Genomic DNA, 144179 nt, shown 5'->3' with positions numbered 1-144179 from the left:
AAATTTTGTAAATGATGTCTGATCAATGTCTCTGGTTTGATTTGTATTTATGTTTTCGTTTCATCGGTTTTCATTTTATTTCCTTCACTTTCATCTTTCTTTTATTGTTTATTGCATTTTGAATCCGTACCTCTCCCGTGAATTCAACATTTCATCATCTGGCATATGGTCGCAGCATATCATTTTCATCAAACTGATGTCCAACAGTACCTACATCTGGATATATGCATTTCATTGTTCAGTTCATTGTGTTTATAATCATGCATCTTTGTTTTGATTTCATGCTTAGATCTGATCCCTGTGTTGTGAATAGACCTTATTGATTTTCATTCATACATTATCGGTACCCATTCCATCTGTGTTTTGTATGTTTACAACATTCCCTCTGTTACACTTCATAAATGTATTTGGTTTATCATGTTGTTCACCTTGATTTAGCATCCCTCTTTTATATATCGTGGTTTTATGCATCATACTTTATCATATACATCGTTACTTAAATGTATCTTTGCTAACATCCTCTACATCATCGCTCTGTTGTTGTTGTTGAGTTACATTCGTATGCTCGGTTATAGAGAATCACCCCTGTAACATTTCTGAGATCATTGAATTATCCCCTGTTTGTCACCATCCTCTCAGTCCAGTTTTGTAAAACCAAACAAATTAATAGGTGTATGAAGGCAGATGGTCAACCAACCCAACTCTAGATACATTTCATCATTTTTTATTGTGAAATGTTGGTTCTATCAGGATCTTTTCCCCAATGCTACACTTATACGTTGCATCTCATCAAGATAAGGCATTATTAAACTCTGCAAATAAAGACTGGTTGTGACCTGTTAGTTAAATTGGTGAGGTTGTGGGAGAAAGGATGGAGGTGGGGTTTCTAGGCTTGGACATCAGGGAAAGGGCTATGGCTCCAAGGTCACCGTGTGGAATGAAGCACTTTCCTAATGTGAGGAATTTGTAGAACAAGTGTGAACACCCCAAATTTTTCAAAAGTTTGTTAATATTCCCTTTTTGCCCGTGATTTCATTTTTCTAAGCAATTGAGTCACTTTTAAATCTAAATTCCAGTTCATTTCTCAAGTTTTACTGAAATTAAATTCATTTTATACGTCTGACTTGATTTCGGATCCGGATCCATTGTCCAGATCCAAATCTGAGTCTCGTTATCCAACTTTTAAATTAAAATTACAGAAAATACCAAAAATAACTTTTTGAAAAGCTCAGACAGTTCATCCGATGTCCATTTGGATCCATCGCGTTATATTCCTCAATTCGAGTTTTAAAGCTCAAATATTTTCTCAAAACTCGGGTCCAAACCCATTTTTTTCCAAAATTGCTCAAAAAAACTTTCCTTTGTAAATATTTTTGAAAATTTTGCAAAATTATTTTAAACTCCTTAGTTTTTAGAATTTCATTTAAAAAAAATACAAAAAAATTGCAGAAAATGAAGAAAAGAACAAAAAAAATTATATATAGAAAAGAGAAATATATTTTTTAAAAAAAGACCTCCTTTTGAAGAAAACAAATCCTTTAACTAAAAATAATCTTTTGACAAAAACTTTTGAAAAGAGCCGCTAGTTTGAAAATTTTCAAAAACAAGGGATCGCTATTGATAAAACCTTTTTTTTAACGAACTTTCTTTTAGGGTTTCAAAGAAACCTTCTCTCTCGGGCCGACTCTCTTAGCCCCCTCTCTCACCCTCGCTCGCCCGAACCCTCAATCGCCAACCACCTAGGCGACTCTCCTCCACCCATCACTAACGGACCTCCCTCTCCTTCCATCGTTGATTCCCAACGGCCTCTTCCTCAACCCTCAATCTGCAACCGAATCCCCCTTCCTCCTCTTTAAGAGAAGCACGAAGGGGAAGAGTTCGGGGACTGCTTCTTCACCACCGCATCTTCTTCTCCTCCCTCTTCTTTCTTCTATGGATTCTCGTGGTTTTTCCTCTTCCGATGAGCTGAAGGAAGTCCATCAGCCTGCAACGCCAAGGCTAAGGTAAGTAACACTCCCCTTCTTTTTCTTTTCCTGTTTTGTTTTCTACTTTCATCTCATTTTTTGAATTTTTTTTCTTCTTCTTCTTCTTTTTTTTTAAATCAAAGCACACACGTAGAATCGATCTGTTTGCAACAAGATCAACCTACGTACGTGCAACATCAACCAGAATATCCTAATTCCAACATTCCCTTTTTGATTTTGTAATTTGTTTATTTATTTATTTTTAGTGATCCGAACATTAGTTAGTTTAGTATATCCTTATATTTAATTCCTATTCCCTTTTTTTATTCAGATTGTTGATTTCATGTTTTGATCTGATTTTCTATTTATGCTCGATTTCTGGTTTCGGGATGACATCCGATGATCTTCTTACATTTCATTTTTTTAGTTACTCGGTATTCAACGTTTGTTTTTAGCATTCCTTGTTTTGTATTTCATTTCTTACACTTTGTTACATTCCTGTGTAATCTTCCTTTAAATGTTGATTCTGAAGTGCATTTGATACGATTGGACTTTGTTCATCATTATCTGAAGAATGTGAAGGCGGCAGAAACCCATCTTCTCTGCAAGAGGAAACAATATTTGAGGATCTGAGATCAGATGGTAAAATGGTTATGAATTCTCTGGCTCAGTCTTTGTTATTACAGGTGGTCATTGTGTAAATCGCTGGCTTTGGAATATGCCATCTTGAAATTGCAGTGATTGTTGTCTATAACAATACACAGTGCCTGCGTTCGTTATTTTCTTTTTCCCCTACAGACGATCCCCTGCTTTGTTTGAATTGCCTTTGATTTCTCTTTTATTACTTCATGTTTCTCCATTTACTTTTGTTAATATAAGTATAGGAAGTTAGATCTGATGGCGACCCCGTTGCCTACCTGCGCCCGATCCCCATCAAGTCATCCACGAATCATGTTATTGCATTCTCTTGCGTAGCACCCCTTTCTTCATCCCCAGATCCAGAGACGTCAAACTCAATTCTCGTCCCACCATGGAGCCCTGAGATACAAGAAGCAAGGAAATGGATCTCGGTGGCTCTGAAGCTGATGATTCCTCATGGACTATTTGATTTTGTGAACTAAGAGGCAATAAATTCCGCTACGAAGCTGATGAGGATTACATACATGATGAATTTGGCTTATGTAATCTTCCCGGTTCAAAAACAAAGTGTGACTGCTGCAAAATAAATTCCAAACCAACAGACTCATTGGCAGAGTTGCAGACATTATGAAAGATGTTTGATGTAGTCGGATGATAATATGTCTCAATTCCACGGTAAGACTTGCCTCAGTTGAATGGTTGCTACCCACAGCGCCTCAGGTAAGTATGACTTTGACAACATCTCGCGGAAATTTATGTTTCATGGTATTTTAGCATTCTGTTCCATGTGATTTTGTGACATCCACTGATATCTGGCTCATGTATTCAACTGTGTGTTATCAGTTGCTTGTTCTATTGATCCCAGCGCCAGCAAGTGAGTGAAATTGAAGAAATGGTCTTCTCCAATTCATACTGCCATTAATTTGTCTTGTTTCAAGTAAATGAGTTACGTTAAGCATCCCCTTGCTTTATACTATTTGACTAATGCATCTTTTACTTTGGAGGCTCTCTATATGAAGAGGTGGGAACTTGATGGAATAGAACAAGACTCTGGGGCAAAAGATCTATTTGGTGGTGTCAGACAACAATGTTTGTTCATCCATTGGGTTGGCATGTGGTGACAATCTGATCATAATACTTTTTTTTCAAATCCTGTACAAAACTAACAAGCCAGGATAACTATCTGCTGATATACATCCATCCAAAGTGTTCATGAGATCCACTACATTCCCATATGTGCTTTGATCACCGATATGCTTCATTGATATACACTGGATTTAAACTCTGAGGCTAAGACAAGGATCAATTCTCAATTTCATCAGGGCACTCCTGTGGTTTCATTATTTATATTCCTCACTCTTTGAATGCTTTGTATTTGTGTCTTGGTAGGATGTCATTGCAACAGGAGGTGTTGATACAAATGTTGTAATTCTTGACCGATCATCAGGACAAATTCCCTCTATTCTTAGTGGGCATACCAAGGAGGTTTCTTGTAGTAATTGTTCCTTTTATCCTGGAAATAAGTATATTTAGAAGTATATAGGTGACATTTGAATGTTACAAAACCTTGAACCTGTGTTTATGTTTTGTATAAATGTGGGAGCTCATGATTGTTGGCCACATATTTAGTGATAAAACCCTAGCCTTAACTTTTCCAGAAATTTTAATATCTGTATCAGCTGATATTTGTTGTTTATTGCTTCCTCAGGTTACAAGTGTGAAATTTGTACCTCGAGATGAGTTGTTTATAACTGGTTCAGGTGATAAGACAGTCTGTGTATAGAGAGAGTCTGAGAATGAGAACTATAATTACCTGCACATCTTGAAGGATCATACAGCTGAGGTGCGAGCTATAACTGTACATGCCACCTTAGCACCCACAACACCCACTGTATTTTCAACTCCTTGCACCGATGTTGCTTTGATCCATGATGGCTAGTTGTCTTTTACATTAACTAATGTTGCACTGATGTATTTTCAAATCCTTGTGCATTGCTTGCATTGTATTTTACGCACAGCACCCACCTGCAATACCCATGTCATTCAACACATTAGATATGAGTGCCAATTTATGTTTTTCTTATACATGCATCAAAGTCCTGATTCTTTATGAAAATTCTTTATCTTTCATTGGAACAAGATCAACAACAAGATCAAGTGCATGGTGGTTATTACATTACATTTATCTCCAATTGTGATACACGTGTATTTATGTGTATTTAGCAAATTTTGTGATGCTTTGGAGAATCTACTTTTCTGCAGTCAAATTTCTGCTCAAACAATGGGTAAATTCCAGTACATGAACTGCATAAGCCCCTTGTGTTTTCAGGCTGCTCTTTTTATGTTCCATTTTTTTCTTCAATGTGGTCCATAATACAATGCTTCAGTCCTCCACTTTCATAATCTTCATAAAACTGTTTTGAAGTAATGTCACATCATGTGATCATTCTAAGTGGGTGCACCAGATTATATAGCAATAGTGAAAGACTACCACATTTTTTTTTCTGACATTCCCTTGATGAGTATGCGTATCAAAGATAAGGCAAGAAGATTTATCATTCTCATTGGTGAGCTATACAACCACCATTACTATATCTATCAATAATTATTGAATGCCACTGACGTTGGAATTAGCCATCAGGGTCAATAAGTTCTTCCAGTGACTGTCCACTGAATTCTCTACCCAAGCTTTACATTCCGAGCCTTACTGAGTTTTCAGAAGGAAGCTTCATGATGTTCCCCAAACTGAATTTCATTATACTTTCTCTTGGACTTGTTTTACTGAAATTTTTGCTGCTAAAAATCTCAGAAGAAATAAAGAGCTAAGAATATTTGTTTGACTGGGGTTTTCCTTACTGAGAATTGCTCTCCAATGAGCTTGAGGACTAGCTCAGAAAATAAAAGTTGATGAAATGCTGAAGGAAACTCTCACGGTAATTCGTAAAGACAATCAATTTTGAAAGACAGGGGTCAAGTTTGTGACCAATGTGGACATACATTTGGAGATTGTACCGTTGAGATTTTAAGCCTGCACAATACATGTGTCAACTGCTACAACAAGGGAGGTCGTCCATAGTAACCTGCAGAATGAGCCACGACTTTTTTTTTTCTTTCTTTTCCACTGCATATGTAGTTGTGTTGGGTATAAACTATTTCATTGGCATTGTATATGACATTTAGGCCAAGGTATGCGCATCTTTTTATTTTATTTATCTTTCTCACATGAATACCTGTGGATTCATCCCATTAGGTTAGGGCTATTCACTCATCTGATATATTATCCCAAGGAAAGTTTTCAATAAGTCATGAAAAGGTATTTCCTCATCATGTTCTATATTTAATGCAATATTTCGCAAATTCTTTTTCTACTTCTATCTTTTGGTACTAACTGAATGTTTTGCAGGAGATACTTGAAAACCTTTATTTTCTTTCTTAGAATTAGAAATTCTTGTAAAAGTAAATTTTGTAAATAAAGAACTTTTACATTCCAGTCTTAGATAGAATGGATGAGCATTGTAAATGCCATAAATTGCTTGTTTTCATGCTTTTTGCCTTCAATTTTCAAAATCTCACAATAGTGAAACACGAATGGCACGTGCACCATTTCGTAAGAGGTAAAATTAATCCTAAGTTTATGATTTACATCAATGGCCATAGTCAGGATGTAAACAAAACTTAGGATTTTTATCTTTTATAAAATAACACTGGATCCACACTGGATCCTTTTCAAAATTCATCATGTTTTCTTTTAATATTTTCCTCTTTTATCAGAGTTTAGTCTAAAATTGATTCAATATATATATCAATGGTCATAGTCAGAATATATTGAGAATTAATTTCATTTTAAACTCTATAAAAGCACCAAAGATGTATTTTTATTCTTCATTTGAATTTAGATATGATTATTATATAATATATTCAATGACCATAGTCAGGAGTGTATTATATCATTAATCTTATTTACATTCATTCAAAGAATGAAATATCATTTTTAAAATCCAATTTCAAAATTCTTTTAATTCATTCATCATTTAGGATAGAACTACATCATATTTTTAAAATTCTTTTCAAAATCCAAGTGATCTTGAATATCTTTCTTTAATTTCTATTTCAAATTCATTAATTCTATCTCATTTTTCAAAATCCGATTTCAATGTCCAATTCGACTTTGAAATTTCAAATTTATTTTATATTCAAAACCCCAATCAAATTCAAAGTTCAATTTAACTTTGAAATTCTTGATTCATCTTCTAAATCCCAGATTCAAGTTTCAAATTCAAAGTCCAATTTGACTTTGAAATTCATTTGTATACTCAAAATTCAATCCTTAAATCAGCTTTGAAATTCCAAATTCATTATCTAGATTCAAATTCAAATTCAATTCAATATCTCAAAATTCCATTTTCAAAATTCAGTTTAACTTTGAAACCTCTGATTCATCTTCTGATTTCAAATTCAGAGTTAAGTTTATTTTCTTATCTTCAAAATCAAAGTTTATTCAGAATCAAGTTTATTTTTTGGGTTTTCAAAACCCAGATCCATCTTCAAAAGTCCCATTTCGACTTTCAAAATCCAGATCCAAAGTTAGATCCCAATCCCAATTTGGATCCAGACTTCCAAGTACAATCTCCACTTTTGGGTCTCAGACTTCAGATCCAAATCCATTTTTAGGATCCAGAACCTAATTCTATATTGGATCTTAAACTTCAGATCCAAATTTCATTTAAGATTCAGAATCCAATTCCATATTGGATCTTAGACTTCAGATCCAAATTCCATTTAGGATCCAGGATTCATTTCCACCACGGATCTCAGACTTCAGATCCAAACTCCATTCCAAAAACTCAGATCCAATTCCCATTTAGGATTCTAAACCTAGAATTCAATTTTGAATCTCAACTCTATTTAGAACCCAGACTTTGAATTCAAATTCCATCTTGAATTTCAGATTTCAAATCAACTTCTATTCTCAAATCCAATTCCATTTCATCCCTGATTTCAAAATCCAAGTTTTGATTCCCAAAAATCCAAAAACCAATCAATTCTATTTGGATTTCTCAAATCTTACTCTGATTTCAAACTTTAAAGCTGAAATTCAAATCACATTCCATCTCTATCCTGATTCAAAATCCTAAATTCAAAGTCCATTTATGACTTTGAATTTTCCTTTCATCTCAACTTCAAAACCATTCCTTTCGACGTTCAAATTTATTTTCCCAAGCTCTGATTATTCCAAAAACTTAGAACTTTAAATCTTAAAGTTCTAAAGTTAGAAACCATTTCTTCATTCTATTATCAGATTCATCTCAGAAACACTTGGAGATTTTCAAAATCATTTTTTTTGAAAGAGCATACATCCTTGCATTTGCACAAGCATGATTCTTTGTGCATTTTAGACTTAGGATAAATTCTTAGATAATCTTTTAGCAAAGCAAAAAGGCATGAATTCGACCCTTGGTTCGATTACCCCTAGTAAAGGCGCCAGGAACGGTCGAACCTCGTATCGACGAGCGATTCCTGTCTCCCAGTTTTCTCGCAAATATTTCAAAAATGGAGGCAAGTTATTTTCTTAAATATCTTCAAAATTAAGGTCAAGTGAGACCCCGCAAAAGAGTTCATCTTTTCTTCTTTTTCTTTTCTTTTCTTTTCTTTTCTTTTCTTTTCTCTTCTCTCTTTCTTCCTGTCTTTTATTTTCTCCCTTCAAAAAGAAGGAAATAAAGAATAGAAAGGAAAAGAGAAGGAAGAGAGAGAAACCACAAGAGAGAAAAAAATTTGCGATGATCACAACAAGGTGCCCCAATTGGAGAGGCCCCAGCAGCAATAAAAAAACAAATGTGTAAATACACCATTGCAATGATATTTGATTCTTCTGCTGCACCATCGGTAGTGTTTGACGATGATGGCTTTCTTGAGCAAATACATTGATATGTCATCACAGAGTTATAACGTAAGGTATCTTGTTTATTTCCAATTCATCGGATGGCCGTATATAGTAAATTGAGTGATTAGATGATTGTGTGGAATCAACAATTACATCTCCCCACTAGGTACACCCCCAACTTCCGCATCTCATTCATAGTTATATTTCTGTAACACATTTTCAATCCTCGTATCCTCTTCATTGATATTGCATTAGTGATTCATTTACATTCTTTTCCTTTGCATAGTATCCACAAATACCATTGTATTCCATAGCAATGTATTGTGTCTATTAGGCGTCATCTACATTATCGACATCCTATACAGATTCTGCAAAACCCTTGGTCCCTTGCTTCTGCATTCATCATTGGTCATCTGGATTTTGGTTTTCTCTGTAATTTTTTTTATCTTCATATTCTTTTATTTGGTATTGCCAATTTTCGTATCTGTTGTTTTGTTATCAGATATGAAATTGTCCTTGTGGGACGTCTGGGCCATTGACTACAAAGAGTGTTGATCATGACAGGATAGCATTACAAAAATCTCTTCAAGTTATATAACCTATTGCAATGATAGATCTCGATACCTTTGCAACTCCCTCAAACCTACCCTTCCACCTGCCACCCATCCACTTACGCATACACTGTGTTGCCACCATCATCTCTTCACTTCAACACTTTACCACACACAGTATTACTTCCAGCTCATTCCATACGCCATGGCCCAGCACATCTCTGCATCATTGTTGGCACCTCTTGTGCTTCAATAGTACAGTAGCCCTAAGGCTGTTGTAGCTTTCCCAACCCCTGTGGCCACCAACTATATACGTTTGCACACCATTTTCAAGTTCCAGCAACAACAGCCCTTACCTTTCTCCACTCCAGCAACCCTGTACTTTTCCAATTATCTTCACATTCCACCTTCCAGCATCTACAGTTACCCTGCTCTATCACATCTTCATCACTAATCAGCTCATCCAATTACCCCCCACTTACCCATTCTCACCATCTCCCATTAGCAGGAGTCGATTCACTGCTAAACCAGTCTTCATCAAAGCCACCTCTCCACCATACTTGTCACCTCAATACTCTATTGTTGTATACCCCTTTATTACTTGCATCTATTAGCATATTATGCTAACCACGACCCTTCCTCACCTTCCTTCACTACCAGCTCCTCCGTCTCTACTACCATTTGTCACATCTTTTCTATAGGCTTCCAGCTATACCCACTTCATTCCTCCACTTTACACTGTTTCCCTCTCTTCATCACCACTTGTATATCCTTCACCTCCTCTTCATAACACCCTGCATCCATGCCTTCATTCACATTCCAACACCCATGGTTCATATATCTGTTAACACCACACGCCATTCACTTCCATCACCTTCATCCCCATCTCTTCAGCACACACTATCTCACCTTTATTCCCACAACATCATGCATTATATTTTATATTTTGTTGCATCCTTCACTGCTGCAAAATTTACTAAACTCCCCACCTACTGTAGCCATCTCGGCAACCCTTTTGCTGCCACCTGCTACACCACTTTACCTTCAGCCAATGTCTTTTTCACAGCTTCTTCATCCGCCCCTTGCATCTTAGCTTGCCCATTGACCATAGCCATGAGCATTTGCTGCAAATTTGATTCACATATTGTTGTAGGAATAGCAGAATTTGCTGCAAGATTCTGATAAATCGGTTCATTAGTCAAGTCTTCAGATATAACATAAAGCAGTGGATTTGCTAAATCAAAATTGACATTTGATTTGTTGTACGAGTGGTTGATTTTTTATGAATGCTCTTTTTAAAAGATAATTTTTCAGTAAAATCCTTGGAAAAATCGTCAACCAAAAGTAAATAACCGACTTTCCACCAAAGTGGTAAGTACGGGTCGAATCCACAGGGAACGGGAATTACTCAAGTATTTCTAAGAAATTCAATTTATTAATCAATAAACACTAGTCACAAATACAATTACAAATTAACACTACAACTAATTAGAAAAGCACTTCAATCTTCTGTTGCACGCCAAGGGTATTTCTGCCTTTTCGCCAATTCTCAAATTTTCGCACTTGGACAAGAATCCCTGGAAATGTTTTATGCTTTTCAACCTAATAACACAAGAAAATGCAAAGTTAGTGAATAATTCCAATAAATCAGATTAGAAATGAAATTAACCTAATTTTCAAGAATTTTAAGAAACCAATCCTAATTACACTAAAATAACAAATAAAATACTAAACTAATTCTAAAATTACTTAATCTAAGTCTAATTATGCTGGATGATGCAGATGCAGTAATTAAAATGCAGAAACTAATGAAAATACAATGAAAATGACTAAACTAGCGAAATTACGATCTTACCCCTAAATAGTGCAAAATAGACTTCTGACAGCTTGTCGTAAACTGACTGTTTGACAGGGCAAATGAAGTCCGAATTTCCCAAAATTTATTTTATTCTATAACTAATAGATTCAAGAATCTGACAGTTTTTACAGAATTAAAAAAATGATATCTGGAACTCCAGATATAAGTGTTTCAAAACCGAGGAAAATCTGGATATCGCAGGTCCCGAAATTTTAAAATCAGAAAAAGTTGTTTTCACAAAACGCTTAAAAATCAGACTAAATCAACTCGGATTGAGTTGAAATTTGGTCTGCAGACAGTTAACACATCAATAAAGTGAATAGAAAAAGAATTTTTAGGAAACTTGAAAATTTTGCACATAAAATGACACGTGTGCGACAGGGCAAAAATCGGGTTTTGAGTTCAATGCACTATTCACTTTAGAAATCTATCTTTCACCCTAAGAATGCAATCTAACACTAATACAGACCTAAATGATGCTGAATGACAGTTTATATGCCGACACTAAATATAAAAAAAATTGAATAAAATATGCAAATTACGACTAGATCTAAGTTAACTAATAAGTCAAATACAACTAATATAATTAAAGATGCAAAACTAACTATATGAAACAAAAGATGCAATTAATTAATATTATACATAACTAACTAGATGACATGCACCAATCAAACACGCAATGAACCATTACACATTAAATCAATACTTACTTCTAAGATATAACTAAATCAAGCAATATGACTAACTAGACTAACTTACACTATATCTAATATAAATTAAAACTATGGTCAACTAAACAACTAAACTAATGAAGGATGATTTAAGGTTTGACTCGGACTAGGTTCACGCCACTTAGATGGGTCAACTAAGTTGACTATGTTAGACAATGACTAAATTAGGAAATGATAAATGTAAATCTAATTAATAGAAAATAACAATTAACCTAATAACTCTATCCACCTTACACGCCTAATGTATTAAACACTAATTAAGACTTGGCTAAATAATAACCTAATTACTAACCTAAGGTTAACACCATTAACTCAAATAATTAAAACATAATTTATGCTTGCTCACTAGGGACGGTTAGAGAAAGGACCCTTAAATAACCAATCACGAATTTGGGAAAACCAACACCCTTCTTAATTGCAATTAAAATTTAATTTAGAAAGTTGAAGGAGGGTAAATCGTCCAACCTAAAAAGGCTTACTTTTCTTTAAAAGCTTTCTAAATCAAATGGGAAAATTGAAGAATGTGAAACCGTCCAACCCAGGGGACCACACGGTTTTGACTTTCTAAAAACAAAATTTTTAGAATAAGCAAAACCCTTTCTTAAAACCGTGGCTACTCTTTTGGAAAGTAAATTATACTTTCAAACTTGGTTTCTAAAGAGATAAAAGATAACTTCTTAGGCTGGACACCAACTTTCAAACCTTGCTTAAAATATAATCCACGAATTTGAAAATACCCAAGGTTGCCAAATTTGAATTCCACACATTAATGATCCTTATCTAGAACTCGATTTTCCCTAGAGGATGAAATCAACCTATTACTAAATTAATTACTAATATATAATGACTATAAAGCAAGATAAGGAATGGAAAATATCATATGCTAACAATAAAGGAAATAAATCATAATTCAAACTTACCAAACATTTCAATAAAAACGTCTAAAGCAGCCAAGACCTAATGCAATGCACCTAGACACACTAATGAACCTTCTATATGCAAAAAGACTCCTACCAAAAACAACCTAGATCTCTAATGGAGCTCTAATGGCTGACTCCCCTCCTTGGGGAAGAAGACTACCTAAAACACCAAAATCAAAATATAACAACTAAAACGACCAGGAAGATGATAAAACTAAATTAACACACATGACCATAACTAACTCATTTCACTAATGTAAATCAAATTAACTAAGTAATATGCTGGAAATGAACAGTACATAAAATGTTAATCAGCAACCTAACTAAACGCATAACCTAAAACAAAAAATGCTTAACTTTACTTTAGAATTAAATATATCTAAACTTATACCCTAATCAGCACATTATAACTGATTTAATAACTAAAAATATATGGAACATACTTCAGTCGGCTGGACGACACCTAAAACTTGGAAAATAAGACTCGATTTTTCATTTTCAATAGAAATCAAACACCAAAACACAAAAATGATATTTAGAAATGTCCTAAGAAGCTGAACTCGACCAAGACAAACTCTATAGGACTGTAAAATCAACAAGATAGATGCAGACACACAGCTTTTACACACACTTACCTGGATTCAACCCTAATCCAACGATTTTGTCAAAACAATTCACACAACACACCTAAATCTACCCTCACCTAAAACGAAGATAGAGGACACTAGAAACATATGAAATGAACTCAGATTACACGATGGAACTACAGAAAAACTGCAGAACCTACACTCACGAAAACACAAAGATCGGCTAGAAATAATCTAGCCGATTTTTTTTCTTTTTAATTGAAACACAAATTAATCAAACCTAACGACCAAACTAAACCAAAAATAGATTTTTAAACTGGTTTTTCAATTGAAACATTGCAGAAAAACAGATAGAACAAAAGATTACAATCGGCTAGAACAATATCTAGCTGATTTCCATGTTTTGGGGCTAAAACGATTAAAAATTACCAACTTAACATATCAAAACGAAAACCAACCTAGATCTACCGTGTTGTTCTATGCACGAAGTCTACACTAGGGCTGAAACAATCAAAACACACAGCACACGCAAAAAAAACTAAACAAAACACATGCACACACGTTGGGTTTTAACTAGAAGAAAGGAGAGAAAAAGACCTACCTTCAGGGCGATCCAACGATTGTGGAGGATAAGAGAGCGGAAAATGGCTTTAGATTGACGTCTCGGATTGTTCAAGGATGCTGGAATATAACCACGAACAAGGGTTTTACAACTGCAACACGTTGGAGATCCACCGAAGATGAAAAAGGTCCCGATTCGCGATCGGAGGGCTTAGAAAACTGGATAGAGGTAAGGCCGGCTCATCTTGTTGGAGTGTTTCGCACTTCCACGCAAGATAGATGTTCTCCACCTCTGCTAAACCTGCAAAAACACAACAACCAATGGTTAATCACAGCAAGGATGAAGAAGAAACGAAAAGAATTGAAACGGGAGATAAAGCAATGCTTGAATTTCAAGCAAAACTCAATCTTCAAGGCAAATGATGTGAGATGAGAGGTTGGAAGGGGGATGGAGTGAGAATCACAAAGGGGGCATAAATTCCAATGCCAAAGACCTCTAGGGCTTCAGCCAAAAAGTATATTTATACTTTTGGCAATTTTCAAAAACAAGGTTATAAAAAATTATTTCACTCTGCGCCACTTTCTAAGAGGTTTTCTGCAAATGTTTTCTAAATGGATATGGATATGCGTGTGGGTTGAATTTGGGCTTTCTAAAGGTTGATACAAGGTCCAAAACAGCCTAATTGGGTCGGATATGGATCCGATCCACCTCAAAATCCATGCCCAAACACTAAAATAGTCATAACTCTCTCATTTTAACTCTGATTTCTTTGAAATTCGAACCACAACCCCTTACTATCAAAATGCATCTAAACATGAGTTTTAAACCTTAAACTCACCATAAAATGCATGCATAAATTGCTAACATGATGTGCATTTCATGCATCATCAATGAGGTATATTTTTTTTTCAAGGCTTGACATATATCTCATCCATTTGCATAATATCGTCACATATGCATCCTAATTAGCTTAAGATATCATTCATATATTTCTTTTGTCTAGAAAGGGAAAGAGAAGGAAAAGAGGAACGAAAGAAAAATTTTTGCAATGATCACAGTTAGTCAATGTCGAGGACTTTTATTTCCTCATTGATTTTCTTATTCTAGACATGGAGGGCATTGATGTCACTCACCAGACCCTCATCATTCTTGGCAGACCATTCTTGGATACTGTCAACGATCATATTGATTATCGTATTAGATAGATGGATGTTTCTTTTGGCAACAAGCATTTGTGCATAAACATTTTTTATGTTGCCATAAGAGCGATAGGAAATGATGAATGCTTCCATGTGACAGACGTTCAATGGAAGCAATCTGATCCGCAGTTGGATGATTGTATAGGTAGATATTTGGTTTATGGCTCGCCATCTTGTGAGAATAGTCTTCACGTGGAGACTAAGCTTGTTCTTAGCATACTTGAGAGTCATTGCAAGGTCAAGAGGGGTAGAGTTGGAAGAAATGTTGTAGGAAGGGTCATAGATAAAACCATTTTTCTCAGACCTCCTGATTGAGCATGACTTTGCATCCATTGATCTCATGGACGATGAAGGGTCACCAGAGATCCATCTGGCTGAAGATGTAAAACTTAGAGCTCTATGGGAAGTATCCCATATTAGTCTTGTGATAGTAGTAGTTTTGTTGTTTTTCTGTCATTTACAGTGTTCATGAGCATGAATGTTAGATCTTGTATACATTATATTTGGTGCATTTTTATGAGTTGTAAACATTAAGACACATGAAATCGCTGCAGAGCTAGTACAGGGCAACATTAGGTAAGATTCTACAGTGTGGATCAGGTGACTTCTACTACTTTCCTCCTATATTTTCATGTTTCTCATATGCACTCATATAGTTTCATGCAAGCATAGGGTAGTGCCACTGATGACAGTGTTTTTCAAGTATGGGGGAGGGTGTAGTTTGCACACTGATGATGCATAAATATCACATTTTATTAACACATTTTCACTACATAAATGCATCATCTATAGGTTAAATGCATACATTTAGGTGCATAATGATGTTATAGAGCTTTGGTTCGAATTTCATCAAAATCAAACTTAATTTGAGGAAATTAATGCATTTACAGTGTAGCGGATCAAACCTCGGAGCCGATTTGGAGGATTTGGATCCAAACCGCCCATCTGGGCCTTGGATCTGGGCCAATATTGATAGAGATCCACTCCAGCAACCCAATTCACGTTTTATCATAAAATATTTCTAAAAAACCCCTGTAGAATGAGGCGCCTAGTAATTATTTTATTTTTAAGCCTGTTTTTGGAAAAACGCCCAAACTACCCAAATCGTGTATAGAGGAGAGGATGCCCATGGAGATGCTTGTCTTTTGCTTTGGTTTTTGTGCCCTAGGGGCACGAATCTTGGTCCAGCCCCCTTCTCAACCCTCACCTCACTCCATCTCCATTGAAGACATGAAGAAAAGCTTGAGATCAAAGCTTTCGTTCTTGCCTCCCTTTCAAATCTCTCCATTTCTTAATCTTTGTTGTTGGCTAATCACTATGGTGGCTGTGTTTTGCAGGTGCAACAGAGATGGGAAACACTTTTTTTTCGTGGAAGTGCGAGACACTCCAACAAGAAGGGCCGGCTCTATAATACCCACGATTTTTATCAGATAAATAAATTTAGATTTTTAAGTCATTAAGGTGATACACGAATATTTTATTGTTTTAATTGGTTATTCGTAATTGGATATCGAATATTTTGTTTGGATCTTCAATATCAGATTCATAATATCATGTTTGGATTTTCGATATTACATTTGGATCTTAGATGTTGGATCACTAAATTTGATATTTAATAATGGATTTCGGTCAAATGGATTGGATCTCTGGTATTGGATCCTCATTATCAGGATCAAATTTGATATCGGATCCGGGATGAATGAAGCGAATCAATGAAGTGTAAATCAGATTCTTAATAAGAAGAATTTCTATATCAGACATATAGCATTTTAGAGGGATCTGAAGTAGCACTGGTGATGGTTGGATCCACATTTGGATACTGGACATCAAAGAGGTAAATAGCGTAGAATCCAATCAAAATTATGGGTGGATCCATACTAACTTTGTCTGGATCCAAGTATCTTAATTCGGATCCATGGTGTGAAGAAAACTCTGGATTTCATAAAGGGTTGCATGCGCAAGATGGATCTTGGATCCATAGTAGTTTATGGGAGATCCATAACAACGTCATTGCACCCAAATAAAATTTTTATTTGGGGTTACATTCAAAAATTAAAAATATAATACTTTAACCCCTAAGAAAGAGATTCGGATCCATGATTGGATCCGGATAAGTCAAGTAAGGATCCACAAAGGAATCACATATATATATATATGTATAATAGTATGTATATATATATATATAACTGTACAAAAATATATATATATATATAATATAAAATAAATTTAATGTGTGGATTTGTTGTTGGATCTATTTGGCTCCAACCTTCGGATCCACTCTGCAAAACTGTTAAGGATCCATATCGTCTGAGACACACGGATCCAACACTCGGTTGGATCCTGGGTCTCGGATCCAGACCCGAACTGCACCCCACTATGTGTATTGGGGGCACTATACCTACCCGATAAGATCCTGCTAGGGTTCTTTCAGAACCCTAGCGGGAATCGATAACGATGGAAGGGGAGGAGCGTAACCGCTGGGGGTCGCCTATCGTTAAAAGGGGATGGACACAGGTCTCAACCCTCGTCTTCTCGATCTCCCTCCCGAAGCCCTTCATAGCAGCGGAGCAGTCGAGGTCGGCGGTTCTCTCTCTCTCTCTCTCTCTCTCTCTCTCTCTCTGTCTACCTGCGTGCAGCAACCTCGACCATCGCCGACGCCGGTCAATGCTGCCGGCGACCTTGCACGATATCCGAACCTGCCTCTCCTCTCGTCTCCATGTTCCTCTTGATCGTGCTCGATAGTGGAGCCGTGAACGCCGGCGAAACCTCCCTCTTACAGCATCAACCACCATCACGCTGGAAAAAGGTAGGTCTTACTGCTATTTTTCCTTGTTTTGGGTATTGGGTGTGTTCGAGCAGTCGATGTGGGTTTGCCGAAATCCCAGACCTTCAATTTGGGGATTTCAGACTTCGATTAGTAGGGTTTTTACAGTTTGCAGGATACCTTGTGTGAAGCTTACAGTATGCTCTCTGTCCAACTTTTCCTTCTCCCTTTTTGATTGATCTGGGATTCGGGTGTTCGTTGCTTATGTTGTTTACTTGGATGTAGGGAGGGCAAATCAGCTGAACTGGCCCATCTAGGACACAACCATACTATTCAGGTTTAGCCTGGGTATCCAAAATATAGACCCAATTAAGTTTTGCGTTGTTATTGGATGTAGCAGTTCTGCTCCATTCCGAAAATAAATTGACCTTGCCAAGGGCTGTGGTAATGCAGCTACTTAATGTGTCAATTCTGAAAACTGAAAAAAAATATATGTATGTTAGGGTTAACTTGTGAAAAAGCTTACCATACACTTATTGTGTCAGAAATGGCAGGAAAAAATACGAGGCACCTGGTAGGCATTTGTTAAATAGATTTTCTCATAGCTTTTGTGCCTGGATATACAGAGAACCATATTGCCTCCCATGTTGACATGGGTACAGATCTGGGTGGTATCATGGAGAAATTTTTCTAAAGACAGCAACCAACTGGAGACATGCACATAGGGTGCAGAGTGCAAATCAACTACTTTTGTTATATTAATATCATAGGATTGCCAATCACTAGTTCATACTTTTCAGGTGGCAATACAGGATTATATTTATGAGCTTTGAGATATGAACTTTATTCATAAATATTTCTTTACACTGCTCTTTTACATGTACACGTTCAGTTATGTCAACATGCTCTAGTTGAACAAAGTTTCCATACATAACTCATATTGGTGTATATCTCCATGTCCACGTGCTAGATATTTTCTTCAATAACATGAAATTTTGTGTCGCTGACCAACTTTTTGACAAGATCTGTGGAGATTGTTTTCCAAGTATGTTTCATGAGTTGTGTCTGCAAAGATGCCCCACTTGCATTTACTGTCTATGGCCTTTATTTAACGGATCTCTTGGATGTCATGAACTACTGATGGTATCTTTTACAAAAAAAAAAATTGGGGGGGGGGGGGGGGGGTTGAGTGAGCTAATCCTACCTAGCAGAGCCTCTAGGGCTTTAGTTGCGACCAAATTTGAATGACGATTAGTCTTAATGATATTAGTGTTAACATCGCTTGTAATACGGTGGTTAACTCTCATTTAATTTCCTTTAGAATTATAGCAGTCATTCTGTTCTGTTAACCCTGGTGGTCATACACTGAAGTCAGGAATTGGTTTACTGCTTTCAAAATGTTTTGCTATTAATTGAGGTGCACTAGAAACCGTTGTATTCTATTTATTAATCTGGTTAGCAATTGACATTGTATCCAATTGAATGGTAGAAAGTAGAACGTTGATAACAATAGTTACTTGCTCTAGAAAGCATCAAAATTTGTGTCCCATCTTCATTGTATCCATATTGTATTGCTGCAGTACACTCTCAGTTGGTATGCATTTTGCTGCACACATTACTGTGCATCCACAGAAATATGTATACATTTTCTGATGTGACATTAGTGAAGAATGAACTCCGCCTTGGATATGTTCTGCTGCACACACAGAGAAAATTTAATGTGTGATTCCCATTGCTGTCATGACTATACATGTGCCCATACCCTACACATGGGAGCCGAACCCTTTTTCAGGAAGTTGACCCCTAGTGCATCATGTCATACCTGGAAGACCAGAAAGTCGACCCAGGCATAACATGAGTCAGTCCTTGGTTGCCGTGTTCGGGCATTATGCTTATAGCAAAAATCGAGTGATATTATACATAGTGAAAAATTGTGTCTAGATCTTTACTGCCATTAAGAATTGTGATTCACTTTGAAAAGGGCATATGAGCATTCTACTAGTAGTTGGAAATATATGATGCTACCTATTTGTGAAACACTATGTTTTATTTGTAACTTGATATACAAATGGGATGATGTGCAATTTGTTTATATATGAAATTTTGTCATGTAAACTACTGACATTTAAATCTGGAAAATGCCTGAGTTTTGACTGCCTTCTGTAGAAGAGTTATGAGACATATTAAAAAGATGTCATTTATTGAAATTGTTTGTTGCATGCAGTCAAGTTTCGTGAATTGCTTTCCTTTGTCCACTGTGAATTCAAAATAAATGATAGGGAGTTTGGAAATCTTGCCTAATTGGGCAATATGGTTTGGGTACCTGATGCTGAGCTGGCACTCTATGTCAATCACACTGGTGAGAAAATTAAAGGTGAAATTTTGTGAGCCTGACTGGTTTAAAGGTACCGGGGCATCGGTGCTTGACGGTTTAAAGGTACCGAAGCACTTTGAGTAATAACCATAACATTGATGAAAAACTTAAATTTAATTTCTATGGCCTGACTGGTTTAAAGGTACCGAGGCTTGTGTGCTTGACTGGTTTAAAGGTACCGGAGCACTCTGAGTGGGTTTAAACAATCAATATGGAAAAAGGATTTGGATGGTTTATACACCTTGGTAAAATGACTAAGGTTGGGAATTCTACTGCTATGATAGCAGAAGGGAGTTGGAGAAATGCCCCATACTTCGGGAAAATAATTAAATGAAAAGATTAACTCACTCAGTTTCGGGCTTACCTTGGAGAGGGTAGGTGGTACAAAACTTCGGGGACATGTTTATTTGTTTAGAGCTAAAGTGACTCCTTGGTCCCCAGTCCTCGGAGTTGGGGGGGGGACCCGGACTACCAATATGTCCTAGGTGGTAGCTCCATGTTCTTCTGCCGAAGTTAGGGATGCATCCTGTTTTGGTTTTGGCCTTTGGGAGGTTCTCTCGGTCACTGGCCGCTCCCTTGGGATTTCAGTCTCAGTTAGAATGTTCGGGTTAATAAAATACCCTTGAATAATATACCCCCGAACATTTTCTTCTGAGATGGTTGCCTTGGCCCGTGTGTACCCACGGGATAAGAAAAGATAAACATCAATTAGAACAGTTAGGTAACACTGTGATGGAGTCATTAAAGAGACATTTGCATATTTTTCAGCATGCTTTATATTCAGTGCTTGTGATGAAACGACATTCTAAAATGGGCAGATACGAGATACTTGAATACATATTGGGGATATTACATAGATGTTATGCATGTTCCTGATAGTGTTGTTACAGAATATGCTTTAATTGCTTAATACCTGACTTGCTTAACTGTTGTAGTTGCATAACATGCTTTTCTTGGTTATTTATAATTGTTGCATAACCCACTTCTCTACTTAGTTATATGTCTGTTATTGCTATTGCATCGACTTCTATATGTGCTTTTGTATTGGCTGAAAATCACCACGACACCCACATCACCTACTTGACACATGATATACCTGCAAGAAAAATTACAGTTTTTCCTACTTAGACGTGGTAGTCTAATTCCAATCAATTTACTATTTTCAGGTGAAGAATAGGGTTTATGAGCGGCTACGGGATGAGGCATCAGATCGAGATTTTTGGATTTATTGTTCCAGGGATAGTTTGAGTTCTTCTTATAATTTTAACTCTGATGATTTTCATTGATAAATGGAATGAAATAAATGTGTTGGGTTTTCTCTCCACCGTAATGTCTCGAAATACTTAACCCTATATTATTTCTTGTTTCCGCTGGTAAAAAAGAAAAATTCCTCTTAAATTTGGGTTAAAATTTTGGGACGTTACAGGCTCTACCTCCATCCAGTCTTCTAAGCCCCCCGATCGAGAATCGGTTCATCCTCTATCTTTGATGGATTTCCAACATGTTGCAGTTGTACGACATGGTTCCATGGTGTATTTCCAGCATCAACGAAGTCCCTCGCGGTGCGAAGCCAAGCAAAGTCCGCTCTCTTTTTCCCCTCAGTCGTCGGATCGCCCTGGAGGTTGGTTCTCTCATCCCTTTCTTCTAGATAGAACCCATCTTGTGCATGATTCATGTGCTGTGTATTTTCTGTATTTTGTTAGCCTTAGTGTAGAAATGGTTTGTGCATAGACCAGCACGTAGTGGTGTTTAGGTTTTCCCTTTTAGTTAAATGTTTAATTTCATTCCAACGTTGGAGTTTTTTATCTTGTTGGGTGTGTGCGTGTGTTTTGAAATGTGCTGCTGTGTGTCTACGTCTACCTGCGTGTTCTTGTCCTCCAGCCATAGCTTAATCTGAATGTGTTGAACTCAATTGTGTTTCTAGTCTTTCATTTGATCCAACAAGTTCTTGTGAATGTCGTTTCCTTTTTAGTTGTAGAAAGTACTTCGTTTCATGTTAATTGATTGTCATGATGTAGGTAGATTGTTAAGGTAGATAGAATAGGTTACATTATTTGCCGAGTTGTGTAGATTTGAATAGCTTTAACCTGTCATAGATTTTGTGTTTAATAAAATTTCTGTTTGTGTGTTTTGGTTTTAGTCGAGTGTAGTGTAAATAGTTAGAACTTGTTTTCTGTTTTGGTTTAAGTTTCATCATATTTGTGAGATTATTAGTTGTGTTTTTTTATTTTTCAAGTCCATAGCTAGTCGTGTATTAGTGTTAATTTAATTTTATTTAAATCCTTGTGTAGATTCATGTTATTAGATGAAATGTAGATAGAGTTGTTGTTTGTCTTGTTTGATTTGCGTTTTGTTAAAATTCTGTATGGTTAGCATGTTAGTGTAATACTGGATACCGTATAGAGTAGTTTAATCATAGGTTAATTAGCATATTGATTGTCTTGAATTTCGTTTAGTTAAATTAGTCTTAACTTAGTAATAGTAATTTTCATGTAGAGTCTAAAATAAATAGCTGTGCATTTTCAGTTTTTATTAAGTCTTTTATACCCTTTTAGTGATTAGTATATAGTTTAACTTAGCTAGGTTAACATTAGAATAACTAGTTATTTATTTAATGTAGAATGTAGATAGAAGGGCATTTGAGTCTTTATAGTTGGGAATTCGTTTTTGGTAGGAGACCATCCCATGCAAAATCATGATTTGCAATGAAGGAAAGTTTTATAAATTTGGTCCATCCACTTTACCAAAGAGCTATTGTGTTAAATGTGGAAGCCTCCTTTATGATTTTCAAAAGATTGTCTAAAATGGTTTACACGAGTTTGGCAAGAATTGAATGCTATATGCTCTTTTAAATCTAGCCAAAATCGTATAGTGTGTTTTTGGAAAGGTTTTCAAATTGACTCTCTTGCTTTTAATGCAAATATGGAGAAACGTATGAGTCAAAGAGGCTGGACGGTTTTTGGATTTTGAAAAGTTTCCTAATGTGCTAAATGAGCAATTAAGGAGGAGGATGTCTCTTTACAAATTCGTATTTCTAGTAATTATAGCCCCTAGTTATTACTTTCCTAGGTTGTCTTAACATAGGATTAATGTTAATTAAGTTAGTAATGTTAGAAGTAGAATTAGATTTTAGAAAATCGTGTGTACTTAATTAAGGCAAGTTATTGACTTAGATTAGGTTGTATAAAGTAGTGTATATCCCTTTAGGTATGTATTTCATTTAGAAATTACTTAGGTTTTCACGAATGTTTTATTAAGTCATATTTAATTCTTAGCATAGTTAGTTATTCATCTAGGGTGGTGTGTAATTTAATGTCTTATCCTAAGTCGACACCCTAAGTAACCCATGTTAACCATAATGAACCTTAGTCTACCCTTAGTCAACTAACCATAGTTAGTTAGACTAACCTTAGATAGTTAGGTTTAACCTTAGTTAGTAGCTCTAGTTAGATAAACCTTAACTCTAGTTAATGTTAATTACCCTGACCGTACTTTAGAACCATAACCGACCCTAGTCTAACTATAGTTTACCCCAATTAACCTTAGTTAGTAGTTAGTTCTAGTTAAAATAACCCTAGTTAATTAATAACCTTAACTGCCCCTAGCTAATCCCTAACCTTAGTTAATTAGATCCTAACTCTAGGTAATTAGTTAACCCCAGCCATTAGATACTTAGTTAACCCTATTTACTCTAGCTAAACCCTGGTCGACCCTAGTTAGTTAAAACCTTAGTTAACCCCCATCTAACATTAACCGTACCCTAGACCTAGTTAGAATAATCCTTAGATAATTAGTCAACTTAGTTAATAGATAACCCTATTTGTATTATTAGGTTAATAGTTGTTTTAATTAAGTGTTAGTAGTAACAATAGTCTAGTTAGTACATTAGTAAGTTTAGGTTAGATTAGAATTAACTATGTGTTTAGATTAGAACTAACACTTGTTTGTTTAGTTTTTTTTCTTAATTTTATAAATTAGCTTAATTGTTGTCCTTTCTGTAGTTTAGTAGTAGCTTAGGTGTAGTTTATGACTGTTATTGCATGTGGTTTAATGTGAAATGTCATTTGTGGATTCAAAGAAATGAATAGTGCACTGAACCAAAACCCTAATTTTTACCCGATCGTGCACTCGTTATTCTATGTGGATTTTTCACGAGTTTTCTGAAAACTATTTTTTTATTCTCCACATTTGCATGTTAACTGTCTGCAGACCAAATTTCAGCTTGATCTGAGTTGATTTGGTCTATGTTTTAAGTGTTTTGTGAAAACAACTTTTTTAGATTTTAAAATTTTGGGTCCTGCGATTTCCAAGATTATCCTGATTTTGAAACGCTTATATCTGGAGATCCAGAACGTATTTTTTAAATTTGTAAAATGTGTCAGATTTTTGGATCTATCATTTACAGAACAAAAGTAATTTCAAAAAAATTGGAATTCGTTTGATCTCTCAAATCTGTTTTGCGAAAAGCTGTCATAATCCACTTTTGCATTCTTTAGGGACAGAATAGTCATTTAGTTATTTGTTTGGTTTAGTGCAGTTTTCGTGTTTTCTAGTATTGTAGTAGTGAATTAACAGTATTTAAAGTAGTTAGCATGTATTTGCTTAGTGAGTTTAGTTAGAAGTTTTAACTTTAGTTTTCTTTAGTTATTTAACTGTAGTTTAATTTATGTCGTGGTTTAGAATTAACTATAGCTTGTAATCTAGAGTTAATTATTACTTTGTTTACTAACTTTGTGTTTTTATTGTGTAGGTTGATAAGTTAGAACAGGTTTACAGGTGTATTTCAATTAAGAAGTGCAACTGCACATGTATTGAAAAGACAATTTTGCCCCTGGAGATCTGCAGAAGACTTAGCTTCCTACTTTAGTTATTTTCATAGTTAGATTGTTATTTGATGTAATTTGTAATATTAACATAGTTGTAAACCTTGTTATATTAATAAAGTGTTATTTTAGAATTATCTCATAATGTATCCCGTTCCCTGTGGATTCGACCCATACTCGCCACTTCTGTGGAAAGTCGGATTTTTATATCTTTGGTTGACGATTTTCCCTTGTTTTCATTGCAAAAATATCTTTTAAAAATTATCCACTCCAAAGTACAACCACACAGCCAAATATTTTTTTAGCTTTGTACTTCCATATTGATGAAAACTCATAAAAAATGGGCTTTTAAGTTATGAGTTTGACCTTATATGAATGTTTCACATAATCTAATATTTTTAAAGAATTTTTAAGCCCCACAAAAAAAAATTGATACTAATCGAGAAAAATATAGTTATTTGTGTGGATTTCAAAGAAATGATGATAGATGCATGTTAGAGTTTATTTTGAATCACAAGTATGAATATACACAGTTTATTTTTGAAAACTAAGCAAATGAACAACATTGAAAAGAAGAACACAAAAAGTGAAAAAGTGCATACGTTTAACTGTTTGATTTTATTGTATTCCCTAGTAGCTGGGCTCAGTTGCAAGTTGAAGTATTTGATTCTCATGTCAAAAAGGATAACGAAGGAAATCACTTCTTTGTCTAAGTTGATATATGTGACCTATTTTATTCAAGCAAGTAGAGCCTGAAGGGTGTTTACACCTGGTGGTCTAAAGCCATCTGGTTTGGGCACCACCGGCCTGAAAGCCCATTACATGGACTTTATAGAGTCTAATGGATGTTGACATTACACATGACAAGAAGCAAGCTATACGTAAACTATAAAAATGAAAGGTCTAGTGACTTGAGCAATTAAGTCCAAGGGATACTCTGTATCTGGTGCCCTAAGGTCATCTGGCCTAGGGGTCACTGACCCAAAGCTCGTTACACGGGTCACGAAAACTAGAAATTTGAAATAGTACTCAACAGAAAGAAAGAAAAAGTATGAAAATTTTAAAATCTGAAAAAAAAAATAAAAAAATTAAGAGCAAGAAAGAAAAAGTTCACTACTTAGGAATAAGTATTGAGAAAACCTGTGCAGAAAACATATGAGTGAGGATAAGTAAATAATAACGTGTATATATTTGATTTTCTGAGAATAAAATATAAATGATTATGATATTTAAAAAGGTAAAAGAAAAGGTTTTACTCTATGGTGGCATGTAAAAGACTAATTATGTTTTGAAAGTGTAATGACATGAAATATTTGTGAAAATAAACTCCCTAGTTGCCAAATTCTTCTTGAATTAAAATCTTTATGTTGTGAACACCCCAAATTTTCCAAAAAATTTAAAAATTTCCTTTTTGTCCCCAACTCACATTTTCTGAATAATCGGGTCAATTTTTAACCAAAAATTCCATTTATTTCTCAGATTCGCTGGAATCTAGACTCAAATTTTCACTTCTGACCCAATTTTTTATCTAAATTAGATCCAATTCTGATCCTGAATCTTTTCCTACTCAAAAAAATCAAGAAAAATCAATTTCTTCCTATCTTCTCGAGGTTTTTCTCAAATCAGGGTCCAAACCCAATCCAAAATCCGAAATTTTAAAGCTTTATCAAAAACTCTGGATTCAGATCCATTTTGAAACAATTATGTTATTCCAAAAGCCTCATTTTGTAAAAAACTTCAAGATTTCAAATTAAGTATTTTCAAAAGACCTCGTCTAGATCCCATCTTCTAAAAAAAACCTCAAGTTTTTTTTTCTCGCATTCTTCTCGCGTTTTCCCTCAAAAATATCTTTTTAGAAAAACAGCCTTTTCCCCTCTTTTTGAGAAAACTTTTGAAAAGGGCCTTTTTATTCAAAATTTTGGAAAACCCGAGGACCCCCTTTGAAAAACCTGTAACGGCCTCCTGTTGCAGATCTCGCTCGATCTCTCTCTCTTGCCCTCTTCTTCCTCCCCCGTTCATCTTTAACTGTCTCCTTCTCGATTGTTCCTCCATCTCTTATATAAACAAGCTGAGGACTCCTTCCTCAGGACCCGCGTTTCACCCATCCACCCTTCTGGCCCTTCTCGATTTTTTTCCCCACTTCTCTTCTCCCCATTTCTTTCTTTCTTTTCCAATCTTTCTTTGATCGATTGAAGGAACTGGACTCCGTTTTTCAAGTATCAGAAGAGGCATCAATACTCGATCAGATAAAACAGTAAGTAAGACCTCCCTTCTTCCATCTCCGATTTTTTGTAGATATCTTCTTACTGCATTGCTTTGCTTCAGTTTTATTCCTCTTAATTTCTTTCTCTTTTCCCCTTTTTTTTTTTGCATCCATGGTGGGATCGACCTGCATATAGCAGTGTCAATCCACCTAATGCTACAGCAAATGGAACGATTATGCTCCCACATTCTTTTTATTTATTTTCTTTATTTTTCATCATTTTATTTTCGCTATTTATGTTGTTTCGTATTTCATCCGGATCATGATTTACATTTGAGCTTATCCTTCCTTTTCAGTTTCGATTTTCTCTTGGATTTTCAATTCCCTGTTTATAAACCGATTTTCCTCCTGATTTTAGTTTCTTGTTTATATTTTGATTTCTGTCATGATGTCTTACTTCTTATTTTTATTCTTCTTCATTTATCGAACACCCATTCCCTTTCCTGTAATTTTCCCCTGAGTTTTCCTTTTGATTTCCCATGTTTCTTGTCGCTCTGGATCTCTGCATAATTATTCTTCTGTTTGATGTAAGGTTACAATCGTTACCTTTTCCTATTCTTTTAATGTTGTTTCACTCTCTATTGCCTGATGTTGGCACTTGTTCTTTTATTTATATTCCGTTTATTACAATTTTGTGTGTTTCTCTGCAATTTTAAACAAAATATCGCATCTCGTTTAGCAGTCCTCTTTATTGTTTCATGGATTTTCATTTACCACTCATTTCAATGGATCTATTTTATATTTGGGAATGGCTTCGGTTCCCTGGACGTATCTCTCAATACATGTATATTGTAGCAGCATGATTGGGTGCTTTGCATCACATCCCCCTTATTCCCATTTCATTGATTGTGGTTCATTAACATTCTACTTTTTCCCCTGCTCTTTGCATGATATCCCTAAAGATCATCCTGCTCCACGAATAATATATATTGTTTATTGGATCTCATCAGCATTACCCCTTTGAAATTTCTTTGTAAATCATCCCTGTCATCAAGCGATTTATACAATCATTGTCTGAGTTATCTTTATATGTAGCTGGCATGACCAACATCTTCACTGGTAAGCTGCTATGAAATTGACGTTGATTTTTTTTTACCCGCAGCGGTGGATCCAATCTATCATAAAACTCTGTTTGCCATGGAATCCTGTAAACTTTGCATGATTTGCATATCATAAGATACATGTATATTGCATTTGTTCTATTGCACAACAGTCATTTGTGCATTTACGTTTGTGTCAGCAAGGCATCAGATCCTTTGCTGAGCAATAACGTTTCAAGCCTTAATAAAAGTTTGCCAGAAGCTCAGGAGATCAGAACTTTACCTACGGCATGGATGTAAATCATAGGAGTTTCGACCATCCAAGATTGAAATATGGATTGCTAAACTCTAGTTCTTATCCTGATCATAAAGAGTAGCTATCATGTGGAAATATTTTTTTCTTACATGGGTTGGTTGTTCTAGCGATCTTTCATTTTGGAAATAATGTTATTTACTATCATAAAATGTTCAGGAAACTATCCATCCTTCTGCAATAATTCAGTATGATATTTAGGGTGTCTATTCCTTGCCAGCATTAGTGGGTATACCATTAAAACTCAGATCAGTTTCCTTCTTGAATCAGAATTTTCTGAGTTCTGTAGAACTACTCATTTCTGTGCAGCTTACCATGATTCTCATTATTTAATGGACAGCTTATAGTTTACCGTTTCCTTGTAGCCGTAACTTTGATCTTCTTAAAGTAGAAAACTTATCAGTCTTGCCCGTGTGAAAATTCTGGTCCTAAAAAAAAAAGCTCGATTCTTTATATGGGGTTTGTGGCATCATTGTCTAAATTTTGGTACACTCTCTAGAAGTCTCAGATTTGTGTGGCTATTCCAGAGGGTTTTAAGGTGAAAACAAAAACAAAAACAAAGCCTGGTGGTAGACCTGGGCAAGGTTCATCTCGGAAGTGGGGGTTTGTGTTGTTGGGTTTGATATTTTTTTTTTCCTTCTCAAAAGTGTATTTAAGGAATAGAGGAAACAAGCTTGAAGATCTATATTTACCTCATTGAGTCAAGGGTCATCAATCAGCAACGCCTCATAGCCTCGGCACCCTTCAACACTCTTCACAATACTGCGGAGGGCTATGGATTTGAAAGCATATTGTAAAGGACTGATGTTCAAAATTCAAAGAATCCTCAGTGCATCTGGGTTATTCGTTGGTGTTGGAATATTTGAAGTCTGCATATTACCCTTATATGCTTAGGTTTGGGGCTCTGTAGTTATATGGATCTGAACAAAAATCCTAAAAAAAAAAAATGAAAGGCTTTCATGAGACAACTGTGTAATGTATATTCTGGGCTGCAGTTGGTGTCCAGTATATTGCAAACCCCGGTAACTTCAGTTTATGGCTGTTGTATGTTCCTCTCCTCTGCACATCAGCACCCTAACACTCATATATACCCGCTGATTACACACATTACGGGCTCCATCCACTTGCAGTCACACAGCTGGTCGCCCATCACACCACTTACAGCATCATCCCATATCAATCACCATTTACATTAGCCATAGCACTTCCACACATCCCATATCAATCACCATTTACACAACCACTGTGCACAGTAGATGCACAACACCACTTTACACTTATCTTCTCATATCCCAACTATACAACCTTATGTGCCGTATACATTCACTCATGCACCCACATTTCAGCACTTTCACTCCATCACTCTACAACACTCTCTAAACACTAGCACCATAGGCATCTTCAGCACTATATTCCCTAAAACCACCTGCTGTACCTGTTGTAGCAGGGTAGCGCCCTGCTTCTCCAAAACTGATCATCATTATCTGTGTTTTACCTATTGTAGCATCATTTTTTGTTACATCCACAACATAGGAGATTGCCCGCCACTTCGCCTTCGATATAGCCTCATCTATCACCTCCAACCTATTCTACTCACAGATGCAACCTCTCACTCATTCACAGCAATGCCTAGCATTGCTGTGATGTTCCACTCACTTACAACAATGTCTAAGCATTGTTGTAATCTCCATACACTTACAGCAGTGCTCACTGCTGTCATTTCAAACTTATTCACAGTAATGCCTAAGCATTGCTGTGATGTTCCACTCACATCTGGTTCATTGTCGCATGACAACACCCTGCATCCATATACCATTCATCATCTTCCAACAACCCTCTCATTCCTGCTGATACATTCACCTTTCATTCCCTGTTTTAAACCTTACACAGCATCCTTCACAGTTATGTCATTTCACGGTCCATCCCATCATTGCCAACACCCGTAGCAGCCTCTATAACTGCTATACCCCACCTGTTTCACAAAAGTCACCAATACCTATAGCATTATACCTTCTTTCCTGTAGCACAGCCTTAGCTACTGCCATCATCCATGACTATTACATTCATCCATTGTCCATGTTCCATAGTATATATTCTACCACATGTATTACAATAGGCATTCTTCATTAAGATAATATATATATCCTATAATCTATAGTTAGTTTATGATTTGGTCTGTGCACTCAATATCTATTATCACTATTATCTCGAAACATTGTATATACATGTTTGCATTCATTTTTCTCAGTAGCTTATTATGTCACTCCAACGTATATTTTCTCATCACCCTAAATAACCTATGCATCTTCAGGTATACTTTTCTCATCAGTATTTAGGCATTATCATACACATTCTAGCTTCTTAAATTCTTCTCATATTTCATACTTTACCTCATGCTAACCTTGTTTTGCAGGAAATACATGGAGAAGTGTTATTTGTTTTTCTTAGAGTAGGATTTTAATTTCCATTAAATGGTGTAATAGCTAGATTATAATGAGAATTTACATTTCCTACATTAGATTAGAATGTATGAGCATGTATATCTTTTAGAAGTGCTTGTTTCATGTCATTTCTCTCTTTTATCTAAAAAATTCACGGATGGGAAACACGAATGGCACGTGCACCATTTCGTAAGAGGTAATTAATCCTAAGTAGATGATTTACATCAATGGCCATAGTCAGGATGTAAACAAAACTTCGCATTTTTATCTTTTATAAAATAACACTGGATCCACACTGGACCCTTTTCAAAAATCATCATATTTTCAAATATTTCATCTTTTATCAGAGTTTAACTTAAAATTAATTCAATGTATATACCAATGGCCATAGTCAGGGTATATTGAGAGTTAATTTTATTTTAAACTCTATAAAAGCACAAAATATGTTTCATTCTTCATCTGAATTTAAATATAGATTATTATATAATACATTCAATGACCATAGTCAAGGATGTATTATATTTTCAATCTTATTTCAATTCATGTAAAGAATGAAATACGATTTTCAAAATCCAATTTCAAAATTATTTAAAGTCATTCATCACTTAGGAGAGAATTGCATCATATTTTCAAAATTCCTCTTTCAAAACTCCAAGTAATGTAAATATCTTCTTCAATCAATCTTCAATTCTTGTAAAATCCAATTCATCTTTTCATTTTCAATCTCAAAGTTCAGTTTAAACTTTGAGATTTCAAATTCATTTTATATTCAAAAACTCCAATCAAATTCAAAGTTCAATTTAACTTTGAAATTCTTGATTCATTTTTTAAATTCCAAATTCAAGTTTCAAATTCAAAATCAAATTTAACTTTGAAATTCATCAATTTTTGAAATTCCAAATCCAAATTTAGATCTGAATTACATCTTGGATTCCAAATTTCGGATTTAATTCCCATTTAGGATTCAGGATCCAGAATCCAATTTCACCTTGGATCTCAGACCTCAAGATCCAAATCCATTTTAGGATCCAGAACCCAATTCTATATTTGGGTCTCAAACTTCAGATCCAAAATCTATCTTAGGGTCCAGAGTCCAACTCTACATTTGGATCTCAGATTTCAGATCCAAAATCCATCTTAGGGTCCAGAGTCCAACTCTACATTTGGATCTCAGACTTCAGATCCAAAATCCATCTTAGGGTCCAGAGTCCAACTCTACATTTGGATCTCAGACTTCAGATCCAAAATCCATCTTAGGGTCCAGAGTCCAACTCTATATTTGGATCTCAGACTTCAGATCCAAAATCCATCTTAGGGTCCAGAGTCTAACTCTACATTTGGATCTCAGACTTCAGATCCAAAATCCATCTTAGGGTCCAAAGTCCAACTCTACATTTGGATCTCAGACTTCAGTTCCAAAATCCATCTTAGGGTCCAGAGTCCAACTCTATATTTGGATCTCAGACTTCAAATCCAAAATCCATCTTAGGGTCCAGAGTCCAACTCTATCTTGGATCTCAGATTTCAGCTCCTAAACCCATTTTTAAGATCCAAAATCCATTTTACGATTCAGAATCTAATCTTGGATTCCAGATCTTGGATCCAATTCTATTCAGGATCCAGAATCCAATTTCATTCTCAATTCTAACTTTCAAATCCAATTCCATTTCATTTCTAGATGACAAATCTAATTCCATTTACAGATTACATCTGAATTTCCTAAATCCATTTCAATTTTTAAAATACCACTTGGATTTCTCAGATCCATCCTGATTTCAAACTTCGAAATTTGAAATTCAATTCCATTTCAAATATTCATTTCCTTTCATAAATCCAAGATTAAAACTCAAATTCAAGTTCAAAGTCCATTTCTGACTTTGAAGCCTCATTTCTTTATCTCTCATCAAAAATCTTTTCTTTTCAAAATCAAGATTTATTCTTCCAACTCTGATTACTTCAAAGATTTGGAACTTCTTTGACCTATCTCAAGTTCTAAGTCGGATTTTATCATCCAGAAACCAAATTCTTCACTCCACTATCAAGTCCATCTTAGAATACTTGGAAATTTTCAAAACATCTTTCAAAAGAGCATACATCCTTGCATTGCACAAGCATGATTCTTTGTGCATTTTGACTTAGGATAAATTCTTAGATAATATTTAGGCAAAACAAAAGGCATAAATTCGATCCTTGGTTCGATTACCCCTGGTAAAGGCGCCAGGAACGGTCGAACCTCGTACCGACGAGCGAGCCCCGTCTCCCGATTTTTCCCGCAAATATTTCAAAACGGAGGCGAGTTATCTTTTAAATCTTTTCAAAATTAAGATCAAGTGAGACCCCGCAAAAGAATTCCTCTTCTCTTCTTTTCCTTTCTTTTCTCTTCTCTCTTTCTTTTCCGTCTTTTATTTTTCTCCCTTCAAAAAGGAGGAAAATAGAGGTCGGAAAAGGAAAAGAGAAGGAAGAGAGAGAAAACCACAAGAGAGGAAAATTTTTGCGATGATCACAGTTTTGGCGACCGTGATGGGACTCGTCTCCGTCCGGTTGAATCTATGCCCTTTGCTTTGCTTTGATATTACCTAAGTCTTTATTCTCCAAATGTCATCTTCATTTTCATGCAAACCTTAGGAGCCTAGACTCTGACCTAAAGCTGACATCATTGCATATAGGATTTAAGTATGGTTTGGTAGGACCATATTGAGGAGACTATTCCATGCTCACATTAGACTTAGGTCTGAAATACAACTCTCCTCAATTCTAGGGATTGAATGCAAACAATGTATGCAAGTGTATGCTTCTCTTCATTTTAAATCTATCTCTTTAGGACTTGCATTAGAGACATCTGATTTCTTACATGTTGAACATGTTTTTGAAAGCATTCCCACCTATGTTGTCCCGGTCTTCACGTTGCTGGGCTGTCTCACTGAACCATAGTTTGGGAGAGAGCCTCACAACTGGACCACTTCTTTGGGTTCGCGCCCCCTACCACGTACCTAAGGGCCATAGTCCGAGGTATATCGGTAGGTGCTCAAGGATGTTGGGAAGCCATTACCTTAGAACCGGAAAAATATTTCTATGCCACGTACTTCGAGCTTCGGCTTGAGTATATCGGCATATCTTGATTGGAATCAGGTGATCTGAACCTTAGAGTTAGGATTAAGGTCCTACGAGCCATTTCAAAATATTTGCATTCAGAGTCAGCATCTAGGGAGTGCTATTCTGTGCATTATTGCTTGTATAAATTGATTCTTTTGTAGATATTATCTTAAAAACTTCTTATTTTTCAAAACCCTGGATATGTATTTCATAAAAATCCTTTCATTTTCTCAAGTCCAGGATTGTATATTTCTCATTTCTTTATTCCTTGATTTCTTAAAAACCTGGACATGTCTTTTCAGTCTTCCTATCTTTCAAAAAGTCCAGGCATATTTTCTTTTTTTTGAATTCTTTTGATCCTACCTGCAATTTTTCAAAAATATTCAAGGTCTTGTCATTCATCTTCAAAAAATATTCTTCCTCGTATATTCCATCTTCTTCATATAAAATCCTTTTTATCGAGAGATCTCTTTAAAATTCTCTTTTCCTTTCAAAATTTCTTTGATCTGAACCTTTCATTTATTCTCCAGAAAACACCAATAGTTCCAATCATGGTTCAAACGAGAGCAGGGAGAAGGGCAGCTCAGCAGCACGATAACAGCGAAATGGAAGAGATGAACTCTTCCAAGTTGTTGCGAAAACATGATTCGGATGAGGATGATGTCGACCCAGCAATGTATAAAATCTTTCAAAAGATGATGGCAAAAATGATGTCCGAGCAAGCTGGGGCAGGTTCGAAGAAAACATTCTCTAAAAACAAGGTCAAAAGGAAGCCAGTGAAGAAGCATGTCAGGATCAGCAAGAAGAAGGTTCAACAAGACAGCGCCTCTAAAGGTACAGAGTCAGGAGAGGAGGATTCCGATGAAGAACAATTTGTGTTCATCCCAAAACATCTGCAACAAGTCAAGAAGGTGGCAGAGGAACCTGAATCAATCAACAAACCTAAAGATGGGGTCCCAGCGGAAGACTCAGTTCAAATATTGACGAAGATGGTCAAAGACCTACAGATCCGAGATAAGGGAAAGAGGGTATATACCAGACAGAACTTCTACCTTGGTCTAGATGGGGACAGCAGCTTGGAAGACCTCCCTCGAAAATTTATTAAGTTCGATGGGTCCGGCAACCCAAAGGCCCATCTCGCAATGTTCTTCGCCGAATGTGCCAGATTCAGTGAAGACAATCGGGCCCTCTTATTGTGCTTTCCTCGCAGCTTAGAATGCGTGGCCGCAAAATGGTACACAGAGCATATCAACCCCGTTGAGCTGCAAAATTTTGACAGAGTTGTTAATCTGTTCGTGAAAAGATTCATGTTCAACACTGAGGCACTTCCAACCCTCAATCACTTGTATAACCTGAAACAAGGAGATAAGGAAAAGGCCATAGACTTCATTCGGAGGTGGAGAGATACCTGCAACAAGATGAGAACCCCCATTTCAGAGGAGCACGCACTCCAAGTTATCCTGAACAATTTTTCTCAGCCTCTCAGAAGCCTCATCTCCACTTACCCATCAAAATCATTCATAGAGCTTATCGAACGAGCTGAGTGGCTCGAAATGGGAATGGACAATGGAAATTATGAGGGCATCACTCTCGTCAAGGGAAATCAAGACCTCAGAAAGAAGGCGAATTATACCTTTTCAGCTAACTCTGGGGGCAGTAGCAGTAAGGATAGCACGAACAAGCAGATGGGGCAGCGAAAGGAACCCTTCAAGCAGAATGACAAGCCAGTTCCCGCCAAGCAGAAGGAGAAGATAAAATGTGAAGGTTGGGGTTATGACCGCCAATTCACTACTCTTGAACAGTCCCTCGAACAAGTTTTGGAGTATATGTTGAGCAAAGATATGATTAAACTTCCGCGAGTTGCTGATCCTCCGGTCTCCCTGGGAAAATGGAAGGACAAGTTCTGCAAGTTTCACCGAGCAGTGGGGCACGATACCGAGCACTGCTTCATCCTAAAGAACATCATCCAGGACTGCATTGATAAAAATCTTCTGATAGAGGACGAAGAAGAAGAGCAGCCCGCCGTCCTAACCAAGCCTTTCCCAGATCACTCAAAGAACTGATGATATCAAAGTTTTTCTTGCTTTCTTCCTTTTGCTTTTTCCCGTCGTCTTGTAGGGGCAAGTCAGTCCTAGTCTTTTGTGATTTTTTTGGTCACATGCTTGTAAATAGTCAAGTTCTTGTTTTCAGTAGTTACTTATAAATGAAATATCAATTTTCTTCATACCTTTGTGTTCAATTCTTACTTCTTTCGCCATATTGGGGCATCTTTTGTTAAAAAATTACATTTACACTTCAAAATATTCTCTTGTCGTTAATTTTTTGTTCTTTTTCAGAATGCGGGGCAAAATCCTGACATTATTCACGAGAGAAATGATATTACCTATGAGGGTTTTTTCCAAAAATCATGAAATATTGAAAGTCTTCATTATGATGACCAAAGAGTTCAAATATTCTTTGGTCCAACCTTTGTCAAAGTCTACCCTCGTGATTGATCATATTGACGAAAATAGGTTTTCGAACCGTTGCATCGAAAAATCAACCCTCAAGTTGATCATGTTTTCAAAAATAAGTTTTCGAACCATTGCATTAAAAGGTCAACCCTTGTGTTGGTCTTATCTTCCAAGATTGATTCTGAAACATTTATATCCAAAGATCAACCCTTGTGTTGGTCTTATCTTTCAAAATGGGTTTTAAATCATTTATGTCCAAAGATCAACCCTTGTGTTGGTCTTATCTTCCAAGATTGGTTTTGAAACATTGCATTCAGAGATCAACCCTCGTGTTGATCATATTTTCTAAAAATTGATTTCGAATCATTACGTTCAAAGATCAACCCTCGCGTTGGTCATATTTTCTAAAAATTGGTTTTTAAATCATTGCTTCGAAAAATTAACCCTCGTGATGATCTCTCGTGAGTGATCCCCTTTCAAAGATCAGCTCTCGCAGTTAATCCTCTTTTCAAAAATGATTTCCTCGTATTCTTCTCCTACTTCTTAAAAGATCCCACATGCAGGCAGGATCAAACAAAATTCTTTTTCTTCTCAATCAACTCTTTTTTTTATTATTTGTTTGTCAATTTTATCAGTCTTATCAATTTTTATTCATCTTTATTAATTTTGTCAATTTTATCGATCCTTCATTGATTTTGTTAATTTTTCTCGTCAAATTCTTATTTTCAAAAATTACCCTTTCAGGTTAAGGGATAAACCTGGTGCCTCTTTCCCATGAGGTATTTCTTTTTCCTTCTTTTCTTTCTTTCTTACCCTTTCAGGTTAAGGGATAAACCTGATGCCTCTTTCCCATGAGGTATTTCTTTTTCCTTCTTTTCTTTCTTTCTTACCCTTTCAGGTTAAGGGATAAACCTGATGCCTCTTTTCCCATGAGGTATTCATTTTTCCTTCTTTTTCCCGCTCAGGTTAAGGGATAAACCTGAACCTCGTCCCGCGAGGTCCTTCTTCCTTCAGGATCAGGGATAATCCTGAAGTCTTTTATCATCTTCCAAGTATCTTTAATTTTTCTACCAAGCCTCACCATTCTTTTAGATCTTTGTTAATCTTTGTCAATTCTTTATCAATTTTATTGATTCTTTTTCATTTGTTATCAATTCTTTTAATTCTTTATCAACCTTTTATTAAATTTTGTTGAATTTATTATTTTTCCCTTTCAGGTTAAGGGATAAACCTGAATCATCTTCTATAATTCCTTTAAATTTTCATCAATTCTTAATTATTCTTTTATCTTTTCCTTTTAAAATTCGGGTTCCGACTCGGATCTTCCTTTTTATCTTTTCCTTTTGAAGCTAAGAGTTCTGACTCGGGTTTCCCTTTGGTTCTGATTGGACCAATCGTTTTCTTTTATCTTCTCCTTTTAAGATTCGGGTTCCAACTCGGGTCTTCCTTTTTATCTTTCTTTTGAAAAATTTCAAGCTCCGGCTCGGGTTTTCCCCTTTATACATTCCATCTTCTTGAATATTCGAATTCAGGTTTATTCTCTTTAAAAATTCCTTCTTCAGGTCAAGGGATAAACCTGAGTTTCCCGTTCAGGATAAGGGATAATCCTGAAACCTTTCATAGAAGCAGCGCAACCTTCTATAATGGTCCTTCCAAATCCAGTCTAACACTGGTCCTTCATCAAAATCCTTCATAAAATCCAATTCTCGCATTGGTCTTTCCAAATCCAGTTTTACAATTGGTCCTTCAAAATTTTAATCAGCCCTTCAAATTCCAGTTTCACACCGGTCCTTCAAACTTCCAATTGGTCCTTCCTTTAAAATTCCAGTTTTACGTTGGTCCTTCAAAATTCCAATGTTTACATTGGTCCTTCCAAATTCCAATTTTCTCAAATTGGTCCTTCAAAATTCCAATGTTTACATTGGTCCTTCCAAATTCCAATTTTCTCAAATTGGTCCTTCATCAAATTCCAATGTTTACATCGGTCCTTTCAAATTCCGACTCCATGAATTGGTCCTTCAAAATTCCAATTGGTCCTTCCTTCAAAATTCCAGTTTTACGTTGGTCCTTCAAAATTCCAATGTTTACATTGGTCCTTCCAAATTCCAATTTTCTCAAATTGGTCCTTCATCAAATTCCGATGTTTACATTGGTCCTTTTAAATTCCAATTCCATGAATTGGTCCTTCAAAAATCCCATTTGGTCCTTCATTAAATTCCAATGTTTTCATTGGTCCTTCCAAATTCCAATTCCATGAATTGGTCCTTCAAAAATCTCATTTGGTCCTTCATCAAATTCCAATGTTTTCATTGGTCCTTCCAAATTCCAATTCTATGAATTGATCCTTCATAATCCCAATTGGTCCTTCAAAATCCCAATGTTCACATTGGTTCTTCAAAATTTCCAATTTTCACAAATTGGTCCTTCAAAACTCCAATTTTACACTAGTCCTTCAAAATTTCAGTCAGTTCTTCAAAATTTCAGTCAGTTCTTCAAAATTTCAAACCGTCCTTCAAAATTCCAATGCGTATATTGGTCCTTCAAAATTTCCAATTTTCTCAAAAATTGGTCCTTCTCAAAATCTAGTTTAGCACTGGTCCTTTACCAAAGTCTTTTTTACCAATAATTCCTTTAACAAATTCTTTTACAAGATTCTTTACCAAAATTCTTTACTTAACCTCATTCTTTTGGTCTCGTAAAACCCAGTTCTACTGATCAAGATTGCCAAAAATAAAAGATGTCCAGCCCGAGGTCCTATCAAAATCTATATTGAGTGATTATTTCACAAAGGATTCTCGAAAACTTTGCCAATCTGCTAAAATATGTCTTGATTTTCATATTTTACTGCACAAAAACAATCACCTCAGATTACTTCTAGTATTCTTTTCAAAAGGGTGAAGCTTTTTGCGAAAAGGAGTGAAAATTCAAATCTTCTCTCTGTTGGTCAACCAAGAGGATGCAAGAAAGATCCTTGGTATGATTAACAAAAGAAATATTCAATGATGTTGAAAAGCTAGAAGCGAATCTATATTGATCATAGCTATGACGCATGTTTTAAAACAACTTTCTGGCAATCAGGCAGTGGAAATATCCTGAGCATTAAAAAGAATCCACTCAATCCATATCTTCTCATTCATTCATTTAAGCTTCAATCAAATATCCGCAAAAGGGATCTCTCAATTGTCGTCGAGATGAAGGCGAATTAAGCGAGTAGACCTCCGGGGCCAAAGAAGACTTGAAACATCTCCAAGATGACGGAGTTTGTGACGGATCCTTTCAGGGAACGTTCAGATCACCGCCAAGATGAAGGCGACTGCGCTGAGCCTCCCGACAAACCCTAAAAGATATTTGATTGTTGCTATCATTTAGAGATTTTTACCAATGAGCCAATATCACCAATATAATCCCTGAGAAAAAGAAGGATCAGAGCATCTCCAAGATGAAAGAGTTTGTGACGCACCCTCCCCGAAGAAAAAAAAGAGAAAAGTCAGGACATCTCCAAAATGAAGAATGATGTAATAAACTTCCCCTGAAACCCAAGAAATCTCAATATCCCAAAAAGAGTGCCAAAAGATCATTATGGGAAAAGCCTTAGGATATCAAACTGCCAAAATTGCTAGGAATCATCTTTTCTTATGCGAAATCCTTTCATCAATGTCATTTCACTGCTTGCTTTTATGAAATTAAGAGTATTTCTTCTCTATTCATGTCAAGGAAATGGATAACTTCCTTGAAGAAACTCAACAACTTTAAAATTTGAATCTGACTCTGAAATCCAAGGAGTTAACCTCGTTGGAGGAAATACTCTAGGTGAAAAGAGGAAATATCTTTTGCATATACGTACACGCTTTCAAGCATTTGAATCAATTGTAATTTCATCTTATTGGCAAAATTTTCTTGTTATCCAAAAATAAAATAAATGCTCAATATCCATTTTGATACAACCTAGCATTGTTTATATTTTTCAAAAGAGAATTGCTTCATTCTGGTGAGGTATTTCTCCCAGTATCATCATGGTTTTTCCCCATCAAGGAATCCATGCTTTGTGTATCTATTTCAAATAAGGATTATACCTAAACCTCATCTCACGAGGTATTTTTCAAAAATATCCCATCATGGTTTTTCAAATATCTTTGTCCCATCCAGGTTAAGGGCTAAGCCTGTGTCTTTTCAAAATTTCTTATCTTTGTCTCATCTATAAAACTTCTTTTTCACCATGTCGAGATAGTCATCCAAAAGTCCCACCACGATTTCCTCATTTTCTTTTGTCTAAATTATTTTCATTTTCAAGGATTTCGTTTCTTCCCAAAACCTTTCAGGATAAGGTGCCAAACTTGAGAATAATGTTGCTCAAAAACAAATTCTTCCACACCCAGTTCAGACTTTCTGACTGGGGCATTTTTTTAGAAAATTTGGCGTGTCTTCTTTGCCGCTAAGCTCGCCTTACAACCGGCTTAGCAGCAAAGAGGGGCATCTGTGAACACCCCAAATTTTTCAAAAATTTCAAAAATTCCCTTTTTGTCCCCAACTCACATTTTCTGAATAATCGGGTCAATTTTTAACCAAAAATTCCATTTATTTCTCAGATTCGCTGGAATCTAGACTCAAATTTTCACTTCTGACCCAATTTCTGATCTAAATTAGATCCAATTCTGATCCTGAATCTTTTCCTATTCAAAAAAATCAAGAAAAATCAATTTCTTCCTATCTTCTCGAGGTTTTTCACAAATCAGGGTCCAAACCCAATCCAAAATCAGAAATTTTAAAGCTTTATCAAAAACTCTGGATTCAGATCCATTTTGAAACAATTATGTTATTCCAAAAGCCTCATTTTGTAAAAAACTTCAAGATTTCAAATTAAGTATTTTCAAAAGACCTCGTCTAGATCCCATCTTCTAAAAAAAACCTCAAGTTTTTTTTTTCCTCGTATTCTTCTCGCGTTTTCCCTCAAAAATATCTTTTTAGAAAAACAGTCTTTTCCCCTCTTTTGGAGAAAACTTTTGAAAAGGGCCTTTTTATTCAAAATTTTGGAAAACCCGAGGAACCCCTTTGAAAAACCTGTAACGGCCTCCTGTTGCAGATCTCGCTCGATCTCTCTCTCTTGCCCTCTTCTTCCTCCCCTGTTCATCTTTAACCGTCTCCTTCTCGATTGTTCCTCCATCTCTTATATAAACAAGCTGAGGACTCCTTCCTCAGGACCCGCGTTTCACCCATCCACCCTTCTGGCCCTTCTCGATTTTTTTCCCCACTTCTCTTCTCCCCATTTCTTTCTTTCTTTTCCAATCTTTCTTTGATCGATTGAAGGAACTGGACTCCATTTTTCAAGTATCAGAAGAGGCATCAATACTTGATCGGATAAAACAGTAAGTAAGACCTCCCTTCTTCCATCTTCGATTTTTCGTAGATATCTTCTTACTGCATTGCTTTGCTTCAGTTTTATTCCTCTTAATTTCTTTCTCTTTTCCCCTTTTTTTTTTTTGCATCCATGGTGGGATCGACCTGCATATAGCAGTGTCGATCCACCTAATGCTACAGCAAATGGAACGATTATGCTCCCACATTCTTTTTATTTATTTTCTTTATTTTTCATCATTTTATTTTCGCTATTTATGTTGTTTCGTATTTCATCCGGATCATGATTTACATTTGAGCTTATCCTTCCTTTTCAGTTTCGATTTTCTCTTGGATTTTCAATTCCCTGTTTATAAACTGATTTTCCTCCTGATTTTAGTTTCTTGTTTATATTTTGATTTCTGTCATGATGTCTTACTTCTTCTTTTTATTCTTCTTCATTTATCGAACACCCATTCCCTTTCCTGTAATTTTCCTTTGAGTTTTCCTTTTGATTTCCCATGTTTCTTGTCGCTCTGGATCTCTGCATAATTATTCTTCTGTTTGATGTAAGTTTACAATCGTTACCTTTTCCTATTCTTTTAATGTTGTTTCACTCTCTATTGCCTGATGTTGGCACTTGTTCTTTTATTTATATTCCGTTTATTACAATTCTGTGTGTTTCTCTGCAATTTTAAACAAAATATCGCATCTCGTTTAGCAGTCCTCTTTATTGTTTCATGGATTTTCATTTACCACTCATTTCAATGGATCTATTTTATATTTGGGAATGGCTTCTGTTCCCTGGACGTATCTCTCAATACATGTATATTGTAGCAGCATGATTGGGTGCTTTGCATCATATCCCCCTTATTCCCATTTCATTGATTGTGGTTCATTAACATTCTACTTTTTCCCCTGCTCTTTGCATGATATCCCTAAAGATCATCCTGCTCCACGAATAATATATATTGTTTATTGGATCTCATCAGCATTACCCCTTTGAAATTTCTTTGTAAATCATCCCTGTCATCAAGCGATTTATACAATCATTGTCTGAGTTATCTTTATATGTAGTTGGCATGACCAACATCTTCACTGGTAAGCTGCTATGAAATTGACGTTGATTTTTTTTTACCCGCAGCGGTGGATCCAATCTATCATAAAACTCTGTTTGCCATGGAATCCTGTAAACTTTGCATGATTTGCATATCATAAGATACATGTATATTGCATTTGTTCTATTGCACAACAGTCATTTGTGCATTTACGTTTGTGTCAGCAAGGCATCAGATCCTTTGCTGAGCAATAACGTTTCAAGCCTTAATAAAAGTTTGCCAGAAGCTCAGGAGATCAGAACTTTACCTACGGCATGGATGTAAATCATAGGAGTTTCGACCATCCAAGATTGAAATATGGATTGCTAAACTCTAGTTCTTATCCTGATCATAAAGAGTAGCTATCATGTGGAAATATTGTTTTCTTACATGGGTTGGTTGTTCTAGCGATCTTTCATTTTGGAAATAATGTTATTTACTATCATAAAATGTTCAGGAAACTATCCATCCTTCAGCAATAATTCAGTATGATATTTAGGGTGTCTATTCCTTGCCAGCATTAGTGGGTATACCATTAAAACTCAGATCAGTTTCCTTCTTGAATCAGAATTTTCTGGGTTCTGTAGAACTACTCATTTCTGTGCAGCTTACCATGATTCTCATTATTTAATGGACAGCTTATAGTTTACTGTTGCCTTGTAGCCGTAACTTTGATCTTCTTAAAGTAGAAAACTTATCAGTCTTGCCCGTGTGAAAATTCTGGTCCTAAAAAAAAAAAACTCGATTCTCTATATGGGGTTTGTGGCATCATTGTCTAAATTTTGGTACACTCTCTAGAAGTCTCAGATTTGTGTGGCTATTCCAGAGGGTTTTAAGGTGAAAACAAAAACAAAAACAAAGCCTGGTGGTAGACCTGGGCAAGGTTCATCTCGGAAGTGGGGGTTTGTGTTGTTGGGTTTGATCTTTTTTTTTTTTCCTTCTCAAAAGTGTATTTAGGGAATAGAGGAAACAAGCTTGAAGATCTATATTTACCTCATTGAGTCAAGGGTCATCAATCAGCAACGCCTCATAGCCTCGGCACCCTGCAACACTCTTCACAATACTGCGGAGGGCTATGGATTTGAAAGCATATTGTAAAGGACTGATGTTCAAAATTCAAAGAATCCTCAGTGCATCTGGGTTATTCGTTGGTGTTGGAATATTTGAAGTCTGCATATTACCCTTAGATGCTCAGGTTTGGGGCTCTGTAGTTATATGGATCTGAACAAAAATCCTAAAAAAAAAATGAAAGGCTTTCATGAGACAACTCTGTGTAATGTATATTCTGGGCTGCAGTTGGTGTCCAGTATATTGCAAACCCCGGTAACTTCAGTTTATGGCTGTTGTATGTTCCTCTCCTCTGCACATCAGCACCCTAACACTCATATATACATGTTGATTACACCCATTACGGGCTCCATCCACTTGCAGTCACACAGCTGGTCGCCCATCACACCACTTACAGCGTCATCCCATATCAATCACCATTTACATTAGCCATACCACTTCCACACATCCCATATCAATCACCATTTACACACCCACTGTGCACAGTAGATGCACAACACCACTTTACAATTATCTTCTCATATCCCAACTATACAACCTTATGTGCCGTATACATTCACTCATGCACCCACATTTCAGCACTTTCACTCCATCACTCTACAACACTCTCTAAACACTAGCACCATAGGCATCTTCAGCACTATATTCCCTAAAACCACCTGTTGTACCTGTTGTAGCAGGGTAGCGCCCTGCTTCTCCAAAACTGATCATCATCATCTGTGTTTTACCTATTGTAGCATCATTTTTTGTTACATCCACAACATAGGAGATTGCCCGCCACTTCGCCTTCGATATAGCCTCATCTATCACCTCCAGCCTATTCTACTCAGAGATGCAACCACTCACTCATTCACAACAATGCTAGCAATGATGTTCCACTCACTTACAACAATGTCTAAGCATTGTTGTAATCTCCATACACTTACAGCAGTGCTCACTGCTGTCATTTCAAACTTATTCACAGTAATGCCTAAGCATTGCTGTGATGTTCCACTCACATCTAGTTCATTGTCGCATGACCACACCCTGCATCCATATACCATTCATCATCTTCCAACAACCCTCTCATTCCTGCTGATACATTCACCTTTCATTCCCTGTTTTAAACCTTACACAGCATCCTTCACAGTTTTGTCATTTCACGGTCCATCCCATCATTGCCAACACCCGTAGCAGCCCCTATAACTGCTATACCCCACCTGTTTCACAAAAGTCACCAATACCTATACCATTATACCTTCTTTCCTGTAGCACAGCCTTAGCTACTGCCATCATCCATGACTATTACATTCATCCATTGTGCATGTTCCATAGTATATATTCTACCACATGTATTACAATAGGCATTCTTCATTAAGATAATATATATATCCTATAATCTATAGTTAGTTTAGGATTTGGTCTGTGCACTCAATATCTATTATCACTATTAGCTTGAAACATTGTATATACATGTTTGCATTCATTTTTCTCAGTAGCTTATTATGTCACTCCAACGTATATTTTCTCATCACCCTAAATGACCTATGCATCTTCAGGTATACTTTTCTCATCAGTATTTAGGCATTATCATACATATTCTAGCTTCTTAAATTCTTCTCATATTTCATACTTTACCTCATGCTAACCTTGTTTTGCAGGAAATACATGGAGAAGTGTTATTTGTTTTTCTTAGAGTAGGATTTTAATTTCCATTAAATGGTGTAATAGCTAGATTATAATGAGAATTTACATTTCCTACATTAGATTAGAATGTATGAGCATGTATATCTTTTAGAAGTGCTTGTTTCATGTCATTTCTCTCTTTTATCTAAAAAATTCACGGATGGGAAACACGAATGGCACGTGCACCATTTCGTAAGAGGTAATTAATCCTAAGTTGATGATTTACATCAATGGCCACAGTCAGGATGTAAACAAAACTTAGCATTTTTATCTTTTATAAAATAACATTGGATCCACACTGGACCCTTTTCAAAAATCATCATATTTTCAATATCAGAGTTTAACTTAAAATTAATTCAATGTATATATCAATGGCCATTGTCAGGGTATATTGAGAGTTAATTTTATTTCAAACTCTATAAAAGCACAAAATATGTTTCATTCTTCACCTGAATTTAAATATAGATTATTATATAATACATTCAATGACCATAGTCAAGGATGTATTATATTTTCAATCTTATTTCAATTCATGTAAAGAATGAAATACGATTTTCAAAATCCAATTTCAAAATTCTTTAAATTCATTCATCACTTAGGATAGAATTGCATCATATTTTCAAAATTCCTCTTTCAAAACTCCAAGTAATGTAAATATCTTCTTCAATCAATCTTCAATTCTTGTAAAATCCAAATTATCTTTTCATTTTCAATTTCATTTCCAATCTCAAAGTTCAGTTTAAATTTTTAGATTTCAAATTCATTTTATATTCAAAAACTCCAATCAAATTCAAAGTTCAATTTAACTTTGAAATTCTTGATTCATTTTTTAAATTCCAAATTCAAGTTTCAAATTCAAAATCCAATTTAACTTTGAAATTCATCAATTTTTTAAATTCCAAATCCAAATTTAGATCTGAATTACATCTTCGATTCCAAATTTCGGATTTAATTCCCATTTAGGATTCAGGATCCAGAATCCAATTTCACCTTGGATCTCAGACCTCAAGATCCAAATCCATTTTAGGATCCAGAACCCAATTCTATATTTGGGTCTCAAACTTCAGATCCAAAATCTATCTTAGGGTCCAGAGTCCAACTCTACATTTGGATCTCAGATTTCAGATCCAAAATTCATCTTAGGGTCCAGAGTCCAACTCTACATTTGGATCTCAGACTTCAGATCCAAAATCCATCTTAGGGTCCAGAGTCCAACTCTACATTTGGATCTCAGACTTCAGATCCAAAATCCATCTTAGGGTCCAGAGTTCAACTCTACATTTGGATCTCAGACTTCATATCCAAAATCCTTCTTAGGGTCTAATGTCCAACTCTATCTTGGATCTCAAATTTCAGCTCCTAAACCCATTTTTAAGATCCAAAATCCATTTTAGGATTCAAAATCTAATCTTGGATTCCAGATCTTGGATCCAATTCTATTCAGGATCCAGAATCCAATTTCATTCTCAATTCTAACTTTCAAATCCAATTCCATTTCATTTCCAGATGACAAATCTAATTCCATATACAGATTACATCTGAATTTCCTAAATCCATTTCAATTTTTAAAATACCACTTGGATTTCTCATATCCATCCTGATTTCAAACTTCAAAATTTGAAATTCAATTTCATTTCAAATATTCATTTCCTTTCATAAATCCAAGATTAAAACTCAAATTCAAGTTCAAAGTCCATTTCTGACTTTGAAGCCTCATTTCTTTATCTCTCATCAAAAATCTTTTCTTTTCAAAATCAAGATTTATTCTTCCAACTCTGATTACTTCAAAGATTTGGAACTTCTTTGACCTATCTCAAGTTCTAAGTCGGATTTTATCATCCAGAAACCAAATTCTTCACTCCACTATCAAGTCCATCTTAGAATACTTGGAAATTTTCAAAACATCTTTCAAAAGAGCATACATCCTTGCATTGTACAAGCATGATTCTTTGTGCATTTAGACTTAGGATAAATTCTTAGATAATATTTAGGCAAAACAAAAGGCATAAATTCGATCCTTGGTTCGATTACCCCTGGTAAAGGCATCAGGAACGGTCGAACCTCGTACCGACGAGCGAGCCCCGTCTCCCGATTTTTCCCGCAAATATTTCAAAACGGAGGCGAGTTATCTTTTAAATCTTTTCAAAATTAAGGTCAAGTGAGACCCCGCAAAAGAATTCATCTTCTCTTCTTTTCATTTCTTTTCTCTTCTCTCTTTCTTTTCCGTCTTTTATTTTTCTCCCTTCAAAAAGGAGGAAAATAGAGGTCAGAAAAGGAAAAGAGAAGGAAGAGAGAGAAAACCACAAGAGAGGAAAAATTTTGCGATGATCACATATGTATACATGATAGAGATGTTTAGGGGTAACATCACTGCAAACCCTCATGAGACCTTACTCGTCCACTTGGGTAACTAAGGGGTTTAAAGAGCTTGTTGCATATGCTAAATGCAATAATAACTCTTACAAAAGTGAGTTAGGTTTTTGCTTTGTTTAGTTTATCTTTTGCTTTTTGTTCAAGGTCAGTTTGCTCGAGGACTAGCAAACGATAAGCATGGAGAAATTTGATCATGCATATATTTTACATTTTATTCATATGATTTTATACATGATTTGTTGAAAAATTACATTAAAAACATAGTCTTATCGTTATTTTGATAAACTGCATTGAAATTGAAAACATCAAAAAATCGCATATTTCAAAACTTGTTATGTGTTTTCAGTATTTTGTTTAGTTTAGAAGTTTCTAATTTGTAGTTTAATTAAATTAGTAGTTAGTGAATTAATTTTAATTAGTTTAGAACTATTCCTTTTAGAAAAACCTGTTTTCTAGAGAAGACCTATTTTGGAATTTTTGAAAATTTTTTGCACTTCCATATCAAAATGTGTTTTGACCTAGAAATTAGTATAAATAATATTTTTAGAGCTGCAGCCCACATTTTTCTCTCTTGAAAAAATACAGACCTCTTCTCTCTCTTCTCTTCCTCTCCCTCTTCGTTCCCAACAAGTTCTCCCTCGTTCTCTTATTTTCCTCCTTTTGATTCATCTGGCTTCTAATCTTTTTCTATCGCCGGTTCTTCTTGCCTTGATCGACGGAGGTACGCACTGCTTAAAGGAAAAAACACTCTTCTTCTCAACCTCTCCATCTAAAGCGAATCCCATGATTTGTTTCTTCTTCCACATCTTTGTAGTTTTTAAGATCATATCATTGCATGTATATTTATTTTCTACATTGTCATAGCATATAGCATAGTCTGAGTTTTGTTTATTTTATTTTTGCATCTTAGATTTCGTGTGCCTTATATAAATTAGGTTTATACAATTTTCTAGTTATATTTGGTTCATGCTTGATAGTTTTAGTTAAAGTATCATAAAATTCCAATTTTTAGTGAGAGCCAGTCCATAGATTTCATTTTAACGTTTTGCTTGGTTCTATCTAGTTTTTTGTTATTTATTTTATTATTTTTTAGCTAGTTTTAGTCATTAGATTTGTTTTTAGTTGTAGGTCTACAACGTAAAACATGTTGTTTCTATTTGGGATCAAACCAGCATAAAAAATGCTAATCTGACCCCAACGTGATGGACGATGACTTGAGTCCAGCGTGTTCGACGTTGTTGAGACCTGGTTTGTTAAAGGCCTCTTTGACGTTAACCAGGTTGTTTGAGTTCAAGTTATTTATAGATTAGATTAAAATTTCTTTTATCATTAATCAATTTAGTTGCATGATATTTTTGTTAGCACTTGCATGATCAAACTGCAACATAGGATCGATCATCGCACACGCAGCCCCAGTTCTGCGTGATAGTAGTTGTGTCAAACACGTTGTGTGTGGTTGACGCTGGTTTGGATTTCAATCTGTTATTTTAATTTTTAGCATCAGTTATTGTGTGCATAAATAGTGTTTCCAATGTTTGTTTGAAGTCATAGTGTAGTTACTTACTATCAGTGGTTCGTAGCATGATTGATTAGTTTAGGTTTAAATCAGAATCACGATTCTTTTTGTTTATTCATTAGTTAGGATCTATTAATTCACATTGTTCATAGTTTATGATAGTTAGTTTGATTCAATCGATTATACATCTGTAGTTTACCTTATGATTAGCTGGATTTGATTTTATCAGTGCATAATTAGTCATTTAGTTCAATTTCATACTTTGTTATATAGTTTGTTCTTAAGTTATTAGTTAGTTTTACTAATTCGTCTTTTAGTAGTTTGTTAGTAGTTAGTTAGATCTTTGTTCTTGCTGAATTTTTAGCCCCCAAACCCTTAGATTTTGTTTAGTTTGGTTTTGTTTGTGCTTCGTTCTGTTTGTGATTTGTGCAGAGAAGCATTGGAACGTGCGAAAAGGCCCTTCAAACCCTTCAAAGAGCTCCTCAAGAGGACCTTTCACAATAAGCAACTAAAGCAACAAGAACTATCAAATAAGGGACTAGAAGCTCGAGCACTAAAGACCTTTTATTTTATTTTTAGATTAAGATTTATTTTATTTTATTTATTTAATTCATTGGCTCTATAATAAAACTCTTTATTTATTTGTTTAAGCCCTTCGTAGAAGGCCACACTCTTAGTTAATGAATTAATTAATTCTTTTTTTAAGGCAATAAAAAGTAGATTAGTTTCTGTGGAATACAAAGTGTTTCTCCTGTTCCCTGAGATTGACCCAGACTCCACCACTCATGTGAGCAAGTTTTTATTATTTGGTGTCTTTCTTGCATAAACCGTTTTCATCAAAAATATCTTTTAAAAATCGAATTCATAAAACTTACACCATCAAGACACGAAGACATCAATTAAAAATTTTGGTCTTAGTTATGAAAAAATAGATGTATGCCCTAACAATTACATGTTATGTTGGAAAGAACCTACTAAAAAAGAGGTATATGATGTTTATAAAACATCAAGATGAAAAGAAGTTGAAAGTCAATCAAATAGTATGTCATCTTTATCTTATAAGAAACTCAAAAAAAAATCATGCAAAACTTTGCTTCACTTTCCTTAGATACCAATATTGAAGAGGTTGTTTATGTCATCCAATACTGCTGCTCAAATCAGATGGCACCATTGTAACGCCCCAATTTTTTAAACCGAAATTTTAAGGATTTTTTTTAAACCTCTTTACACGATTTTCAAGAACACAATAGAAACTCTTTTTAAATATGGTTCAAGCCTTGGGTGGGTTACAGATACAATACACATATGTAAGACTAGAATAACTCAATCAAATCATGGTTTGCATTAAAATGAATCAAATACTAGTCTCAACCATTATTTGAGTTTACAGGACTTAAACAAATCAAATAATAACATAAATCAAGTTCTCTTAATAGCCTTAAAGAACTATGACCCTCTTGGTGCCACTCTGAACCTACTGTCATCACCCTCCAGCCCACTCATTACCTAAAATATTATAAGTAAAGGCATAAGTTCACATCCTTAGTAGGTATTAACCAAAACACGTGAAAATAAATATTCCAATCATAAAAATAAACATTGACACTTTTTTATATAACATCTAAATCATGTAACATAATATATTAGAACTAAGCATAATTTACATTTACATAATTAATCATGCTTGCATTCATATTTCAGAATAAACATGTTACAACGCATCATGCCAATGAAATAACAATTTATGTATAAAATAAAATATTTCAATGCTTTCATTCTAATTTCTTTTGTTTCACCTTTCCTTCCTCCTGAAGGTACACTTCTGGGTTCCTAACTTTGATTCAACCAATCCAATAAGGGATTTGTTATGCCATATATTTTATTAACCTTATTGAATTGAAGAATCTGCAACCTCACATCGAGGTTCTACAGGAGCAGTTCGTGACTAAGAGAAACTCTCAATGGTCCACTACAAAATTGATTCTTACTCTGCACAGATTTTGGACATACCACCTAGGACACTTGGTAGTCTGAGCCCCCTACAACCTGATACTAAGAACTAGGGAGATGCCATTGCTCTTCAAAAACCAAACAATGATCAACCGGTCGTGTATACTCCCACTCTCTCTAAAGTGATCCCTGATTTAATGAACTTGGTCTGAATGAGTTATGGGTGTTATTTAATTATTAGGCTTATCAATTAAATTACATGTGCTCATAGCACACATCCCTCAGGCTCACAAGCTCAATTTCTCCACTGAAGATTCTATAACGCAAGTCTGTTTTGACTTATTCAAACACCCATAGTTCACGTCGTGAGTCCAGCCTTTATGAGGCAATTATGTGCATGGATATCTTTTCTGTCCTTGGTGCACCACAAGCACCCATAGGTTCTACCAAACCTAGGCTCACACCCAATCCACACACATGCTCATATCACATATCATTATGACCATGTCATATGCCCATATGCATACATAAAGGTTGCACACACATGTAACCATGATCATGCTTCAACAAGCAAACAACATGTATAGCAATTTACTTAACACTGATTATGCCTTATGATATACAATATTCATTAACATGTATTTCATATGAATGATTATAAATCAAGAATAACATAGAATATATTTAGTTTTCTTACATATCAAATCAAATTACAATATAAACATCCATAACCATGCTCATAAAGTAAAATACAACTAGTCATATTGTGTAGTTTGGATCCCTGTTAATTTTGGAAAACCCACAAAAAATTATAGGAACCGAATTTCACTCTTCCAATTTTACCAAGACTACCCCCATATCTCAGAAACACAGTATAAGAAATAGAACTGCAAAATTGGTCATAATAAAATCAGAAAAATATTAAGACTAAACCCAGTTTAGGAAATATATAAGATAGATCTTGTCGATTATAAAACTTTATCCCAGTTTGGACAATTTTTTTAGACTTACAGAAGAATATTTTCACAAAACCTTTTTACAAGATCTTCTTATACATGTTGGCTTTCACTCAATTTTTTTTATTTATTTTGATCAGTTTTGGTTAGATTTTTAGAATTATCAAAAAATTTAGTTGGAACAGTCCTATTGACATGGCAAAAAACTTGTGCTCTGTTGCGATAGATATTTTGGCCTAAAAAATAATCCAAACGAAACAAAAAAAGATTCCAAATTTAATCCTTAGATATATAAAACACTTTAATATTTTTATGTTTATTTATTAGCTTCATTTTCATAGAGATATCATTTTTTTTCTAAAATAGGTCAGAATGAAAAATGATGACAGAATAGCCAAGACTCAAACTTATGCAAGATCCATTAAACAAGTACATGCTTCAAGGTAAAATCTATGTAATCACGATTTTTTATGCTCTAAACATATTTACATCATCATACAACACATATTTAATCATATTCTTGCTAATCTTGCTAAAACATTAACATACATCATCCGAGAACTATAAAACCTACATTAAATATCTCAAACATAATTTCTTCTATGTAAGAATCACAAGAAACCCTAAATAACATGAAATCATAGTTTTTTTATGCAATAACATGTTTAATCATGCTAAACATGAAATAATCTACCATACATATTCAGATCAATTTTCTTTATCAAAAACATTAAAACCCTAAAAATATTTTTGCCAAAACCCTTTTTAAAATAGTTTTTTGCATACAAGAATATGGATTCAAGCATATATCAAATTTTCAAAACTTGTAGAACATATATTTCATTAATATAACCTAATATAAATATCTTAAATATACTGAAATAAATAAGATCTAGCAAATAACAATAAATAAGTTTTTTCTAAATCATTTTTCATATTAGAAGCTCGAAAATCATCCTATTTTGAAAAATATTTTTCTTTTTTATTCCATGGTGACATGGATCCACCAAAAATATGTTTTGAAAATCAATCTTAGAGAGGTGTTTAAAGGTCTAATCTTCATTGGTTTAGATCTAAAAATCGCCTCATGCATATCCCATATATTTGAAAAAATCTATGTTTGTGCGATTGATGTACTACCTTAATCAGGTTCTCAAACATAGATCGGCCTTCATCTCTTTTCTTTAAACCTTAGAGAAGCTTCAATGGCTGATGGAAAAGCTCTAAGAAAGAAGAAAGAAAGAATAGGAAGAAAAAGAAGAATATGAATAGGAAAGAAGAAGATAAGAGAGAGACTTCTCCCTTTTTTTTCTTTTTTATATAATAGAAAATTCACTAAAGGGGGAGGGTGTTCCCTCCTTAGAGTCCTAATCCATATCAAATACTAACCTATGTTGATCCCTAAGAGTCCTATTCAAAAATTATTCTAACTTACTACTTAATAAATTTAATTAACTATATTTTACCTTAATTAACTAATTATTTAACCTAATTAATTATGGGGTCCACTAGGGGGCATCTCACCCTCTCTAGAACCCACTAACTACTTAATAAGGACTCTAGACCTAGAGTGGGTCCCACTTGGGTCCAGATCCAAAATTTTGATCTAGATCTAATCCCCATTTGGTTGGATCTAAGAATCAAACAAAGAAATACAAATCTAAAATCAATTTAAATATTCATATCCAAACATAAGATGCAAATTAACATTGGATTCAAACTCAAGTTTGGATCTGAACCTAACCCATTCAAGATCCATATAACATTGAGTCACCCCTAAACCCATGTGAGCCACCCTAACAACACTTGGCACCCCACTGGGTTAGGCGTGACCCCCTTGAGCCTCTCTTAGAACTTGATTTGAGTCCAAAACATAACCCGATCAACTTAGACTCTCGAAATTCACTTGAATTTAAAATTGATTTTAACTTGAATTTAAAAGTTAAACTAAAACAAAATTGTAGGAGTTACAACCATGAAGGTCACACCAAAAACAATGTTCTAAGGCATCCTAAAGATTCATTAGCTTGAAAATCTTTTGATACATTACATCTATCTTTTATCGCAAATAGTCATAATATGAGACTCAGGTTAGCCAATGATAGTTTTAATCATTTTCAAACTTTGAGTACATCATATAACATATGGCCAGTTGTTGCAGTTGCATATAATCTGCCATTGTAAATGTACATGAAGCAACCATATATCATGTTTTCACCACTTATATTTGGATCAAGCTCTTCTGGGGTACTTAAAATAGATGTTTATCTTCAGCTGTTTATTGAAGAACTGAAGACATTATGGAATGATGGTGTGAAAACCTATGATGCATCAACAAAAGAGTATTTTCAACTGCGAACAACTTTATTGTGAACTATAAATCTTTTTTTTGCATATGCAGACCTATTAGGATGGAGCACCAAAGGAAAATTAGAATGCCCAGTATGTCATAAAGACACACATTGTTGCAAGCTAAAACAAAGCATAAAGTTTTGTTATATGGGACATCATAGATGTTTACCTATTATCCACAAATATTGGTGGAACAACACTCTTTTGATGGCAATATTAAAGTGAGAAGTGATCCTATCAGAATGGCAGGCACTAATATGCTACATCAATTAGAGAACATGACTAATTCCATTGAAAATAAGTCAGGATGCGAAGACATGGACTTACCATTTCAATGGAAGAAAAAAAAGTATTTTTTTGAGCTATCATATTAGAAGCATAATTTACTATGCCATAATTTGGATGTAATGCATATTGAGAAGAATGTATGTGAGAAGATAGTTGGGCCACTATTGAAGTTAGGCAAGAAGTCAATGGACCATTTAAATGTCCGTTTAGATTTGCAAGCAATAATTATAAGACATGCATTTTGTTACGCCACTGAAGCCGTACATGATACTTCAAGTACAAGGTTTTGTTGATGAACAAGTAAAATTAACTGCATTTCAGCTAAGGCGATGAAGAAAGATAACAAACATTGAAGAATTCGATGAAGAATCTTTAAAGACTAGTGTGCAAATGTTAAATTTATTTAAAGTCTTAGATTCTTGTAAGAGCCTTAGAGTGCATATTTAGGTTACATTTCACCTAAAAAGTCTTTAGAAAAACTTTTCTAAAATAACCCTTCATAAAAATCTTTTTAGAAAACTCTTTTCTTAAATTTTTTTGTTTATTAGTCGACTAATAGACTCACCAATCGACTAATTCTTTTGCGCCATATTTTCTAAAAAGTCATTTTTGTCAAATTAGTCGACCAAAGGTTTTATCAGTCGACTGGACAGAATGTCTGTTTTCTAGAAAATTTAGCAGCAGTCGACTAATGACTTTATCAGTCGACTGGACAGAACATGTGTTTTCTAGAAATTTAGCAGCAGTCAACTAATGCTTTTATCAGTCGACCAGACATAATGTATGTTTTTTAGAAGATTTTAGTAGCAGTTGACTGAAAGGTTTTTCAGTCTACTGATGATATTATCAGTCGACTAATTTTATCTCTAGCCGACTAAGTTTCAAAAGTTCAGATTTTCAAACAGCTCGATTAACAGATCAGTCGATCGACGATAACTGTCAGTCTACTAATAACTAATTATTAGTCGACTAACTACTGTTTTAGTTGACTAATTTTGCCATTTTTCCTGAAACTTCAAAAAGGCGTGTCTTTTCATTTTTTAAACATTTTGATCGTTCAAAATGGACTGTTTTGACACCCTTTCATACCCTCAACGTATGGAAACTTTCAACTATAAATATGAGTGCATTTTACACTCAAAAACACTGCAATTCAATCAATTTGAATCAATTACTCTTTGCTTTTCACTCATATTCATTTTCTCACTCACGTGATATTTTTCACTTCAGTTTTTCACTCAAATTCCTTTGAGAGATAGTGAATTCGTGAGTAGAGTATTTCAACAACCTCAAAAGCCAAGTGCATCTCATTTGCATTCATAAGAAGGGCTCATAGGTTGTATTGTAAGTTGTTACTTATTTCAATTTTCTGTAAAAGGAAGGACTCCTTGGTTTAAAGGAGTTGTTTGCTTTCAGTAGGTGTGTTACTGAAAGTGAGACCGGATTTGGTCTGTATGATCTTGTAGTTACACAAGGTTGATAGTGGAAATCTCAAGTTGGTTTTGCTTGGGGACTGGATGTAGGTTAAGAAAGACCGAACCAGGATAAATTATTGTGTTCTTTGTGTGTTTGCTTTGCGAATTGCAAAATCCGTTAATATTCCGCAGACAATTTTTAAAAGAACTATTCACCCCCCCCCCTCTAGTGCTCGTTGCCTCGATTCTACTGCACTTTCACATTTCATCTACAATACAATAGATTTGTTATAAGTAAGAAAGAAAAGTCCATTTTTTTAGAATTTTGAAGCATTTGAAGGTTTTAAATGTTTATCCAGCAAATATCTCCCGATGTGTGCAAGTCAAAGAACATAAGATTGCAAGTCTAAAGAGTCATGATTATCACATGTTAATGCATCAATTCTTTCCATTGGAAGTACAAAATGTCTTACCAAAAGAGATAAGTGCAATGTTGATTGAGTTGTGTAGATTTTTCAAGGAATTATGTTCTAAAGTTGTAAAAAATGATGTAGGAAGCATTTAGATATTCTCAACATGAAAAAATTGAGGCCTTATCAAAATGAATGGTTTAAAAATCATGTAAGTTGATAATCTTTTTTTTCAAAATTTTTAATAGTTTTTAGTTCATATAAATTGGTGTTTTTAATTAGATATATAATTTTTTTGTAATAGACTCGTTTGGTACGAGAAAGTAGTGGGAGTGAAGAGGTTACCGATGAGCTTATATGGCTTTCTAAGTATCCTTATAAGTATGCAAGAAGATATAAAACTTTTCTGATAAATGGGTTTAGGTTTCGTACAAAATAAAGAGAAGAATGATTGGAGACTCAAAATAGTGGTATTGTTGTTACTGCACAAACATCTAGTTATTCAAGTGCCCATGATAGAAGGCTTATAGTTGGTGATGTTACTTATTATGGAACCATTATAGACATCATCAAAATAGAATGCCATGTAGACTTAAGGTTTGTTTTATTGAGATGTGAATGGTTTGATGTCAGTCGATGTGCCAAGGGCTTTAAAAAAGATAATTTTGGTTTCACACTTGTGAATTCTAAATATAGATGCATAGAAGATGAAGCTTTTTTGTTTGCATCTCAGGCAAAACAAGTCTTTTATGTGCAAGATTATGTTAATGAAGACTGGCAAGTTGTTATTAGGACAATGCTTAGAGATTTTTTTGAATGGGTAGACAATAAGTTGTTGAAGATGACAAACTACATGGTGATACTAGTAACAATTATTTTGAAAATGAGCCATATAACATTTGAACTTTAAAAACTATTGATGTTGATGTTGATATATTGTGGGTTAAGATAGATATGTTTAGAACAACTATTGACGATACAACCGTTGCATTGACCTAGTTATTTACAGAAAAAACAAAAATAATATAGGTGGTCTAATTTAGTCATAGCTTTTATCTTCATCACTATTATTTTCATGTTATATTCCAGATCATCATGCATACAATTTGAATGTATTAGTTGGTTTATGATTATTATTGTCATGTTACTTGTGATTATTTATGATTGTTTTATAAAGAACAGATGGCTCCTAGGGTAAAAAATGTGCAAGCATCCATTGTTTTTAACTCTAGAACAGGTGATGTCTCATGTAAGTGCACCATACCTTTTAATTTGCTGAATTTTTTATTGTCTTTTCATTGCCTAACATATGTTTCGGTTAATTGATTACAACTCAATAGCGGCAAAGGACATGTGGCCCTAATCGCACTCTTGCAATGACATTGTTGCCTCGAGGCATGAAGCACCATGTGTCCATACATAAGTATGGGCAGCCCATCGGTCGGGAGGCTGATTTTTTTGACTTCGTATTTGGGAATGTTGGTAATAAATTTGAATGTTAATCCACTTAATTTTGTTACTTGGAAGTCATTACCTCTGACCTACAAGGACGACATGCAAAATCTTGTGTTGGTATGTAACAAATATTTTTTTAGATTATGTACAATATTTGAACATGGTTATAATATTGATTTAATTGTATTTGTTATAGCAAAATTATGATCTTCTTGACTGCATGAGAGCATGGGTGATGAAGCAATACTCATGATCTATATGAAATTATAGATGTAACTTAAGGAAAATCTATAAAAATGCAAGACATCTGAAGAGCGCATGAACTGAATCGCTTGGTCGTTGAGCACAATGAGAAATATCGGAGAAGGATCGAGCAATACTATGCTAAGCATGTGGTTGAGCAGTCTTTCCAAGTCAACGAGATGGTCTTGAAGTTTATTTACCATGCAGGACTGCACCCCTTTGGGAAGGACCTTACATTGTCAAGTGAGTCTTACTCGAGAACTCATACTGGTTAATCAACTCTGATGGAATTGAGTTAGCCGATCCAATCAATGCAATGTATTTGAAAAAATTTACTGTTAGATTGGATTTGAATTTAAAATATATATATATGCTCTCTTTGTCTTGTGAAATGTGTCTTTTGAAAAATGAGATGAGAAGAAAACAATGGAAGCCCAAAATCTTGATGGAGAGGTTATCTTGAGAAGAAATGGAAGATGAAGTGAAGATACCCAAATCACTACATATTAACTAAGGGTCACTAGAGGCGAACCATGAAAATGCATAATTTGATATCCCAAGGCGTTGGACCATATAGGATTTTCTTAGACAACCTACTCTATAAGCTTAAAAGAAGAACAAAGTCACTTCTTTCTTGACCTTGCTTCTCAACTTCCTTTGGACGGTCTCAGGGAATTCCAAGTCATTAGCCTAAGGTTGACTCTATCTAGTAGCCAAACCAACTAAAAAGTGAATAAAGCCAAAGGAACTCATGAGTGAAAATCATGTATCCCAAGGAAAAGAACTGTCATACCCCTGATGATTCTGCATAAAGTTAACACCCTATCGCAGCTTCAAGTGACAATAGTACCAAAAAACAAAAGAGCCAAAAGTGGCCACATGCAAAAAAGTCAAAAAGAACAAAAACGGGTCAAGCATAAAAGAGTGAAAAAATGTACAGAATCCTGTGTAACACAAAGATCACTAGTTGGTGAAAACCATAGAAAGTTAAACTAACTTGGGGGTGAACTTGAACTTGTCTCGAATGTTCTTTTTCCTAGGGGAATAAAAAGGTTCCTGAGGTACTTTTCTTGTTGGGCGACAAATAGAGTCATAATCTCTGAAATGCCAAATATGGCAGTTGAAACCACATATATCCCATTATGGACCCCTATGACTAGTCATCCTGTAACACTTGAGATTGTCCTTAATATTAAATAAATAAATATGCATTTTTATGTTCAATATTGTATAAATTTTAAAATAGATTTTGATTCTAGATCCTAAATACTATTATGAATGGATCTCAATTCTAATGTTTGGATCCAATATGGGCTTAAATTAAAATATTGGAATTGAACTCTTAAATAAAGAGTTTGAATTGGATCCAATCCAATTAGATTGGACCCTTGGTAGGACACCCCTCTATGTAGGCCCACTAGGATTAAATTGCCTATGTGGCATAATTAATATAGATTCTTAAAGAATTGGGAGTCCAATTAGACTCAACTAATTAGCCTAGTGTTTTTTGGCTAATTAAGAGTCCTTTTCTTTAAAAAAAAAAATAGGAGTATCTCTCTCTCTCTCTCCCAAACGATTTTAGGTGAGAGAGTTTTAGAGAGGAAAGGAGAGAGAGGTCTCCTAATTGATAAGGGAAAGAGGGCCTATATAAGGACCCTCTCACACGCCTTCCTCTTATCTCTCTCATAACTCTCTCTTATCTCTCTCATAGCTCCCTCTTTCTCACTTAGTTTTTTTAGGAATTTTTGTTCTCCTTCTTTGTCTCTACTCATGCCCCTAGAGAAAAGCCTCAATCAAGTATGGAGTGCTACCATTAACACGCATCTTGAAGGAGGTGGTGAAGCTACATACCAATATCCTACAATTTTTTTCCATCCTAGCCAATTTTTCAGGTAGGGAACCTTCGGCTTATGTGTATGCATAGCATTTAGGGTGCATCTATATATTGGAATAAAATTTCAGACATGTATTTGATATCAGCTCTAACTTCGTGCTTGGACTGATATCTGGTGTTTTGGAGGTCTAGGAGACTCCGAATAGATTTTTGTCAAAAACAATTTTTGATAAATACATAAATATTATTGATTGCTTGAAAAGAATCATGTTTGATATTTTAAATCTATGATAGATGTGTATTTATCATGATCAACATATATACACTCTATTAAAATTGATATTAATGGTGTTTAATTAAAATAATATCTAAAAAAAATAAACCCTAAATAGTAAAAATATATTTTGAGGATTCAGGGTTTCTTTTTGGAAAATTGGTTCTTAGGAGTTTATGAAGTTATGTTTTGTGTTGAAAATCATGTACAGTATGATCTAAATATTTTTTTATATTAGATGTATTATTGTTATGCTTAGCTGAATTTAATTTCATAAATAAATTTATGTATAATCATACAAATTAGGAATTATGGGAGCCTTTTTTTCAGAAAAATAGTTTACATAGTTTTATTTATGATTTATGTTAGATTAATATATGATCAACCTGTGTTTATTTATATTCATATCGGATCTTATATACATGTGCATGATTGATATGTTATTCATAAATTAATTTTTATTTTATGATACGTGTTTCAATGTACATATGCTTGTTTTGGATTAAACGACAGTATGATTAGGGACTTAATGTCATGCATTGAATTATATATATTCAGCATGAATTGATTATGTTTTGCATCTAAACTAATCTTGATTTTTTTATCTTTAATTAATCCATATAAAGTCATGTTTGGTGTGTTTATTTTATAAAAAATATGAATTAAATGTGTTATTCGTATGAAATGCATGTCCAATTTTTATAAGTCAGAACACTTTTCAAGAACTTTGTCGTACACCCAAACGGTGAGCCAAAAAATTCTCAATTTTTTATGGGATGTTCCAGACACATAGAGGAAGTCTTAGAAAACATTTGGCATTGTTTGAATTTTGGATTGGGAAAATACGACCTCAAGAAGTCAAAATAGATTTTTTGTCCTAACAGAAATTCTTTAGATGACTATACAGTTTTATGGATTTTATTTCTCTTAATTTGTTTCATAGATATGACAATAAATTTTATATATTTTAGATTACATATTGAAGAACTTCTAATAAAAATTTAATGCACAAATTCATTATGGTTTGTGAATTAAAAATCATGAAAGATGGTTCTGGAACCTAAAAATTTTTAGAACATTGTCTGTCCAAGAACCTGAATAGTCTGCGGTCTATGAATTTTAGTTCATAGCTGGGATAGAGTTTGAACCTGATCTCTATGAGCGATTTTGTCAGACATTCATCTATTTACAGTAAAATTTATAAAAAATTTATCCTTCTATAGAGTTATTGTTTGATGCTTCTTCAGAGGGACTAAACCAAACAAGTCTGTTCAGGGAATAAAATACCAATTTTGATCAATTATTTATTTCTTCCTTATTCAGACTTCGATTGAGGAAAGGATTGTGGCAATAGTTAGCTAACACATGTATTGTAAAAAAATTAAATTTTTACTTATTGTGGTTTGGTCATGACAAAATTTATATTCATTAATAAAATTATGTCCCTGCAGTTCTGAGTTGGAACTCTTATGGTTTTTTGTGTCCTAGCTTCGAAAGTGGACTAGTTAGACATGTTTTGGTTCCAAAACTGAACCAGATGGATACACTATGTGTTAGAGACCAGTGTGTGTTTCCAATAATATTTATGATATGTTATATAGTGATTATGCATGTTGTTTTATTATGATGTTTAGCATGTATTGATGGTATATTGCATGTATTTATGATGAATAGTATGTGTATGGTATGTGTATGATGTGATTAATGCATATAATGTTATGACATGCAATATGTGTGCATATGGGGTTGTACATACATAGTGTTGTGATATACAATATGTGACCATGTCATGTTTATGATGTGATGCTTGCATATAATGTGATGATATGCATATGCTAATGATTAAATGCAACATGTCATGATTGTGTATAAAATGATAATAAAGTATGTCATATGTGTTTTTGCACAATACTATGAAAATGGTATGTATGCACATGTTGCTCTTAAATTGCATGTTGAGCATTGGTTGTACACGAATATATGTATGTGTGGCCATGTGATATTATTGTGATGCAAGGCATGGAACACATGCATGCGCATGAGATTGCTCAAGTGTGAGCAAGGGGTTGATGCAAACTCATAAGGTGTTGATGAAAACTCATAAGGTGTTGAAAGTATATCAAATTGTGAATAAGCTACAATAACCTAAGGCCTTAATAAAGATAACCTTATTTAGTGGATCAAGGTACACTTAGAGGGTATATGTTACGATAAATTTGTGGATATCTTGAACCTGGGTATACATCGAAAGGGGTTTATGTTACTGGATATCCTGGACATGGATATACCTTGAAAGAGGTATATGTTACCTGTGATCCTTAAGACCTGGGTATACCTTGAAAAGTTTGTATGTTACTAGTGTTTCTTGGTTGACCTTAGAGAGAGTAGGTGGTACAAAATCTATTGAACCTTCTTGTATTTTTTAGAGCAATGACGTCTCACTTGGTCCTCAATCCTCAGAGTTAAGGAGCTTAGACTACCAATATGTCCTAGGTGGTAGATCTCATGACTACTACAGTAGTAAAAGATGCATCTTAATTTATTTTACGCCACTAAGAGAGTTTCTCTCGGTTATGTACTACTTCCAGTGGGCTCAAACTTAGTCAGACACTCAAAAAATTAAAATACATGGTATAATAAACCAAAAGTGATCTTGTCTGTGTACGTGGCATACCCTTCGAGTACCCAATACAGTTGGCAAACAAGAGAAATAATGCATTAGTTGAATATGTTTACTTTTCAATTATGCAATTGTTGTATTTGTGTTGGAAGCATGAATTTGATGATGTTAAATCAATGATATGTTATGTTAATATGCTACACAATTTTTGTAATTATTCATGTGAATGCATGATGATTGATAACTTGCCTTGTGTATGTTCTAAAAGATGTTTGATTAATTAATTATATGTATGCTTAGTTTTGTATATGCATGCATAGTTATGGTGTTTCTTAGTGAGACTCATTGAAGTATGGCCCTTATATTACCACGTACAGGTAATGAATAGGAAGCTGGAGTGATGACAAGATGTTGCAGATGGTGCTAGTGGTTATTTCTTAAATCTTTGATAGTTTTGAGAATAATTTATAAATTGATTAAACTTGTACTTAATTTTATTATGTTTCTCAATTAATTAAATTGAATTCATGGATATTATTGCTTAATTACTATTTGGATACCTAATTCTTGAGTTAGAATCAAATTATGAGTTGGAATTGGACCCAAGTACAATACGGGAATTGGTTTTAGACCCATGTTGAGTTGTCATATTTATAACCCACCCAAAATTTTTAATCAAAATAAATAATTGTTTCCCGATGTGTATTCTTTAAAAAAAATCTTATATTTTTGGGTTTTAAATTTTAGGGTATTAGACCTTTAAACTAGTTGAGCATCTAGACTACGAAGGCGATAACCGGAATATTATGTGTGCATGTATACTTTATTTTCATAACTTGGTGCAATTTTAGCACCACATGAGTTCTCATAAACCCTTTGCGTATTCATGAGTGATTCTATGTGCACGCATACTTTTCATGCCTTACAACACACCATCACATTCCACACACACATATATTTGTGCACTCAATGCACCATATTGGTTATTTTGAACCACAATTCATTCATGAGCATCAACTAGTGCAAGCATGTATTTCATGTCTTATAGCACTACACAACAATATATACCATCATGTTGCATACTATAATATCATGCTGCATAAAATAACACATTGTGATGTATATTAATATATCATGTTGCATATCATCACATTTTGTTACACATTAACACTTCATGCAACCAACTAAAGCATTATGACATAAATTTACAACATTAAATTAAAAATATGTTCATAAGTAATGGCACAACCACATGGCTTTAATCAACCCACATACGATACACCAACAGGTCTTGTACCCATCTGGTTCACCTCTGGAACCAAGCTAAGCTCATCTAGTTCACTTTTAGAACTATAATATGCATTCCAACACAAGTTCTCACTTTGAAACTGTTATAATAGAATTTCTCAGTCATTAAAAATTTTGCCACGAATTATACGAAATGATTTTGGCTCTAAGATTTTTACTATAGATTTATACACATGTTAGCTGTCTACAGAAGAAAAACCCATACCTAATCTAATTTTTGATCAAGAAATAAAAATTTTAGAAGCACTGACTATTTTCTGTTCCCAAAACAGTCTTGCTTGATTCAGTTTTTTTCAAATGGATAGCAGCCAACAATTATACAAAATAAAATAAATTCTAGAATTTTTATTGTAGTTAGCTTGGTGTGTCTGACACAAGCTCCAGAAAAAAACAGAACTAAACTCCTTGTCAACAGAGAATTAAAATCGTGCAATACAGTCTATTTATGTTTTTTGATAGACTGTGTTCCAGAAATTTCAGGTTTTATACTAAACTTCCATGATTTTTAATTTGCAAACCATAATGAATCTGCATGCAAGATTTTTATAGTGTGTTTTTCAATATACAAAATTTCAATAATAAATCCTAAATAATTTGGGAGCAATAAAGTTTACAAAAACATGCAGCCTACACAGATTTTCTGTCGGGACAAAAAATTTGTATCAACTTGCAATGGTCGGATTTCCCAACCCGTAAGTCAATCAAGCTCAATTTTTTTTTGGGATTGCTTCTATATATTTGGAATATCTTCAGAAATTACTATTTTAGAGAACTAGATTTATTTTCAAGACTGGTTAGAATAAAAATACAGGACAATATGCGATTTTTAAGAAACATATAAAGAACTTCATGTTTTTCATCAAAAAACACCAAGAACATGCATCTAAAACTTTTGATTCAACATATATGCATCATATACATGCATGTACACATTTAAGCATGTTGAAAATACAGAAACATAACTCATACCATGGATAAAACATCCAAATGCAATGTTTCTCTATAGAGAACATGTTTTTCACAAATACGGTTTTCATAAAAATGATTTTTGAGTTTTAAATCTTTCATAGACAATATAATATCAGCCATTACATGAATCTTGGTTGATATACCTATTAATATGCATCTAAGAATCCTCTTACAGCATACACATGCACTTTAGCACCATATACACATCCATAGTTAGAGTGCACTTACATCGAAATAAAAAAAATAATTAGAAAAAGGATCTCTCACAAGCGTGTACACCAACTGGACTGTAATATCTAAAAATTTTCAAAGTTAATTTGATCCAGATATTTTCTAAACTGAAAGTTTTTAAAGTCCACTTTTCAGGGCCGTATTCATAAATAATTAAATTATCAAGGATAAAATGGTAATTTGCCATTCTAGTGGCATATTTAGGTAAATTTCCCAACTATAAAAAGGTAATTTTCATGTTAGGGGTCTTTTCAGAGAATTAATAAAATTGTCAAGGGTAAAACAATAATTTGTCATCCCAATAGTGAGTTTAGATAAATTTTTAAACCACTGAAGGGTAACATTTTATACCCAAGTAGTAATTTGGTTATATGGTAATTGAATAAGGGCAATTCAAGTATAAAATTTATGTATTAGAATATGATTTAATATTTTATTATTATTTAATAGACAAAATATGATTTTATAAAAACCATATCCTCATAAACCATGGGAGAACATGGTTTTCCAAAAGTATGTTCTCTAGGTGTCAACATTTTAGAGAGAGGGTGACACTCCCTCTCTCTCTTGCGAACACTTGGCAAGGGAGAGGGTGAATCACTCCCTCCCTTCTCAAAAATCTAACACACAAGGAGGGTAGGCCCCACAGGGGGGCACCACCTCCTCAAAAGGCTATAAATAGCCCCCACCCCCTTTTTATCTCTAAAACATTTCTCTCTCTCATTTTCTGCCTCTAGCTCTCTCTCTTTTAAATTCTTGCTTTCTCTCTCTAACCCCAACCCTTCTCTCTAGAAATTCTAACCCAAACCTCTACTGAATTTTTGGTTTCTTCTGCCAAAACCCTCTATGCCCTTTGCCTCTATCCAAGTACGATCTTCATTTCCTCGGAGTCTTGACGGGTTATAATCGGCTTCTGGAGTCTAGGTAGCAGAAGTTCTGCTCAATTTGGTAGAAATTCCAAAATTTGACTACTGAAGCACTATCCGATTTTTTATAAATAAGGTAAGTATTCATATTCCTCATCTAGACCCTAGCACGTGCTCGTAGAACCTCCTATTCCTTCTCTAAACCTTTATTTTTTTTTAGATTTAAATTGTAACAATTTTACCAAAATTTAATCTAATTCTACCTCTACACCGAGAAAGTTCTGTTAAAATTTTTAAAAATATTTTTAGGCATTCAAAACTATTATAATAGTAGTTTTGACAATAATTTTATAAATATTTTTAAAATTTTGAATTATTATAACCAGAGTTCTAGCAAAAATTTTATAAACATTTCAGAAATTTTGAATTATTTTAAGAGTAGTTATGTCAAAAATTTTGTAAATATTTCAGAAAATTCAAACTTCTATAAAGGAAATTATGTTAAAAAATTTCAAAAGCCTTTCTAGACATTCAAATAATTTTTTTTTTTGGAAAACCTTTATTAAAATTTTTATGATGCGAAGTCATGTCAAAATTTTTACAACTCGAAATCAAGTTCGAGACCTTTTTTGAATATTTGAGTTATTATAGAAGAAACTATGTAAATTTTTTTATAAAAATAATTTAAAAATGGCTTTTAGATTTTTTATAAATATAATAGAGGTTCTTAAATGGATCTTCTTTAGTTTATATAGGGCAGATACTGCCAGAAATTTAGTAGAAAAATATAATCTAATATAATAAAATTCTTACTAGAATAAATCAAAGAACTACCAAGAGTAGTTGGTTTGTCCTACCTCAATATACCGGTTACTACATAAAAATCAAAATAAGTTTTTTTATCAAAGACTTATAATTTTGACATTAAACATGTTTTTGATGCATGCATGATTGGTTAAAAAATTTATTCATGCCCATATATATAAATTTTAGCATCTGCATTAATAAATAAATGTCTGTTAAAATAATAAGATTAAGGGTTAGTCGAACTATGTGGGTTTTGAAATAAAATGTCTAATTTTTTTATAAAATGTTATGGCCAAGGTTCAAACTACTTTCAAATGTCGTTAAAGAGTTAAACATAGCAATTAATGTGTAGCAAGTCATTTCTTGCAAAATTTTGTCATGTAGGTTTCCTAGACCAAGGAAGTGCAAATAGGGCACCCATTTGCTTAATGAGTCATGTCTACACATAAACTTATATATTCTGCCTTCACAGGCGAGTACACACTTTTATAGAGCAACATTGAATAGGCTGGGTACATATGATCTTAGTGTTTACCCTGAACAGGTATTTGGGTTGTTGAGCCCTAGTTTTGCCTACAATTATGATACTCAAAAAATGTTAAATCCTATAAAAGAACCCTTCGGGCCCATTCAGAACTATATCTACCTTAGAAGGGGTAGATGATATAGCTATGAGTGACATTATTATATTATTGTGGGAGCAATAGATTTCCAGTGGGTCTCCTGTCATTCAGGTTAGGAGGTCGAAGCTATCGACATGTATTAGATGATAGACCTCACAAACTACTGCAGTCAATGGATGTATCCTTCTCTTATGGTGTCTTAGCAAGGATTCTTTTTGGTCATTAACCACCTACTTTGGGGTCTGGTTCAGTCAAGTATCTGGGTAAAATATACTACAATAATATACCCCTTGGAATACTTCGTCTGAATGCAAATGTCATCCCCTACTTATCAGAGTGAATGGTAAATATCGAAACAAAGACCTCTCTAACACAAATTGATGTGAAAATATGTCCTGTCAATATATATTATAATCATAGTTTAAGTCGCATAACTGTTTACTGAAACATGCATTTTTATATGTTATATGAATTTGAATTACTAAAATCATGCTTAACATTTAAATTATCTGAATTCTGATAATTACTAACCAGACTGTCATAAGTATGACCCCGTTTTATGAGGAATACAAGTTCAAGTATGAAGAACTCTATACAATAGTGGATACTGGATAAGAGCGGCATCGAAGAATCCAGATTTCCAAGATCTTGGGATTACTTTAGGATTCTTATTTTTAATCCTAAATATTTAATTGTCTAAACTTTTTATAAAGAACTTTGTATATAATGCATGTTTGAATTTAATTGTACACTTATTTATATTGTGATTCTTAGGATGTAACTCACCCGGGGTTTTAAACCAAAGCTTAAAATGATTTTCGCTGTTTATTTTAAAACAATTTTTTTTTTAATTTTTATGCATTTCTCAAAGATTAAAAATCTCGAAGATATTCTCCTACGAATATCCACCACCAAGATGCAGCCACACTAACACCAACACCAACACCAACTTCAAAACACCTCTCCAAGGGAGGGCCATGTGGGATGAAGAAGGAACAAAGAATGGAGAGAGAGAGAGATGGGGGAATAGAGAAAAGACTAGGGGCGTGTGGGAGGAGTGGGTTTTGGCCTACCTTTTATACTCTTGTGGGGTCTTCTAATCCCATTAGGAAACTCCACCTTAGCTTACCTACTTGTCATTTAATTTGATTTAAGAGCTTATATAGAATTCCTAGCTAATTAGGATTCTAAAATAATTAAAAAACTATGAAACACTTTAGGTAATTAGGCCTATTAGTTAAAATAAGAAATTTTTTAGCTAGTTTGACCTTTGTTAATATGAATAATATTCTAAAGGTAGGAGGTCTTGGACAAGTAGGAGGGGCCACATGGGGTGGGGGGGCATCCCACCCTATGGATGCAACTTCCTTAAATAAATCCAATTAATTCAAATTTTATCTTAATTAAGCCTAAATTGAATCCAATCCAAATGTAATTTCAAATTTCAAATTTCAAATTTCAAATCCAATTCAAATCTAACTTTAATTAAATTCTAAATTCAAATTCACATTTAATTCAAATCCAAATTCAATTAAATCCCAAATTCACATTCTCATTCAAGTTAAGTCCAAATTCAATTCAAATCTAAATTAAATTGGAATTCAAATTCAAACTAAATTTGAGATATAAAATTTATCTTTATTTATTGAATAATTATTAAAATTTTGTAAGTATTACAATGTACATGATACGGCAAGATAAGACAGAATGACATTGTGTTCTTGTCGAGGTTTGTCCAATAATCAAATGCCCGCTAAAACCCTATCAATTTCTTAGCCCACAAATACCTTACCATTGTGTTTGGGAGGAGGGTATGAGATGAGATGAGATGGTGTTAGAGACAATTATTTAAGTTAGACTACTCCAAAAAAATTTAGAGGATGTTTGGGAGAAGAAATGCAAGGAATCATAAATTTAGGTTGGGACTTAGGAGGTTACAAATCCTCACTTTTACCCTCTTTCATCTCCTTACATGGTTAAGAGGTATTTACAACTCCTTTGAAGGGATTTTAGTGGATAGTTACTAAAAGACGTACACCTTCGGTGTGTAGTTACTAAAAGACATTCACCTCTCTCTCTCTCTCTCATGTTAGTTGTTTCATATTCATTTGGATCTAAGTAACCCAAAACCAACACAATGGTCAGACATTGGATTCGGATAAAAAATAATATTGACTCCATAACATTGATGCATCATGTTTGGATTTGGAGTCATATCTGGACCTAAAATCTCTATATAAAATCCATATTTATGTGGAATATCAATAAAATATTTTTTTTTGTCAAATCTAACTGAATGAACTCATATTAAATTGGATATTTGACCCATGTCTAAATTCTTTGGCTATCAGATATATTTTTTTTGTCAAATCTAACTGAATAGACTCATTCAATTGGATATCTGATCCATATCTAAATTCTTTGAGTTCTTAATAATATGGTCAAAATGGATTGGATTTGTTCAAATCTTTAGTTTGAACTTAAGCTCGATTTAGATTTACGTATTCAAAGTGTTTTGGATTAAAATCATTGTTTGGAATTAGATATATGGTTGGATTCAAATCTAATTCAATTAATCAATAACTTGTATATGTAGGTTTTTTGGCCATTATTGTTAGGAAGCTTGAGGTTGATTCATGGGTAGGCCTAACAAATTAGATAATTGATTGAAATGCTAAGCAGTCTTTGATTTTATTTTTTAATGATACTTATGCTTTTAGTTTGCATTTTTCAGTTAGTTTACTTTTATTAACATTAAATGCATCGATAGTAAAACTTAGTAGCTTTAAAAGTATAACTAATTTTTGTGTGCATTAGATTTAATCTAATTATAATTCATATTACATATAAATTATTTTCTACACAAGACAATGATTTAAATATTATTTGTTTGTCAAAATAATTAAATATTAATTATGCAATTAAATATGATATATTTTTCCTCTACATTTTTGGTGCCATGCCCGGTTCCAAACAAGGTGAGGAATCAAAAGTAGTTGAACGCTTGAATCTTTGAAGGTGTTTGTTTATGCTTTAAGAGTCACAGTTTTAAAATCCATTTTCCTTCAAATCCAATGGTTGTACTTCTCCGACTCCTTGCAAAAACAGAGCTTTAACAGAAAACCAACTTACCACGTGCTTTTAACTGCAGACATTGTGTGGTGGAAACAACCAGCAGAAGAAGAAGCTCCGATTGGGTTTGGTTTCTCCCCAAAGATCACTGCATTTCGCCAGTTTCCCATCAGGATGATCGCGCTGGGAATAGAGGGCTCGGCGAACAAGATCGGCGTAGGCATCGTGACCCTCGACGCCTCCATCCTCTCGAACCCACGCCACACCTACGTCACTCCGCCGGGCCACGGCTTCCTCCCCAGGGAGACCTCCCGCCACCACCTGGAGCACGTCCTCCCCCTCGTCAATGACGCCCTCTCTGTCGCCAGCCTCGACCCATCCGAAATCGACTGTGTCTGCTACACCAAGGGACCCGGCATGGGCGCCCCCCTCCAGGTGGGCGCGGTCGCGGCGAGGGCGCTCGCGCTCGCCTGGGGCAAGCCCCTCGTGGCTGTGAACCACTGTGTCGCCCATATCGAGATGGGCCGGGCCGTCACCGGCGCCGACGACCCCGTCGTCCTCTACGTCAGCGGCGGCAACACGCAGGTCATCGCCTACAGCGAGGGCCGGTACCGCATCTTTGGCGAGACCATCGATATCGCCGTCGGGAACTGCCTCGACCGGTTCGCCAGGGTCCTCAAGCTCTCCAATGATCCCAGCCCCGGCTACAACATCGAGCAGGTGCAGCCCTCCTCTCACCTCTGTCCGTTTTACGATTCCTTCTTTGTTCTTTTGTCAATTAATGACGATGATTCAGTGGAGAAATGCAAGCTTTGAAGTTTGAACCTTTTTTTTTATTGTGTTCCTTTTAACTGATGAATCATGGTGGTGTATGGAAAAGTTTTGTACTTTTGGTTTTTAATTTGATTTTGTATGTGTTTTTGCTGGATTAATTGTTAATTGGGTCTTTTGGTGCTTATTAACCGATGAATCATGATGGGGTATAGAGAAATTGAAGTTTCATTTTTTTATATGTTAATTTTGAATTTTGTTTGCACTTTTTGTTGGATGAATTGTTAAATGGAGGAACCATTGTTTGAAGACCTGTGCTCAGTTGATTTTTGAACTGTGGGATTGAACCAATATGGGCTTATTGGGGTAACGGTTGCATTAATTTGGAGACTCTGTTGAACATGCTCTGTCATGGTGTGGGGTTTCGTGGCTGAGAATTAGAATTACAATGTGTGCTATATAGTCAAAAGCGCCGCCTAGTCCATCTAAGCACAAGTAAAACACCTAGGCTTTGCAATTCCTACGTAGATACCTTAAAATGTAGACATTTTGCCGATCAGGGTGCCTTGTCAACGACTAAGCTGCCTAGGCATGAGGGCAGTTCAGTCATTTATTATTATTATATATATTCTGTTATTTTTTGTATATATATGAGTGTGTGCGCTTGTGTGTACTTTGCTTTTGGGATTTTTTCTGTGAAACGTTGAAAGCATGCACGGTTTTCATTGATTATGTTTTTTATATGTGTGTGTTTGTTTCTAATGAATTTTTCTATAAAAGCCCAAAAGCATGTTTAGTATTATGGATTATGTAATATGTTATTTATATATGTATGTGTTATTGTGCTTCTGTGAAAGGATGAAAGCATATTTTGTTGATTATACTGAATATGTTATGAATAATTGAATACATGTATGTGTGAGTGCACGTGTGTGTACAGTTATATATATATATTCTGATTATATATTATGTATATTAATATATTTTGTGAAAACATGTGTACTTTTGTACTTGTGTGATGAAAACATCTTATTACTAAAAGAGTTAAGCATGTTTTTATGTATATTTTTTCATACTTTTTATATTTTAATTGGGATATCGACTGGCCTGACTAGTCCCGCCTAGTCCTTGACTAGTTATTTTACGAGTCTATTGACTAGGCACCACCTAGCGCTTTTGACTACATAGAATGTGTGCACTTGTAATTGCTGGTTGGCTCCTCTTTGATTCAAGCATCCGTTAGGAATAAAAGAGTCAGACCATCTTGTTACCACTCGGGATTGGTTTCCAAGCTATGTCACATGGATACAACTGCGGATATGGGGATTGTTAGAAAATAGCATATATATATATAAAACTCTTTGTAATACAAGAGTATGTATATATATATATGTATATAACTATATATTTAAAGTATGTACGTATATTCTTGTAATACTTTTTTATTTATTTATTTTTGTAAATTTCTTTCTTTCTTATTTTTTTATGTGTTTTTTGTCAAACAGTCAGAAAGATTGATATTTTATGTCTACAAGAGACCAAATGGGTAGGTGAGAAAGCAAAAGTGATAGAACCTTGGGGTTATAAGATTTGGTATACAGGAATAAATAGGAATAGGAATGGAGTAGGGATTGTTATGAGTCGTGAGTTTATAGATAATGTAGTTGAGGTCCGTAGGAAGGGTGATAGGATTTTACTTATTAAATTAGTATTAGGTTCGGATATTATTAATATTATTAGTGTTTATGCACCTCAAGTAGGTTTAGATGATTCCATTAAGCGTCAATTTTGGGAAGATTTAGATGGAGTAGTACAAGGGATATCTTATGGAGAAAGGCTTTTCATCGGCGGTAACCTTAATGAGCATGTAGGCATTAGTAGGGATGGATTTGAGAGTATCCATGGAGGCTATGATATAGGAGAAAGAAACGAAAATGGAGAAAGGATTTTAGATTTTGGTTTGTCCTATGATATGATCTTAGCAAACACTTGGTTTAGGAAAAGGGAGTCTCACCTAGTAACATTTAAAAGTGGGGTTAATATGAGTCAGATTTTTTCCTACTTAGAAAGAGAGATAGGGGTTGTTGCATCGATTGTAAGGTTATACCGAGAGAAAGTGTAGCTACACAACATAGAGTCTTAATTTTAGATCTTAGAATTAGACAATGTCGCAAAAGGGATAGACATAGGATAGATCTTAGAATTAAGTGGTGGGGACTGAAAGGAGCTAAACAAGGAATGTTTGTAGAGCAGGTAGTTAAGGAAGCTGATTGGTGTCTCGAGGAGGATTCAGAATCAATGTGGAATAAGATAGCGGGTGACATGAGAAAGGTGGCTAAGGAGGTATTGGGTGAGTCTAAAGGCGGTGCACCGCTAGGTAAGGATACATCGTGGTGGAACAGGGATGTCAAATTAGCTATTAAGGTTAAAAGAGAGTGTTATAGAAATCTAAGTAAGAGTCGTGATAATGAGAATTTAGAGAAGTATATGATAGCAAAGAAGGAAGCTAAAAAAGTAGTTCGGAATGCGAGGGATAAGGTATATAAGGAGGTTTATGACAAGTTGGATACCAAAGAGGGCGAGAAGGATATTTATAGGCTTGCAAAGATGAGAGATAGGAAATCGAAGGATCTGGGTATGGTTAGATGTCTCAAAGATGAAATGCAAAGGGTTTTAGTCAAAGATGAGGAGATTAAGGAGAGATGGAAAGATTATTTTGATAAGCTATTTAATGAAAGTCATGCTCAAGATCTTGGAGACTTCTCCATTCCTTTTCATGAGATGAATCGTGACTTCATGCGCAAGATTCAAAAGAAAGAAATTGCAGAGGCTTTGAAGAAAATAAAATCAAGAAGGGCAGTTGGCCTAGATGGTATACCTATCGAGGCTTGGAAATGCTTGGGAGAGAAAGATTTAGAATGGTTGACAAATCTTTTTAACAAGATTTGGCAGACAAATAAGATGCTTAATTAGTGGAGGAAGAGTACTTTGGTGCCTCTATATAAGAATAAGGGTGATATACAAGATTGCACAAACTATCGTGGTATAAAACTCATGAGTCATACTATGAAACTTTGGGAGATGGTGATTGAGTCTAGGTTGAGGAAGGTTGTCATGATATCGGAGAATCAATTTGGTTTTATGCCTGGAAGATCAACTATGAAAGCTATACATCTTCTTAGACAACTTATTGAGAGAAATAGAGAGAGGAACAAAGATTTGCATATGGTTTTTATTGATTTGGAGAAGGCATACGATAGAGTACCTAGGGACGTTCTCTGGTGGACAATGATGAAGAAAGGTGTTTCTCTCAAGTACATTAGTATAATTAAGGATATGTATGAAGGAGTAGTAACCAATGTCTGCACTTGTGGAGGGGTGACAACCAATTTTCTTATAACGGTTGGGTTACATCAAGGATCTGCTTTAAGCCCTTTCCTATTTGCTATAGTGATGGATGAGCTTACGAGATCAATTCAAGAAAATGTGCCGTGGTGTATGTTGTTTGCTGATGATATTGTTTTGATTGATGAGTCTAGAGCTGGGGTTAATGCTAAGTTAGAATTATGGAGACAGACATTGCAAGCAAGAGGTTTTAAGTTGAGTAAGAGTAAGACAGAATACATGGAATGTCAGTTTAGTAAGCAACGAAGTAGTGATGGGAGTGTAGTGAAGCTTGGTGAGCAAGAAATACCGGTGGATGATTGTTTCAAATATTTGGGATCTATCATTCAAAAGCATGGAGAAATTGATGGAGATGTAAATCATAGGATAAAGGTTGGGTGGATGAAATGGAAAAGTGCAACTGGAGTGTTGTGCGATCGTAGAATGCCATTGCGGTTGAAGGGAAAGTTTTATAGGACGACTATTAGGCCCGCTTTACTATATGGTACGGAATGTTGGGCTGCCAAGAGACATCATATTCAAAAAATGAGTGTAGCTGAGATGCGTATGCTGAGATGGATGTGTGGAAATACAATAAAAGATAAGATTCGGAACGAGGAGATACATAAGAAGGTAGGCGTTGCACCCATTGAAAATAAGATGAGAGAGAATTGTTTACGGTGGTTTGGACATATTCGACGAAGGCCTAATGATGCTCCAATTAGAAGGATGGAGAAACGGGAAAATATATTAGTTAAAAGAGGTCGGGGTAGGCCTAGGAAGACATGGATGGAGGTGATATGAAAGGCTATGAATGCTTTGAACCTCATCGAGGACATGGCATTGGATAAAAATGATTGGAGGAGAAGGATTCATGTGGAAGACCCAGAATGATTTTCTTTTTTGGTTCATATTGCCGACCCCAATTGTTTTGGGATGAAGGCGTAGTTGTTGTTGTAGTCATAATTGACTAGAGCTGTTGGGCTACTCCCCATGGCTCTAATTAGAGCTGTTGGGAGTAGCCCAACAACTATCCCAACAACTATTCCAATAGATCCTCTCATGTAATCTCTCTATAAATAAGGGCATGCTGCCCATTGTAATTTAATTCAAGGGTAGAGGGTTTTACCTCTCACATATTCAGATTCGAGTGCATTTATGCACTATTCTTATGTTTGTGCCGTGGAGCAATTTGTATGCTATTTTGGTTTACCATATTGGGTGAATGTATGTTTTGTCAAGTTGTTTGCAAACTTGATTGTGTGTAAGACTCTTTACATGGTATCAGAGCTTGGTGTATGATCAACCGTGCATTGGTGAGCTGCCTCGTAAAGCATGTCTTCTCTCTTTCGTGATTGGTGGTTCTTTTTTTCTCTTTGAATTCATCATGGGTGAATTTTTTCCACACAATACAAGCAACTCCAACTTTATTCCGCCATTCAAACTTGAAGGAAGCAACTATAACATTTGGGCGGGACACTTGGAGACATTCATCAAGGGTCAAGGTTTGTGGGGATTCGTAAGAGGTACTATTCTTGAACCCACTCTCAAAATTACATTAGGTGAAAATGATGTTGAGACTAGTCTTGAAGAAAGAAACAAAGCCATGAAAGAATACTACAAAAAATTAGATGAATGGGAAATGAAAAATGCCAAAATTCTTTCATGAATGCTTAGTGGAGTTGAAATAAAAAATTGCCTCAAACCTTTTGTGTTACAAAAAAGGCAAATGAAGCATGAAAATATTTTAAAGGTATGTTTACCGAAAAAGATACGACTCACAAGTATTATCTCCAAGTAAAAGTTAGAAACATTAAACAAGGAAATAAGAATGTAGAAGATTATTTTATGGAGTTATCTTCCGTTTGGACCCAACTTGCCCAATTTGAACCAAATGGGTGTTAGATTTTCAATCTCCAGGTCGTTCCACACGTGAGAGCTGAGAAACAGAGAGAGATAGAGAAAGGAAGAGAGAAGCTGGAGAAAAACCGATACCCTATTATCTTAGGGTCGGCTGCTGTGTAAACTCATTTATATTAACATACTATTACAAAGATTAGGGTACTAAAGTACCCTCATTACAATAAAGTATATTACACAATGCCATTAATGAGAAGTTAATGTCACAGGTCTGGATCTCCAGATCCATGACCCGTAACAAGGGAAAACACTTCTTTTCACCCTCCCTCAAGTTGTGCATGATCTTGAACCATGAACAACTTGCCTTTTAACATCCAAAATTTGTCTTTTGTCAATCCTTTTATAAATATATCCGCCACTTGATCTGTAGTTCGTACAAATTCAGGCTCAATCTCTTTCTCTTCTACCTTTTGTCTCACAAAATGCTGGTCTATTTCAATATGTTTGGCACGACTGTGATGGATTGGATTAAAGGACATACTAATGGCACTCTGGTTGTCACACAAAAGAAGTGATCGAGAGATCGATTCTCCTACTTCTGTCAGTAAGTGTCTAATCCAAGTAGCCTCAGCAGTGGCGGCTGCCATTGACCTGTATTCAGCCTCTGTACTGGATCTGACAACAGCCTTTTGTTTCTTACTACTCCAAGAAACCAAATTCATCCCAACAAACACACAATAGCCGGATACTGATCTGCGTTCATCTGGGTCTCCTGCCCAGTCCGCATCAGAATAAACAGTGATCTCATGTGCATTTTGCCCATTTGTCTTTCGCTTATATATGAGGCCATCCCCAACTGTTCCCTTCAGATATCGAAGTATCCGTTTAACTGCTTCCATATGCCCTTCACATGGTGCATGCATAAATTGAGAAACTTGATTCACCGAGTAGACTATATCAGGGTGAGTAAAAGTGAGGTATTGTAACATACCCACTATGCTACGGTACTGTGTGGGATTATCAAATGGATCTCCATCTTGAGAGCTAAGCTTTTGATGAAGAACGCTAAGAGTGCTCAAGGGCTTGCAGTCTTTCATACCCGCTTTATTGAGAACATCAATGGTATACTTATGTTGAGTGAGAGTCATCTTTTCAGAAGTACTGTCGACTTCAACTCCAAGAAAGTATCGTAGTTTGCCAAGGTCCTTCATTTTGAACCTCTGATTCAAGAGATGTTTGACTTCTTCAATGTGCTCATTGGAATTACCAGTGATGATGATATCATCTACATATATCAACAACAGAGTAATTGTGTCTTGGTTCTTAAATATAAATAAGGAGTGGTCAAGAAGAGATTTCTTAAAACCATATTTTTGTATTTCAAGAGAAAAGCTGTCGAACCAAGATCGAGATGCCTGCTTCAATCCATATATCGCCCTCTTTAGTCTGCAAACATATTTTGTAGGATTGCCTTCTGCGTAACCAGTGGGTTGTTCCATGTATACTTCTTCTCTCAAATCTCTATGAAGAAAAGCATTCTTCACATCAAGTTGGCTAATAGTCCATTGATGTTCAATAGCTAAAGAAAGTATGACTCTGATTGTCCCCATCCTCACCACTGGACTAAAGGTTTCATCATAATCCTGTCCTTGCTCCTGTGTAAAACCTTTGGCTACAAGTCTCGCCTTGTATCACTCTATAGTCCCATCTGGTTTATACTTTATTTTGTACATCCATTTCGAACCAGCAACGTTTCTGTCAGGTGGTCTTGATACGACATCCCACGTACCACATTCATGTAGAGCTTCCATCTCCTCATTCATTACTTTAATCCATCTTCTGGAATTTGATGCTTGAGAGAACGTTGTGGGTTCATCTTCTTTATTCAAGGCTGTTAGAAAGAGTTGAAAATCTAATGAGAAATTTTCATAACTGACCCACCTTTCAATTGGATGGCGAGAACGTGTGGATCTTCTAGTATCAACGATGTTGGATGTAGAGGATGCGTCCATATCCGAATTAACTATGGTGGGCGGCTCTCTTTCTCGTCGAGTGTAGACGAGGCCTTTATACCTTTCTGGATTCAAAGTTGGGTCTGTATTTTCATGGGCAATCATTTCATCAGTAGACACAGGTTTCTTATCCTTTTGAGTGCAGTTTGAGCAAACATCACTAGCTCCTGAGAGAAGTTCATAATTCAACCAAGGATAATAAGCCTCAACTTTAGGTTCTGATTCTGAAGAACTAGTACATCGACAATCAAAATTCAATTCATCGAAGATAACATTTCTTGATATTTTAATGAGTTTGCTCACCGTATCATAGCACCTGTACCCTTTATAGTTATCAGCATAACCCACAAACCTGCACTTCAGGGCCTTGTCCTGAAACTTATGTCTCATTGAACTGTCAACATGAACATAGCATAAACAACCAAACACATGCAAATCATAGTAGTTGGGATGTACACCAAAAAGAGACAAGTAAGGAGACTTGTTTTCCAAAATAGTCATGGGCAATCAATTTATCACATGAACTGCAGAATGAAAAACCTCTGTCCATAAAGTGATCGGAAGACTACTTTCATGCATCATGCTCATCGCACTCTCAACAATATGGCGATGCTTCCTTTCAGCAATCCCATTCTGCTGAGGTGTGTGTGGGCAAGACACCTTTTTCCTTATCCCGTTACTTTGAAGAAAGTTAGTAAAGTCAATGAAAGAAAATTCACCTCCTCCGTCACCTTGGAAACTTAGGATGTTTTCAGAAAATTGGTTTTTGACAAAGGAATGGAAGTTTCGGAACAACTTGAAAGTCTCAGATTTGTGTTTCATGAAAAATATCCAAGAATAGCGAGAATAACTGTCAACAAATAAAAGATAATATCTAGTTCCAGATATGGAAGCAACAGGAGCAGGCCCCCAAACATCAGAACAGATAGTCTCAAAAGGTCTTGAAGCTCTTTTATTGATAGAATGAAATGGTAAGACATGACTCTTACATAAGAGACAACTAGAACATTTGTTGTCATTGACATTTATTCCTAAACTTGACTTGGGAATGAGGTTATTTGAAACAAGCTTTTCAATGAAACTGCAGTGACCTAGACGACCATGCCAAAGGTTTGGCTTATTGATTTCAGAGACACTAAAAACACAAGTAGGATTTTCAGAAGGCAACAATGATTGGAGCTTCAAGTTTGGGTCTGCAGAGCGAATATGTGCTAAAGGATCTTCTTGAAAGACATACATATTGCCTTGCCGTTTTCCTCTAGCGAACGTCTCCTTCATGCAGAGATCCTTGACAAGAACAGAAGAGGGAGTAAATTCAACTGAGGCTTTGATATCATCAACAAGTTTAGAAACTGAAACGATGTTTTTCTTGATATTAGGAGCATAAAGAACTTTTGAAAGGTTGATGGAAGATTCGGGCAAGGGTATAATGGAGTTTCCAATATGAGAGACAGAGTGGTGTGATCCATCTCCAGTAACTATACTACTTCTACCAATGTAAGGAACAAGTTTTAGGAGCTTACCTGCATCACCAGTAACGTGAGTCGCTGGACCAGAGTCCACATACCAAGTACCTTGCTCATTTTGTTTCAGATTCAATTCTGCTAAAGCTGACAACAATAACTCCTTTACTTCTCCGTTGGTCCTTGTACTGTCTGTGCCTCTTTTTGCTTCAGTTTGTGTTGATTTTCCTTTATTTAGGGGATTGAACCAACAATTAGCTTTGATATGCCCCTTTTTATTACACAGAAAACAAGTAGGAATTGGCCTCTGTCTTTGTGGATTGGTATATGTGTTGGGTGTAGGCAATAATCCATGACCTCCTTGACCACTTCTCCCTTGTGCTCCTTTTCCCTTGATATCATAGCTTCCTCGTCCTCGTGCATAAGTAACCCCTGTAGCAAGAACTTCTTGTGCCCCAGTATGCATAGATGATTCTTCAGAAAATCCCTTTAGGTTCATCTCATATTGTAACAATTTTGCACGCAGATCTTCAAAGTTGGGTAGCTCAGGTAAACATAACAGGGAAGTAACAATCATATGATAGTCGTGTCCCAATCCACTGAGGGTTTGCTGTACCAAATCTTTATCAGTTACTGTACTTCCAACAACTGCTAGCTGATCTGTGATAACCTTCATTTTGTTCAAGTATTCCATGATGGTCATGGAATCCTTTCTTAACATTTGAAATTCTCTTTTAAGAAACATAATCTTGGCCTGAGAAACCTGTGAGTATGTCTGAACAAGTCTGTTCCAAAGTTGCATGGCAGTGCAGTCATCTGGAATGGCTACAAGTACCTCTTGTGACAGTGTAGATGTAATATAAGCAACTAGCGCTTGGTCTCTTTTCATCCAAGCCACAAATTCAGGATTTCTAACATATACTGTAGTAGATTCCCCTTTGTTGTCCCTTTCTTCTCGTGATATGAACTCAGGAGGAACTGGAATAGATCCATCCAGATGTCCAGAAAGATCCTGACTCCTAATGAAAGGTATGATTTGCCTCTTCCAAGTCAAGAAGTTACCATTGTTTAATTTTTCAGACACGAGTTGACTGAGGAAACTTGAAGAAAGAACCGACTGGCTAGGAAGTGAATCCATGTTTCACAGTATTAAGAGTGTGTTCAGCACAATCTGCCTACAGTTTCTGTAACCTTTTTTTTTTTGCAGAAACTAATTCAGATCAATGGCTATCAGATTTCTGATTTGAAACAAAAATTGAATATCTATCAGATTTCTGATTTGTATAGGAAATTGAATATTGGATATGAAAATCACAAAAAAAAAATTGTGAATATGAATTCCCACTCGGTATTGACGCAATGCTTTCAAGCTAAAGGAGATAAAATGGTAGAAGTGAGGGTGAAGCTGGATCGACTTGATCAGATCTGATCAAGGGTGCCGCTGGATCAAAATAAGGCCCCGATTGCGTGATTAGATCACGCTGTGATAAAAAACGATAAACAGGGTATATTGATGACATAATGAAGAATGAAAGAAAAAAAGTATATTCAACAAAGGGTTTGGGGTCGAAAATCTGGGCTGAGTCACTCAGTCCTCTCTGAGTTAACTCCGATTAGGTAGGGAAGATAGTTTGATCAGATCTGATCGAGTTCAAGGGACAGAAAAAAAAATAGACAGATCTGATTATCGTCAGATCTGAATAATGTCAGATCTGATCGAGAAGAAAAGAAGGGACTGGGTCAGACGTAAACAGGGAAAAAAAATTTCAGACGAGATTGGGGAGACAAATTTTTTTTTTCTTGACTTAGAAGAGAAAATCAAGAAGAGATAGATCTTTCAGACGTACCTTTGAGATCGATTTCAGTTTCAGCTGAAGCGTGGCTCTGATACCATGTTAGATTTTCAATCTCCAGGTCGTTCCACGCGTGAGAGCTGAGAAACAAAGAGAGAGAGAGAAAGGGAGAGAGAAGCTGGAGAAAAACCGACACCCTATTATCTTAGGGTCGGCTGCTGTGTAAACTCATTTATATTAACATGCTATTACAAAGATTAGGGTACTAAAGTACCCTCATTACAATAAAGTATATTACACAATGCCATTAATGAAAAGTTAATGTCACGGGTCTGGATCTCTAGATCCATGACCCGTAACAAGGGAAAACACTTCTTTTCAATGGGAAGAAAAGTGTATAGAAATACGGAGAGTTCAAGTTGAAGAAGATAGACTTTTCGCTTTTCTCTGTGGTTTGAGACCCGAGTTTGAACAAACAAGGGCCTTCTTGCTATCATCTTCATCGCCTCCTCCTATTCATGAGATTCTCACTAAACTTAGTGGAGAAGAGACTAGGCTAAACATGATTAAAAATGTTAGTGTGCTTGCTACTTCTAGCAATGGTCAAGAAGATGATTGCGCACTTGCCACATCAAAACCAGGACACTATATCAAGTCATATAAACCTCCTCATTTTAATAAGAATGGAGGAGAATAAAAAATCATTTGCTATAATTGTAATGAGCCCGGTCATATTAGGCCTCAATGTCCTAGATACAAATATAGGCCTCAAGAAAAACGTGTTGCCGCTGTACCATCCAAACAAGATGAAGATACTTTGAATCTCAAAGACCTCACCAAATCATTATCTCAACTGACAGAGGCATTGCAACCACTACTTAAAGGATCTACCTCAGGAACGGCCATTGCAACCTCTTCTACTCCTGGTATGTGCTCTTGGCTTCTTGATTCAGGAGCTTCTTTTCATATGACCCCACATAGATCTATACTATCTGAATGTCAACCTAATTCAAATGCATCATTTGTTTCCACTGCCGATGGTATTGCCTTGGAAATAGAGGGTGTTGAAATTTTTAAAAATGATTTGTCAAAACATAAAAACTTTTATATTTCAAAAATAAGACTTATACCAAAACTTCATTTTAATCTACTTTCTGTTTCTCAAATCTCGAATCATGAATGTGATGTCATTTTCTCATCAAGTAAATGTTGGGTGCAGGATCGCCAGTCTGGGAAATTGATTGGGGAAGGTTCTAGGCAAGGAGATCTCTATTATATGGATTTCCTTTGTATTCCAAATGAATCATTTTGTAACACTGCCCAAACAAAAGACATATGGACTTGGCATCATAGACTTGGGCATCCAAATATAAGAAAATTAAATTTTGTACATATTACCAAGAATCTTTGTAAAGATAATTTTGAATGCAAAGAATGTTTACTTGGTAAAATGACAGTCTTGCCTTATGGTCAAAGAACTTTTTACTCCTCAATGCCTTTTGAATTAGTTCATTCGAATGCATGCGGTCCTGCTTCTATAGCCTCTAAAGGAGGATTCTTCTACTATGTTGTGTTTATTGATGACTTCACTAGATATTGTTGGATTTACTTTCTTAAGTTTAAATCAGATGTATTTGCAACCTTCAAAACATTCCATAACATGATTAAAAATCAATTTGAAAGTAAACTCAAAATTCTTAGAACTCACTCTGGAGGAGAATACTTGTCAAATGAGTTTAAACAATTTTTAGAAAATGAAGAAATTTTACATCAAAGATCATGTCCTAAAACCTCACAACAAAACAGAATTTAAGAAAGAAAATACACACATATTATGGAAACTACAAGGGCTCTTCTTATTGCTAAAAATGTTCAAACAAATCTTTGGGCTGAAGCTGCATTAACCTCAGTATATCTTATAAATAGGATGCCTTCCAAAACTTTATCTAATGAAATTCTTTTTGAAAAATTATTCAAATATCAACATGACTATCAAAGACTGAGAATCTTTGGTTGCAAATGTTATGTTTTGAATGATAAAGGAGATAAACTATCTTCTAAAGCTATCCTCTGTGCGTTCATTGGTTATTCAGAAACACAAAAATGATTTAAATATTATGATACCAAAAATGATAAACTTCTCATTTCAAGGAATGTTAATTTTGTTGAAAATGAAAATGGATTTGAAGAAAACATGTCGGAAGACATAAACTCTGATTCTTCTTTTTTGTTCAAACTATTGTCTAATGATGAAAATATTTATGTAGAACCTCCTATTGAAAATAGAACAATAGTTGAACCAATAGTATACACTAGAAGAAATCGAAATGCATCTAATGAAGGTGTAAATCAAAGTAATCATGAAGCATCAGAAATTCCTTCAGAATAAACCACTATTCGTAGATCTGAACGAACCTCAAGAATCCCAAATAAGTTTGTGTCTTATGATTCATTCTTTCTTAAACATAGAGCATGTCTTATAGTTATCCATTCATATTTTGAATCCTCATGTTACAATGAAGCAAAAAATTTACCCGAATGGATAAAAGCTATGTGCATAGAATTAGAAGCTCTTAAAGATGCTAATACTTGGGAAATTCTGGATTTACCCATAGGAAAGAAGACAATAGGTTGTAGATGGGTTTTTAAAGTAAAAACCAAAAGTGATGGATCCTTGGAAAGACATAAAGTCAGGCTAGTTGCCAAAGGATATTCTCAAGAATACAGAGTAGATTATGAAGAAACTTTTGCTCACTGTTCCAATGCTTGTAGCTATATCAGCTATTAAAAATTAAAATATATTTCAAATAGATGTTAAAAATGCATTTTTAAATGAGAATCTCAATGTGGAAGTATATATGGATATTCCACCTGAATTAATAATTCCTTCAGGTAAAGTGCTTAAATTAAAAAAGTCACTGTATGCCCTCAAACAAGCACCTAAAACTTAGTTTGATACTTTTAACAATGTTATTACAAGGTATGGTTTTAAACCATGCTATACTGATATAACTTTGTTTATCAAGAACTTTTCTGCTGGTATTATAATTTTACTTTTATATGTTGATGATATATTGATTACAGGTAGTGACAAAGAGGAAATCAAGAAAGTAAAACAATTTTTGAAATGACAGATCTTGGGTTTCTAACATACTTTCTTGGTATAGAAGTTTCATACTCTAACAGAGGATACATATTGTCACAAACAAAGTTTGCTTTAGATATTATTGATAGGTCAGGACTTTCAGATGATAAAGTTGTTGATACTCCAGAGATTGTCGGAATGAAAGTGCGAGCCGATGATGGAGTTCTTTTGGACAATCCAACTCCCTTCAGACAGCTAGTGGAATCTCTTATGTATTTAAGTATATTACAAGACCAGACATTGCTCATTGCTCATACTGTACATATAGCCAGTCAATTTCAACATGCTCCAACATCAGCTCATATAAGTGTAGTCGTGAGAATTATTAAATACATCAGTCACTATAAATAAAGGAGTCTTTCTATCATCTTCTTCCTCTTTAGACCTTATTGCATATTCTGATGCTGATTGGGGGGGGGGTATCCAAATAACATGTGATCGACAATTGTTTTTTTTTTTGTATTTCTAGGTGAATCTTTGATTTCATGGAGGTGTAAGAAACAACAAAATGTGCCATTATCATCTACAAAAGCTGAATATAGAGTAATGACTACTACTACTATGGAAGTCGTGTGGCTCAAACAATTGACTTCAGATATGAGGATTCACCTTCAGAATCCTACAAGATTGTGCTGTGACAATAAGAGTTCGATATACATTGCTTGAAATCATACGTTTCATGAAAGAACTAAGTATATAGAGATGAATTGCCATTTTGTTCGTGAAGAATATTTGAAGAAGACTATTGATCTTCCCTATGTGACATCAGAATATCAACTTGCTGACTTCTTCACCAAGGCACTATGCTCACCAAGATTCAACTTTTTACTTGACAAACTTTCGGTGATTTCACCATAAGTTTGAGGGAGACGGTTAGAAAATAACATATATATGTATATACTTGAATATATATATATATATATATATATACTCTTCGTAATACAAGATTATGTATATGTATATAACTATATATTTAAAGTATGTACGTATATTCTTATAGTACTTTTTTATTTATTTATTTTTGTAATTTTATTTCTTTGATATTTTTTTTTTATGTTTTTTTGTCTTTTTGTCAAACAGTCATAATTGACTAGAGCTGTTGGGCTGTCAAAACAGTCAAACAGTCTTTTTGTCAGGTTCTGTCAAACAGTCAAAATGTTGATTGTTTGACTAGAGTTGTTGGGCTACTCCCAACGGTTCTAATTAGAGCTATTGGGAGTAGCCCAACAACTATCCCAACAGCTATTCCAATAGCTCCTCTCATATAATCTCTCTATAAATAAGGGCATGCTGCCCATTGTAATTTAATTCAAGGGTAGAGGGTTTTACCTCTCACATTCAGATTCCAGTGCATTTATGCACTATTCTTATGTTTGTGCCGTGGAGCATTTTGTATGCTATTTTGGTTTACCATATTGGGTGAATGTATGTTTTGTCAAGTTGTTTGCAAACTTGATTGTGTGTAAGACTCTTTACAGGGATGCCTTCGTTTTTGTGAAGTTTCCAACATGACTAATATACAAGGGTTTAACGAAGTATGCAGAAATATGAATATAAAGTGTACAAGCACAAATACAAGTCCACTAAGGAACAATACAAAGGCACTAAGTCACTACACAAGCACAAAGTGCATACAAGGACTTCAAAGAGTCAAAATAAGGAACACAAGAGCTTAAAAAATATTATCTTTATTGATAATGCTTACCATAAGAATGTAATGAAATAAGCGGAAGAAGCCAAGAATGCTAAAGCATTCACTATGTCCCACACGGACAAGTGCAACAAGCACAAGAGAGGAAATCCACTAAGGGATATACAAAGGGCCTTATAAAAAGGCAACACACATGAAAAATAATATCACTATTATTGAAGAGGAGCTCTTAAGAGCAATGCAACATACATGGGGGGTTCCCCCTATTTATAAGAAAAGGAGACCAAAGGGGCTCCCAATAGAGTCGTTGGGAGCCCCCAACGGTCACATATGTGACCGTTGGGGGCCCCAACGACTCCATTGTGGGGCCCCTTTTCGGTATCCAAAAAATACAATTTTAAAAATAAAAAGAAAATAAAAAATAGTAAAATAAGAGAAACAAAATAAGTACCCCTATGGGGTACTTTGTGAAATGACCATAATACTCCTATCGGGTATTATGGTATTATTACATATGTTTTAACACCCCCCCTCAAACTTTACGGGGGAATGACCGAAAGTTTGCCAAGAAGGAACAAGAAGCGAGGAGCAGGCAGGGCTTTGGTAAAGAAATCTGCAAGTTGATATTCTGAAGTGACATATGGCAGTGTAACTGTCCCACGAAGATATTCATCACGTACATAATGACAGTCCATCTCAATATGTTTAGTCCTTTCATGAAAGGTGTGGTTGCTGGCAATATAGATGGCACTTTTATTGTCGCAACAAAGCTTCGAAGCACCGGTAATTTCGACTCCCATATCTTGAAGAAGACTTCGAAGCCACACAAGCTCCATTGTAGTGGTTGCCATAGCCCTGTATTCTGCTTTAGTAGAAGACAATGAGACTTTCTGCTGTTTCTTGCACCTCCAAGCAATTAGCGAATCTCCTAGAAACACACAAAAGCCAGTAGTTGAGATTCGATCAGTTGGGTTTCCTCCCCAGTCAGCATCAGTATAAGCTAGTAAATCTAAGGAAGAGATTGAGGATAGGAATAGCCCTTTAGTCAAAGTATTTTTAATATATCGAATGATCCGGAGCACAACACTCATATGCACAGATCTAGGAGCATGCTGAAATTGGCTTGCAGAGTGCACAGCATGAGCAATATCGGGCCTGGTGATAGTCAGATAGGTGAGGGAGCCTATGAGTTGCTTGTAGGGCGTAAGATCATCCAGCAGAACTCCATCCTTCCAGTCGTAGTTTAGCATTGATAACCTCGGGATTCTCCACCTTTTTATCATCTGAAATCCCAGATTTGGAACATATGTCTGCAGCAAGCTTCATCTGTGACAATATATACCCTCGAGGAGAGTATGCAACTTCTATACCAAGAAAGTACCTGAGAAAACCCAGATCAGACATATCAAAATTATGTTTTAACATATTTTTAACTTTAAGAATACCACTTTCATCATTGCCAGTGATGATCATATCATCAACATAAAGCAGAAGGATGATGATACTATTACCTGCATGTTTAACAAAAAGAGCAGTGTCAGTATAACATGAGCGAAATCCCAATTGTAACATGATAGCACTAAATCTATCATACCAAGCCTTAGGGGCTTGTTTAAGACCATATAAGGCTTTTAATAACCGAAGGGTTTGACCTTGGTTAACACTGATTCCCGGCGGAGGGTCCATATATACTTCTTCATTCAACTGACCATTAAGAAAGGCATTTTTAACATCTAATTGGAATATAGGCCATTTCTTAGATGATGCTACCGCAATTAAAGTTCTAACGCTTGTCATGCGAGCCACGGGAGCAAAAGTCTCCTCATAATCGATGCCATATTCTTGTGAGTATCCCTTAGCAACTAATCTAGCTTTATAACGCTCTAGGGAACCATCACTTTTTGTTTTGACTTTGTAGACCCATCGACATCCTATAGCTTTCTTATTTGGAGGAAGGTGAACTATTTCCCAAGTTTTAGCTTTATTTAAAGCATCTAGTTCAACTTTCATTGCTTCAACCCAATGAGGTATACTTTTTGCTTGATTATAATGGGAGGGTTCATAGTAAGAATGCAAGGCTATTAGACAAGCTCTATATTTAGGTGAAAGAGTTTTATATGAGACAAACCTATTAGGTGGAATTGATTCTCTAGAAGAACGCCTAAGGGAGGTTTCTTCTAGGGGTTCATTAAGCCGCAAGAATTTTTCTAAAGCACTAATAGGTTGGGCTTCCTTACGCCGAGTGTATACTTGGAGATTGTCACCATTAGTTGGTGATACATCATTATCATGAGAATCATGAGTATTTTCTAAAACTTCTGGATGACTCAAAGAGTCATCATTTGAATCTTCTAAAAGATCATTGATAAACATATAATCAATTTCATTTGATTTTTCCAATATGTCAAATCCATTTTCATCTTCTAAAAAGGTTACATCTTTGGAGACAAATAACTTATTGTTTTTATGATCAAAGCATCTATAGCCTTTTTGATTTTCACCATATCCTAAAAATACACATTCTATTGCTTTAGGTGACAATTTATCTCTTTTATGTAAAAGAACAAAGCATTTACACCCAAAAATCCGAAGACGATTGTAGTCGGGTGTCATATTAAAAAGTTTTTCATAAGGAGAGATATTATTCAATTTTGAAGATGGCATCCTATTGATTAAATAGGTGGAGGTTAATACGGCTTCGGCCCAAAAATTTTTAGGAATATTTTTAGAAATGAGTAAGGATCTAGTGGTTTCCAAAATATGCCTATGTTTTCTTTCAGCTAAACCGTTTTGTTGAGGAGTTCTTGGGCAAGATTTTTGATGACAAATGCCATGTTTTAGATATGATTGAAAATCATTTGATAAGTACTCTCCACCCGAATCGGATCTAAGAATGGATATTTGACTTTGAAATTGATTTTGGATTTTTGCATGGAATTCTTTAAAGAAGTTAAAAACTTCCGATTTAAAGTTAAGAAAATAAATCCATACATATCTAGTATAATCATCAATAAAAGTAACATAATATGAATAACCACCTTTAGATAAAACCGGAGATGGCCCCCAAACATCGGAATGCACCAATTCAAAAGGTCTTGTTGTCACAAAGGATCTAATAGGAAAAGGAGTAGACTTCATTTTGCCAAAAATGCAATCTTTGCAATTGATATCTTTTTCTTTACAAAACTTGTGTCCAAAAGGAAAAAGATACATTTTAGAGTAACTTGGATGTCCAAGCCTTTTATGCCAAGTTTCAATATTTTTGTCTTGGACATAAGTACAAAATGAGGTATTTGGAAGTATTAAATTATCCATAAAATAAAGGTTCCCTTCCTATGGCCTTGCCCAATCCGCTTCCCGGACCGGAGATCCTGCACAAAGCACCCTTGGGATGAGAAAGATATTTCACATCCATGGTCGGCTATTTGAGAAACGGAAAAGAGGTTAAGATTTAATTTTGGAACTATTCTAACTTTTGGAACAAGAAAATTTTGAACATTTTTAGAATCAAGAGTTCCAACACCATTTATTTTGAGAAAGGTTCCATCGGCCGTAGAGACACAAGACATTTTTGAATTGGTGTGCACATTGGATAATGCATTTTCATGAGGGGTCATGTGAAAAGAAGCTCCGGAATCTAAAATCCAAGAGTACGTACCGGGAGGTGATGATGAGGCAATTGCGGCACCGGAGGTGGAAGAAGTAGCCTTTAGAATTTGTTGGAGAGCCAAGGAAATTTGTCCAAGAGTATTTTTGAGATCCCCGTTCTTGCCGTCATCTTCTTTGGTGGATGATTCTTCAACGGAAGCCACCTTTGGCTTGAATGCTCCATTTAGCTTTGGACAAACGGGTTTAATATGTCCCGGCTCATAACAATGATGACATATAATCATTTTTCTCCCACCACTCCCTTGCTTACCAAAATGAGGTGGTTTGTATGTTTTGACATGATTGCCGGGTTTAGATACGGCAAGAACTTCATCAATGCTTTTACCCATATTATGTCTAGTCTTTTCTTGAGTAATCTCGGCAATAGCCTCTTCTAAGGGAGGAAACGTGGATCTATGGAGGAGTGAGGATCTAACTTGTTCAAATTCGGGACGAAGCCCAAATAAAAATTGAAACAATCTATCTTGTTCCATTTGTTTTTGTCTTAGTACCACATCCTCCATAGATACCCATTTAGGCTCTAAAAGAGCCAATTCATCCCACAAAGGATTTAGAGCACTATAATAGTCTTGTATGCTCATGTCACCTTGTTTTGTGGTTCTCACTTTTTCTTGCAAAAAATAAGCTCTTGCAAGATCCTTTTGGGTAAACGTACCCTTCAAAAAAAACCAAGCTTCATTTGCCCGGCGGAATTTTGCAATATTTGCACATACCTTGAGTTCGACATTATTCATAAACCATGTTAGGATTTTTGCATGGTTGCTCTCCCAATCTTCCATTTGATGATTATAATCTTCGATGGTCTTGAGACGAGCATCGCCTGTTAAAATGTAAACTGCAATATATATATATATTATTTAATATTATTATATTTTCTTTTATTATTTTATTTTTCTATTTTTTTATTTTTTTATTTTCTTTTTTAGCATCTAGTTCAATAGAAACTAGATATTTTGATCCAGTCAAGTTCCTGTTGGAACTTGACTGTGCAAGTAGCTGTTGGACTGTAGTCCAACAGCTATAATAAATGCTGTTGGACTATAGTCCAACAGCTATAATAATAAATGCTGTTGGACTGTAGTCCAAGTGTCCAACAGCTATATTAAGAGACGTTGGAATCCAACGTCTCTTTTTGGAGAGCTCAAAATGAGCTCTCCTCTCTCTCCCATTTTTTTGTATATATAGGGGTGAACCCCTTCAATGTAAAGCACTATGCTTCTTAAGCATTTTGTTCATGAATAAAGTATTATTTATTTTTCAAGTGTTCTTCCCTTTATACCCTTTCAAGGGTCATGCTTGTAGTGTCTCCAATAGACACTTGTTTGTGAGTTATTTGTGCATTTGTTGAAGACCACCATTTTATTACATCGCCTTCAAGTGCTTTCTCTTGATCTCCTTCCATCTTTGTGAGCTTAAGTTGGGGTTCCGGAACGGTTCCCATTACATAACCCCAAAGCTTCTTGCCTTTGAGATTATTCTCCATTGCGGATGCCCACATCATGTAATTTTTTCCATTGAGTTTGAATGATAGATCGATCTTGACTTCCATTGCTACACAATGAAGATGTGAGAAAGAAAGGAAGTAGAGAAAGACAAGATTTTACCTTTAGAAGATCGTATGGCTCTGATACCATGTAATGAAATAAGCGGAAGAAGCCAAGAATGCTAAAGCATTCACTATGTCCCACACGGACAAGTGCAACAAGCACAAGAGAGGAAATCCACTAAGGGATATACAAAGGGCCTTATAAAAAGGCAACACACATGAAAAATAATATCACTATTATTGAAGAGGAGCTCTCAAGAGCAATGCAACATACATGGGGGGTTCCCCCTATTTATAAGAAAAGGAGACCAAAGGGGCTCCCAATAGAGTCGTTGGGAGCCCCCAACGGTCACATATGTGACCGTTGGGGGCTCCAACGACTCCATTGTGGGGCCCCTTTTCGGTATCCAAAAAATACAATTTTAAAAATAAAAATAAAAATAAAAAATAGTAAAATAAGAGAAACAAAATAAGTACCCCTATGGGGTACTTTGTGAAATGACCATATTACATATGTTTTAACAAAGAAATAGGGACAAGAGGTCCCTTTAAATAGCCAACACAAGAGAGAGGAGGGGCTTCTAATAGAATCGTCGAGCACCCTCCAACAGTCATATTGGGCCTCCGACGACTCTATGGTCAAAATGACCAGAGAGCCCCTACTCAGAATACAAAAGACAAAAATAAAAAATAAAGAAAGAAAATTACAAAAATTATCGCTAGAGGACAACACCTATTACAACAAAGAAAAAGACAAAAATGCCCCTATGGGCATTACTTATTACAAAATTGTACACAACAAAATATAAATATGATATATATATATATATATATATATATATATATATATATATTAACAACCCCCCTCAAACTTATAGAGAGATTACCGAAAGTTTGTTAAGAAAAATAAATCGAGGTGCAAGAATAGCTTTAGTGAAGAAATCTGCAAGCTAGTATTTTGATGTGACATACGACAACTCATTAGTTCATCTCAGATATTCATCACATATATAATGACAATCCATCTTAATGTGATTTGTTCGCTCATGAAAGGCGTGGTTGCTCACAATGTAGATTACACTCTTATTATTGCAATACATCTTCGAAGGTTTTGAGACAACTACTCCCATATCTCTGAGAAGGTTCCTTGGTCATACAAGCTCCATTGTTGTCGTAGTCATTACATTATATTTAGCTTCGGTTGAAGATAATGATACTTTTTGTTGCTTCTTGCACGTCGAAGAAATTAGTGAATCTCCTAAAAAACACAAAAACTAGTAGTTGAGACTCTATCATTGGGATTTCCTCCTCAGTCTACATTAGTATAAGCAAGTAAACCCTTCAGTTATTGAGTTCTTCATATATTTGACAATTCTTAATACAACACTCATGTATACTGTGGTTGGAGCATGCTGAAACCAGAGTTATCGGAAGCGCCTAGGTAAAAGGGGAAGCGCGAAACGTCGCGCTTCCGAAGCGTGAGGGGAAGCGTCCCCCTTTTATGGGAAGCACACTTTCCTTTTATGGGAAGCACGTTTCCCTTTTAGGGGAAACACGCTTCCCTGCGCTTCCCCCACGCTTCCCCCTCACTTCCCCATTTTTTCTATTTTTTTCGCTTCCCCCTCGCTTTCGGTTCGCTTCCTAGGTCGCTTCCAGTTCGCTTCCTAGGTCGCTTCCGGTTCGCTTCCTAGGTCGCTTCAGAGACGGTTCGGAATTTTCTTCTAAGTAGTCCCACGCTTCCCCGCTTCCTAAATTTTTGAAAGTGCCTCGCTTTCCGCTCCCGCTTCCCGTATCGCTTCCCGCTCCCGCTTCCTCGACTGGTAACTCTGGCTGAAACTGACTGACAGAGTGAACAACATGAGAAACGTCTAGTTTGGTAATAGACAAGTGAGAGACCCAATTAGTTGTCTGTAAAGTGTGAAATCTTCAAGCCTTGACTTTGCAACAAGCTTCATTTGAGAAAGAATCTAGCTTCGAGGAGAGTAACTTCAATACCTAAGAAATATCTTAAGAAACCCAGATCAAACATATCAAAATTTTATTTAAACATTTTTAATATCACTAACTTTCTGTTTGTCATTTTCGGTTATTATCATGTCATCTACGTACAACAGAGGAATAACATTAGAACGTGTACTTTTGACAAAAAGAGCAATATCAATATAGTAAGAATGAAAACCCAAATGAGTCATAACAACACTAAATCTATCGTACCAGGCCTTAAGGGCCTGTTGAAGATCATATAAAGCTTTTTTAAGTCTAAGAGTTTTACTCTTTTCGATATCAAATCCCGACGGAGGATTCATATAAACTACCTTATTTAGTTCTCTATTTAAGAAACACATTTTTTACATCTAGTTGATATAGGGGTTATTTTTTAATAAATGAAACTAATATGAGAGTCTTAACACTAGTCATCTTAGCTACAGGTCCAAAGGCTTCTTTATAGTCAATTCCGTATTCTTGAGAATATCTTTTTGCCACTAATCTAGCTTTATATCTTTTTAGGATTCCATCACTCTTGATTTTGACCTTAAATGCCTATCTACAACATATACTTTTCTTTCATAAAGGTAATGTAACTACTTCCTAGGTTTTGGCTTTCTTAAGGGTATCTAATTCTATTTTTATAGCTTCAACTCATCGAGGAATGTTTTTGGCTTCATTGTAATGTGATGACTCATAATAGAAGTGTAGTGCTATTAAACATGCCCTATAATTTAGTGACAATGTATCATAAGACACAAACATACTTGGTGGAATAGAGACACGACCGGATCTTTTAAGAGAGGTTTCTTCTATATAAGGGTTATGTGAGTATTTTTCTAAAGCACTTGAAGGATTTGGTTGCTCACATCGGGAATACATTTGTATAGGTTTCTAAACTATATCATCATTACTTAAAGATGTCTGACATTCTCATTATTAGAATGTTCATGATCATCATCAACTAAGACTTCTTCATTATCATTCAAAGAATTATCACAATTAGAGTTAACTTCTCGTGATAAGAGATCAAATAAAAAAGTGTAATCTACTTCCTCTTTTCTATTATCTTTGTCGAAATCAATTTCATTTTCTAAGAAAGTCACATATTTAGAAACATAAAGTTTATTATTTTTGAAATTAAAGCATTTTTAAAAAGGTGTAATCTACTTCTTCTTTTCTATTATCTTTATCAAAACCATTTTCATTTTCTAAAGAAGTCACATCCTTAGAAACATAAAGTTTATTATTTTTGAAATCAAAGCATTTTTAGCCTTTTTGACTTTCTTCATAGCCAATGAAAACACATTCAATGGATTTTAAAGATATCTTATATCTTTTTTATGCAATAAAAATATCACATTTACACTCAAAAATTCGTAAACGCTTGAAAGTGGGTGTCCTTTGAAATAGTTTCTCATATGAAGAAATATTTTGTAAAGATGATGAGGGGTTCTATTTATCAAATAGGTTGATGCTAGAATGGCCTCAACCCATAAACTTTTTAGAATATCTTTAAAAATAAGAAGGGTCCTTGCGGTTTCCATAATATGCAACCCATAAACTTTTTAGAATATCTTTAAAAATAAGAAGGGTCCTTGCGGTTTCCATAATATGCCTATGTTTTTTTTCTGCTAACTCATTTTGTTGTGGGCTTCTACGACAAAACTTTTGGTGACAAATTTTATTTTGTTTTAAATAATTTTGAAAATCATTAGACAAATATTCTCCACTTGAGTTAGATCTAAGTATGAAAATGTTGCTTTGAAATTGATTTTTGACAATCATATGAAATTCTTTAAAAAAAGAAAAAATATAAGATTTAAAATTGAAGAAGTATACACATACATATCTAGTAAAGTCATCAATAAATATAACATAATATGAATAGATCATTTTTTATATGACTGGATAAGGTCTCCATATATCCGAATGCACTAACTCAAAAGGTTTTTTTAAAATAAAAGTTCTACATAAAAATGGAGTAGATTTCATTTTACCAAGAATACAATCTTTGCAAGCGATCTTTTTTATTACAAATTTTTTTCACAAAAGGGATGAGATACATCTTTTAATAGCTTGGATGTCAAGTCTTTTATGATAAGTTTCAATGTCTTTATCTTGAACATAATTACAAAAAGATTTTAACGAAAGATTTAAATAGTTCATGAAGTAGAGATCTCCCCTCCTATGGGCTTGCCCAATCTGCTTTTCGGACCAGAGATATGTTAAAATAGACTATATATATGATTATGTATATATATATATATATATATATTATATGATTATTACATGTATTACCCTTGAAGGGTATTTTGGTTGTTTCATAATATAACCTTTTTATATATTTTTCTTTTCTTTATTTTTTTTATGACATTTATGTAAAAGAGCATGGGCTCTATGGTCAAAAGACCATAGAGTCGTTGGTACTCCCCAATGGTCACATTTGTGACCGTTGGGGAAAATGTGACCGCTGGGGGCTCCGAAACTCTATTGGGGGCTTCCCAATAGAGTTCATGCTCTCTTTCCCCTCTTTCCTCTTCCTCTTGTATAAGTGGGGGTGAACCCCTCACATGTATTTCAATGCTTTTTCAAAGCATGTTCATTCATTAAACTTTATATTTTTGACTTTTGTTGTTATTCTAAGACTCTTTGAAGTCTTTGTGTGCACTCTTGTACTTGTATTGTGTCTTCATGGCTTTGTATGGTCCATTCTTGGATTTCTATATATGCTTTTGCACTTTGTCTTGTAATTCCGCATATCTCATTATATGGTATTGGAGCTATAGTGCTCTTGGTCTTGTGAAAAGTGGCCATTAAGTGTTCGTGATTGTGGGGAGAGCATTCAAAAGTGTTCGTGGGTTCTTGGTGACTCAAAGAGATTAACCTCTCTTTCAAGCTAAATGGTTTTAACTACATGATGTGAGCATCTGCTATGGAGAATAACCTCAAAGGGAAGAAGCTTTAGGGATATGTGATCGACACTATCCCGGAGCCTCAACACAAGCTCATCAAGTTGGAAGGAACTAAAGAAAAAACCTTGGAAGGAGATGCTCACGTTAAAGCTATTGAAGATCATCAATCTAAGTAGAAGATTGGGAAAGTAATCATGCAAAAATTCTTGCTTGGTTTATGAACAATGTTGAACTCAAAATATGTGCTAACATTGCTAAATTCCACAAAGTCAATGAAGCATGGTTCTTTATGAAGGGTATGTATACTCAAAAAAACCTTGCAAGACAATTTTTTTTAAGTGAAAATACAAACCATCAAACAAGGGAACACGAGTGTCTGCAATTATTTTAATGCACTTGGCCCTTTATGGGATGAGCTAACACTTCTTGAACTTAAATAGGTTGCTGGTGAAGACATGGAGTTAAGAAGAGAGCAAATGGAAAAAGAACATTTGTTCTAATTTTTACATAGGTTTCGGCCCAAATTTGAATAAGTTAGAATTTTTTTTGTCTATAGATCTAAACCTCTTCCTTTGAAAGATGCGGTTGCCGAAATATGCCAAGAAAAAACTTGGTATAATTAAAGAAAGAGATAAAATATTGGTCGTTTCTAAGCCCGACAACCATCTAAAGACTTATAAGCCTCCACACTTTAGGAGGCAAAATAACTATAATGAAAATAACGATGGCTATAAGAAAGCTATTTGCCATCATTGTCATGAACCAGGACATATAAGACCTAATTGTCTCAAGTTCAACGACTCTCCCAAGAACAAGGCGGCTTCTGTTGAAGAATTCGAACCTAAGAGAGAAGAACCAATTAAAAGGGGAGGAGACACTTTTTCTCTTTCTTAACTATCAGAGGCACTTCAACATTTACTCAAATCTCCATCAACTTCGGGTGCCGCTATAGCCTCATCTTTTCCTCCAGGTATGTGTTTTTAGATCCTTGATTCAGGAGCTTCTTTTCATATGACATTACATGAGAATATCCTATCTAATTTATGCACTTACTCAAAACTATCTTATGTTTCTACTGCCGATGAAAGATCTTTGCAAGTTAAAAATATTAGAACCTTAGACTCTTCTCAAACTTTTTGTGTTTCAAAAGTTGAGGTGGTTCCAAAGTTAATTTTTTTTTTTGGTTTCTTAAATGTTCGATCATGGATGTGAAATCTCCTCATCTAAGGGTTGCTTAGTTCAAGATCTCTGGTCTGAGAATCAGATTGGGCAAGACCATACGAGGGGAGATCTCTACTTCATGGATTCTTCGAATCTTTGAAATACTTTTGTAATTATGTCCAAGATAAAGATATTGAAATTTGGCATAAAAAACTCAGACATCTGAGCTATTCAAAGATGTATCTTTTCCCTTTTGAGAAAAAATCTTGTAATGAAAAAGATTTAATTTGCAAAGATTGTATTCTTGGCAAAATGAAATCTATTCTTTTTTCTAATAGAACATTTATGAATTAATGCATTCAGATGTATGGGAACCTTCCTCGATCATATGAAAAGGAGGTTATTCATATTATGTTACATTTATTATTGATTTTCCTAGATATATGTGGAACTACTTAATTTCAAGTATGATATATTTTCTTTTTTTAAAGAATTTCGTATGATTGTCAAAAACCAATTTCAAAAGGATATTTCCATTCTTAGATCCAACTCAGGTGGTGAATACTTATCTAATGAATTTCAAAACTATTTAAAACAAAATAGGATTTGTCATAAAAAATCTTGTCCTAGAACCCCGCCATAAAATGGATTAGCTGAAAAAAAACATAGGCATATTATGGAAACCGTTAGGACTCTTCTTATCTCTAAGGATATTCCCAAAAGTTTTTGGGCCGAGGTTGTTCTAACATCAACCTATTGGTTAAATTGAATGCCCTCATCTTTTTTTACAAAATGTTTCTCTATATGAAAAAATATTTGAAAGAACATATGATTTTAAGCAATTACGTATGTTTGGTTGTAAGTGCTTTGTTCTCTTACATAAAAAAGATAAATCATCTCCTAAAGCCATTGAGTGTGCCTTTCTTGGTTATGGAGAAAACCAAAAAGGTTATAAATGTTTTGATTTTAAAAATAACAAATTTTATGTCTCAAACGATGTGACTTTCTTAGAAAATGAAAGTGGACTTAAGAAAACTCAAGAAAAGGAAGAAGTTGATTACACCTTATTTGACCTCTTGCCACATGATCTAAATTATTGTGACTTTTCTTTAAATAATGAATAAAAGTTAGATGGTGATAAACCTTCTAATGTTGAGAATGCCGAATCATCATTGAGAAATAATGATATTATTGATAGACCCATACAAGTTTATACTTGACGTGAGCAAAGACATCCCCAAAGTGCTTTCGAAAAATATTCCCACGACTCCTCTATAGAAGAAACTCCTCTTAGAAGGTCCAATCGTACTTCTATCCCATCAAGTAAGTTTGTATCTTATAATACTTGACCCCAAACCATAGAGCATGTTTGATAGCTTTACACTCCCATTATGAACCAACACATTATAATGAAGCCAAAACCCTTACACAATGGGTTGAAGCTATGAATGTCGAACTTGATGCCTTTAAAAAGGCTACAACTTGGGAAGTGACCTCATTACCACTAGAAAAGAAAGCTATAGGATGTAGATGGGTTTTTATGCTTAAAACCAAAAGTAATATGTCTCTAGAAATATATAAAGCTAGGTTAGTGGCTAAGGGATATTCCCAATAATATGGAATTGATTATGAGTTTACCTTTGCACCGGTAGCTAGGATGACTAGTGTTAGGACACTCATAGCTGTGACATCTATCCAAAAATGACCCATTTACCAATTTGATGTTAAAAACACATTTCTCAATGGTGAATTAAATGAGGAGGTGTATATGGACCCTCCTTTAGGATTTGATATTGAAAAAGGTAAAACTCTTAGACTAAAAAAAGGCCTTGTATATCCTTAAACAGGCTCCTAAGGTCTGGTATGATAAATTTAGTAATGCAATGACTCATATGAGTTTTCATTCTTGCTATACTAACACTGCTCTTTTTGTCAAAAGTACAAGTTCTAAAGTTGTTATTCTTCTACTGTATGTAGATGACATGATTATTACAAGGAGTTACTGATATTTAAAATGTTTTTTAAAAAAAAATTGATATCTATTTTGGGTTTTCTAAGATATTTCTTAGGTATTGAAGTTGCTTACTCTCCCAGAGGTATATTCTTTCTCAAATGAAGCTTGTTACTGATATTTGTGTTAAGTCAAGCATTTCAGATGATAAGAAGGTAGTGACATCTAAGATAATCAATGTAAAATTAAGACTTTAAGATGAGACTCTTCTTAAATATCCAACACCTTATCGACAACCTATGTCACAGGGACTCGGCTAGCAGGGTGCCGCACCCGCGTCGACGCGACTCGACGCGGGTGCGGCCAACCCGACCCTGGGTGCGTTGACCGCACCCAGGGTCATTTTGGTCCATTTTTTAAAAATTTTGCCCTATCAAATGGGCTGCGGATGGTCCATTTTTTTTGGTTTTTTTTTTTAAAATTTGCCCTATGAAATGGGCTGCGGAATTTAAAAAAAAATTTTTTGGGGGGGGGGGCGCTGCCCCCCTATAACCCCCCGCCAGGGGCGGCGCCCCCTGGACCCCCACCCGCTGACCGCGACCCGTGCTGGGGGAACCCCCGGACCCCCCTTATATATATATTTTTTATATTTTTACCCCTGCCGCACCCCCGCACCCCCGCACCCGGGTTTTTTAAAGTGTTGAATCCCCGCACTCGCACCTGCACCCATGTGACATAGTCGACAACTAATCGGGTCACTCACCTACTTATCTATCACCAGACCAGACATAGCCCATGCTATTTATTCTGCCATTCAGTTTAACCATGCTCCAACCACAGTACATATGAGTGATGTGTTAAGAATTATCAGATATATAAAAAATACCATAACTAAAGGGTTTTTCTTATCCTCATCTTTGTCTTTGGATTTACTTGTTTATACTGATGTTGATTGGGGAAGAAATCCCAATGATAGAATGTCAACTACTGGTTTATATATTTTTCTAAGAGATTCATTAATTGCGTGAAGATGCAAAAAGCAACAAAAGGTATCACTGTACAAAAGCTGAATATAGAGCTATGGCAACAACAACCATGGAGTTAGTATGGTTACAAAAATCTCCTCAAAGATACTCGAGTTGGCATATCCAAACCTTCGAAGATGTGTTGCGACAATAAAAGCGCAATTTACATTGCTAGCAACTATATCTTCCATTAGCGTATTAAACATATTGAGATGGATTGTCACTACGTTCGTGTTGAATTCTTCTGAGGAACTATTGAATTGCTATATATCATATCAGAATATCAACTCAGACATTTTTTTACCAAAGCTCTGGCTACACCTCACTTCTTGTTTCTTCTCAACAAACTTTCGGTGATCACATCGTAAGTTTGACAGGGCATTAAAATAGACTATATATATGATTATATATATAATCATATATATACGATTATTACTTGTATTACCCTTAAAGGGTATTTTGGTCTTTTTATAATGTAACCTTTTTATATTTTTTCTTTTCTTCTTTTTACTTTTGTATTTTCTTTATTTTTTTATAAAATTTATGTAAAAGAGCATGGGCTCTATGGTCAAAAGACCATAGAGTCGTTGGGACTCCCCAACAGGGCTCCCAAACTCTACTGACGGTTTCCTAATAGAGTCCATGCTCTCTTTTCCCTCTTTCCTCTTGTATAAATAGGGGTGAGCCCCTCACATGAATTTCAATGCTTTTTCAAAGCACGTTCATTTAATAAACTATATTTTTGACTTTTGTTGTTATTCTAAGACTCTTTAAAGTCTTAGTGTGCACTCTTGTGCTTGTTTTGTGTCTTCGTGCCTTTGTATTGTTCATTCTTGGACTTGTGTATCTTCTTTTACACTTTGTCTTGTAATTTCACATATCTCATTATAAGATCCTACACAGAGCAACCCTTAGATGAGAAAAAAATTTCACATCTATGATAAAAAATTTAAGAAACCGAAAAAAGTTTAAATTCAATTTTGGAACCACCCTAACTTTTGGGATGAAAAAGTTTTGAGAATTTTAGAATCTAAAGTCCCAATGCTTTCAATTTTCAAAGATGTCCCATCAGCAATAGAAACACAAGGTAATTTTGAATTAGTGGATATATCAGATAGGACGTTCTCATGTGTCATATAAAATGAAGCTTCCGAATCAAGAATCCAATAACACATATCTGGAGAAGAGGAAGAGGCTATGGTGGCACCCGAAGTTGATGAGGTTTTGAGAAATTGTTGGAGTGCCATTGTTAGTTGACTAATGGAGTCTTTGAGATCACCTCTATCTTAGCTTGCCTCTTCTCTCTTCTTTGATGTGGACTCCTCAACGGAAGCTACTTTGTTTGTGAGTTTGGGGCAAGCTGGCTTGATATGTCCCGACTCATTACAAAAGTGACATATAATCTTCTTTGAACCTCCATTATTGTATTGTTTTCCAAAATGAGGAGGCTTGTAGGTTCTAACCATAGTCACCTGTTTCGTTAAAGGTAATTTCTCTGTGAGGTTATTTCTCGGAGAGATTTTCAAAAGTTGATAAATCTTAGAATATCTTCGGAGTTTAAAAAATTGAAAAAATATAAATAACAACAAAAAAGCTAAGAAAATAATAAGTTTTGTATTATTTTTCTTTCAAAAATATAAAAGAAACAAAAAAACAGGAAATAAAAACTTAAAATAAAAAATAGAGTTTTTCCCAAAAAATATTACGATATTATCGTGATAATATCGCGATATTATCGTGATAATATCAGGATATTATCGTGATAATATCATGATATTTTGTCTTCTGGTGATATTTTGAAAATATCGTGAGATATTACCTTTAATATCGGCTACCTTAAAATATCGGTATTTCTCGCGATATTTTCAAAATATTGCTGATATTGGTGACAGTGGTTCTAACATTATTGCCAGGTCTAGAAATGACTAATACTTCATCTCTCACTTTAGTAGATTGCAAACCAAGCCGCGTCTCATCTTGGTAGATTTCAGTAAGGGCATCTTTAAGAGGCAATGGGGTAGATCTATGAAGAAGAGACGATCTCACTTGTTCGTATTCAGGGTGCAAGCCATGTAAAAGTTGAAAAAAGTGTTATTTTTCCATTTGTTCATGCTTAAGCTCCATATCTTCTATGGCTACCCACTTTAGCTCAAGAAGTGCAAGCTCATCCCATAGAGGAGATAAGGCACTATAGTAATCCGGACACTCATGGCCCCTTGTTTTGTTGTTCTAACCTTTTCTTGCAAGAAATATTGTCTTGCACAAATTTTTTTAGTATACATTCGTTTTATAAAAGACCATGTCTCGTGAGCCTTTCTAAATTTGGCTATATTGGCATATATTTTGATATCTACGTTGTTTATAAACCATGGAAGGATCTTTGCATGGTTCTTTCCCAATCTTCAATGCTAGATTGGTACTCACTCACGCTTTTGTTCTAGCTCCTCCTTCAAGGGCTTTTTCTTGATCGCCTTCAAGTTTGGTGAGCTTTAATTGGGGCTCAGGAATGGTGCCCATAACATAGCCCCAAAGCTTCTTGCCTTTGAGTTGATTCTCCATTGTCTTGGTCTACATCATGTAATTGCTTCTATTGAGCTTAAAGGAGAGGTCTATCTTGGCTTCGTGCTCCATGTTGAAGGTGAAGAACAAAAGAGAGAGAGAGAGAGAGAGAGAGAGAGAGAGAGAGAGAGAGAGAGAGAGAGAGAGAGAGAGAGAGAGAAGAAGGAACTATAATCGCTTTTGCCAAGGTACACGATCCTTGATCTTCTTCAAGCAACACGATCCAATGTCCTTCGCTCTGAAACCATATAATAGAGTATGCAGAAATACAAATACAAAGTGCACAAGCATAAATACAAGTCCACTAAGGGACAATACAAAGGCACTAAGGCACTACACAAGCACAAAGTGCATACAAGGACTTCAAAGCATAGTTGGCAAACCTGGCGAGTCAACTCGGGAATCGCTCGAGTCGACCCGGATCGGATCCCAACTGACTCACGATCCAGGTGTGTCGATCCAACTCATTAAATATATTTTTTTATCATGTATTTTATTAATTTAATGCATAATTCTTATATCAAAGTCAGTTTTTATGAAGAATCTAATATTTTTCAATGAAAAAAGTTAATAATCATGTATAATTATATGTTTTTGTAACTTATCTATTGATATATTAGCTTGAAGTTTAGTTATTTTCATGTCTTATTCATGTGCTTACACTATAAAATTAGAGTCTTGACTCGTCCGAGTCACTGAGTCAACCCGCTGACCCAGTAGGGGTCCGATTTGAGCCTGAGTCACGAGTTTGCCAACTATGCTTCAAAGAGTCAAGAAAAGGAACACGAGTATAAAAAGTATTATCTTTATTGATAATAATGCTTAAGAAAAACCATAAGAAATAGAGATAAGAGGTCCCTTTAAATAGCCAACACAAGAGAGAGAGGAGGAGCTGCCAATAGAGTCGATGGGAGCCCTTGAACGGTTATATTGGGGCTCCAACGACTCTGGTCAAAATGATCATAGAGTCCCTACTCAAAATACAAAAGACAAAAATAAAAAATAAAAAAAGAAAATTGCAAAACTGTCCCTAGAGAATAACACCTATTACAACAAAGAAAATGATAAAAATGCCCCTGATGGGCATTACCTATTACAAAACTGTACACAGCAAAATGAATATATATATATATATATATATATATATATATATATATATATATATATATATATATATATATATATATATATATACAAACAAAGGGGATTTGGAATGCAAGTCAAAATGGAGTATTTGTCACAGTTTCCAATGGTCAACTCACTATGAGTTGGTTATTGTTTGGCTGCTGCATCTTCACACCAGCTTGTTTGGTGCAGCCTGTTTGCACTTGATTGTAGAGTTCGAAGTCAGAGTAAGCTACCCAAACTGCAGTAGAAATATGTTTATAGAAAAGAAATGTCCTGAGTTGATAATATCAGGTGCTAAGTTGGAGGCGTGAGCTTGAATTCTGAAGAAGACATTATCAATGTAGTGGAGTTTGGTAGTTTTATGTTTTATTGATTTTTTCTGAAAGATGTGCATGGGTTTTAGCATGGATTTTGACTAGCGGGGAACTGGGGATCCTATTTCGTTTTGGTAATGCACATTATGTCAATATCATTGACTTCAGCAATCTTTATAATCAGATGTAAAATTAGAACATGGAGACCTTAGCTTTTCAAGCGACTCTGTCTGAGTTTCATTATTGAATTGTCTACTGAAGATTCATATGGCACTGGGTAATGGGATATCATCACTTGGTTGCCCATTGAATTATTGATAGTTTGATGCACGGTGGACTTGATACATTTAGATGGGTTGCGCGATGTGACCAAGAGGGTGGGTATACATTGGCTGTGCATCAGGAACTGCTAATGCATTCAGAACTAACTGAGCTGTTATCCAAACTTTGAAGGAAAAGTTTACAAGAAGCCCCTTTCCTTTTGGATGACTTGTATATGGTTTGACTTTAACTTGGCAGTTGAGTTCTATAGATAAACATGCATTCAAAAGGAAATGATGGGACCGAAGGCTTGTTGCATCTTTAAATTATGACTCATACCATTATGCTACTCATACAACTGAACTCAAGCATTTCAGAAAATGCCCTCAGATAGTCAACTGCCCTCATACCTTCTGTGTGTGTGTGTGTGTGTGTGCTTGGATTTTCTGGATGTAGTCCTCTATGGATTTGTTCAACTTTATCTAAGTGACGAGCTCACCCAAAAGTGAGTGAAGAAAGGTAGTAATTTGGGGCTTCGGTGAGCTTAGCGACAATGAAAAATGATTTTTTTTGTAGTGTCCTTGATTTATGTTGTTGGGTAGGACCAAAATTGATTTTTTGGTGAAGGAAAAATAGAATTGTGTTTTTTCTTTTTCGTGCAGTTGTTTTTCCATTGCCCATTTGTCAAGGGGTTCACTGGGGTTCGGAATTGGTCTTTTGTGGGTGTCTCTATTAACCAAAAAGGAGTGAAGAAGGAATCTCTGTTTTGGAGATCATGGCCAATTATCGTTCATCATCAACATTGTGTAGTCAAGGAGCATGGGAAGGGTATTGGTTTTCATGGGAGTTTGTTTGATCCACCCTGTGAGTGTGATTTTGATCTTCTCAGGCATTCCTTCTCCCTCCATTGATAAGCAATCAAAACTTTGGATCTTTTTTTAAGATGTATGCATGCAACTTGTTGGACATATTGGGTCATATGGATTTCCCTGATCTCTCCCAGTAGATATATACTCTCTCACCTAAAATAAGGTTTTGGGATAAAATAAATAAGGGAGAGTAGAAACAGAAATGCTGATCTAGGTTTGGATATTCAAGAAGCAAATAAGATACTTAGATGATACAACAACAACAACAACAACAACAACTACGCCTTCATCCCAAAACAATTGGGGTCAGCGATATGAACCAAAAAAGAAATTCATTTTGGGTCTTCCACATGAATCCTTTTCCTCCAATCATTTCTATCCAACGCCATGTCCTCGGTGAGGTTCAAAGCATTCATATCCTTTATAATTAGATGTTTTGAGATACTTAGATGATACTGAAATAAAATACTGAGATCAAGAAGAGTAATTGGATTGTAGTAAATAGTTTTATTGCACATTATTCTATTGATCGCAACTTGCAACAAAATGTCTCATAATTTCCACTTAGCAACTATATATATATATATATATATATATATATATAGAGAGAGAGAGAGAGAGAGAGAGAGAGAGAGAGGGAAATCAGATGGTTTGTGGGTGATATTGCAATATTGTGGGTGATTTTATTTAATTTTTAATTGTGTTGCTAGGAATCATACCTTGGATTGCGGTGTTTGGAAATAAGGTCATGATTTTTTATGTTGTCAAATTTTGGCTCATTATGAGCAATTGATTTTTCATGCCTTTGAAAATCCTTCCTACACATTGCAATGATATGACCCAAAACATGCTTTTTATTAAACAAACCATGTAGATCATATTTGTAGGGTTGTGTAAACACCCCAATTTTTTCAAAGTTTCAAAATTTTCCTTTTTTCCCCTAGGACCCACCTTCTGAGTCAGTCAGAAGGGCAATTGAGTCAATTTCTAATCATTGCTCAGATTCACTTCCTTGTTGAAGATCCGAAATCCAATTTCATTTTCTATACTTGATCCAACCTCGGATCCAAATCAGACATCCAGTTCCAATTCTAAGCCCGGATCTTGTATCTTCAATCCAAATCTAAAATTTTCAAGATCAATTCTCTGTATAGCTCAGGTATTTTATCCAAATCCAATCTCCATTTGGATCCATTCCTCCCATTTTTCTTCAGTTCGAGATCTAAACTCGATATTTACTCAAAACCTCGAATCCAGATCCATTTTTGAAACTCAATTTTTAAAATTAATTCTGCTATTTCACAAACTCTCTTTTTATAAAATCCTTCAATTTCAAAGCAAATATTTTATAAAATCTTTTAAAAACCTCATATGGATCCCATCTCTTAAATCCCTCGAATTTTCCTTGTATTTTAGATTTTCTTTCAGAAATCACATAAAGGGGGCGAAATTTCAGAAAAGTAAACTTTAGGGTTTTGAAAATCTTTATAACTAAAACCCTCTTTTTGAATTTTTTTAAAAATTTGAGGGACTACTTTTGAAAAAAACGTAACGGTTCTGCCCTTTATAACCACCATCGAAGGGGAGGGGAGAGACCATCGAGCATTGCAAAGCGGCATTCGAGCCTTGCAAGGAGCTCCCGATCTCTCCTCTTCTCCTTCTTTCCTTTTTCCTCCCTTTTCCCCTTTCTCTATCCTTCTCATTTTTTTTTCTCATGGTTGAAGGAGATCGAATCTGGTAGCGGCGCCAAGAGGGAAGCTCCATCTCCTAACTCCTCAAATTCATGGTAAATACCTCCTCCCTTACCTTCTCAATCACACTTGCTTTCTGTAACAGTAGCTCATGCATTTTTCTTTTTTCTTGTTTTGTTGAGATTTCTTGTTATCATGCTTTCCGTTGAGTAGATTCAATATTGGGAATATCAGAATCAATCAGAGTTGATTTGAGGCTGATATTTCAATCTGAGATCTCACGAATTCGATCCAGCATCTGATCGGAATTCGATTGCATACTTTTACTCGTTTTGTTTAATTCTATATCATCTGTGTAGTGTTCATCGTAGGCATCGCATATTAGTAATTGTATTAAGTCTGCATCGGTGTTGTTTCATTGAGATTTCTTTATCAATTTATTGTGCTTTCCATTGAATGGATTCAACATTGCAAATATCAGAATCAATCAGAGTTGATTCGAGGCTGATATTTCAATCTAAAATCTCACGAATTCGATTCAGCATCTGATCGAAATTCGATTGCATACGTTTACTTGTTTTGTTTAAATTCTGTATCATCTGTTTTGTTTTGTTCACTTGTCTTTATCGCGTTTCATCGAATGCATTGCAGCATTTCCTTCACAGCAGCATACGTGTTCGCATCTAGCAATATAGATTTACCGCCTGTTCATTGCTTCATTCGCATTTCTGCACTTTCACATAATCCGATCTGCAACTTCCCCCTGTTCTTCTGTTTAGAACATCGACATCGAGCATTCATTCTAATATCGAGTGTTCATTGCTTGTGCTGATTTCATCGAGTGTTTTGATTTCCACTGCATTGTTTTCTCTTTCTGCATCATAGTGTGCTGAAGATCATCGGATTGTGCTGATCATTGCTCATCTGTGTTGCATAGCAATCACTGATCATTGCTCATCCGTGCATTTGTTGTTTCTTAGCTCATAGTCTTTTTTTGTTATGGTTCATGAACGTGGAATGAACTAATTCGGATTTTGTTGAGTTCGAATATTTTTTATTTTTATTAATATATTTTGGTTTTGTATTAGTAATTGGGGTTTAAATGTGATGAAAATTTTATTACTTGTGGATTTAATTTTCGTATTTACTTATGATTTGGTTATGAGCATTTGGAATTGGTTGTTTTGCTTCTGAGAGAACTTAGTGGTGTTTGAGAATGTGGTGAATAATGAATTTGTTATTAACTTGATTATTTTGTTTCCAGGTAGTCGAGTTAAATAAAAAGAAAAACTAGGGCAAATAGACGGGAATACGGACTACAAAATCTGGGTGAACTTACGGATTTGAGTGGGTGTGTATTAAGAGTCTCATTGCCTTTTTAGCTATTCTATTAGGCCATTGCACTTGTCCGAAAAATTTGATGCTGAGGAAAAATTTATGGATTATGTCTACATCGATTGGGCATGTTGTTTCATTGTACTGTTAGTTCTTTCTGTTCGTATTGGTTGATGCTGTTCTCTATTATATAATGCGTCCAAACAACTCTCCTGTTGGTATGAGGTGCAATTTCTTGATGTTGTCTGTGCTGCTAAAGTTTGGTGGGTTTTGGACAGTGATTGAAGGGATGGGATTGATTGCTTTAGCGACTTCCTGCCGTTACCATTGTTTCTGATGTTGCTATTATATCTCATTGTTATTGCCACTATTGCTTTGTGTATTATGTGGTGATCAATGAATATCTGGTTGGGGCAAGGGACAGTTTTCTTTTCTTGTTTGAAATTTTTAATTTTTGTACATTTGTATTTTGAAAAGCTGTGGTTATTTGGTTCTCTCGGATATTGGAAATAGTTGTTTTTTGTGGAGTCTGAATCTGAATTTGTTTTGTTTTAAAAGGGGTTAGCCATATATAAGAATTGTAGTTGGTTTTAAACTTGTGAGGATTTTCAGTTTGAATAGTATGATCTTTTGCAAACTCATGGTTTTATGTCTTCTCATCTGTCCCCTGAATTAGGATCATAAGTTTATGATTATAAGATTCCAGCATCTGGTTCCTTTGGTTACATCATCTCTCTACATACTTTTAGGTGATGACCTAGTTATACAAAGAGTTTTATTGATGCAGGAACGGTATGCTTGGTAAAAAAAATGCACTTTTACCTTTCTCGCAAAGTTTGATTTTTTTTTGTCCCTTGGAAATCTAACATTACCCACATGTACTCTTTTTTGACGCTCTTCTTCTAGTAGTCTGAATGCAGTACTCATTGCTCGTAGCTTTGCATCATTGGAGACCCATCTATGGTATGAAACTATTGTAATTATGTTGGTTTCCCCCTATATTGCTAGTGGGAAAGGTTGGAATATGTGTTAGGCCCCTGTCTGAACATGCTTTTCGACTCCTGAACAGCATTGCCTACATCATAAGGGCTATCTCTGCCCCCATCTTTATCAGTGTTTGCATATTCACCCTCATAAGCTGATCAGTATGATGGTTGAAGCCTCTCATGACAATGCAATGTGGAATTGTGACGGTAGTAAATATGGATGTCTTACACCTTGTGTTATATATCGTTCCAACGTCATGGAATATTCATCACTTAGCACAGTATCATTCGGTCCATCATCCGAGTAAGCAGCCAAGTCCCCTGATCGCCCACCTGCCTTAACCATCTCTGTTCATTACAGTATAGCTACAATTGACGTCCTTAAATATGTCAAACTGTTCCTCTGTTAGTGATGAAACATTAAGAGAAATTTTCACTTACATGCCCAAATCTTCGTGTTCTTGATGCATCTTATTGCCCAAATATCTCACTGGAGTCTGTCAGACCACCGCTGCTAACAGATCTGAACCTGCGCAACTGTGATGGTATTAATTCTGCTTCCATGGCAGCTTTGTCTTACTGCCACATGCTAGAGGCATTGCAGCTTGACTGCTGCTTGATGTTGACTTCGGTCAGTCTAGACTTGCCACACTTACGGAACATCAGTCTTGTCCTTTGCTGCAAGTTTGTTGATTTAAACTTGCAGTGCCTTTCCCTTTCACCTATCACTGTATCTAATTGCCCTGTTCTTAACCGGATCAGTATCACCTCAAATGCTCTTCAGAAATTGGTATTGCACAAGCAGGAAAGTTTAACCTCTGTTCATTTACAATGTCAGAGATTGCAAGAGGTGGACCTTAGTGAGAGTGAATCCCTGAAAAATTCTATTTGTGATTTTTTTTTCCTTTTTTTGATGGTGGTGGTTGCCCAATGCTTAAATCATTGGTTCTTGATAGCCGTGAGAGCTTGACAAAGGTGGGGCTGAAGAGTGCTTCATTAGTTAGTCTTTCATTAGTTGGTTGTCGTGGCATGAAGAGCCTTGAACTTGGATGTCCAAACCTTCGGCAAGTCTTCTTGGATGGTTGTGATCATCTCGAAGATGCATCTTTCTGCCATGTTGGGCTTAGGTCACTTAATCTTGGCATTTGTTCCAAATTGAATACCCTTAGGATTGAAGCATCACAAATGACAGTATTGGAACTGAAGGGGTGTGGTGTGCTGTGTCAAGCTGCAATAAATTGTCCAAGCTCTCTCTCTCTTGATGCATCTTTTTGCTGTCAACTTCAGGACGATTGCCTCTCAGCTACAACTTCTTCCTGTCCATACATCGAGTCTTTGATCTTGAAGTCATGTCCATCTGTTGGTCCTGATGGGTTGTACTCATTGTGCTAGCTTCCAAAATTGACCTTGCTTGATTTGTCATATACATTGCATTTACATATGCAATTTCATCATATGTATTGCAATTTTGTCATATACATTGCATTTGCATATGCAATTTCATCATATGCATTTTTGTCATATGCATTGTAGTTGCATGAGCACATGAATTTCATCATATACGTGGCAATTTTGTCGTATGCATTGTATTGGCATAAACATATGAATTTCCAGTTTAGCATGCCATATGCCTTTTCATTTAGCATAGGCATAGGCACATTCACCTAACATGGGCATATGCATTTCCATTCTGGCATAAGTTTAAACATTTTATTTTAGCATAATCCTATGTATTTCAGTTTTAGTATATAGCATTTGCAATTTCTTCTGGTATTTTGCTACTCGGTGCTATTTTGAGTTTTGCAGAGAAGCAGGGGAGACTCCGGCTTCACTTTTAGGAGATGTCCATGTTCAATTTCAATTTAAGATTATAATAATTTCATATTAACGAGAATTTCTACCTTCCTGTTTAGATTAGAATGTATGAGCATATAGTTACATTTTAAATTCTCGTAATTGATTGTGATATTTCATTTTTATTTTATTTTTCAAAGGGCACTATGGTGTAATACGAATGACACGCGCACCATTCTAATAAGAGGTAAATAACCCTAAGTAAACGATTCACATTTATGGCCATAGTCAGAATGCGAACAATACTTAGGATTTTTATCTTTTATGGAATAAAATTTGACCTACACTTTGGGTCTTTTTTGAAAAACATCATATTTTCTTCTTTTATCAGAATTTAAAATAAATTATTTTGAGATACATTTGTGGCCATAGTCATGAATGTATTAAAGATTAATTTTGTTTTAAATTTTGTTAAAAATACAAAAATCATCTCTTAAAATAAAATCTTTTGAATTACTTTATTAAATGCATTCATCATAAAATTACATCATTTCATCATTTTCATTTTCAAATTATTCCAAGTGATTTTCAAAATTCATTTTCAAAAACTTATTTTCAAAATAAATTTAAATTCATTTTCAAATCCTGAATTTCAATTTCAATTTCAATTACAACGACAATTTAAAATTCCAATTTCAATTCAATTTCAATTTCCAAGTCTGATTTCAAATTCTAATTTCAATTTCAAAATCCAATTTCAAAGTTTACTTTTAAATTCTAAAATTTCAATTTCTAAATTCATTTTTAACTTCCAATTTCAATGTCAATATTAATTTCAAATCCAAAGTCAATTCTTATTTCAATTTCCACTTTCATTTTCCATTTCAAATTTCAATTTCCATTTCAAATTTTATTTCAAATAAATTTCTAAAGTCACTTCAAAACACTTTTCAAAGTGTATTTTCAAATTCAATTTCGAAATTCATTTGGAATTATAATTTTGAAGTATTCTCTAAATATTTTCAAAATAAAATAAAATTCAAAAGCATGCATCATATTTCAAACCATCATTTTCAAAGTTCATAACACAAGCATGATTCAATGTGCATATAGGATTTTAAAATAATTTCTTAGTCAAATTAAGGCAAAGCAAAAGGCATTGATTCGATCATTGGTTCGATTACCCCTAGTAAAGGCGCTAGGAACGGTTGAACCTTGTACCGATGAGCGAGTCCCTATTTCCCATCTTTTTAAAAAATGAAGGCGAGTTAATTTTCATTTTCATAAAGATAAACGTTTGAATGCGAAAGGATCCCGCTCAAGGGAAAATTTTGTAGGGATAATTGGTTGTTTTAACCATCTGGTCATTTATTGGGCAATTTAGGAATGGGGCACACTAGGGCACATCATCCGATATATATATATATATATATATATATATATATATATATATATATATATATATATATATGTGTGTGTGTGTGTGTGTGTGTGTGTGTGTGTGTGTAGGGTAAATATTGGCTACTAATGAAGGTACGAAACTAATGAGCTAGAAATCATAGGTGAAAGTTGTATCGACTCGATCTAACCACACAAATGTGTTCGGCATGGTTTGTTTGCTAAGGATCAAGTTTTGGATCATTCTTTTTGTGATATAAAAATGTGATATTTTGAGTTATGAAGTTTTGACACACTATGGGCCATTGATTTTTGGACTCCTTTAAAAACCTAATTACTTGTCATAATTGTTAAAAAGTGTACGCATAAATGTAATTATATATAATATAATATTTTAATACACAATATTTTATATTTATTTATTTATTTCTTATTTTTGTATTATTTTTGTCTAGTTCAATTTGAACTAGATTTAAAACTAGTCAAGATCCAACTAGATCTTGACTAATTGTTATAGTTGTTGGAGCTAGTCCAATGACTACAATTAGAGCCGTTGGACTAGCTCCAACTACTCTCTATAAGCTCTCTAAAGCTCCTCTCTCTCTCTCTCTTTGTGTATAAATAGGAGTGACTCCCCTATCCTTTGTAACGATGTTTTTTAAGCATTTCATGTGAATGAAATAAAGTTTATTATTTCCTCTTTTGAGTTCTCTCATTTATGCCTTTTTGTGGGTTATGATTGAAGTGTCTTCAATAGACACCTATTACAAGCATTTGTGCTTTCGTGGAAGATCCTCATTTCCTTACACGACATCAAAGCTTGGAAGCTCCTAAATCTTGGAAAGTTGCCACCTCATTTTTCGTGCCTTTCTAGCAAAAGTTGATTTATCTCTTTGTTTGTGATTCAAGTGCTTTTTGTGTCATCATGTGATGTGAGCTTCAATTATGAAGCATCATATTTGGGAAAAAGGGTTGTGGAGAATAGTAGATAGTTCCGATTCAGAATCAAAACTAATTCTCATAGAAATTGAAAATGAGAAAGAGGTACCTCTCATAGGAGAAAAAAATAAGGCATTAGCTGCTTATCAGAAAAAGTAGAAAGAATAGAGGATATGGCATGCCAAAATCATGTCTTGGCTAATTAATAGCATAGACATCAAGAAATGCTCTAGTCTTGCCAAATTCGAGCATGCTAATAAGGCTTGAGAGTATTTTAGAAATATGTGTGCAATTTGCAAGATAAGGTTCGGACTTTGACGAAAAAAGACAAAAGTATTAGAGAATATTATAATGAGTTGTCCGAACTTTGGAAAGAGTTGGCTCTTCTTGAGCTAAAGTGGCATTGTTCAGAAGATATCAAGCTTCACAAAAAATAACTCGATATGAAACATTTTTACCAATTTATAAATGGTTTGAGGCTAGAATTTGAAACAACCAAATCCGCTTTTTTACAACGGAAAAGTTTCCTCTATTGTTGACACTATTGAAGAACTAACTATGGAGGAAAATAGGCTAAAAAAAATACTCCAAAGAATGAAGAAGATTCCGTTCTAGCCATATCTAGACCAGAAAATTATATGCGAACTTATAGGCCGCCTTATTTTGGTATACAAGGTAATGATTATGACAAAAGAAAAGTCATTTGTCACCATTGTCATGAACCGGGGCACTATAGACCTCAATGTCTTAAATTAAAGAGAAGAGAAGAGAAGAGAAGAGAAGAGAAGAGAAGAGAAGAGAAGAGAAGAGAAGAAAATAAAGTTGCATCCGATGGTCCATCACAAGAATCAAAAGATCAAGCCAATCAAGATGCACCCGTGTCTATGGCACAATTAATGAAAATCCTTCAACCTCTTCCCAAAGGAGCATCTTCCTCAATTGAAACCCCAACCAGAGCAGCTGTCTCATCCTTCTCCGATCTCGATAACTTTACTTGGCTCCTTGACTCTGGTGTTTCCTTTCATATGACCCAAAATATCAATAGTTTGTTTGAATGTTTTAACAATAACTCAAGTATGTCAAATGTTTTCACAGTTGATGGTACATCTCTTAAAATAAAAGGAATAGAAAATTTTGAAATTCTTTAAAACTCCAAAAAATTCTCTATTCCAAAAGCTAGATATATTCCCAAATTAAATTTAAACCTTTTATCTGTCTCTCAAATATCTGATTATGAGTGTAACATCTCCTTCTCTTTTCATGGTTGTTGGGTACAGGATCGACAATCATGAAAGCTTATTGGGGAAGGCCATAGAGAAGGAGGACTCTACTATATGGATTTTTTGAAATTATCCAAGAATGCCTTTTGTTATAATGTTTAGAAATTACATTTGGACCAATGGCACAAAAGACTTGGCTATCCTCATATATTCAAAATCCAACACTTTCCAAGTTTAGGAAAATTTTGCTTGTAAAGATTGAATTCTTGGTAAAATGAAGAGATTACCATTTCATGATAGAACATTTGTTTCATCTAGACCACTTGAGTTAATACATTTAGACATTCGGGGTCCCGCACCAGTCATATCAAAAGGCGGATACACATATTATGTAATTTTTGTTGATGACTTCTCTAGGCATACTTGGATCTACTTTCTTAAACATAAACCAAAGGTCTTTTTGTATTTTCAAACATTTCACAAAATGGCTAAAAATAAATTTTAAAATAATATTTTCATTTTTCGAACTAATGCAGAGAGAGAATTTTTGTCAAAAGAATTTAAAGATTATCTCAATTTATATGGCATCACACATCAAAGATCTTATCCACAAACACTAAAACAAAATGGTTTGGCCGAACGAAAACACCAACACATTATGAAAACCACTAGGATTTTATTAATAGCAAACCAAATTCCAAAAGAGTTTTGGGCTGAAGCAGTCATAACTGCTACCTATTTCATTGACCAAATGCCATATTCTTCTTTGAAAAATATAACTCCAATTGAAAAACTTGTCAACTTATCTCTTGATTACTCTAGATTGAGAGTTTTTGGATGCAAATGTTTTGTCTTCACCAACAAAAATGATAAACTCTCCCCCCACACCATTCTTTGTGCCTTCCTATATTATGCAGATAATAAAAAAGGCTATAGGTGTTTTGATTTTAAAAATGAAAAACTATATATATCAAGAAATATATCCTTCTTGGAAAAAGAAAGTTTTTTTTTTATTTTGAAAAGACCAAGTAACCGAATATTCGTTTTTGATAGATTTGATTTCGAAATTTGATGGATGCGACTATAAATATGACCTAGACGATGGTCTATGTCAGAGGGACTCTCCAACTAGGTGCCGCACCTGCACTTGCACCCGATGCGGTCAACCTGACCCTGGGTGCAGTCAACGCACCCAGGGTCATTTATGTCCAACTTTTGGACTATATATATATATATATAATTATTTATATTTTTGCCGCACCTTCGCATCCAAGTTTTTTGAAAGTGCCGCACCCCCGCACCCGCACTCGCACCCGCACCCATGTGACATAGACGATGGTCAAGGTATTGTTGATTCTGAACATAATGTTATTAATGAAGAGCAAACCCATAGGGACATCAGTTTACAATACTCAAGGCGTAGATAATCAATCTTCCATGTGCATTGGAAAAATATTTATAAGCACAAACCAGGTCATCTAGAGTCTCTAAACCTCCCGGTAAATTTGTGTCCTACGAATCTTTTTCATCCACATATAAGACATTTATTGCATTAATACACTCGTATATAGAAACCTTCATCTTATACTCAAGCCAAAAACCATATAGAATGGGTAGAAGATATGAAGGTAGAATTAGAAGCATTAGAAAGGGCTAACACTTGGACTATTCAAGACATTCCACTAGAAAAGAAACCTATAGGCTGTAGGTGGGTTTACAAGATTAAAACCAAGAGTGACGAAACTCTTGAAAGATATCAGGCCAGATTAATGGCCAAGGGGTATTCTCAAGAGTATGACATTGACTACAAATAAACTTTTGCTCTAGTTGCCCAGATGAGGACAGTCAGAACACTGATAGCCTTAGCTTCTATTAGAAAATGACCCATATTTGAAATGGATGTCAAAAATACTTTTCTCAATAAAAACCTAGTTGAAAAAGTTTATATGAAAGCACCACCTGGTATAAGTATTCCTAAGGGTAAGGTTCTTCGTTTAGAAAAAACTCTTTATGGTCTTAAACAAGCGTTAAAAGCCAGATATGATAGGTTTAGTCATGTTATGCTTGACATTGGATTCAAAACTTGTTTGACTGACATTGCTTTGTTTATTAAAAATTCGGATGCATGGATTTTTCTTCTTCTTTATGTGGATGACATGATCATTACCGGAGGAGACAAACAAGGAGTTGAAAACATTAAAAATCTCTTTAAAAATTATTTTGAAATAACTGCTTTAGGTTTATTGAGATATTTTTTAGAAATTAAAGTTGTTTATTCCCCTTGAGGTTATTTATTATCTCAATCTAAGTTTGCTTTTGATATTTTTTTCAGGTCTGGAATTATAGATGACAAGAGAGTGAATACTCCAAAAGTTGTCAACACCAAAATGAGAATCGATGATGGAGAACCTCTTGATGATCCCACTATTTACACAGCTTATTGGAGCACTTTCCTATCTTTCTATTACTAGACCTAATATAGCACACGTTGTAGACACAACTAGTCAGTTTCAACACACTCCTACTTCTGTTCGCATGTGAGCAATTTTGCGTATTGTTAGATACATCAAATCTTCATCTTTTTGTCTACTTCATCTTTTTGTCTACTTCATCTTCATTAGATTTAATTGCTTATACTGATGCTGATTGGGGAGGTGATCCTAATAATAGGCACTCAATTACTGTTTTTTGTATTTTTTAGGTGAATCCTTGATTTCATGGCAGTGCAAAAAGCAACAAAGGCTCTCTCTTTCGTCCACGAAAGCTGAATACCGAGTTATCACCACCACAACAATTGAGGTAGTTTGGGTAAGAAGACTGCTGGTTGATATGAGACTTGAAGTGACAAAAGCTTCATGCATGTGCTGTGACGACAAGAGTGCGATCTATATTGCCAGTAACCGAACATTTCATGAATGCACCAAACATATTGAAATGGATTGTCACTATGTCAGAGAGGAGTATCTACATGGAACCATTGATCTGCCTTATGTCACGTCAGAATACTAATTAATAAATTTCTTCACCAAACCTCTCGCTGCTCCTAGATATCATTTTCTCTTAAACAAACTTTCGCTCATTATACCGTAAGTTTGAGGGGGAGTGTTAAAAAATGTACACATAAATGTAATTATATACAACAACAACAACAACAACTACGCCTTCATCCCAAAATAAATGTAATTATATATAATATAATATTTTATATTTATTTTTTTTCCTTTTTCTTCTTTTTGTGTTTTTATTTTTGTCTAGTTCAATTTGAACTAGACTTAAAATTAATCAAAATCCAACTAGATCTTGACTAGTTGTTATAGCTGTTGGAGCTAGTCCAATGGCTACAATTAGAGCCATTGGACTAGCTCCAATGACTCTCTCCCTCTCTCTGTGTATAAATAGGGGTGAGTCCCCTCTCCTTTGTAACAATGCTTTTTAAGCATTTCTTGTGAATGAAATAATGTTTATTATTTTCTCTTTTGAGTTCTCTCATTTATGCCCGTTTGTGGGTTGTGACTGAAGTGTTTTCAATAAATACCTATTACAAGCATTTGTGCTTTCGTGGAAGATCCTCATTTCCTTACAATAATCACATGATTCAAAACAAGTTTACTACTAAACAAACCATGTAGATCACATCCAAAACATTTGATCTACAAAAAAAATCAGTATCTTTTGAAGAAAAAAAGTGATTTCTACTCATTAGTTCCGTACTTTCATTAGTAGCCAATATTTACCCATATATATATATATAGTCTGTGTGTATGTGCATACATGCACAACACATATTCACATGCCAAAAAGCTGCATACAAGTAGACCATTATGCCTATTCAAGGACAGAAATTTTACATGTTTATATTGTTATTGTCTTTGTTGATTGAACATACTTATCATTTGTCAAATAAGGTGCTTTCCTACTGGTGTTCTGTGACTTCCATGAAAGTTGATTTTATACATGATAAATACATTATACTACACAAGAAATGACTTCAAAATGTAAACCCATTAGTAGAACAAAATCAAGGTGCACAAATCAGTAGCATCGCTGCTTATAATGTGAATTCTAAAATGAAAAGTTTATTTTGTTGAGGATGCCTCTCTCAATTTACCTGAAAACTATAACTATAACTATAACTATAACTATAACTATAACTATAACTATATATATATATATATATATATATATATATATATATAGAGAGAGAGAGAGAGAGAGAGAGAGAGAGAGAGAGAGAGAGGGTGGTAGCTGTTAACCACTTCTCTAGCTAACCGCCGTGCTAACCGGGTTTTGGAAGGGTTTTTCCCATTTATTACTTAAGTCTGACTACAGATGTGTTCAGCATGGTTGATTTACTAGGAAACAACACTTGGATGGTGTTTTTTCAATGAAAAACATGAATTTTCAGCCTTGAATACTTAGGAAAAACTTAGACCGTTGATTTTTTAAACCTTATAAAAACCTACCTGCGTATCTGAATCGGATGATCCAAGAATTGATTCCTATAAAATCAAGCACGTAGAACGCATCTGTACAGTCATATTTAAGGAAAACATGGAAAAACCCTTCGAAAACCCGATTAGCATGGTGGTTACCTAGAAAAGTGGTTAGCAGCTACCACCTTCTCTCTCTCTCTCTCTCTCTCTCTCACACACACACACACACACACACACACACACACATATATATATATATATATATATATATATATATATATATATATATATATATATATATATATATATATATATATAAGACCCAAAGTAGCAAAGCCCTGGGTTAAAATAGCTCTTGGGGCGGTTATTGTACTGAAATAATTCTTATAGTTTCTAAAAAAAAAAGGAAAGAAAAGAAACCAGATTCCAAATGGATAAATTCAAACTTGAAAAGGTGTATATATATATATATATATATATATATATATATATATATATATATATATATATATATATATATATATATATATATATATGGCCTATCAGCTCAAATTGACAATAGTGGTTCTGCTATCAGAATTGCATGAATGAGGTATGAGCATTCACAGAGAATTGTGCTGTGAGGACATTGGGGCCCAAAAAAGGATTCAAGATTCTTGTCAACTAATCATGAAAATATATAAAACAATAAATGAGGTGAAGTATCATAAGGAGCCTGATTGGAAGTTCTGGAAGATGGATCATTTGGCTGTCATAAATTAAGTGTTGATCCTCCAGGTACTTTTGAGCTTGATGATCATCAGTCTTGGTAAACTTTTTTGTGCTTGCTGATCAAACTTTCACGCTAATATCTTTTTCAGGTATGTTGATCCTGTATAGCACAGTTGATTAGTTAAATTTTTTGTGCTTCTTAACATGCATAGTTATAAATTATTATGATAAGCTATGTCACACGGACTCTTCTAAGAGGGCACCACACCCGTGTCACACCCGTCCCCAAGTGGGTGCGACACTTGGACAGAGCTTCCTTTGTGTTAGGTGAAGTCAACCACACCGAGGTCCATTTCTATCCAAAAGTAGATTCAGTTAACCCTAATCAAGTCCATTTTTATCTATATTATATATATAAATACATAAATGCACACAAATACACTTAGTGTAAAATTAAAACTGTTAAAAATCATATATATCCTCCCTGCACCCAAGTTTTTTTAAAGTGCCGCACCCGCACCCGCACCTATGTGACATAGATGATAAGACAGTTGAGTTCACAATAAAATTTTACTTTCATTGTTAACAACAGAAAGGTATCAATTCTAAATGAATTAATGTATGATGTATAATACATAAACATGTGCATTAAGACTGGGAAGGAAATTGGAATCATTATCTGAGCTTCAATTGTAATCGGATATTTTCTCTTTAACATGATTTTGCATGGACTCAGGTACTTTTGTGTGTGTGTGTGTGTGTTTAACTGTCAAGAACGTCAATAAAGAAAAATGTATTGATGTTTATGGATTTCTGTTGTTGTTGTTGGTGGTGTGTGTGTATGCGTGCATGTGTACCTGTGTGCATGTATGCCTCTGTGTGTTTGTGTGTTTTAGTCTTTTCTAAACGTCCAGAATGTCAAGAAAAATTGTCAACTTTTATGGATTGACTCAATTTACTGAAGGTTGTTTGGTACCAGAGTCTCTGATTTAGTGATCTTTTGTTTTTTTTTCATGAATGGTGATTTTCTTTTGCTAGATGTAGTAATTCTGTATGAAGTGCAAATGTAGACTGAAATATCGTTGTGATCTCTTTTTAAGCTTGCAAAGAAGGGAGAACAATTCATAGAGCTACCTTATGTTGTCAAGGGCATGGATGTTTCCTTTAGTGGGATCTTGAGCTATATTGAAGCCACTGCTACTGAGAAGCTTGAGAAGAATGAGTGCACACCTGCAGATCTCTGTTTTTCCCTGCAGGTTGGTTGAATTTTACTATGTTGTGCTTTGTCATAAGATGATATTTATTATTTATCAAATATAGAGGTTTTTGTGCTTCCTTTGGCACCTTTGTGTTTCTCGATTATCTGGAAACATATATTTATATTGGAATTTTTTCATTCTAAGGAGACCAAAAGACTAGGTTTTTGAAGTTGCAAATTTGAGTTTTGTATCTTCTCTAGCAGCCACAGAGCAGCTACTTTTTCAAGTTTTCTTAGTGATAGAGATCTTGGAATTAGTTTAGTTCCATAAATCCGTGATTAAGTTACTCGCTTCTCCATTCACATTTGAATATAATGGTAGTGCTTTGAAATCATTCACTTATCTGCTTACCAGTGAATGGTGCATCCAAATTTTATAAAGCACATCTGTATTTCTGCTTGCATTATAACCCACAGATTTATTTAGGGACAGCAAAGATTTTTTTAAGCATTCGGTATGCCTTGTTAGACATGACATGTTGATCTTTTTCTGTTGTGGTTACAAGAGCAAAACATTTTACTTTTTGGTGATCCGGTGATGTGCATCATCAGTCCTGACAATATGATCAAGTAGAATTTGTAACCTGGCTTCTTTCTGGATGAATTGTTCTGGGATTCCTCTCTGAAGATTGATAAGCCAGGTTTTGGTTTTGTGACTATAACAGCTTTTAAAAGTGTTTCTTCAAGTTAATGAACTCTCCAATATATTGGTGGTTTTAGGATAACTGGGGATATAAAAATCTTTGGTTCTGATTACTAGAAGTTCAAATATTCAATGATCTAGTGATCAGATGTTGAAAGAAGTCATTTCTAAATTGTGTTTTGTGTCAGGAAACTCTCTTTGCAATGCTTGTAGAAATCACGGAGCGGGCAATGGCACACTGTGACAAGAGGGACGTTCTTATTGTTGGTGGTGTGGGTTGCAATGAGAGATTGCAAGAGATGATGAGGACAATGTGTTCAGAGAGAAATGGGAGGTTGTTTGCAACTGACGAGAGATACTGCATTGACAATGGAGCCATGATCGCTTACACAGGCCTACTCGCGTTTGCCCACGGTATCACCACCCCATTGGAGGAATCTACTTTCACCCAGAGATTCCGAACTGATGAGGTGCATGCTATTTGGCGGGAGAAGACACCCCCCCTTCTAAATGGTACCAGTGACACCATCAATTATTGTGAATCTTGATAAACCATTGCTTCTGTAATTGTTGAACCACCATTTCAGCAGCAGGTGTATCTGGCTTCGTATGTGCGTGATCTGCAACTCTGAACTGATTTCAAGTAGACTGCTCTGCAATAAAGCTCCCAAACACCTTTTGGTTCTAAAAGAGGGGAAATCTCAGATGTTCTTATCTTTCCGGCTTGCAGCTGGCGCATTGTGTCCTTTATATATGTTCTCATAATTGATGTAATTTTTAGTTTAGTTTTCTTCCTATCAGGCAAGTGTGACACTTGAATCTGACTTTTGGACTAATTATGCCATAACCGTAGACCAATTCTCCATTAAGTTGGATCTGATAATGATGTGAAACTAAATGATTTAAATATTGCGTATGTTTTAGCTCTGAGTGTGTGTGTGTGTGAAAGCTAGTTAAAATGAAATGCTTAAAAGGTAAAATCACTAAATGATTTAAATATTGCATCATCAATGGGCTATTATGTTTTTTTTTGCAATGCTTTTTCAATATCTTATATCTTGTTCCTATTGCTCGCTAGTTTACCTATATTTTTCATTTTGTTATTGTAGAAAATTCTGATTTTTTTGTTACAATATGGCGATTGAGAAGAGTGTCAGAGTCCATACCCACATCATCCGCTAGTGGGTGATGCATTCTTATGAATTAGGGTTGACACTGGGTTGAGAGAAAACCAAAAATTTATGCTCAAACAAGAATCAACAACTAACACATTCAATGTTGGTCAAACAACAACTAATACCTACACAAAATGTCGAGGGGTTTGTGGCCACAATCATTTTTCTCATCCTTAAAGTATCTATGAAGGGGGAGGGAGACTCAGTAATAAAGAAGTTTGACTTATTGGTTTACTCTGAGGTTGTTGCTAACCTCAAAGCCTGGTTAGAGGGAGCTAGAGATGCAGTCACCTACAATGACAAGATGAAAATAAAGAGTATGCAAAATAGAGAGGAATGATCTTTTACAATGATGGAGGAGGTACCTCAACAAGGAGATGATGCAAATCCTAAGGTTGAGGTTAATGTGTATGGGTACTCAGGAAGTGGAGGTGAGTGATGTTTTTTTGACTGGATCATATGCTCATCCAAAAATTGAGGCTACGGTAGAGAGTGCACAAGAAGATGCTCCTCGGGGGATATGGAGGGATTAAAGATGCATCCTCAGAAGTCCAAGGTTGATGTTCAGGTAGATGAGTACTTGGACACGAGGAGTTTGAGAAAAAGGTCGTAGCGAGGAACAAGGTCTGTTGCTCATGGACATGTGCTTTGCACACTAATATTATTTTATATATACATATTTGTAAGATGTTTGCAATCATTGTCAAATTGACATTCAATCATCGATTAAATTGCTATATATATATATATATGTGTGTGTGTGTGTATGTATGTGTGAAACATGTTTTTAGGATAACAAATTTGAATCATTGTAATTAATTAATTATATTTGTGTATATAATTCAATGATTAATTTAATTGATTCTAGCAAAAAGAATTGTGACTGCAGGATCAACAACAAGAAGACTTAACAGATTCAACAAGCAACATGCACTGGTTCTACTGGTTCCAAGTACATGAGTAGTTCCTAAAACTAATGGAGGAAGTGAAGGATCAGATTGATCAAATGCATTTCTGAAACTTCTTGGAGATTACACCATGGAACATCAACCATAGTCTCGTAGAATCTGTTGTGCAGTTCTGAAATCCACTAACAAATACATTTCAGTTTAGAGATATTGAGATGACTATCACATTGGAGGACATAGCTCAAATCACTAGATTTAAGTGTCATGGAGAGCTAGTGAGTATACATTGGTAGAGAGATTTCAAGCACATTTTAGGTGTTTATCTATAAACAGATAAGGATGTGTTCGAAGGAGAAAGACTCAAGTTATCATGGTTGGCGAAGTACTATGATCCTAGGGAGGAGAGAAGAATAAAAGGAAAGCTACTATGTGTTAGAGGGAAGGGCGGTCATACGGTGGACAAGGAGGTGACAACATTCTTGTTGTACTTATTTGGTACATGCTTATTCATCGACACTGGTGGAAAGTCGATCAATAAATCGTACATTGAACTGTTGCAATACTTGGATCACATCGATGAATATGCATAGGGAACAACCTCACTTGCATATCTATATGCAAGTTTGAGTGCAACAATGCATGAAAGAAAAAACATCATTGGTATGTTGGTTGTATTGAAGGTATTTATTCGTTCATTGTACTTAAATGATGCATTTATGGGCCTGAGTTAAAAATTTTAGGCAATGGGTAGGCTCAGTTAGGTTTAGGTCAAAAAGTCAACACGAGTAAAGAAGGTTCGGTAGAAAATTCAATACGCCCAAATGGTACGAAGAAAAATCCTAAATTTAGAGGGATGATTCCAAACACTTTGAATTAGGTACGTTCAAAATTTCAGAGGTAGGCAACACTGAGACAAGGCAATACAATTTTTGAAAGAGGTCATATAGATAGGACATGACAAGATCAAATTGGGTTTTGAGACAAATACACTAGAATTGTAAAATCAATATCTTAGCATAAAGACATCAATAAATCATATTTTTTTGGGGTTCAAAATAGATATCCTAAAGAAGTTTGGGTCCAAATTTTAGACCTAGGGGGGTTCACGAATGGGGTTGGGTGATTTTTAGAAGTTAGGCTAATTTCAGTGTTTATCAAGATTCAGGTTTAGGTAGCCTTGGGTTTGGTAGGTTCTAGGCTAGGTTTGGGTTATTGAAAAGGGTTGGTTTGACTTGGCTTAGGTTGAGTCATCTAAGGTCTGCTACAGGTCTTGGTCAACATGAGAAGGTCTTGGCTCCATAGAATTGGGCTTGGGGAACATACATAATGCCATTAGGTCGATGCAAGAAGACCTTGGCTATATCCTGGGTCCAATTAAATTCAACTTTGTATGCATGATACATTAATTGCGTAGATGACATGCTTCACATGCAAACATTTGCACAATTATTCAATTTAGCCATGCATTCATATCATTCATGCAACCTTCAGTTCAATCATGCATATACACATGTACCTGCAAAAACACTTTATATTTCTCTATCTAAAATCATGTCATGCATGATCCCCTAAACCACAACAAAAGAATACTTTGCATTCAAGGTTTACACAATGCTTTTCATCACATATATTCACTACGAGTAGTTTACTCGATTTTCATAAATATTGCATTTATTTTTTTTGAATGCATATTTGGTAGCATTAAGTATCATTTAATTTACAGTACCTGCATGGCAATTCATATATTCGCAAGGTGTGCATATTTAAGTATTTATACAATCCTAAACTAAATTGACATATGCCTCTATGCACTTTTAATTGCGAACATATGAGCATGTGCGAAATCACATTTGTGATGTGCGTGTAAACATGGTTAACTACGCACATTCACGCTTCCCCACATGCATTTTTATGATACATTTCATACATAATCATAACCATGATGCAATTATGTACAAAACCTCTTCAAAGCTGAGTTTTAAATACACATGGTTTATATTTGAAAATTGATTTCAAATCCTGTTTAAAACCGTTTTAAATTTTGAAAATTATGCTCTCTTAGGTATTTTACCGAACACTTAGCATGCAACACAATTCTCAAGGCATAAACTGAATTTTCAAAATTATAAACATGTATTACAAAATTAAATAAACTAATTTAATCATGCTAATTATATGCTTGTTATATTAAATAATTAAATCATAGCATAATAATCTAATTAGGCATCTCAAAATCTAATTTAATAAACATGATACTACGCTACACGTATCATTCAACACAATGATACAAATATACTAGATTGCTAGCAAACAACCTAATTATGCATGCATTGAGTTTGTTTTAGGGATCTTACCCTTGTAAATCCAAAATATATATGTGGCAAAACCCAAAAATCCAAGGGGTTTCACAAATTCTGCAACGGATTGCCTCTTTGGCGATTCACCGAACACTTGATGTGCGCATACAACACCAAGTAGAAACAATAAGTATGGTTCTGTTGTGGGACTCTCACTCTGACGAAGAGTGGTACAGGGCTGCATAAAATTCAAAAAGATTGCTGCTACAGAATCTCCTAAAAAATTGGCACCCAAAAGGGAAATAAGTTAGGTGATTTTCTCTAAAAATTGATTAAGAGATTTGGTCGGCTGGTGTTCCTCACGAGCTGAGTGCCTCTGATGTTTTGTACACACTTTTAGGTAATGTCCGTGCTATAGCATAGATCCGTAGGTTGCACGGTTCTCGATAAGTGTCATTCCCAAGGAAGAATCAATATCCTTGGGGAAATCGGCTAGAAAGCAAGAATTCAAAGAAGATGATGGAAATGGTAGACCCAACCTTGGTTTGAAATCAATAGTTGGAGCTGCTGCCAACAACATGAAACCCAAGGTAAGGCGCTGGGCATAAATCCCAAGAAAAATCCAATGCCAAAAGAGAAAGAGTGGAGTTGATCACTTGAAATCCCTCAAAAAAAGAAATAATAAGATGGAGAAGAAGGTGAAGGAGATGAAGACTCACCTATAGGCGTCAGAACATACGCAAATTCCTATGAGACGCTGGCATGAATCCCAGTGTAGAGGCCGACTAGTGTGAAGAAGAAGATAGATGGGTTTCTTTCTCAAAACCCAAAAGAGAAATAGGGGAAATGGGGGTGTCGACCTTGGCTTGAGAAAAAAAGGAAATTAAGAGGGGTTAGGTTCCCTAGTGGGCCCCACATGACCCATTTATGCACATATTCCAAATCGGGCCCTAATTGGATTTGGTTTGAGTCCATTTTGACATAAAACCCTAAATCGGGTTGTGTTGAAATAAATACAAAAAATTAAAGCTAAAAACTCTATATCCTTTATATATTATTTAAAAAAAACAGAATAATTTAATTCTCTTTAGTTATTAATATTTCATAAAAACTTAATTTTGGATCGACCTTGAATATGAGGCAACAATGTTGGTTGAAGTTTATCAAAGATTATGATTTTGCCCTTTTCTATCATACGAGAGAAGACAAATGTTGTAGCTGATGCCCTCAGCCACAAAATTGGAGGGACGTTAACCAACCTATAGTAAAAGGATGAAGACTCATAGAAGATTTTACCAACTAAAAACCATTTATAATAGAACCCAAAAGAATTCAGATATCCAATTTGATAGTACAACCTAAGATAGTTGCTCAAATTGTTATAGAACAGAGCAAGGATCCTCTATATGAAAATATGAAAGCAAGAGCTCAACAAGAAGATGATACTTCCTTTTGTCTTGGAGAAGATGAGAGTATTTTGATGAAAAATAAGATTTGGGTTCATAATGACCCTAAATTGAGGAATGAAATATTTGAAAAACTTCATAAAAGTCGTACCATCTACTCAAGAAGCACGAAAATGTTTAAAGACTTGCAAAAAAATTATTGGTGGAACAATATGAAGAGAGATATAGCAAGTTTTGTCTCGAGATGTTTGACTTGTCAATAGATTAAAATTGAGCATCAAAGACCTGACAGAGTAGTGCAGCAAATTGAAATTTCATAATGGAAATGGGAAGAAGTAACAATGGATTTTGTTGTAGGACTACCCAAGACTCGAAAGCAACATGATTCCATCTAGGTAATTGTCGATTATTGAACCAAATCTACATATTTTCTGTTGATCCATGCAAATAAATCCTTGGAATGTTTGATCGATCTGTCTATCTAGGAGATTGTTAGATTATATGAGCTGCCAATCTCCATTATCTTTGATCGTGACCCCAGGTTCATATCTCAATTTTGGAAGCAATTACAACAAGCTTTGGGGACACAATTAAAGTTCAGTACCACTTTTCATCCCCAAACAAATGGCCAATTAGAATGAATGATATACTCTCAAAGATATGTAACGAGCTTGTATGTTGGATCAAAAAGGATATTGGAATTCTCACTTAGCGCTTGCAAAGTTTACATATAATAATAGTTTTCATGTTAGTATTGGGATGAATCCATACCACACTCCGTACGAATGACCTTTTCGATCATTGATTCATTGGGATAAAATAGGAGGATGAACAATAGATTTGCCTATTGTACTGCAGCATTACACACAACAAGTGAAGATAATTCAAGAAAGACTACATACAACTCACAACCGCTAAAAAAGTTATGCAGATCTAAAGCACAAAAAACTTTCTTTTGCAGTTAGGGATAAAGTTTTTGTTAAGGTATCTCCAACAAAGAGTGTGTTCTGATTAAAAAGAAAAGAAAAGAAAAGAAAAGAAAAGCTAAGTCCCAAATTTATCGAACCCTTCAAAATTTTGAGAAAAGTTGGTGAGACAACTTATCAAGTAGAGTTGCCTCCCAAATGTGCAGAAATTCACAATGTATTTCTCGTCTCAATGTTGAGAAAATATATCCATGACCCATCCTACGTTATCCAATATGAAGATGTAGATATTCAAGAGGATATGACTTTAGAAGAAAGACCCATAAAAATCATTAATCAAAGAGATCAGGTGCTAAGAACAAAGACCATTCCTTTGTTAAAGTAAGATATAAAACATTATGGGATCGAGGAGTGCACATGTGAACCAGAGTCCAGCATGAGAGAAAGTTACCTAGAGTTGTTTATATAAGGCTTATGATCAGAATTTCACAGCTGAAATTCTTTTAAGAGGGGTAAGCTATAATATCCATAAAACCTTTGAATATATAAAAAGCAGAATTCCTTATTTCAATATATATATCTATATCTATATATATATATATACATACACACACACTTAAAGTTACAAAGGAAAAAAGGGTTAAGGGCAAAATCATAATTTTACTAATCTATTTTTAGAGTTTTAAACATTGGGTTGTATTCATATCGAAATTCTAAGAATGGTATTGGTTTCATAAAAAAATAGATTTATAACACATTTAGAACATGCTCGACAAGTTTCAAGCGCAAACGATAATTTTAAAATAATTTTGGGATAAAATTGACCCAAGGGTCATAGTCGTCCATACCCCCATTGACCAGGTTCAATCAACCTCATAAAATTGTTTTTTATTCAAACCCATACCCTTAAATTAGAGATTAACCTATAAATAAATTTATATTTTTCATTTAGAGGTCTAATTGGAAAAGGAAACTAACCTAAGCAACTAAATTAGGAACTAACCAAACTAGAGACTAACCTAACTAAACCTAGTTGGACCTTGGTAGACTAGATCTGAGATTTTACCTAAGGTTTTGACCCATATAATACCACCATGCGTGAGCCATGGTTTTTGATCCATGGTTTTCTAAAAGGGGAAGTCGGCCCCGCACTCTTCCTTTCCACATGGAAATTCAAAACTGCCAAGTGTGCCCCCTCCTTAGCTATAAATAGCCCTTCTCCCCTCTCATTTTCCTTATTCAATCCAGCCCTCTCCATCTCTCTCTCCCACACTCTCTCTCCCCCCCTCCCCCTTTCTCCTAGTGTGGCTCTACCCTTATGGTGGTCTCCTCTACCCTCTCTCTCTAGCCTTGGCCCATTTTTTCCTTAGCCTACTAGGTCCAGCCCCTCCCTCTAGGTGCTGACCTAGTTGACCCAACCTAGCTCATCCCTCCCTTGAGTATTAGCCTAGCCCCCTAGGCCCAACTCTCTTTCTCCCAAAGCTTGACTAACGTAGCCCTCCTAGTTGTTGTCGTCGCAAATTTTTTTTCCGTCTTCCCTTCCTTGCAGAAGAGAGAGGAAAATGCTTTCGCGATTCAAACTTGACCGGATTTTGGAAAATGGTTTTGAAATACTCGCCTCCGTTTTGAAAATTACGGGAAAATCCATGGGATAGGGCTCGACCTGTCGGTACGAGGTTCGACCGTTCCTGCCGCCTTTAACAGTGGTAATCGAACCAAGGACCAAAATTGTGCTCGACATAGTTAAATCATCGAAATTGTATTCTATCCTAAATGCACAGAGAATTCAGGCATGTGCTATGCAATTTTGTAAAATGCAAGTTGGAAAATATGATGTATGCTTAGAAAATATTTGGAGTTGAATTTTTTTTCAGGAAAAGATGGAAATCAATCTCTCAGGAATCTCAGACGAAGAAGATTTGAAATCTCGAGAAAGTTTATAAAGATTTAGAAAACCATGAAGAAATGAGAATCTCGGGAAAATCTCGAGAAAGTTTATAAAGATTTGGAAAATCATGAAGAAATGAGAATCTCGGGAAAATCTCGAGAAAGTTTATAAAGATTTGGAAAATCATGAAGAAATGAGAATCTCGGGAAAATGGAAGGAATTCTTGAGAAAAGATGAACATTTGAAAAGGAAAACACTTGTCAAGAAAACTCGTACTTTGAGATTTTTCTTAGGAAAACGATGGAAAATTTTATAGAAAAACTCATTGGAGAAGGAAATTCAATACTTAGGAAATTGAAATCCTGAGAATCTTGTCTTTTGAAATATCTGAAAATCAACTTTGATTCTTGAGAAAGATGAGAAATTCCTTTTGAAAGCATCTTAAGAAAATACTATTTTGAGGGAAAATCACAGGAAAACTTTGATTTGGGAAATCCAACTCCGAATATCATCATAGTTTCTTGAGGAATCGATTTCCATGAAGTGAAAATTACTTGAGAAAATCATGAGAAAAACAGATGATGCAGATGATTTGAATGAATGAATGTATTTTGAAAAGATTTCTGAAAAATTTGTTGGAAAAATGTGTATTAAGCCAAAGTAAAACCTTCACATATTCTGACTGTGGCCATGAATATGTTCAGAGTTTATTTGAGTTAATTCACAATATTTTGAAAATTTAGAAATATGATGTGCATTTTTAAGATAGCTTAAGAGTGTAAGCTCAGTGTGACTGGTAGAAAGATGATGGATCTGGGTCTCGTCCATATCCCGACTAGGGCCGTAAATATGGATTCCACCGAGTTCATCAACTCTCTAAGAGTTGGTGCACGTGCTATTCGTGTTCATCCACGGTGAATTTTGAAAATTGATATATATGCATCATAGAATCAGGATATTGCTGAAATCAAACTATATGAAATGCATCCTAATCTAAGCAGTAAAGGTAAATATTATTCCAAGTTTGATTATTACATCTCTGACATAAATCAAAATAAATGAAATACATAGTGTAGAAAGAATCAACATCCTCCAGATTTTCCTGCAAAATGAGAATTAGTACAAGGAAACCAAGGAAATGGGTATATATATATAATATACACAACGAAGAGATATATATATATCAAAATGCTAAAATTTGTGCTAAATGACATGTAACAATGGAGGTGTATTTGTATGAGAAAATAGATACATGAATGCCCATAAATGGAAACAAGTGCACATGAAGGGATCTATACATATATATAAGTATATATATATATATACACATATATATATACATGTATATGTATATATATGTAAATATACATATATATATATATATAAATATATAGACATATAATGAGAAAATGCACATAAGAATTGAAATTTTATATATAATGGGTAAAATCAGGAAATACAGGTATATACAGTTTCTGTAGGGGATTTTACGAAGCTGTAATTCCCAAATTATACCATATTTTGCAGTAGAATTGGGTATGGAGCTTCTCTATATATCAATAATGAAGCATGCAAAAGATGGCATAAAGATCATGAACGGATATGGATATATCCGTTCATGAACATAGCCGATTATCAAGACTACATACCTGCAGAAGATGGTAAATACAACACCTACGTAATGTGCAGGAAATGCACTGTGGGAACAATGGGCTGTTTTCAAGAAAATTGTGACAAGGCTGTGAAGAGTGATAGGTGAGGTGTATTGAAGTTGAAAATGTAATGGAATGCAGTGAAAGTGTGTGATGTGTGTAGGTAATGGCTAATGATGTCCAGATATAGCTTCATCAAACAGGAATTTTAGCATTAAGCTAAACAAAATCTCATAAATCAAATGGTGATATTCCAGCCATAGCTTCATCAAACAGGAATTTACCATTAAGCTTAAACCAAAGCATGATCACCTAAATCAAATGGTGAATGTTCCAGCCATAGCTTCATAAAACAGGAATTTTAGCATTAAGCTAAACAAAATCTCATAAATCAAATGGTGATATTCCAGCCATAGCTTCATCAAACAGAAATTTAGCATTAAGCTTAAACAAAAGCAAGATCACCTAAATCAAATGGTGAATGTTCCTGCCATAGCTTCATCAAACAGGAATTTAGCATTAAGCTTAAACAAAACATGATCACCTAAATCAAATGGTGATGTAGCTGGGTTGAATGAAATGGAGAACACGTTGGGTTCTCTGCTGGATTGGGGACCTCCTGCAGATTGTGGACTAAAAATGGGCAGCAGGAACCAGCTGGATCTCCTGAAGAGGCACTCTCCTGCGGATGGGCTGCTGCTTTCTCTGTTGCTGGGCTGAAGAAGGGGCAACAAGAACCTTTTGCTGCTGGTGAGCTGAAGGTAGATGAAGACGCTGGGCTGAGCTGAAGTGGGAATGGACAACAATCAGCTTCTACTGTGGCTGGACTGAAGGTGATGCAGATGTGAGCTGGGCTGAAGGAGAGGACAGCCTGCGTTTTTTTTTTTTGGATGTCGCTGGCTGGATCTCCTGCTGGATCTTCCGGTTGATGGGCTGCAGAAGGTGTGGCAACAACCGTTGAAGATGGAAGAGCTCCACGCTCAGCAGGAAAACCTTTGGTGAATCTCTGGTAGGTTGAAGAAGGGTCTGGGCTGAAGGTGGATAGGCAGCCTCATGTTTTAGAAGGAGAATCCTCAAGCCCCCTCAATCGGCCAGCTTTCTTCCCCCCCTTGGGATGGAGCTTCAATGGGGCTGGAGACAGATGGGGAGCAACACGTTGACTGAGCTGCAGCTGCGCTGAAGTGAGGATGGACAACAACCGTTGGAGGTGGAAGAGAGCTCCACCCTCTCAAGCCCCTTTGCAAAACAGGAAAATCACCATTAATCGGCCTCTCCCCTCCCTCAGCCTTAATCGGCCAACTCCTTCCCCCTTTTAATCCATCAATGGCCTCCTCTCTTTAAAGAATTTTGAATACCTTTTCAAAAAGAAGAAAACGCAACCCCCATTCATGAGGTTCCGTTACCTCCTTTTTGAATTTTTTTTGAAATAGCCGTTTCAAGAAAGGCGCACCTTATGATTTTTCAAAATTTTGGTTTCATTTCCCTAAGTTTTAGGCAAAATTAAATTTATTTCTTTAGGGAAATTCGGCTGTGCCATTTAAGGCTGCTTCCTTCTTAAAAACAAAATTATTTAAACAAATTAATAAAAAGGAATAAAATAAAAAATGAGTATTGAAATAAATGAGAGGCTTTTAGGGAGATGCCACCTCAATCTACTTTTAAAATCCTTTTGAAAAGAAAATAAAGTTTTATTTTTTTTTGTAAATCTTTTATTTTCAAGTGGGGTGCCACATGTGTGTGGTCCCACTAACTAAAAAAAATATAATTAAATAAATAACATTGAGAAATTAAAAAGAAAATTTGCAAATTGGTGCGATCTTCGGGTGGGTCCCACTTCATTTATTTGAAAATAAAAAGCAGAAGAAATAACTTCTTTTTTGGAATTTTTATAATACGAGATAAAACTTTGTTTGTTTTCAAGAATTTGGAAAAAAAATGGTTTTTCAGGGCAAAAATATGGATAAAGTAAATGTAAAAAAATTTTGTAAAGAGATTTAAAATCTTTTTGTAAAAAGTTTTGAGATAAAATCTTTAAAATCAATATCTAAATATCCAGATTATTTTCCTGAGAAAAACTTTTTGTAATTCAAAAGTCCTAGGGGTAAAATGGGAAAAATTGATAATTTTGAATACCCAGGGTTTTAAAAACCAATTTTGAAAAGTTTAAAATCAAATCTGGATTGACAATTTTGAAAATCAGGAGTTCTGGATCTCAACATGACATGCTGTGCAGTGAAATGATGCAAAGTGTTCATGCAATGCTATGCAAAGACACATTTTAAGAAATGTCATTCTGAATCTAGAATTGGAAATTCTAATTTCTTGTCAGGGATAGGATTTTGAAAATTTGCAGTTTGAAGATGTCTCTGAACCTAAATATAGAAATTTTGAGGCTCAAGAATGAAATTTTAGACTTCTGCAAGGTTCAATCTCAGAAAATGACCATTTTGCCCTTTATTGCTTCCGGAGAACTGAAATGTGCTGATTGATGGTTTGGCGATCGTGATGGGACCTGTCCTTGTTTGATCAAAAGTGTGTTTGACTTAGTTCAATTATCAAAATTATGTTCACAAAATGTCAGCTCTTTTACTTTTGATATCATGCGAACCTAGGAACCTAGATTCTGACCTAGCTGACATTGACTGCATATAGCTTAGGCATGGTTTGGTAGGACCACATTGAGGAGATATTTTCATGCTCACATAGACTTAGGTCTAAATACAACTCTCCTCAATTTAGATTATGAATGCAAACAATGTATGCTTCTTCAAAGTTTTCAAAATCTATCTCTCTAGGATTTAGAGCTCTCTATTTCTTGCATGTGATCATTTTTCCAAACCCCTTTACCTATCATTACCCGGTCTTCACGTTGCTGGGCTCTCTTCCAGAACCCTAGTTCAGGACAGATCCTCACAACTGGGCCAATTATTTGGGTTAACACCCCCCTACCACGTACCGCGGGCCACAATCCAAAGTATATCGGTAGGCGCTCAAGGATATTGGAAAACCTTACCTTAGAACCACAGTTGAGATTATATGCCACGTACCTTGGATTTCAATTCGGGTATATCGGCATAACTGGATTGGACAAAGATGATCTGAACCTATAGTTAGGATTAGGGTCCTACAGCTGTTTTCAAAATGATGCATTTAGAGTCAGCCTTTTAGGGAGTGCTGAATGTGCATGAATGATTGTGCAGGATGTGATTGTATGCTACCTTTATTCCTCTCATATTTTTCCCAAAATATTTTTTTCAAATACCCATATTTCTCATATTTTCCTTTTATTTTCTCAAACCCTGGATGATTTTCCCAAATATCCAATTTCTTTCAAAACTCCAGGTGATTTTCCATTCTCCCGTTCCACTAGATCTCGAATTTTCAGCTGCATTTTCATTCTGCCTGCAATTTTTCCAAATCATATGTTTTCCCTCATTGGATTTTCAATCCTTTTGTCTATTTGCAAAATTATTTACCTTATTTTCTCGTGCATACCTTGATTATTGTGGTGGAAATTGTTTACCAACTTGCCTTCTCCTTATTCTAAATCCGTTTGCGGATTGTTTTTCCAAGAGATATCTCTTTCCTTCAAAATGGTGTTTTTCCTCGTGGTTGACGACCTCGCCTAGGTAACTAGGTACATTTTCCGTTGTTATTTCTCTTACAAAGAATGACAACACAATTGTCATGATTTCAGCGGTGACTCCATCCCTAGTAATGGGATATTCTTCCAATTGTTTACCATATCGTCAATAATCATTTTCCACCCAATCCAAAATTCCCTCAGAGTCTAATAAAGACTTTATCCTGCAGAGAGCATCCACAGCATTTGATGGTTTGAACAAGGTCAGGAAGAAAAACCACATCACCATAGTACTCCTCAGCCTCAGAAGAAGAGATGGGCTCCCCGCGACCCGTCAGAAGTCAAGAATAGCAGCAAGATGACAATGGCATAGATCCTCAGATGTACGTGATGTTTCAGAAAATGATGAAGAGGTTGATGAGTGAGCAGGCTGGCACCAGCTTAGACAAAAATCCATTCAGTCAAAAAATTAGAGATTGTGTGGCCAAGAAATCAACCAAGGAGCATGTTCAAGATACTTCGGACAAAGAAGAATCAGCAGATGATACCGAGGAAGAATGCGAGATCATTCATGGAGCAACTCGCAAACCAAAGGGCCAAGTAATAGAAAAACCACTTCAAGCACAGTTAAAAGAAATGGCCAAGATAGTCAAAGATCTACAGGTTCGGGATAAAGGCAAGAAAGTCTTCACTATCGAGGACTTTTATGATGGCTTAAAAGGAGACGAAGATCTGGAAAATCTGCCTCGTAAATTCATCAAGTTCGATGGTTCTGGCGACCCGAAAGCCCATCTCGCCACATTCTTTGCTGAGTGCTCAAGGTTCAAGAGAGATAATGGAGCACTATTTCTATGTTTTCCCCACAGCCTGGAAGAAGTCGCGGCCAAATGGTACGCGGAACATATCAATCCTATAGAACTGAAAGAGTTCGACAAAGTTGTGAATTTGTTGGTTGAACGATTCTTGTTCAATATTTAAGCGCTACCAACACTAAATCATCTCTACAATCTAAGGCAGAATGAAAATGAAAAGGCAAGGGACTTCATTCGCAGATGGAGAGAGACCTGCAACAAAATGAGGGATCCTATATCAAAAAGGCATGCTTTATCTCTGATCCTCAATAATTTTTTGCAACCTCTGAGAGGATTAATCTCTACCTCATCCTCCAAATCTTTCGTTGAACTCATTGAGCGAGGAGAATGGCTCGAGCTGAGCGTGGAGAATGGAGTCTATGAAGGCTTCACATTTTTTAAGAATAACCCTCAAGGTGAAAAAAAGAAGAAGGCTCACTTCACTTTTGCGGCCAAATCCTTCAATAATAGCAAAGGCAACAAGAATGATCATGGCAACAGTTTGGAGAGAATCAAAAGGCAAAAAGGGAAGGACATCCACAGTGATAAACCTCTCCAATCCAGCCCTCAGTATCAAAAGAAAGATCAGGAAAAATCAAAGCGCAAAGACTGGAGAACTGATAGAGAATTCACCTCTTGATCAGACACTCGAGAGCATCCTCGAGTATATGCTTGAGAAAGACCTTGTTCGGTTGACTAAAGCCGATGATCCTCCAGCAATTATGGGCAGATTCAAAGAACAGTTTTGCAAGTTTCATCGAGCAGTAGGACACGATACAGAAAACTGATTTGTCCTTAAGAACATTGTTCAAGACTGCATTGACAAGAAGCTCCTCGTTGAAGATGAAAAGGAGGACTAGTCATCTTGATTAAGCTTTTTCCACAATCATTCCAGAAGATGACAATGCCAGCAATTTCCCATTTCTCATCTTGCTTTTTCAAAAAGAATAATGTAATCCCAAATAAACTCAAATAAACTCTGAACATATTCATGGCCACAGTCAGAATATGTGAAGGTTTTACTTTGGCTTAATACACATTTTTCCAACAATTTTTTCAGAAATCTTTTCAAAATACATTCATTCATTCAAATCATCTGCATCATCTGTTTTTCTCATGATTTTCTTAAGTAAATTTCACTTCATGGAAATCGATTCCTCAAGAAACTATGATGATATTCAGAGTTGGATTTCCCAAATCAAAGTTTTCCTGTGATTTTCCCTCAAAATATTATTTTCTTAAGATGCTTTCAAAAGGAATTTCTCATCTTTCTCAAGAATCAAAGTTGATTTTCAGATATTTCAAAAGACAAGATTCTCAGGATTTCAATTTCCTAAGTATTGAATTTCCTTCTCCAATGAGTTTTTCTATAAAATTTTCCATCATTTTCCTAAGAAAATTCTCAAAGTCCGAGTTTTCTTGACAAGTGTTTTCCTTTTCAAATGTTCATCTTTTCTCAAGAATTCCTTCCATTTTCCCAAGATTCTCATTTTTTCATGATTTTCCAAATCTTTATAAACTTTCTCGAGATTTTCTCGAGATTCTCATTTCTTCATGATTTTCCAAATCTTTATAAACTTTCTCGAGATTTTCCCGAGATTCTCATTTCTTCATGATTTTCAAAATCTTTATAAACTTTCTTGAGATTTTCTCGAGATTCTCATTTCTTCATGGTTTTCTAAATCTTTATAAACTTTCTCGAGATTTCAAATCTTCTTCGTCTGAGATTCCTAAGAGATTGATTTCCATCTTTTCCTCAAAAAATTTTCAACTCCAAATATTTTCTAAGCATACATCATATTTTCCAACTTGCATTTTACAAAATTGCATAGCACATGCCTGAATTCTCTGTGCATTTAGGATAGAATATAATTTCGATGATTTAACTATGTCGAGCACAATTTTGGTCCTTGGTTCGATTACCCCTGTTAAAGGCGGCAGGAACGGTCGAACCTCATACCGACAGGTCGAGCCCCATCCCATGGATTTTCCCGCAATTTTCAAAACGGAGGCGAGTATTTCAAAACCATTTTCCAAAATCCGGTCAAGTTTGAATCGCGAAAGCATTTTCCTCTCTCTTCTGCAAGGAAGGGAAGACAGAAAAAATTTTGCGACGATAACAAGTTTGGCGATCGTGATGGGACCTGTCCTTGTTTGATCAAAAGTGTGTTTGACTTAGTTCAATTATCAAAATTATGTTCACAAAATGTCAGCTCTTTTACTTTTGATATCATGCGAACCTAGGAACCTAGATTCTGACCTAGCTGACATTGACTGCATATAGCTTAGGCATGGTTTGGTAGGACCACATTGAGGAGATATTTTCATGCTCACATAGACTTAGGTCTAAATACAACTCTCCTCAATTTAGATTATGAATGCAAACAATGTATGCTTCTTCAAAGTTTTCAAAATCTATCTCTCTAGGATTTAGAGCTCTCTATTTCTTGCATGTGATCATTTTTCCAAACCCCTTTACCTATCATTACCCGGTCTTCACGTTGCTGGGCTCTCTTCCAGAACCCTAGTTCAGGACAGATCCTCACAACTGGGCCAATTATTTGGGTTAACACCCCCCTACCACGTACCGCGGGCCACAATCCAAAGTATATCGGTAGGCGCTCAAGGATATTGGAAAACCTTACCTTAGAACCACAGTTGAGATTATATGCCACGTACCTTGGATTTCAATTCGGGTATATCGGCATAACTGGATTGGACAAAGATGATCTGAACCTATAGTTAGGATTAGGGTCCTACAGCTGTTTTCAAAATGATGCATTTAGAGTCAGCCTTTTAGGGAGTGCTGAATGTGCATGAATGATTGTGCAGGATGTGATTGTATGCTACCTTTATTCCTCTCATATTTTTCCCAAAATATTTTTTTCAAATACCCATATTTCTCATCTTTTCCTTTTATTTTCTCAAACCCTGGATGATTTTCCCAAATATCCAATTTCTTTCAAAACTCCAGGTGATTTTCCATTCTCCCGTTCCACTGGATCTCGAATTTTCAGCTGCATTTTCATTCTGCCTGCAATTTTTCCAAATCATATGTTTTCCCTCATTGGATTTTCAATCCTTTTGTCTATTTGCAAAATTATTCACCTTATTTTCTCGTGCATACCTTGATTATTGCGGTGAAAATTATTTACCAACTTGCCTTCTCCTTATTCTAAATCCGTTTGCGGATTGTTTTTCCAAGAGATATCTCTTTCCTTCAAAATGGTGTTTTTCCTCGTGGTTGACGACCTCGCCTAGGTAACAAGGTACATTTTCCGTTGTTATTTCTCTTACAAAGAATGACAACACAATTTTCGTGATTTCAGCGGCGTCTCCATCCCTAGTAATGGGATATTCTTCCAATTGTTTACCATATCGTCAATAATCATTTTCCACCCAATCCAAAATTCCCTCAGAGTCTAATCAAGACTTTATCCTGCAGAGAGCATCCACAACATTTGATGGTTTGAACAAGGTCAGAAAGAAGAACCACATCACCATAGTACTCCTCAGCCTCAGAAGAAGAGATGGGCTCCCCGCGACCCGTCAGAAGTCAAGAACAGCAGCAAGAGGACGATGGCATAGATCCTCAGATGTACGCGATGTTTCAGAAAATGATGAAGAGGATGATGAGTGAGCAGGCTGGCACCAGCTCAGACAAAAATCCATTCAGTCAAAAAATTAGAGATTGTGTGGCCAAGAAATCAACCAAGGAGCATGTTCAAGATACTTCGGACGAAGAAGAATCAGCAGATGATACCGAGGAAGAATGCGAGATCATTCATGGAGCAACTCGCAAACCAAAGGGCCAAGCAATAGAAAAACCACTTCAAGCATAGTTAAAAGAAATGGCCAAGATAGTCAAAGATCTACAGGTTCGGGATAAAGGCAAGAAAGTCTTCACTATCGAGGACTTTTATGATGCCTTAGAAGGAGACGAAGATCTGGAAAATCTGCCTCGTAAATTCATCAAGTTCGATGGTTCTGGCGACCCAAAAGCCCATCTCGCCACATTCTTTGCTGAGTGCTCAAGGTTCAAGAGAGATAATGGAGCACTATTTCTATGTTTTCCCCGCGCCTGAAAGAAGTCGCGGCCAAATGGTACGCGGAACATATCAATCCTATAGAACTGAAAGAGTTCGACAAAGTTGTGAATTTGTTCGTTGAACGATTCTTGTTCAATATTGAAGCGCTACCAACACTAAATCATCTCTACAATCTAAGGCAGAATGAAAATGAAAAGGCAAGGGACTTCATTCGCAGATGGAGAGAGACCTGCAACAAAATGAGGGATCCTATATCAGAAAGGCATGCTTTATCCCTGATCCTCAATAATTTTTTGCAACCTCTGAGAGGATTAATCTCTACCTCATCCTCCAAATCTTTCGTTGAACTCATTGATCGAGGAGAATGGCTCAAGCTGAGCGTGGAGAATGGAGTCTTTGAAGGCTTCACATTTTTCAAGAATAACCCTCAAGGTGAAAAAAAGAAGAAGGCTCACTTCACTTTTGCGGCCAAATCCTTCAATAATAGCAAAGGCAACAAGAATGATCATGGCAACAGTTTGGAGAGAATCAAAAGGCAAAAAGGGAAGGACATCCACAGTGATAAACCTCTCCAATCCAGCCCTCAGTATCAAAAAAAAGATCAGGAAAAATCAAAGTGCAAGGATTGGAGAACTGATAGAGAATTCACCTCTTGATCAGACACTCGAGAGTATCCTCGAGTATATGCTTGAGAAAGACCTTGTTCGTTTGCCTAAAGTCGATGATCCTCCAGCAATTATGGGCAGATTCAAAGAACAATTTTGCAAGTTTCATCGAGCAGTAGGACACGATACAGAAAACTGATTTGTCCTTAAGAACATTGTTCAAGACTACATTGACAAGAAGCTCCTCGTTGAAGATGAAAAGGAGGACTAGTCATCTTGATTAAGCTTTTTCCACAATCATTCCAGAAGATGACAATGCCAACAATTTCCCATTTCTCATCTTGCTTTTTCAAAAAGAATAATGTAATCCCATTCTCTTTCCTTGATTTTAAAGCATCAATAAAGTCATCGATTTTTGTTTCAATAGCTTGGCGCCATCTTATGTCTCTCTTGTGAGGAATGATCTTGAGGACGTCTATCAGTCAAGAAGCATGTCAATTATCCTTTTGTTATTCAAAATTTTCCCCCTAGTCGCACTGGGGCATTTTTTTTGAAAATTTATCTTTACCTCAAAACATCCTATATGCAGGCAGGATAAACCAATCTCTCATTTTGCATATATATGCACTCATTTGCATTAATTCTGTATTCATTTGCATCAATTTGCATTCAATCATATTCATTTGCATTAAATTTACATCAACATTCCCCTTCAGGTTAAGGGATAAACCTGAATCATTTTCCATAATTTTTCAAATTTCGACCCTCGGGTCATCCAATTCTTCGATTTCGACTTCCGGGTCATCCAATTTTCAATTTTCAAATTACCGAAATTCTCAATTTTGACCATCAGGTCATCCAATTTCCATTCCCCGTTCAGGATAAGGGAATAATCTTGAAACCATTCATAGAAGCGATCCAACTCTCTATAATTATTCACCTTATTTTCTCGTGCATACCTTGATTATTGCGGTGGAAATTATTTACCAACTTGCCTTCTCCTTATTCTAAATCTGTTTGTGGATTGTTTTTCCAAGAGATATCTCTTTCCTTCAAAATGGTGTTTTTCCTCGTGGTTGACGACCTCGCCTAGGTAACAAGGTACATTTTCCGTTGTTATTTCTCTTACAAAGAATGATAACACAATTGTCGTGATTTCAGCGGTGACTCCATCCCTAGTAATGGGATATTCTTCCAATTGTTTACCATATCGTCAATAATCATTTTCCACCCAATCCAAAATTCCCTCAGAGTCTAATCAAGACTTTATCCTGCAGAGAGCATCCACAACATTTGATGGTTTGAACAAGGTCAGGAAGAAGAACCACATCACCATAGTACTCCTCAGCCTCAGAAGAAGAGATGGGCTCCCCGCGATCCGTCAGAAGTCAAGAACAGCAGCAAGAGGACGATGCCATAGATCCTCAGATGTACGCGATGTTTCAGAAAATGATGAAGAGGATGATGAGTGAGTAGGCTGGCACCAGCTCAGACAAAAATCCATTCAGTCAAAAAATTAGAGATTGTGTGGCCAAGAAATCAACCAAGGAGCATGTTCAAGATACTTCGGACGAAGAAGAATCAGCAGATGATACCGAGGAAGAATGCGAGATCATTCATGGAGCAACTCGCAAACCAAACGGCCAAGCAATAGAAAAACCACTTCAAGCACAGTTAAAAGAAATGGCCAAGATAGTCAAAGATCTACATGTTCGGGACAAAGGCAAGAAAGTCTTCACTATCGAGGACTTTTATGATGGCTTAGAAGGAGACAAAGATCTGGAAAATC

The 144179-nt window shown here is 35.3% G+C and overlaps 1 protein-coding gene and 1 pseudogene across 2 annotated transcripts; both read left to right on the top strand.

Annotated features, from left to right (window-relative positions):
- The first annotated feature begins 71256 nt into the window (after positions 1-71256).
- Positions 71257-123963, top strand: LOC149830087 (Actin-like ATPase superfamily protein). Of its 2 annotated transcripts, XM_090016308.1 has the most exons (4): positions 71257-71899; positions 122250-122405; positions 123239-123563; positions 123641-123963. In XM_090016308.1, the coding sequence occupies exons 1-4, from the start codon at positions 71354-71356 to the stop codon at positions 123667-123669; spliced, it is 1056 nt and encodes a 351-aa protein (XP_089872434.1). In that variant the 5' UTR covers positions 71257-71353; the 3' UTR covers positions 123670-123963. The 2 variants fall into 2 exon arrangements, with proteins under 2 accessions (XP_089872434.1, XP_089872433.1); XM_090016307.1 differs by having other exon boundaries at positions 123239-123722.
- Positions 110819-118476, top strand: LOC149830088 (F-box/LRR-repeat protein 15 pseudogene; annotated as a pseudogene).
- Positions 123964-144179: the final 20216 nt, after the last annotated feature.

This window comes from Nuphar pumila, chromosome 8, assembly GCF_984573655.1.
Source record: "Nuphar pumila chromosome 8, dmNupPumi1.hap1.1, whole genome shotgun sequence".
NCBI classification, from domain to species: domain Eukaryota; kingdom Viridiplantae; phylum Streptophyta; class Magnoliopsida; order Nymphaeales; family Nymphaeaceae; genus Nuphar; species Nuphar pumila.
The sequence above is the reverse complement of the archived record's forward strand: the minus strand, read 5'-3'. Positions and strand labels throughout refer to the sequence as shown.

What these genes read in the sequence shown, in the direction of transcription:
- LOC149830087 (XM_090016307.1), top strand. Translation starts at nt 71,354, where the DNA reads ATGATCGCGCTGGGAATAGAGGGCTCGGCGAACAAGATCGGCGTAGGC. An exon ending in CCGGCTACAACATCGAGCAG is followed by an intron (nt 71,900 to 122,249) that starts GTGCAGCCCTCC and finishes TCTCTTTTTAAG; the next exon opens with CTTGCAAAGAAGGGAGAACA. An exon ending in ATCTCTGTTTTTCCCTGCAG is followed by an intron (nt 122,406 to 123,238) that starts GTTGGTTGAATT and finishes GTTTTGTGTCAG; the next exon opens with GAAACTCTCTTTGCAATGCT.